The sequence below is a fragment of the Columba livia genome, chromosome 2 (genome assembly GCF_036013475.1).
Source record: "Columba livia isolate bColLiv1 breed racing homer chromosome 2, bColLiv1.pat.W.v2, whole genome shotgun sequence".
Lineage (NCBI taxonomy): Eukaryota > Metazoa > Chordata > Aves > Columbiformes > Columbidae > Columba > Columba livia.
Genome location: NC_088603.1, coordinates 31999945 through 32144123, shown reverse-complemented (window position 1 = coordinate 32144123; position 144179 = coordinate 31999945). Strand labels below are relative to the sequence as shown.

Below are 144179 nucleotides of genomic sequence, written 5' to 3'. Positions count from 1 at the left end.
ACTGTGCCATAGCCCTATATAGTCCTAAAGTATTTTTCTATCAGCATCATTTGCTTATTTTAACTCAACTATTCTGCAAGCTCAGAAGTGCTGGAACATACATGAAACCCATCACAGAGGCCTGAATAGGTTATATTACTGCAATCACTTTAAATGCAATCACTTTACAACAGAAAATAAAACTGAAGTCAACACAGTTGGCAATAAATATCTAAATGCTGCTGTAAATATTCACAACTAGAAATGTTCAGATGGAAAACATGCAGAATAACTTTCTTCATTTGCTGTACTAAAACTTTCCCAGGCTCTTTCTGGTCCTACCTACTCAATGAGTGTAATTTATCATATAATACTGAATGGACAAAACCAGTGGAAGGTAAAGCTTCTGACAGGGTGGGTGTGGTTGCTGTCCAATTCCAGCTGGTTTGTCAAGGCACCAGAGCCTAGACCTTCAGCTGGTCCAGATGCTATTGAATGAACTTCTGTAGGAATTAAGAATCAATTCAGAATAAAATTTATGTGTATCTTTATAGTAAATATCTTAATTTATGTAATTAAACCCATTCAAAAGTGACAGTCTGAGCTCTGGTATTGATATTGCAATTTCTGTTTAAAACAATTTTGATGCTAATACTGATGAGAATGACTATACATGCACATCACTAACTTAAGCATGTGCATGTATATGCACAAACACATACACATTCATACTCTAAGTAGATAATCTTCTTGTTCCCTTTAACAGCCTGCTATTTCTTACTTTCACTTGTGGCATCACATCTTAAGTTTAAGGGAAGTCCCAGTTGCTCAAATTAGCGTATGCTATCACTTTATTTTGATTGGTTATCAAAATCCATATATCTATTCACAGTAAGACATACTGCAGTTCATTTTCTAGCTCAGTTTGTCATACAGTGTGTGCTTACAGGGTTGAGTTCTTGTAAACTTTGTTAGTGAAATACAAACCTCCCTCAGCTGTGCTGAGCTTAGTGGTTCTGTTGCTGGCCACTGAACATTCATACTTCTACCTTTATCCTCTCTGTTGTTCTGCAAAGAACCTGGATACCTTTCAAATCTAAATTACATTAGCTGGAAGAAACAGTAAATACTAGTTGTTAAAGCTTCCTGTTTTCACAGTGTTAGGAGGTCTAATAACAGTCTAACCCTTACCACACATTTGTGAATACTGTGAAGTGTTCACCTTTAGCCGTGATCTTAAAACTGTCGTAATTTTAGAGTATGGAAATAAAAGCCAAAAATCAGAAGCAGAACTCTGTTAATGATTCATTGGTGATTCAGAGTGTGTCGTTTATCCTCTATTTGTTACCAAGGGAACTTGACACCCACTTCCTACCACATCATTGCTACAATCAAAACAGTGTCGAGCCACAATATTGCTTTCCTGCTGTTCATGACTGCTAAATGCTAACTTCTTGTAAAAAAAATAGCTGTGTAAAATAGATTTTCTTAATATCATCATTAAGTTGTATGGCTTAGAGCTACCAGTGGCCAGCTAGACATCACACTGGAAAAGAACAATATGATCTGCAGCTTCCAATCTGTCTTCTGCAAAAATTCTTAAACTCGTTCTGCTAAGTGATTTGAACTATAGTACACCCTGAATCTTGAATTGTGTAAAGACGTTGATGGGTTTTTACTGAAATCTTTTCTTGACTTCTGAAACCATTTCAACCAGAAATAAGCAAAAATTGGAGGTACTCGTAAGTGATGTTCTGGTTTGTGAAAAATGTTCTGTGTCTTTTGGTTTTGTATTTTTAATGTGGGTTACCTCCAAAATAGATTCAATAATATTTTTCAACATTTTCAACTAACTTCGAACTTCCCTTACTTTATTCACTGCCAGTAAGACCGGCATTTTTGTCACCAGCTGTGTCTGCTCTAAGGACAGGGAGATGCAGTAGCACCCAATACACTTTAACTGAAATTTTTTAGTCTCAAACAGGTGGTGTCCAAAGAAAACATCTTGCTGAAGATTTTATGGCCTGATATGATAAAGGTATTTCAGACTGACCCTATACTTTCTGAGTTCAATATCAGTTTAGCTGAAATTATTTCAACATTCTTTAGAAAGTCTAACATATATTTCAGGTTGACCTGTGGAATCACTCAGTGATCTCTTTTGCCTTCTTTATACAGGTCTCTTTCTATCACTGCAGAAGAAAAAGAAAGGTTGAAGAAAAGAAGTTTATTAATAAACAATAAAATAAGTTTCTTTTATGTACTGTAGTAACAACTTTATCATAGTTATTGCAAGGTTTCTTGTATGGTGTGCCTATTAGAGATCCTGTTTTCACTTAGGGCTGAGTTTGCAAATTGCTGGATAGATCTGGATTGGGAGCATTTCCTTGTCACACACAGAAAATTGGTCTTGAAATCTATTTTTTGTATCAGCACAGAATGAATTTGAGAAAAGCACGGGATGGGGAGAAAGCTCTACACACCCTACTGGGAAGGACACATATCCCAAACATGGAACTTGGAAAATCTGTACTGAAAATCTATAGTTTTTTTCAATTCAGGGTGATCCAGGACAAAATCTTTGCTTCAAGCCAATCAGAAAAGTAATTTAAATGTGTATCTTCTACCAACAGAGTAAAACCTGCTCTGTGGCATACTTTCCCTAGAAATTCTTCTTCTTCTCAGCCATTTTTAAATTTCTCTTTGCCAAAGCAAAGTGGTTTGGTTTTTACTAAACTGTGTTTTGGCAGAAAGAAGTCTTGGCAAACCTGAATCAGTGTTAAACATGGTGGCTTTGGTCCAGCAAAGCATTTACATTCTTAACTCTAAGCAGAGACTTAGCTCTCATTGTTCCAGCTACTTGAAATTATGTAGGGTGCTCCTTTAACATCAGGGCTGTAATAAGATAGGAACTTAATTGTAATATATTCTGAGGCAAACGCTCTGCTATGGTTCAAAATACCCATGAGTAACATGTTCTAGAAATTCATTAAGGTTACAGTGTTTTGGTTTAATTTGTCAAAAACAATTAGAAAATAGCTGGAATAAGATTTTTTGAACTTTCTGTTTATAGCTTATCTTATTCCTCAAGAATGAAAGATTAAAAGTTTCCTAAGTTAGTATCAAAGCCTAGTACCTCTGGAAAGAATAATTCAGTAGAACAAGAAATATGGAGATGGAGTATAATCCCATTTTATGTATGTTTTTTTTTTTAATACCACATTGTACAATACCTTTTTGCAATATGGAATGTAGATATATCTAAACATACAGGTATTTAGAAAAGGTAATTGCATTTTAATAAACATTTGTAACTGCTAAATATATGAAAATACAAACATGAGGACCCTGTGAAAGCCAGGGATATTTATTTCTGTATTCCCATAACTATGTGAACAGAACTTGCTTTTAATCATATCTATATTTATACATATGTATACACATAAATGACTAGAAAGGGATTTCAACAAATGGTTTAAATGCCTAATTTTTATTCAGTTTTTCATCTGAGAAAATATGAATATCCTCTCTTTTTAGGAATTTAGATACCCTGGAGATAAAGATAATAATAAACAAGAATAATAAATAGTATGATAGGTATATAGATGAGATAATAAGGAAGATTAGATAGATAATAAACAAAAAAATTGTTTTAAGCTTAGCATTTGTTGTTAGACTCTCTGCAGTGCGAGAAAGAGTTTCAAGAAGATCAGGTTATATTCTTCAGAGCCACAATACAGTCTCTTTCTGGGGCCAGAAAATACTTTTTTACTGGCTTTTTCACTTCAATGCATAGTTGGCTAGGTAAGGGCCAATGACTGAAGCTGGAGTCCTCTTCCAAGATGCTGATGCAGAACATCAGCCCCCAAAAAACTCATCTTTCCATAGTCTACTGCACACACCGGTATATCCCCTTAACTTGTCAGGAAAATGAGGCAAAGAGAGGTTATTTGCCCAGCCTCAGAGTAGATTAAAATAACCTGTCCAAATAATGGAGAGCCAGTGGCTCTCAGCCAGCTTTTGGCTGCCACATTGAGGGACCTGGGCCCTCTGCTGGGTGGGTGCTGATAACCAGAGGAGACCATGTGGCGCAACAGCAATGGCCTTGTGTGAAAGACCTGGAGGCAAGGCTGGAGCAGAGCCCTGTGTCTTTAGTGACTTGAAGAGAAATGCAGGGAGGAAATATAGACTTCAAAGAAGCATTACATTGCCTAATAAGCAAAAAGAAACCTAATTATAATTGTGAATGTGGCCAGCAGGGTCAGTGGTCCAGCTGGAAGCAAAGCCCTGCTTGCTTCATGTTCAAGTTCCCTTGAAGCTCCCCTGTGTCAAATGTTAAGCATATTTTATACTGTAATGTTTTTTTAACACAATTTTAAGTTTGAACTAGTTGACTTGAAATAAACAATAAAACTTCTATTGACTTCAGTGAGAACAGGACTTGACCGTAATCCAGGGCCTGAGAACATTTCTTATATTAGATAAGGACTCCATTTGATCTCAGGTTACCTGAGATCTCAGTTTTTCTCATTGATTTCTTCTGAATGGATTTTCACCCATGGAAAAAAAAAAAAAAATACTGGGTCCAGTACTTCTGGAGGGATAAACCACACTCTTCTGAGTTGTCTCAATAATATTTTCATGCCCAGAAGGGAGGCTGAATAGCACACCCCAGTTGTGAAACTTTCCTTCTGTTAGCACTTGAAAGAAAGCCTTGTTGGTTTTTCATTTTTGTTTTCTTCCAATTTCCAAGCATCAACTATTGTAAGCTCAACTTAAAAATGCAAAAGAATGTATTTCTTGTAGCATGAGCTGAGGAAAATTTTCTGAGTTAGGAACAATTTATAGATACAACATTAATGATGTGACGTTTGTCTCAATGCTGTGAGCTGCTCATAAGTTTAAAAGATTTTAAGCACATGAATGCTAATAAGGTGCCATCATTATCGTGTAATACCCTCCTCTACACCTAACTTTTTTTGGTGGTCAGGCTGGGTAAAGAATATTAAAATTTTGGAACATATTATTTTATTTTCTGTAGAAATACCTGGTGCCTGCCACCAGATTTAGCAGCCCTTCATCTGACTTTTTTTCTTGAAAGAAGGGGTCTATCCTGGGGCTCTTGGCATCTTCTCAAATCCTCATTGCCAGGAACAGTTATTTGTAAGTTCTACTTATGCAGCCTTTTGAACTCAACTGCCATCTGCACCACCACTGAAAAGAAGAGGGCTGAGGCACTTCTCCATGCCGGCTCAAGTCTTCAGGTGTCTGCTCCGTGAACTAGGTCAGGGATTCTGTCTGCCTGAAAAATGGTCCAGTGAAAGCAAAGGCAAAACAAATCCAGCAACCTACACTGTGGCTGGGTGAAAGTAGCTGCACAGCTGTCATCACATCAGGGATGGTGTTGACTGAAACCTAGGCCAGCCTTGAAACATTCTTAAAATATTCTGGGGTCTAACCTGCCACCCAGCCAGAAAACATCTCTGGCTTCAGCCTTGCACAGAGCACAGCTACAGGGACACAAATGAAATGGATGGCTGTTTGTCTGGACTGCTGGGTGGATAGCCATCTATCTCAGCATGGAAACATGTAATATTCTTGTTGAAGGCATTCATGTTGCTACCTGCTGCAGATCTCCTATTTACAAATATCATAAATGTTTGTTAACTTTGAAATGTTCCAGATGATTTTGAATAACACCCTTCCCCCCCGCCCTGCTCCATTTTTGGCCCAAGAGAAAAACAAAACAACAGCCAGGCATTTTCAAGGTTTCCCAAGCAAAAGTTAAGTTGTATCGTGCATTGTTACGTAATCATGGTTGAAATTAATGTTTTTTTTTCCTTGGGTTACTAAATCCATGCTTTGAACTCCAAGTGTTGGTATGCATTAAAGTCAGAAAAATATCAAGAGTTCAATGCTTGAAGGCATGTCTCCCTTTTTAGGTAGTGTTCAGGTCATGAACTTTGGAAGAAAAAAAATCTCTATTTTTTTAATACTGCTTTGATGACATCTGCAGCTGTCAGGAGATCTACATACAATAGCCTAAAAGGCATTTTGAGATGAGTTAGATTCAATGTTTAATGTGAAAGAAATAGCTTAGTCCATTTTATTAATTCCATTCAACCTTCATACACATTCTATTCTTATGTTAGCAAAAGGACTATAAGCACTATCTCCACCGTCATTTCTGACACAGCATTATAGAACTGTATGGCCAGTTTGGATGAGGCTTTGAGCAACCTGGTCTAGTGGCAGGGACATTAGAACAAGATGATCTTTAAGGTCCCTTCCAACCCAACCCCCAAACAATTCTACAATTCTATGATTCTATAATATTTATGGGTTGCTTTACTCAATGTTAGATTATAGAAAAATGTAAAAAAAAAATAAAAAATCAGTAGCTATAAAACACTTAATGTTTTGATCCAACAATTTTTTTTTCTAGATGTGGTTGAAATCACTGCTTTTACAAAACGTACCACATATTGCATACATAACCATGTATACTTTTTCTGTATTCTACACCTAGTAATTCTAGAAGACAGCTATACATAGCTATTGTTTTGTTTTCAAATAATATTTTCCAAGAAAACTTTTTTTTTAACATATTAGCCTATTTCAAGTAGAAATCTGTTGGGATTTTGCCTATATTTTCTGCCTTTTTAATAATAAAAAAAAAAAGTTATCAGTAAATTTTCAGTTAGCACGAGTGATGGGTACATGTATTTTATACCCTATCTATAAAAGCGGTCCTCTGAGAATGTAAAGATTCTCAGCACTGTAATACTGAGGGAGGGGGTTAGGTCATTCTTGGAGGAAAGTGCTGTTCACAGAGGTTCACTGACGAATATTTTGCAACAATTTATTTTTTCCTGATGTCACCCTTCTTTCCATTAAACTAATAAAATATTTATTTGGTGGTGGTACATGATCTTCAGCATAACATAGCTGGATACCCATCAGCTTCTTTGATTGCTAACAAATTGTCATGTGAACGTGGCTTGGCCACATGCAGTCTCTGATTGAATGGTTGGATAATCTGATCATGTGGCCACTAGGTCTGATCAATTCTTCCTGACTGAAACCTTTAGTTGAAAAAATGAGGCCTTGCCAGTAGTGAGATTTTTCACCAGAAAGATTTTTATATTTCCAGAAATATTTAGATTTTTTATCTCATGTTATTTTTATATGATATTTTAAAGTAAAATATAAACTTTCATTTAGCTTTTACCAATAAGTGAAACTGTGCTTTGAATTGCAATTTACATGTCAATCATCTTTGCAAAACCCAAACATTCTTCTAATAGAAATTAAATTTATAAGTGAAATGTGCAAATAATCTTTATTTCTTAAAAGTCTCAAATAAGTATTTTATTTGGGTTAAGACAACTAGAAGTAGAGCTGTAGTGCACCTTGAGTTGCAATAAAAGACAAACGGGTATTTTATCACCAGCCAACCCCAAAGAGTCACAACACTGTTTTTCTTAAATTGATGGGGCTGTATTGAATCACAAGGCCGGGAGAACAGGGAAGGCTGTTAAGGCCTGATGCTGCTGAAGGGCTGCAAGAAGAGGTACTGTCAAATGGCAGCTTTAGATCACCCCTTGTACAAGAAAACTTAACTAATTAGATATTTCAGCTAACGCTGTAGTCCAAATAGGTTTTCAAAGTAGTTGGTCAGAGCTTTAAAGAAATCTCACAGAAATGATCAGGAATTTCCTTTTGACCCTTGGTGTTGGTTTTGACCATCAGTGTTGGAGTTGGCCTGAACAGCACTTTACTCAAAAAATGACTTTACCCTGCCCATCATGAAGCTGCAGCCACTGAGCAGCTCAGCAGCCCTGGAAATCACAACCCATTGCAGCTTCCTGATACTTCATGTAATGTTTTCAAGAACAAGTTGAAGGCATGGAACTGCAATTGTAGTGCAATCTTTGATGCACAGTTCATTGCCAACTGACAGACCTTTTTCACTGTTGCATCCATATTATGAATATATCCTTTTTTTCATCCTCATAAAACTGGCTTCCTAAAAAGAAGGTGACTGAACAAATTGTGTTGCAACAACTGACCTACATCAGGAAATACAAATAAGATCTTCTAACTTCAAAGACACGAAGTCTTTTAAAATTACTATGCTGAAGAAATTAGATTTATATGTATATCATGTTCCTCAGGCTTCTGATTGAATTAGTCAATGAGAACAATATTCCCATTTCATTCAAGTGAAACTAACTTGGGTAACATTGCCCTAGTGTATAGCTGCATTTAGGTTAGGTAGTGGCTGAATATTTTTTCATGGTAACTAAATCCTTTAGCCAGCAGACATTACTGTGGGATTTAAGGAAGATTAAACTTCTAGGATCCTGCCAAAAGCAATAATTAAAGTAACTAGGATCTGCTTACATAAACAACTGTCATTTTATTTTATCTGGGACTTTTACTGGCCTTTTACTAGTGTCAAATAGAAAAGCTTCCAAGAGACTCAACTTTCCAGAAGTTCCCTTTAGTAACTATCTTTTCTGAAATGTTATTATAGAACAACACATCATTTGCATACTCTGCCCCTGTTAAGACAAAACTATCAACTCCATAGCAATAGTTACTCAATGATAAAACAAGTTTTGAACAGAAAAATCCCAACATTTCCATGGAGTAAAAGATTTTCTATGTAATAAAAAGATCAGAAACACGAGAAGGAAAATGAATAGTTATAATGACAGCTGGGGAAGAGCAAGGAAAAGCAGGAAGCCTGGCCTGTGCCTCAGCTGCCTGGGTTCTGAGTACTCTTGCCCTGTGCATAGTTATAAGTCATCTGGTCACAGTTGTTTGCAAACATCAGTGACCTGTGAGGCAAATGAATTAGTCAATGAATTGTTTCTCCAGGGTGAAGCCCAGGGTACGGGCAGGTTGGGCAGCAGAAGTCTTGGTCCATGCTGGGAGAGGCAAGGTCTATCCATGAGTAGCATAGTGGACTCCTGGGAAGTGCATGCTCCCTGCCCTCTTCTCCTTTTGATCTCCCACCCATGCCACACATGCACAAACACAGCCTGGATCTGACCCAAGCCAGCCCTGAATTCCCTCATCAGGAAAGCATGGTGGGGAGCTGGGGGAACAAATCCCAACGCTCCGTGAGCATACTGGCAGGACAACAAGGCTCCCAAGGCTCCCAAGACTCAGCCAACAGGGACACCTCAACTACTGAACAATGAGGACGGGCATGTCACAAAACTCTTTATTTGGCTTTTGTGGACATTGTAGACATTGATGGTGGGCCCCTCATGCTCATTTTTCCCCAGTCTGGAGTCCCAAATCATGTCTGTGACTTCTTGTACATTGCAGTGAGCTCCTATCCAAGTGCTCCATGACCACAGATCCCAGGTTTATGAAGTTATTGGGTACTAATAGGAATTCTAGGATGTGGCCCATGACCTGTTACTTTTAGCATGTGTTTCATTTATGTCTCTACTTTTCATTGCATTAGTTTGGCAGGAAAAGAAGGAAAAATTTGTGTCAGGCTGCTGAAAAACAATTCTTAGCCACTGGCAAACTCAGGACTTATTTTACATTCTCCTTTAAGTCCTGCTTGGAGGACAACAGTTTTAACTCTATTTTCCTATCCTTAAGTAAATTAAAAACATTGTATTAAAAACAATGCCAGCAATGTTTTCCCTAATAGACAGATAGACACACAGAGTTTATTGGCATAATTAAAGGCAGACTGGTCTTTAAAAGCTAACAATTTCCACAGAGTCTGAGAGTCTGTCATTGAATTAAGAGGAAGCAGTAGATGTATTTAATGATTTCTTTGTTGAGGACCTGCCCTCAAAACTCAATGCCAAGTTCCTAGGTAAGCCTAAAAGAGTCTTAAACCTCCCTCCAACTCTCAGCATGCACATTATCCCAAACCAATTTAAATCTGACTGAGTTAGTGAAAATTCTGGCTGCTGAAAATCACACTCCAAGGAACTAGGAAAGTGTACAGGAAAAACTACAAGCAGGAAGGTGTAAGAAATTTTAAATTAAAGAGACCACCAACTACTTTTACACAGATTATGTTCTGGCTTCTTGCCAGTTAAATTAGCAATATTTTAGATACCCACATAACAAATGCTTTACACTCTCAGAGAGATTTACAAATGCAAAACATGCAGTACAGGGAATTTCAGATACTATTTTCTATATCTTTTTCTAGAGTTAATTACTCTTTCTTTAAAATCAATTATGTATAACATAATTGCTGATTATCGATCCCGAATGCACACAGTGGTTAGGAATATCTTTTCGCCTCCTCTAACCTTCATCAAATCTGACACTAGCACATCTGCTTGTCAGAGACGAAGAGTTGAAGGCTAGTGTCTCAACAGGGAGGGTACGTGAGAATTGGGCTATATTTAAAGTTTTGTTAATTCTGGCATCCAGTGACCATATCTGTCTGTCACCAGTTCTCACAGCTCTACAAGTATACAGAAGTGGGTAGAACAGATAAGTTATTTGAGAAGCACAGGCATTTCTGTGGGCTAGGCCGACAACTGCAGCATTGATGAAGCATGGCATTAATGAGGCTTTCGTCTCCTTCCCTCCTTCTAGTACTTCTCTGTACGTAAAGCTTCTGACTCTGCTTTTCCCTTTCTTACTTGTCTATGCTTCAAAAGCTTTATATCACTAAAATCAATGTTCAATCTTTATTTTATTTTCCACGTGCACTAACCCAGACAGCTTGCACAGTTAACGCCTGCTAGGTCTTGCTCAGATTGATCTTCTAAAAATAAAACAACTAGGGAAAAAGAGTGATCAAAAGCAGGGTGTATTTGGCAGGGTAGGCAATAAATTCTCAGCTGATCAGGTTTTTCTACCATATTTGTTACTGGCATAGGGGAAAGAGGATTATAAACAGGGAAGAATTTGCTGGGTTATAGCCAGAGTTGTTACTGTAACAGAGAATTTGGTTGTTCCCTGGAGCATATTTAATTTCTCTTAGGGACAGTGGACAAACAGTTCATTTCCATAGCTCATTACCCCCATCTTCTTTTGAAAATATTGAAAAAAATTTTTTGAAACATGCAGATACTGCCTGTCCCTTAGGATTGCCTTGGCAGATTTAAAGACAATAGAAAGCCCACAGGCCTTGCAAGCAAAATAAAATTTCAGAAATTATCTTTTGGTAAATGGATTAAACCACACAATAGTGTTCATTTAGCCCTCACTAGATAGCAAAACATGGGTAAAGTATGGGTTACTTCTTCAGTGACCAGGTTTATAGGCTATAGGTGTTAGTAGTAGTCATTAAACACCAATATTGTCCATGTTCAAACTACCTGATGGAGAGCATCTGAGCAAAAGTGAGATGAAGCACTGTTTTACAAAAGTGCCATTAACCTTCTTCAGTACAGGTCTGCATGGTTTCAAGCGTATATTAGTACTGGGGTAGTCAGCCCAGATGACCATGGTTATGCTGCTTCTATCACACAGTTGCACAGTCATACTTCTTCTGTGATCTCATTAAACAGCTTTCTGTAGAGTTGCACTGAAGACAAATCTTCCTTGCCAACAAATAGAAATGACTACCATTCTATTCAAAATCTTACTCAGCAAAACCAAAAACACAGCTTGCCATCACAACATGAAGCACTGGGTAGTGGTGATCATGCCACTATAGAAATGTTAAAGGAACTCGTACAGACCAGCAAAACATCAGGGTATAACAAATACATCTGGGGACAGTAAGAATCATCCAGACAAGGTCCCCTGACCTGGGAATTGTGTTGCCAACGGCTCAGTCGTCTAACCTGTGAAGTTCTACTGTTTCAGTCTCAGCAGGTGAACATTTACTGAAGCTGGAGTAGTCCCCCCTGGACACTTAAAGTCTGATTTGCTGACCCCACTCATTTTCTTATGATCAATTAAAAAAAAAAAAAAAAGAAATTCCGTCAAGAGAAAGTACAGAGAACTTGTCGAGTAACAGACAGCCTTTGTTGGCCACTACAGTTGTCTACATGGTGGCATCATTGGGGAAAATGAAAGCTTTGTGAAGTCAAATTGCGAGTGATTTTGCAACCTGGATCCATTTTGAAGTTGTCTTCGATGGAAGATAATCAGTCTTGAGTGTGTAAATGTACCTCAATTTCTTTTAATGTTAAAATATGATAATATATTTATATGCTTAATGCAAGGAATATATTTTATGATTAGGAACTCTGTTTTTGCAGCAGTTTCAGAGCACCTTTTAATAATTTGGGAGAATATTTTTAATGCTTACTATGTCTGGCACCATGACTCTGCCAGGTCTCATATTTCAAGTATTTCATGGTTGCCAAACACATGTGCAAGCTAAGGACACCAGCAGGGAATTTAAGGTTGACTTGTTCTTTTTCTTTTTTTTTTAAATTCATGTTGTGTTTTGTTTGTTTGTTTGTTTTTCTCTCTACCTAATCCCCAAGGTCCAAACATTATCATATTTAGTTTTTATTTTTATATGTTTACATTGAGTTGGAATAAGTAATATATTCTTTTAACTGCTCGGCCCACTTTCACTGGTGTAATAAGGTCCATTCTTTTTGCAGAGGAATGTACAATTTACACAAGCTACACTAGAAGTTTGCATAAATATAATGGAAATTTATTCTTGGTTTAAAAATATGAAATGTAAACACTGTTTATTTTGTACTTAAGGTACACTGAAAAGTAACCCAGTCATCAGATTTGAATCAATGGGGAGGCAATGGAGTGCTAATAGATAGAGCATTTGCAGGAAGATTTTCATAAGGAGCAATTGGTTTAGCAAAAAGAGTAGTAGCAAAATACTCACAGAGGGCCAAGCCTAGAGTTTCTTTCCTTGTCTTAATTGGTGGGACTAACATAGGGGCTAATGGTGCCTGGAGCTTTATTTAGCCAGGAGCTAAATGGGTGCCAGCTGCCACAAAAATAAGTTTGTTTGAATGAAAACAGAGCACCAAATATTGGCTGCACCAGTTTCAGTGGGAGCTTCACCAAGGTTTTAGACTGTAAGAACACTTTAGTTTTGGCTCTGAAGAAAGAGCTGTAGTGGGAAAAAAATGTAAGGAAAATTAAATAACAGTAAGCTGAGTATCATGGCCTGGAAGTAATATTTAATGAAGAGGTGCAATATGAACATTATGAGGCATAGAAGGGAAAATGATGCCATTTAAATACCAAAACCTCAAGGATATACTAGCTATTAAATGAAGATGAACAGCTCTACATCTGTGCTGGACTTGAAACAAACCAGGGTTTATAGGAATCTGTTTAAAATCTCATGTTTAACTGCTGATCCACAGCTTACTCCACAACACAGATGCCTAATGAGCAGATATCTATGTTGGACAACAATATAACTGAACATATTTAAATCATCTGCTAAGAAAAATAGAATTTTATGAGAAAGGAGAGGTGCAGAGGCAGCTGAAGACCCAAATTCTGTTCTCAGTTACACATACGTAATTCCACTGATTTCAAATTCATGTACTTACATGTAAACTGAGAGCAGATGGGGGAGAAAAACAGATTTGGTCTGAATTTGATCACTCTGCTGCAGCCCAAGAGGAACCTTGGCAGTTGAATTTCTAAAATTTGTTTTGTGTTTCTTTCATTGAGTGAAATCTACCTGCACATTTAAGGTACTGTGAATCAAACAATCACTCATGAATGCTATTAATTAAATTTAGCTGCATTAAATGTTACCTTAAACTCTGAGTAATTCTGGACCAAATGGACAGGCATCCAAGTATCTCTAAAACACAGTGGATCAATTTCTGTTTTAATCTGTGCTAGCAGAAATATAATTATTTCTCCAGATGTGCGCAGCATATAATTGTGTACACTGTTAGAAACTACAAGTCAAGCAAGCAACATGTTGACCCTTTGTTATCAAATTCTGGGTCACAGTTTTAATCTTAAATGATACTACTACAACATTTCAATACCAATTTAGAGAAAAAAAGTGAAAATTTTACCTTGATATATCTTCACAAATTTTGATACTAACTGTTAAGGGCAAGTGGTTTCCATTATCTTTGTTAAAGTTTACATTGAGGTAAACAGTATCTTTGATAGCACTGGGAGCTCAACAGTTCTGTAGGAGCTACATTTCATAGGTTATAGCTTAAAAATAGGATAGATTATACTTTATTTGATAAAGGAAACTTCTGTGGGCGATATAGAGACTTATGTATCTGCATCAGTCCTTAAATGAGAAGCAATCCACTTAGATAACATACTTCATGTATTACAGCAAAAGGGTTGATCACTAGAGTAGCAAGCCTTTGGTGTTTTTATTCCCCTATATGATCCTGTAACTGTAGTGTTTATGAATGCTCACATCAGAATTCCTTTTGCAAGAAATTATTTCCTCCTGTGTAGGCAAAGCTTAGTTTTTCCTTGAAAGAATCAAGTCTTAAGTTGTTTGCTCAACAATACTGACATCTTTTACAACCTGAAATATAATTTCTTAATGTAAACCACATATAAACTTTATGCCTCCAGTTCACATTATGCTTTTTATTCTTAACAACTGGTGAATATCGTCAAAGAGTACAAGGTAGTTGTGGAGGGGAGTGTTCCCTGTTCTTAGTTTTAAATTATTTTGGCATGAGCCAGATGTTTTAAAATATACATATCAAAAATATAAGACACAGAAGGATGTACATTCAATAAATTTACATCAAGCCTGGTTGTTCATTGCCTTATCCTCTCTTAACATAGTAGCCAGACTAATAACCTCTCGGTAAGAAGCAAAATTATCCATTTATTAGAAAAGGAGGCAGGAAATTTAAAGGACCAACATTAGTTTTCTGTCACATTAACATTGCTGTGACAGGTTCAAAAATAATTAAAGAGAAAGGGAAAAACCCTAAATGTGTATCTAACCTTACAACCCAAATCCAAGTTAGACATGCATTTTTGGTATGCAGATCTAGGGTACCATGTTGGGCTTCCTTCCTTTTCAGCTTTTGCTGAAGATACCACATACTCTGACACAATCTGGATTAGAGAGCTTTTTATACAGAATATGTCATTCAGTTTTGCCTGTCACAATACCATGCCAAACAGATCTTCAAATCTGATCCTTTTCCCTTTTGTACACTACTGAGTTATGTCATTTGCTATTGATCACAACAGGAAAGACCATGTTGAGCTGCAGAAGCCGCAGATCTGACCTGCTACAGTTGCTCTCATGTTCTAATGCAACACTCATCAACACTGCCATGAACTATTCTTAAAGGTAGAATAGCAGCGTATAACTGGCATGTATGCGTACTTCAACCTGCAGATATGACTTAATTTATTTCTCAGTTATCCTCAGACACCACAGATCAGTTCTTTAAAGAGAACATTTTCTCACACTCTTTCTTCCATGAGAATGCTTACCACAGAGCACAGGAAATACCTCGGTAACAGAGAATAGACACCCAAAGACATCCTCAGTATTAGTGGGTTGCCAGTAAAAGAGAGAAACAATTATGCAGGGGGTTATGATTCAGAGCCACTGGCTCCATTGTAACAATGTCTCCTTTATCACTTCAACATAGATTAGAATCTCGTGCCAAGAGAAAGTGCCAAAAACAATCAGAAATATATCCAAGCAGTCATTCGAGGCAACAACATTAAAGCATATTCAGAGGGTGTGTAATGCACACTTGCACCCATTTGTTGTGTTGTCTGGGACTCGGCAACCTTTTTAAAGTCATTTCAAGTCTTTCTAACTGGGATGAATCTATTTGCCATGCTTTAGTAACTTGTAGATCTGACCAGCTATATTTGTTTTGGGAAAGAAAAGCATTTGCTCCAATAAATGTCACGTGATATGAGCAGAACTGTTTCTTCCTGTACTTAACACGGTTCTGAGCATAAATTTGAAAATTTTCATCCTTGTAACAAACTCAGAGCAGCGATGGGCTCAGAAGCCACACTCTCTCAACAGTGTGGGACTTTGGGAGTGAAAAGCCACAGACAAAATGCAAGTGCAACCATGTGAAAAATGAAAAGCTCTTTCAGCAGAGTATGTGTGTTCAGAAGAAGAAATTATATATTTCTGCACCCTTTGCATCTCTTGCAGAACTCGTTGTATCCCCACCATTAAGAAGACATGCATACTATCTACCGTAATTAGTCAGTCATGAGGTTTCCTCCTTATCTGCTTTTTTCAATTATTGTAATTAGCCACTAACAATTTCTGAATACTAACTGCTTACTAATATAATAATAAATACCAGGGATGGAATTTTCATAAGAGAGTAAGGAAGTCAACTCCCATTGAGGGTTGTGTTTTTAAAGGAAAGAGTTCACACGCAATTGCTTTTATGGAGTATTACTCATTAATTAGTAGCAAACTGCATAGCAGATTCTGCAATTTATGGAACTGGCTGGTAGCTGAAGCACATTTTTCATTAGACTAACAGATTATTGATTTTAAGGGAGAAAATTACTTCCGTTTTTCTTTTTCATTAACAAAGAGTCAGATGATTGGAGAAAAAAATGGATTTCTAGTTGCAGTTGTAGTTTGTATTCTGCTTTACTGAAAACTTAAGTTGAACAGGAGGACTCTCCCTGGTGTCTTAAATTCCTTCCATAGGGCTTTAAATTGGTGTTTCAAAGTGCTGAACACTGATGCAAAGACTAAGTTCTCATTTTCTACAGACCTGGTAGGATAATGTATCAAAGATGATTCACAACCTCCTGCTACTCCTAGGTCACCAAATACATTGAAAATGTTTAAAGTGATTAAGTATAGGCATGTGGTTTCATTGCAGACATCCCTGAGTGTCTGACACATCAATCCATGGCTTACAATATGACAAAGGACAAGGTGGGAGACTTGCAGCCTTCAGGAAAAGAAGGGATATGCTGAAGTCTAAAATGGCAACAAACACTTGTGATTAAGCCCAGTAACCTCTGAAAATTCTGTCTTCCAAAGAAGTTCAAAATGTGTGTGCAGGTTTCACGGGTCAAATCAAATTATTCAACAACAAATATCACAATTTCTTATTATGTAGTTCTTAGTTTTGATCCAAAATGGCTTGCAAGGGCTCAGTTACCTCCAAGCCAATGGGTTTCTGATTTCAATTAGAGTAAAATCTGTACCACTTCAAATTATATTCTGCTTCTCATAGGCTTCAGATGGCATGTAAGAAGCAGAGAACAGCCATACCTCAGCCATGTCACCTCCTTGTCCCTCAGCTATGCCCTTTCATCTGGTAAGAATATACTCTTCATACTCTTTCAATATTTGACACTTCCGAAGATAATCTTTTCCATGTTTCCATACAGCTACTTATTACACAATTACTTTGTCAGCATGCTATTTCACTTCCATTTTTAACACAAAAATAAAATGTTTTCAATAACTACCCACCTTAATTACTCTGTATAACTGTAGCCTACTGATATAGGACAGTTCATAAAGCAATACTGCCTACAACTGAGGTTAAAGAAGTGCGGATAATATGCCTTACTTCTCACTGCTTCAGAATTCCCTTCAGAACAACCTCAAGTGTTGGAAGCTAAGCCCTAAAACTAAAATCATTTTTAAAAGCACAAGAAGTTATGCAAGTATATTCTTTTGCAAGGAGTCAATAATTAAATCAAGTAATAATTTAATAATATCTCTCTTTCAACTAAAGTATCTGATGTAGGAAAAAAAATCTTTTCTTTTACCCAAGCAGTGAACAACTGCCTTGAAAAGGTGCTAGTGGGTATTTTGTAGAAATATGTATGCAAAAGCCTTATCTCTCTCCAAAGAGCCAAGCTTTCGCAAGGAACATCTGGTATGAATTTTCTGTGCCTAAATTGTGAACTGCTAACTGAAGCTGTTGATTGTTTTTTCTTCTGCCCACAGCAAACTACTTAGTCCTAGGTAATTACTGTATTGTATAAGCTGCAGTCATGCTTACATACCTGCACACCTTCATATGAGCAATGCTTTTGGGACATGACTTAAAATACATCCATGACAACCGAACTTCTGCCTTTGTTTACTGTCTGGTTGCTCCTTCGCTCATTTGAAGTTTCCCAACAAGCCTAGCCTGAAATTGAGTTTATTCCAGAGGGAAGAGTGGAAAAAAAGTTAAATGATGAATAATTACATTGTTTGGAATGTGACTTCCCAAACTAATAACGTCTTTAGAACAAGACGTAGCAAATATTTCAGTTTTCAGTGTCTTTACAACATCATTGAAATGATACGTAATATCAAAAAATTGCTTTCAGTAAATTGGCAATGGCACCCAGTGAAACTTATATAACTGTCTGGGTTCAGAAGAATACTTGTTTGAATGCCAGTACTTTCCCACATTGTGTCAGACACTCCTTTCATAGCTGTAAAAAAAAAAATACTCAGAGCCTTTCCCATCAAATGAAAATAAGCTGATATTCTTAATCTTTTCATTAATGCTAGATAACAGGGAGCTACAGAGAAGATCAGCTGAACTTCATGTTATCTGTTGAAAGACTCTGCTGTTCCAGAGTTTTAACAAGATCCATAAAGTAGAATTTGAAACAAGGAGGAGCCCAGCATGTCAAGAGTCATCCATCGTACAATTCATTTAATGCAATCCTTTCAACAACTATGCTGCTAAAGGCAGGCCAGCCATGTTGCATTTTAAAAGGGCTATTTTTGTAGAACAATGTTGCCCAAAGCATTTCCTGTTCTTATCGCTCCTACAGCAATATGTCTGGAGCTCATTACCAGTAGCTCCTACTTTCAATAGTCAATGTTTTGCAAAAGATGTTCATTCATGTTTTCTCCCTTTCCCTACCGATTTGCCTTGTGAATTATCTGATGATATATCACTGTTGCACTGATTCACTTAGGAAAACACAGACCTATTCACATCTCAAGACAAATTGTTGGACAAAAAGCAAATTCTTAGACCACCCACTCAATGAAAATCTTCTGTACCTTGCAGCTGAAAGAATTCAAAACCTTGAAGGAATTAATTTGCATTTTATTATTCAATGTTTGTTGAGTAAGTAATTAAGTGGTCATGTTGAGAAATCAGACTGCATGTTTTTTGTTTCTCTTTTATTGAAAAATATACAGTAAGAACATTTGGTAGCAATTTTGTGTGTATTTCTTCTGTGCTGATGGCTCCTACGTGCTGGTTGCTATGAGCACATGGAATTATCTTGCTTAAATATAGTATCAAAAAAATAAAACGATATAAATGTAAAACATTTTGGAAACTTCAAAGATGAAACTAAATTTATGGAAAATGTCTTGGATCTGTGGATGAGGATAAATTAATGAAAAGGGCCCTGTGATGTGGTGGGATAAGGGAGTTTGTGAACCAGTATGTCTCTTTCAGGATCACATTCTCAGAGTATTATGGATGGGACAGGAGTCCTGAAGTGGTTATGGGAAATCTGGAGCAAAACACAGTAGAAAAGAAATGCTTTTACTGAAGCTGCAGTTGAACATGAGTTTCTAGCATGTGCCTATCTTTAAGTACAATGCTAGTCCTACAGAGAGAAATCCTGCCTTCACTGAAGTTATGTTTCAAATTTCTCAGAGATTCCCTGAGGTTCAAATCCCTGCTCTTATCCATTAACTTCAGAAACCCTCACAAGCTGCACCCATATCCAAGCCAGAAGATTTTGCCAGCAAGACTTTTCAAGGACAATTGACACAGAGGAGTCTTGCAAGCTGGTGGGAATTGCATGCCTGCCTCCCTATACTCTTTGAGTTAGGTACAAGGAAGTGGTATTCACAGAATCAAAGTCATAGAATGTTAAGGATTGGAAGGGACCTTGAAAGATTCACCCAGATTCTATGTGGCATATAACTTTGATGCCAAAATCAATGAAGAGGGACGGTTTTCTTAGTTATTTGATGAAGGTTAACATCTGTGGGAGAGTCTACATGTCTCCATTGGCTTTACAGGAATCACAGACTTCTAGTTCATCCAGAGACTTTGATGACTCCACCATGGCATGAGGTGGCCAGCAGGCTGGCCACCACACATGCATCTCCTGGAGGAGTGATCACACCAGACCCTGTGCCACACTATTTCAGAAAGCTAAAACAGGAGCAAAACACCCATTTTTTTTGCAATGGAGATTTTAATGAAATGAACCTAATTGCAGTGCAGAGGCTGATAGGGACAAGCAGAAATGTCCTGATTGAGAATGAGAGTTGAGACGGCACCACAGCAGCCATTGTCATCTTGGTCATGGAATTCAAGCCCTAAGTTTATTACTTAAATGCTAAAAAAATAAGTGCAGCATTGTATTCATGTCTGATATGCAGAAACATGATATCAGCTTTTGTATATAGTACTGGGGAAAAAAAGTGCAAAAAAAAAATGCAATGTAAAAAGTATGACTTGTAGGACCCTAGTGCCAAAAAGGCTTATCCACAGGCTTAGGTGTCTTTTTGTATTCTAAGTGACAGTCCAAGGAGTATATTATCTGGGAAGAGAAATACTGTCATCAAATCCAGAAATACCACAGAAGAACATGCAAGTTACCAGGATATATTCCTCAGTGATGATCAAAGAGTGGGTAAAAATAGCACTTTTTCTAATTTTGAGAATTTAAATTATACAGTGAAGGCCTTTTAAGTGTTGCCAATAATTAAAAACAAAGGAAAAGCTCATAAACAAATGGAAGGCATGTAGGCATGAACTGTATAGTGTTCAGAAGTGACCGGTCTCCTGTGTACCAGTTACTGCAGAGTTAAGAACACAATAACTGCTTCCTAAAATAATTTAACCAAATGCATGTTTTTTTCAGTAATGAACAGGCTGTTACTGGAAGTAAGCATAAATGTACCACTATTTGTATGCATTATAAAATCTGGAGAAGTGCTGTATTCAGGAATTCCCCAACAATGGCTCTGCAATCTGAACCTCTGAGTCAGATTCTGACTTCTTTTGTATAAACCCAGTCAACTTGACTGAAAGATCTGATTTTTACAGGGTGGGATTGCAACAAGGCTTTATTCTCTTTAGGGTGTTTTCAAGGTAATAAAGTTGGTGTACTGTAAACGTGAAGGCTGATATACAGCCCCGTGGCTGCTTCTGACCTCATCCTCACAGTGACAATCTGAAAGCTAAGTGGTCTGCTGTGCCTTCAGTAAGTGTTGGCAGGAGCTTGGAAGAAAAGAAAGGGAAAACAAGAAGCTAAGATGTCCATGTAAATAACCTGTTTTCCCAAGACTCTCTGTTATCAAAGGGCAGGGTCTAAGGGCAGAGCCCTCCCTTTCCCTCCTCATCTGTCACAGCCTAACTCACTGTGCCAGCCAAAAATAAATGAACCTCTCTCCTTCTTGCCAGTTCATTTTCAACTCCAGTCAGTTCCTGGATCTACTTTAGCACATGGCCATACACATGCTGATGTTGGCACAAGGCAGGGAGAGGTGGAGAGGTGCAGGAGGGCAGGATTGCCTTTTCCAGAGGCATTGTATTGTACGTCCTAGTTTTATTCTCATTGATTTTCCTGTGTGAGCAAGTCTTGGCCCTGAATTTCCTCTCCTCCTGGCTATTGTCATTGACCCACCCAGTCACACAAGTGAGAAAAGGATTAAGTGTACGTCATCTGTGTCCACTCAAAGCAGTGGAAAAATCCATAAGTTTTATTATTAGAGAGTTATGAATATTGTATATTGCTGTAGATTAACAGAGTTGGACCTTGATAAAAAGCCCATTATTTTTCATGCAAACATATTAGCTTAGGACACAAGCTTTTTGAAGCACAAAAGTCAGTATATGTCAAGAATTATTTTTTTGTGCTATTCTTACCTCAACCCAGAGGTTGCCAAATATCTTACAGGAAAATTATTTCTTAGCAAAAGGAGTTTGAAAAGTTTTCATGTAAGCACTACATTTCTTCAGAGCTTATTGCAAAATAAATGCCTAACACTGGGACCACTAAAAGATTAAATAAATAAAAGCTAAAAAACTTTCTTAATCTTAGACACTTCAAAGTAATCTGGATTTAAATTGCCATAGCCTGAAACAACTCAATGTGAAAGGAATTATGTCCTGCATATTCAGACATGTTACAGGGCATATACATTATGAGACAGTTTTCAAACCACTGCTTTCTCTTCTTAAGGATGCCTGGTCTGAAATTTATGCTTTAACTTTTGCCCAAGCCACTGCTTTTTCACTTTATTTGTATCCCATACCATTAACAAACTAAAGATGTATGAAAATCTTTCAAATTTTGAACCTCAACAAACTTTGCCATGAATGAGGCAGAAGTTCTGGATTTGTAACAGAAACCCAATTAGGGCAAATTTGGGCCCGCTTTCCACAATTTTTGATGCAGGTTTGGTTGAAAACTTATTTTCAGTCGAACTGCTGTTTCTGCTTGCTCATCACTTTCTCTGGGTTATTAATACATAGTCATGAATTCACATATTTGGCTTATTATATAAGTAATTTTTGTAATGTCAGTTTGTTTCAAAAAAATTGAAACAAAACCATCAAATTTAGGCATGCATTCATCTCTTGCTGCATTGCATCCCTTTATTGTGCTACAATGGGAAAATTACTGAGACAATACTTTACATAGTATACAGAAATTACTTGTTTAATTAGTTCATATTGAGTACATTTTCCTCCCATGAGCCATTTGATTAGCTTATTTAAAACCCAGTCTACAAGACCATGTGAGGTGACTAATACAAAAGGTAAACTTGCCTTTAAGAAAAACAACACACTAGGAATGTAGAGAGGAAAAATTCCCACTGGCAGAGATGTCTTGTATTTGGAAGCTGATTTTTCCCATTTCTGTTTGGGAACAGTGTTGGAACTGAGATTCAAAGTAGCAAGACGAGTACATAATGTTAAAAAGCATTAGTTTATACAGCAATTCTTACTGGGCTTTGCCCTTCAGTTGTGCCTCTGAGAAAACAAATTGAATTTCCTGATTTCAAATGGCAAACTCTGCTATTACATACTTTGTGATTTCAAAGAGCATCTGTCATCACACAAAGACAAATACATTTCTTGGAGAAACATCTGGTGCTTTTTTAAACAAGCCTCAGGCCAGGTCTGCGCAATGAATGAAATATGTACTATAGATAGAGTGTTATTTAGTGTTGCTTTTCATTTAATCAACTGTGTGTGGAATGTTTGTATTGCGTTAACTATCTCTAAAATATTGGCTCTCCTACCACTTTGGGCAATTGTTGCCTTAAAAAAAACCTGAAAATGTGCTTTGAGTATAACAACAAAGAGCAGTAAATCAGCTCTACTTGATTCCCTACTTCCTTGAAGGATATCTGTGAGAAAGGCGGTAGATGTTCACACACTTTTTTTTTTTATTTTTCAGAAGTCAAGTGTTTAGTCTTCCTGCTTTGCAAAAACACCAATAATCTCTGTTCACTTGTCTGTCTGAATTTGAAATAGAGAAATGAACATACATCCAACCCCACCCCTCAACTGAGCTAGTATCAAAAATCTGTACTGTAGATCAGAAAAGAAACAGCAGGCTAATCAGCATAGCGGTACCCCCGAAGCCCCGCTTCTTAGATTTTTATCATTTTCTTGTGCATATGTTGACAGCATTAAAACAGCCAGTAGCAGGGTCCTCACCTTCTGATGAGGTGTCACAAGCTCATTTCTAACATTGCTCTCATGCCGAAATTCAGAGCAGTTGATGGCTGTTGAAGAGCTCGTTGATTGTTCTCTGTGGTTTGTCATGTCTCATGTCTGACCGTGTCTTTCACAGTAAGTTTATAAGTGGAGTGAATAGACAGGGGCAGTGTCATACCCGTGAGTGTGGAAGCTGCTGGGAAACTGATCTATGGCATACTGAAGGTCAATATGAAAGCCAAAAATAGAGAAGAGGAACACAAGGGTGGAAAGGAGGTAAAGTATCTCATCCAGAACATGTGGAATGACCATGATGAGAGGTTCATAACTGGGACAACACTTCCCACTTTACTGGAAATGAAGAGGCTGTGCTCTGGTTTTTACTCACTCTGTTGACCCATGTTTCATGTGTTATTCAATATTGGTCCAAACACTTTCAAACACTAGTTTCTAGATGTGATGCAGGCACATCTCACTGTATGTTTCCTTGGACTTACACTGCCCTGGAATGGCACACATTTAATGCGCAGAATTGTCCAATCTGTTTACCTTGCCCTTCTTTCACTGTGTAGGGAAAAGGACAGCATTTCATCTACATCCTCTGCATTCACATCCTGCTTTTAGGTGAATGGTTCAGCAGCCAAAAATGCAGCTAGTACACTTATGTAAATATACAGCATACATTTGGAGGACAAGGAACGAAAATAGCAAGTACACATAAATAGATAAGTCATAAAGCACTAAAAAAACACTGAATGGCAGAATCAAGCTTAGTGTATGTCTACATTCAAAACAAAACAAAACAAAAAGGACAAACAAGACCTCAGAATGCATAAACAAATAATTGGAACTCAGATACAAAGATCTACAGCTAGGCAATGCAACATCCTTCCCACTGAAGTATCTTTTGCAATACTGTCTGTGAATTAAGTCTTCTTAGCCAACCCTCATTAAGGGTGACTGTCAACTGAAAAGTAATTTTGGAATGAATGAGAACTATCATGCCTAAAGGCATAAAATAATCTCAGGCTAACAGGGGCCAGTAAGAAACTTCATTAACAGGAAATTAGTCCATAATAGCTCCCGCATAGTCTTATCCACATGCTTCTGAAGCAAGTGAAATGTGTTGCTCTTGGGCTGAAAACTAGACATAGAGAATAGTGATCTAATTTGGGCAGTTCAAGAGCTTTCTTATCCTCTACAAACGGGAAAAGAGCTGCAGTAGACATCAAATATTTCTTTTGAGCTAAGTTCTTTGTTTGAATGTAGCATTTTAGGAAGAAAAATATTCCTTTAGGAGGACAATAGCAGCCTGGCTAAGAGTATTGTATAGCACATACATTCAACAGGCAGCTCAAATTACAAAGAGCTTTTCCATTGTCTAAGCACGAAATGTTTGTACAGATGCCAGGTTTTGCACTGACAGATTTGGGTGGGCATTAGTGGCAAAGATCTACAGTGCTTTTTAAAATAAGTATGAGAGCAGATGCTGAAAAGATTTACCATCACTGATACAAGCAACTCCATTTCAAATCTAATGGCCGTTAGTCCAGGAATAAGTGACAATGGCTCTAAAATGGAAAAATTATTCTCTGCTCTCAAAAAACCTGTGAACATTTCAGATCATAGAATTATATAACAACTTAGGTTGGAAAGGACCCTTCAGGTCACTGAGTCCAACTGTTAACCTAACACTGCCAAGTCCACCCCACTAAACCACGTTCCCAAGCCCCACATCTACACATCATTTAAATACCTACAGGGATGGTGACTCAACCACTTCCCTGAGCAGCCTGTTCCAATGCTTCACAATGTGTTGTATGAATAATTTTTTCCTAATATACAATCTAAACATCCCCTGAAGCAACTTGAGGCCATTTCCTCTTGTCCTATCACTTGCTACTTGGGAGAAGAGACCAGCAACCTCCATGCTACAACCTACTTTCAGGTAGTTGCAGACAGCGATAAGGTCTCCCATCAGCCTCCTTTCTCCAGGCTAAACAGCTCCAGTTCCCTCAGCTGCTACTCATCAGACTTGTGCTCCAGACGCTTCACCAACTTCTTGAAGGATGCCCAGCCTTCTTGGACTCCTTTGTCCTTCAGGGCTGTCCCAAATGAACTCTGTCAACCAGGCTCCTAAACAGGCCACAGTCTGCCCTCAAGATGGCAAACAACAGTGGCCACAGCAGACTCCTTGCCCTGAGCACAGAGCTCCAGCTGGTGTAGTCATCCAAGCTAACCTGCCAGCCTCCTCCCTGCCCTGTGCACGCTCCCTGCTCACGTGCCCTGACTCCCGACCCTTTTAGGGCCATCACTAGAAAAGCTGCAGTTCTGCCCTACATTTGCTCATTGGATCCTATGTGAGGCAAACACACAGCTTGCTATGTGAAGGATAATTCACCCTTTCAGAAAGGTCTGTCCTGTTATCCCTCCAAGCAAGAGGTGTCTGGTGCTTCCTCTCAGCACTGACTGGCACCACCACCCTCCTGTGCAACTTCACCCAACATACTCTGAGCAGCAGCAGCCCCTAGTTTCCATGATCCTTTCTTTCATGACATTCACCTTTACTCTGTAGTCTTGGTATAAAATTAAACTATGATCCAAAAATATTCCTTCTCACACTAAATCTGCCAGCATAGATTAGTCCTCTGTACTCAAGTTTGGATTCCGGTTCAGCTATAGTTCAGACAAATTCAATTATACAAATGAAATAACAAAATTACTTAATTTCCTTGATGTTGTCCCCATAATGTAAAGTTATCAAACTGAAACTAAAGGTTAAACAGGTTGAATTATTGGCCAGAATTATGCATGGCTACATCATATGGATTCAAACAAAGGTGATGGGGGGATTTAAAATTCACAGAACTGCAATTATTTTGTTTTGAACTAGTGTAAAGTTAAGAAATATCAGAGATCAAACAAAATAACTTCATCCTGGCTGTAAAGTTAGTGTATGAAATATCCCATAAATGTGTAGCTCTAGGCATGAAAAATGCATGTATACAGTTATGTACATGCCTGTGTTTCTTTGAACATTGAATATTGTCTCGTTTCTCTAGTATTCCCACAGATACCAGGTTACACTGAGGGACAGAACAGATCAAACAACATCCCAAGATAGGCAGGGCAAATAGCTTTAAAGCTCCCCCCCCCCCTTTTTTTTTTCAAACAGTTTCCTCCTGTGGTTTGTTTCCATGTATCATTAGTGAAGTGTAGCTGCTGGGTTCTGATGTCCGTGAGCACCCAAATAGCAGAGACCAGCAGCATCTCTTGGGTGGCTCAGGCTGGGCTGGGGGCACTGAGACAAATGTAAGGGATGAAGCCAGAGGCATCTTTGAAGCAGGGCTCTGAGCAGGCATCATTGCCCCCTCTCGCTGCAGTGCCTGTCTGCCACCATCCTGGGGCAATTTATTAATGCTGACTTAATTTATTTCCTATGGTTTACCCTTGACTGGTTACAGTATTTTGTTTGTTGCAAAAGAAAGATGACATGAAAACATGGGAAAGTAGGTAAACAGGGTAATTAGACCCTTCCCAAAGCCAAACAAGTGGGGAAAGGAGCTTCACGTGGCAAAAGTCAGCAAGTCAATGAGGAGCAAGTCTTTGGAGGAAATCTGATGTACTCCCAGAGCAGCTGCAGAATCAGAAAACTTGCAGTGTGATTTTCATCAAAGAAGGAAGATGTGGGGAGATTACAGGAATCAAACTAAGACATGGATGTTTTCTTATACTAAGTTTTTGGATTTTTTTTCAATCCCTTTAATTTCCTCATTCTTTATTATTGGCAGAGCGTGGGTTTACATAAAGTTTTATACAGTTCAACTACTGATGTGTGGTAGGTACATCAAAAGACATATCTTCTGTCTTTTTAACCAGAAATTGATGCCATGGGAGCATTCCCCATAATGTCTATCAATAAAAATGAGAAGTTATGGACACGTTGCAACAAAACATGATTGTCACTAAAAAAAAAAAAAAAAAAAAGTATTATGGCAAGAAAATGACAAAACACACTGACAGTCATTTTACACACACAGTTATGAATTCACTAACTTAAATTTAAAAAGTATTATCAACCATACTTTCATCCAGGTCCAAGTCTCTATTTTGACAAAACTGATCCACTATTAAAACTGGTCAGGGTACTGCTTTTCCTTGACAAGATTTCCATTAAAACCATTTTATCCTGTAAAACGTATATCCATCAAGTCTTACTTAAAACATTATATTTCTGTCAGAAAGTGATTCTGATTTAAAAAAAAAAAAAAAAAAATCAGTGGCTTTTAACATTAAATAAAAGGAAACATTATTAAAATAATAATAATAATAATAACCTCACTCATTTTTCAACTGGAAAAATAATCGAACAACGAATCAGTCCTCTTCTAAAGTATTGAGATGTTAAGAAGACACTTACATAGAATGACTTCTAAAAGGAAATATAACAACCTAAGGCTAAGCAAGGGTGACAAAATACCAAGACATAGCATATAAAAACGAAATTTACATTAAATTAATCCCACATTTGAAATCTGTTGTTTGGTTGTTAATTTGTTTTAGCTTCATAAGATCAACAGTTTAAAATGGATTAACATAATGGAAAGAGACATATAACATGCAGAGATGATGTTATAAAGTAAGTTAACTCTAAAAAGCAAACTACTTTGTTGCTTCTTTCTTGAACATATAGTTACAGATGGAAAAACAAAAGTTTCATGGAAAATTTAAAAATGTCCTAGAAGGACGAAGGAAATGAAGAAACAAACCTGACACACATTAATAATTGAAGTATAGATGAGTTATAAGTATAAGCTGAAGTTCTGTTATTAGTCAAGAATTATGAAATAGAATGTATATAATAAATTCTTGTAAGTTAAGCCAGAAAACCATATCTGCAATACAAAACCAAATGCAAGCTTGTGGGCATTTTGCTATATGCTTTAACAGCAACACTCAACAAATACCATTTCTGTCCTTTTATTTATGCGGTTATGCAAACATCATTACCCTCATTGTAAACCTGGGGAAGTGGAGCACGGCATGGTGGGGATGGAAAGACTGGTGAGCCAAATTTTCCTTTCTTCAGAAAGCAGCTTGAAAACTTTTTTCTTGCTGAGCTCATCTGTGACTCCCTGTGAGCCCGGAGGCAGCCCCAGTACTGATGGAGGGGCTGCACAGGAATTTAGGAACATAGCATTCCATGCTCCATGCTGTTAGTCAGTCTTGTGGTTAACTGTGCTCCTGAGCATCCACTCTCCTCCTAGGAGCTCCCTTTCAAATCAGAGAGTGCATGGGTTTGTCTGCTTGCATTTTTTTGACTCCATTCCACATCAACTTCCTTTGACCCCAGATGGTCCAGCAGCTAAATATGTCTCTTCTGCTATATGAGCACATCCCTCTGATTCTCCTTTTAGTCCACCACTTTTACTTCTTGCAAAAGACCTAAATTCTTTTTATTCTTTCTGAAAATGTCTCACTTTGTCGGTCGTGACCTTTTGAATTGGTCATAGATTTTCAGCTCTCCTTTTTTTTCTTTTTTTTTCTTTTTTCTTTTCTTTCCTTTTTTTTTTCTTTTTTTTCTCTTTTTTTCTTTTTTTTTCTTTTTTTTTCTTTTTTTTAATATATGTAGTTGGAGGAATAATTTTTCTCAACTTCAGCCAATATTGCTAACCATTCACATTTAAAGTCCCAAGATGCCTGAGACTTTCACTTACTTTAGCAGATATTAATACTTCGTAAAGCCCTGATCAACTCACAGCTGTTTCTCCGCACATTGAAACAGTTCATAATTTTATCATGTCAGCCAGAACTTAACAGCCGGCAGTAGAAATCTTTGACAAAGCAACACCCATGAAATTCCAATGAAGACAGAAATAATTTACAGCACATGCAGTCTTATTTAATATAAGGGACTACTGTTATTAGTTATCATGCAAAATAATTGTTCCTGGCACATAAGCATTATTAACCCATGTATCAGATATCATATTTATAGGTAAATATATCATGGAACAAAAAAAAAAATTTATAACACTTTAGTTTTAGATGATTATTTGGAAATTTGTAAATTCTTCAGAAAAGGATCAAAACCCACCCTGTTTTTGTTCAGTTAGAGCAGGTAGATCTCTTAACACAAACATGTTACAGATATCAAACCATGTAAGAAAACTCAGTTCTTTTTAGTTAAGACAAATTTTAGCACAAAGTTGTGGCTGAGAAACTTCTGGGTTTGTATTATTCAAAACTTAACTATGTACTCCAGTAATGAGCCAAAAAAGTAAATCAAATTTCAGAACACAATCACTTCAGTACTGTAAAATGTACCAGGTACTTTCTGAGCAATAATGTTTATACAGTACTGAGCTGGTTGTAATGTTGAAGTGTACTATGGTTATCTGCTCATCTAGTTCAAGAGTAGCAAAGGAAATACAGGTACTTCATAAAATTGCTTTCTTCTCTTGACCTCCCAAAAATGTTTTCACCAGAACAGAAGGTGCCATCATGATCATCCAGCCTAGCCTCTTCCATGGCCCTGTTGTGGTGATTTAGCTTTGCTGCTTCAAGAAATCCAGAACTGCTGGTCAGGTTAGAACTTCATTTTTTCCAGAAAGATCCAGGTTATAAAGTTAATTCTAAAGATCTATATAAACAAGCTCAAGGAGAAAAAAAGAAAGTAGATATTAGTTTAAAAATGTAAGTAAGAGTTATAACTTCTGCCGTCTTCCTTGGGAAGCTGGACTCTGGAGACACTGTTGACCTGAAGAGGAAGAACAGCAAAGAGCAGACTAGAGTCTGTGACAAAGTGATTATTAGCTGGTGACTGCTGTTCTCTTAATTTACGTTGGGGAAGAATTATTATGAAGCTTCTTGTGACTAAATGAAAAAATAAGTTTCTGTAATAGCAGACACAACTTTGGCAGGATATCAGATAAATAACTCTGTATTAAATCATGTATGTTTAAGGTGTTTCAAGCAGTGGACTTACAGCAAGATGAAGCTCTAAGCCACACCAAGCATGACACAGCAACAGTCTTGACAATGTGAACATGTTAGCACTTTTATCAACTGCTACTGTTATTGCAATGTGTGCTATCCTGCTATCCTATCACACAGGTTCAGGCAAGAGTTTTAGTCTTAGTAACAATAAAGATTGTGTAGTAGTACTCCAGTTTTTATGCAGACAACACCATAGACATAAGGATGGCAAGAGTTTTTTTTTTCTTGCTATCCATTTGTCTATGGTCTTGTCTGCATTAGAGCAGAAGATTGGTACACATTGCAATAACATCTCTGTCAAAGACATTCGCGAGCTAACTTCCCCATATAGAGGTATACATACACATTTCCCCCACGTATACCTTCTTAACTTACACAAAATTCAACCTACGTGATCAAGTATGTTTTTGTTTAAGAAGAAGTAGATCCCTGAATCTCTGTCCTTTGCTGAGGTAATCGTTATTCCAATAAATGAATGACTCAGCTTAGTGAGAAATTGAGGAGCGCATATTCTTCTTCCTTCACTAGGTCCCAACTGCCAGTACATTCTGTTGAAATATGCATTTGTACCTTCAGCCTCATAACTGTTGCCAAAATGATCAGTCATCTTAAAAAGTGTAATTAAACTACACAATATCAGTTACAGAGCTGACTCATGTCAAGTGGCCCAATCCTAAAAGGTTCTAAGAGCTGCAAATAAGTGCTCAAATTTGAGTTAGAAACCAAACCCAAAGTATATCTCCCATCCAATTTCATAATCTTTCATAATTTTGAATATTAGCTTAGCTAAATTTTGGCTAATACAATTCAAAAGAATTAAAGATTTTACATACTAGCATTTAGCAAGATAATTGTATTGCAACTGTGGTTTTCTGTGTAGGAGTGTATGCTGACAAAACAAGGAAGACTGATAATAAATGGGAGAACCAGAATGCTAAAACATAATACATAGCAATTACATCTTTTATCAACACAGTTTAAAACATGGTACCTTGGAAGATGCATGTCTTTCTCTAAATTTAGAAACAATGCCACTATCATCTGAAAGAACAGCATGTTCTATTTTCTTCAGAGAACCCACCTGAGTCTCTAAGTATAATGAATTTATCAGTTTAAAAGGTGCCTTATGTCAAACTGTTGACTCCAGAGTGTTGGAGATCTATTCATCACCAGGTGTGTTGTCCACACTGCAATGATGTCGTATGCAGTTACCGATTCTTTCCAAGTCCGTCTACTCTTTGTCATAAGATGTGGCAGTCACTTAAGGGATTTTGCACAGTAACCCAGTGTCCAAAGGGCTTGAAAATACAAAGGAAAAGAAAGGACAGAATAATTTCAGGAAAAGTTTACATTCCTTGTTACAGTTAGCATTGAATATCAAAGATAATGTCAATGTGCAGGATGTAAAAAAAAACAATCCAGGATATGCCTCGTGTCCTGTAGCATATGCTAGACTAATGCCACAGGACAAAACTGATAAGGTCTTACAAAATGTCACTTCACGCTGAATTTTGTTTACTGTTGTTAGCAATTATGCATGTAAAAATAGGCTATTTAGACAATAACGATTTCTAAAGATGTGTCATATGTTCATGGTTAAATATGCTAAATGTCACATTAAAGCTGACATGGCTATAACTCAAGGCAAAAACACTGTCAAGCTGCCCATGACCCAGATGTGGTATATGTCATCAAGCTGATTCTTTCTGTTTGACTGTAGTTTATAGTGCATAATATTGCATATCAAATGTCCTGCAAAAGTGCTGCTTGCCATGAGAGAATTTTTGCTCCCTTTTTGGTATTCAGTTGTAGTTGTCTTGTTACAGCTGCTGGCAGACATTGAGGATATGTTTCAGTTAGTTCTAGCTTCCCTTTCATTGGGAAATACACATGTATACATATATATATGAGAAAAATAGAAGTAAATAAACTAGAATAAAATGAAATTACTGTGCAGTCATACTCCTTGAGGAATTCAATAGCACTACACAGTGTAACCTGACTATAGTAGGCAGATTTTCTGGAGAAGTCGTGAATGTGTGGGAAAGCTAAAATTTTTCCACTAAAGTCTTGTTAGACTGCCTACGGATCAGCTGAAAGTACTCCTTTGATGACATTTTTCACCCCCAGGCATTGGCTTTGTCTTTTTACTGGTGGAGTGAATCAGTGCTTTTAAGAAATAAGTTTAAAGAAGCTTCAGTAGCAGTTGACTCAAGAAGACTACCTCTGGAGCAAACCACTTCGAGTGGTGATTTATAATATTTTAATTATCCTTAATATATGGCTTTTTAACACAGCTGGACCCGTATTTCAATTGCACTGGGAATCTGTACTTGCTGGCAGATAGCGTATTGTTTTTTGCCAGACAGATTTCTATCACCACTTGTAACATTTTTTTCCATTAAGTGGGATATTTATAAACACTGTTTCAAGCATGCATTAGCAGCATAAGTTATCACCAATTAAATCCTCTAGGACCCATTCCAGTTCATCCTAGAAAATAAGCATTTTTCATGTTTATATTGTAACTCTAGAAATTAATTGCAAAATAGTAAAAAGGCTTGATTTGGACTGGATAGAGCCTTTGAGTAATGGTTGGTGTTACTCCCAGAGAAGACCCAAGAAAGATTTCTAGTATTATGTCACAAAATACCTTTCTGGTTTCCACAGAAAGAAGCTAATGTGATTTTTTAACTAGATTCAGAACACTTATCTTCTCGTAGCAGATCAGGTCTAATTACAGTACTTCAAAGAAAGCAGAACAAAACCAGGTCTCTATCTCTTCTCATAACAGGGAGGCTCCTTCTCTCATTTGCATGAAGAGTAGAGGGTATGATCTTTTTTTCTGTTACTGTTGTAATGTCTCTGAAGGAGCTTTATGGGGTTTTTGCACGCTTTCTTTGTTGTGTCAGGCTGAGCCACAGTCTATTCCCTCCTGTCAAGGGCTAAAACAAGACTAGCAAGTGATATAACCAGCGCTCATTGGGAAAGCTTTGATGGAGCCACTTGACATCAGAAGACAACATCCCACCATTAACATCCACCAAACATATACAGAGGCTGACAAAAAAGGCACACCCCCACACGTATTTAGCACATTACCAAGTTTTACAATACTGAACATGCAAGTCCAAACTAGCAAAACACATGTTTTATAATTGCCTGGGAATAAGTGTCTTATTCTGTCTTCATGCACTTCTTACATTTTTGGAGACAGTGGAAGATACAGCATCATTCTTACATTACTCTTGTTTGAAGTGCAATGTGATCCCTAGATTTAATGCCTCCATAAGGAAGGCATTGAAATAAGAAAATGATGTAAATTGTAAATCTGGAAACTGCTTTCTGACAAAATGAGCAGGGCTCTAAAGTTATTCCTATTCCTAATGGCTTCATGTGAATTATATGGTTATAGCTGAGGTTAGGATTTGGCACTCATGAGGCTGAAATTCATGAATAAAACTAACATTATTATTTCTGGATAGTTAAAAAGAGACCAGCTGATTTTACTCCTACGTAGCTTCCCCAACTCTGCAAAAATAGTTCAGCTGACATAATTGTATTATTTTTTGTATCATGTAAAAAACAAAGAAGAAGTTAGCTGGTTTTGATAAAATAGCATCTGCCTCCTAGAGGGAAATTAAATTATAGTTGACAGCTGAGAAGTATCCACATGACAAAAAAAACAAGAATCAAAGCAAGTTACAGGATTCCAGATCTTTTCCAAAAGCATTTTTGTCTGAGTCATATCAAGCAGAGGCTGAAATCTTAGCTTTTTTCTGAACACCTATGATAACCTGTCTCCACATAGACTGCTGCAATCCACAGCTGCCCCTTGTCCCTTGAGCCAGGCATCTCTGCCTATGCTTTAGCCAACAGGCTGCTTCTTCATCTCTTCGATTTCTGAGCATGACTGAGCTCAGACAAGCTGTGTGGGTTCAGTCCTTGGGTCCTCATTTCTCACTGTGACTTGGTGCTCCCTATCACTTTCCCTGATGCAAGTAAAGTCAACATGTCTTTGCAGGTATCTGTCAGATTTTAATCACAGTCAGTAGTATTTACTGTGATGATAAGAAAGAAGACTTGGAAGATGGAGAAGGAAATTACGGTGTAGCATTGGCAGAGAATAGAACTAATGGCCAACTACTAGTTAAGGCCAAGAAGTAGCACATACACATTCAAGTCCCATCCTTACAGTGTCTGCCCAGACAGAGCACTGACAAGATATACATATATAAATATATTATTTGTTGCTAGTGATGAAATCTGTCTTACTGAATTAAGCATTGCATAAAAGAAAAAAGTTCTCATAAAAAAGAAGATTATTCTGTAGACAGAAATTATAGACAAAAAGTGTTGAGGAAAACAAGAAACAAAGAAAACAAGGGACAACGTAGAAGTGATGTGATCAAAGGAAAACACCAATGTAAGATCTGTGGGATTCCACAGGTTTTCCTTCTGTCTATTTTTCACAGTGTGCAACTGTTCAGTTCTGTAGATTTCATCTGAGATTTACTGCTATCAGTGGAATTAGACACACTGAAGTTGGCCTTGGAAAGAGACATTTTGATTTTGGTTCTGTTGAGATCACTTCTTGTTTCATTTTCACCTATTGTGTTGTGTATAAAACAAAGCTCGCTGAGAGGTATTCTATAGTGTGTTATTGCTGGAAAATGCCATTTCTTCTAAATCAGCTCTTTTTATGAGAATGAACAAGCTTCAACTTGACACTAGGCTCTTGGCTGTACTATTCTTGAAGGCATTTCATGTTTTATTAATAGTAATTCATACAGACTGTGGAGAGAACGCTGATTGGAGCAATTGCCTCATGTTCACCTCCCTGATCGGCTGCTGTCAGCGCTGAGGTGAATGATCTGACTAGCCAGCAATACTGGGAAGGGCTCTTTCCATCCCTGTTCCAGAATAAACATCCTCCCACTATTTTTTTCAAAATCCTTGAAAAGTCTTAATGTTATCCCAAAGTTTGTATGCCTCCTTCTATTGTAGTTACACTCTCCCTCAGATGAAAAGAAAACAAAATTGGAAAGGTGCTTTCCATGCTACCTATGCTCTCCCTTGCTGACAGACTGCTGCCTACAATATGCAAGATTTGTTTCTATCCCTCCAAGTTCCCATTGCTTCCAATGGATAGTTGTGTGACTCAGGTTACATTTTTAGGCTTTTGAAAATCTCTGAGTGACATTTCACCTCCAAGTCCTGCTCCTTACATACATTTTGAGATTAATAATTTTACCTACAAAGCTGTGGAAGTACATAAAACATCCCTAACGATGTGAATCAGTGACTAAATGTGTATTTTCTGCCTTTTAGTCACCACCACATTAGTGTAATATTCTGGTATGGGGCTGACCAAACAATTTGAATTTGCAGTCACACTCAGCACAGCTTAAGCATAAATAGGGAGATGTCTATGGGATAGAAATTCCAAAGGTTTCTCCTCAAACCTTATCATAAATAAACAAATAAATACATAACGAGAAATAAAAACAGAACACCACCACATTAAGATTACAAAAGTTAACACATTTGAACTGAAATTCCAAGTGCACTTCCTTATTGGCTGTTTTCTTAAAATTGCCCAAGATTCTGCACTTGTCGAAAGACTTCCAGTATGACTTATAAACTAGGAAAAATAATCACAGGTTTTAACATGAACTGTTGGACAGCCCTCTGCACTCTGTTCCTCTTGCTGCAGAACAAGGTTCTCAGCTTCCTCCGAATGCAGCTTACACATATTATGAAAAATCTAGCTCATGCCAATTTAATGTCTATTTGGTTTTTAGCCTGTCCTTTATTTCCATCAAAAGATACATATAGGGTATTTGAGGAGAACTAGCCTCTTCTGATAGCTCCAGGTCACCTGTTTGGTGACTCTCTTTTAAGAGATTTTACACAGAAGTTTTAATACATTGATTCTCTCTTTAATACCTAAAATATTAGATGGTGTTTTTAGGTTTGCAACCTAAACCAGAACAACCCATTTGTTTAACTGTATGGGCAGACTTTTTTCATGCTTTTTGACTAGATATAAGAGTAAAAAACAATTAAGAGTTCAGGAATTATGGCTTAAAACACTTTGCCATGAAACAGCTCTTGTTTTACTCTGGTATTTCTTTTCTGTCCATGCTTTTATGTCCTCTTAATCTTATAAATGGTTTGTGGGAAAAAATTTTCTTAGCAGTGGTGAAAGGCTACATAATAGAAGGCTTTTTTGAACTGCCCTAGCAGGTGGGGGGAAGTAAGAGAAGCACATGCAGTTTTGCATAACCTTAAAAAAAATGTAATTTGAAGTAGGCCGATGTGGGTTTTGACTCTTTGATTCTGTTATATATATATAAAAAAGGTCTTTATGTTGTGTGTCACTAAATATAATCTAAATGCACAGGTGTTTTTCTTTTCATCTTTTTATTAAGTTTTTCCACTCTTAAATAAATGATGTGGTACAGACCAGACAAACTGTACAAAACCTGAGGAGGAAGGCCAGTTCTTTAGAAATGCCAGTAACTGCAGACCAGATACTATAACATGCAAATGATTCTGTGAATTTCAGCCACTTGCTAACCCTTGAGGCCTTTCAAAGAGAACTTACAGCCCTTCAAACTGTAAACAAGGCTTTGTTGCTCAGATGGTAACTGAGGTTCTTCCAATCAATCTTGTCCAGATCTTGGTGGATAACCTCGCCATCACCTGTTTCCTTCAACAGGATTTCTTCCTTTTCTCAAAACACATAATAGCTGTTAGGTTGTACATCATAACAACTTCAAACAAGCACTGCTTGTAAATCAGAAATCTTAGCTTGTAGCAAATACAAGTCAAAAGAAGTATTGGTTTTGCAGTCAGTTTTTGGTAAGCAATTCAGAAGTCTGCTGCACAAAAGAAAACCATTATTTCCTTCTCTTCTTCTCCCCAAGATTTGTTCTAGCCATAGAAGATTTTCAGAGCTACAGCAGTTAGCTTTCAGAGCAGAGGATGTCCTCAATGTTTTTATAACGACCTCTGGGGAGACCAGTCAGGCAGGGATTGGAGGTTGTAAAGCTACCACGAAACTTGGGTGGTGTAGAGAGCTTCCAGGAAATTTTTGAATTAGATGTTCAGAGTGTAATTTCGCTTATCAGTTCTGGAAGAAGAAATAAAACTGAAATTGAAAACCACAGGAATGGGAGGCATCAACCCAATGGAGTGTGATATCAACATCTCCAACACAGAAGACGAGCCAGCAAAGTGGAGGCAGGCTGACCTGCAAAAGTTATCATGTCCTCTGTTAGTGGTAGAGCTTCCCTTGGGACTTTTAGGAATTGCCAGGCTTTTGAGCACAGCAGTCTGTATGTCATTTGCTGATAAACGGAAAGGCAAGCTCTCTGTGGAACTGAGTGTCCTTGTGTGACTTCAAGATCAGCTCTGCTAACATCTTATCACTTTGGTGGCTACTGTGAAGAACCAGAGGCACAAACGGTGACTGTGTGAAACATCAGCCTTTGGGAAACCTTGCCATTGCTTCTTTGTGTGCAGAACTGAGGAGATTTCAACTCATGGCTTCAGCTCATTGTTGTCTGATAAAAGGCATGAGCAACTGCCACCAGTTTCAGTAGCACTTATATGAGTTTAACTGCCTGTCCCCTTCTCACTGCGCTACAGCCCTGGGCTCTGCAGTAGACAGAGTCATAAGGAAAGGCTGTCTGAATTCTGCAGCCTAACTTGAGGACTGGTATCAAAACTAATATCCATCTTTGTTACAAAATAGCTATCCATCCATTTCCATTGAGAAATCACCTTGTAAAGCTTTCCATCACATCCTGAAAGACGTCTACCGATCCCACCTTCTTCCTTCCATCCGTTCTTTATGCTACTGATAGCCACTGTCATGTTATATTTTCCAGGTACCAGTCCCAGGTCACAAGGACTGGCAGTACTGAGTATAACCAGGTCCCCCAAGCAACAAACCAGCTATCTGCAGCCAAGCAGCTCCTCTGATCATCAGCCAATGGCCTCACAACATTTGGCCATACAGCCAAGCTAAGCCAGAAGCATATTCCATATTACTACCTGCCGAAAACTTAAAGCTTGGCTGCAGGCATCTACACTTGCAGGAAGATTTCTTCTGCCATAATATTTTGACATCAGTAAAAACAAAATAGGGAGCCATCAGACACCAGGCACAGTGTGCCCGTTCTGACACATGCAGGTCAAGATCAGTGCTAAGTGAAGCATGGTTGATGCTTCGAACGCAGTGCAGAGCTGGCCAAGGAGGCAGAAAAGCCATGAGGAGAAAATAAAACCTTGTTGAACATGCTCAAATCAAAATGGAAAGCCAGACTGTGAGGTCTGCATCTTCCTCATAACTCCATAACATACGACATCAAAATGGATAGAAAAGAAATACCAGCTTGAATATATTAAGAGAAGTAGCTTAAACTGTAAAATCGTCACTGTGCAGCTTATTCAAAGCAAGGAGGCCATGTTTTTTACCTCCTTGAAAGTATACATGGCTCCAGGCAGGTAAATTGAGCTACCCTGACTTAGAGCAGAGTAGAGAATAAGAGAATTAGGTTTAAGTCTTGGCTTAAGTCTCTCATTCTCTGAATCTATGCACTAATTTTCTGTCTCCTTTTTTTTTTTTTTCCCCTCCTTTTTCATGTTTTTTGGTTGGAAAGGGGAAATCTACAGATAAGGATGCTGTGGAGTGTTTTTCTTTTAACTTTACAAAGTTTCCAATACAAACAAACCCCCATTTACTACAGAAATGTTATTTCAAGAAAGACATTTGCTGTTAATTTCCATAACTTAATTTCATACATTTGCATACTTTTCTGTCTCTGACTTATCTTTAGAAACAAAAACAAAACAAACCAAAACAACAACAACAACAACAACAAAATATTTTGGGACCCTGAGTGAATTCCAAAAGAAAGGGTTTCATTTTTCTGCCACATATAATGCTGATCTTAGAAGCCACCAAAACAGCTGCTCAACAGAGCTGGTACTTTTTCCTCTCTTTTTTCTATACATACCATGTTGCCAAACATTACAATGTTAATGACCTCATTTTCCCAATGCTCTATAGGAGTATATCTTTAAAATGCACAATAAGAAACTGTATTTTAAGTATGTGACTTGAATTTTGTAGCCAAATTGACAGACAACCTGATTTTCAAAGTTACTGACAAAGGGAGTTTGGGTTACTGAGCACCACTGCTACTCTAATGCATGTTTTTTTCAAGGGAGTACTCAAAATTGAGATACATTTTTAAAAGTCAAGACCATTTGAGCTACAATCTGTAAGTATTTTGTCCTAGCTGTCAGACTTGTGGTATAGCTGTAGTACCTTCACTGGGGTTTTTTACCTGCACTTTTCTAATAGACAGTTTCCAGACACCTCACTCCAAAACACTGTAGCAAATATTGACCTAATTTTACTTCAAAATGTAATCGTGTGTGACGGATGCAGAGAAAAAAAGACAGTTCTGAAGAAGCTACAGTTCCTTAACTATGGCTGCTTCAGCTTTTCTTCCTCTAATTAACACTTCCCTTTTTAAGGTAGGAAACAAGGTCGCATGAACACTGTAGAAGTACCTGTAAAAGTGCTCTCAGACAGTGAAGAAGAGTGTCTATAGTGCTAATAGAAAGATATTTTTAGAGTTTTCAAGGTTTGATTTTTTTTAATTTTTAGATTTTTATCCAAAGCCTACTGTGTTCAGTGTAGCCCAAACTGGCATTTTATCCTGAAGAGTTACAGGGAATTTTTAGATGCCTGTATAGGATCAGCACGGTGGTACCCTTTGAAGACTCTCTAATGCAGTGTATCATTCCCCATATTGCCACCTCCATATGACGGTGGATTGAAACAGTGGTAGGTAAATACCAAAGGCAAAATTCACAAGCAGTAGCAGCTTGAGCAGTCCTTAACCTCGTCAGGCTGCTCCTGCATCACCTTCCCTGCCAGGGGAGTATAATGTATGCATAGGTGTTCAGCCATTGAACTGATCTAGGGTAAAAAAGCCAAACCAAACCAAACAAACAAAAATCCTCTACAAAAGGAGTGTTTGCTCTGAGCATGGTTCTGTGTCCAGGTTCAGTACAAGGTGGGAGCCTACACTGGGAGCTGCACACACCTGGGGGCTTGCACTAGAAGAAAGGAGTGTGAAATGAGACTCTCAGATGGATAAATACCAACGAGCTGCTTGCTCACATCCAGTCGGGATCACCCCAGACCTCTCACACTGCCAATGCAGGCTGCACAGCTCACAGTGCCCTCGCAAGGTGTCTCGTTAAGCGCTTTGCACTGTGCTCATCACATTATCACCGTGCTCAGAGCTGACAGCACCTCCAGCATTGCAGACTGCCTTCGCTGCAGGAGCTGCCGGAATAAAGGTGAAGAGATAATGTGAGGACCACAGCCAGACGCCTGGAGTGTGAGAGGGGAAAATAGTTCAGGTTGGTACCAAGGGGCAATTGCATCTGTGAAATTCTAGGTGAGTTGAGAGACTGTAGATACACAGGTCAAATAAAATGACTGTGCTTTAGCATTTTTTGGTTGACCTCTTACACTGGTGATAATTATAATAAAAATTCATTATAATTACTAGAGTTTTGTTATTTTTTTCATTTTGTTAATGGCTCAAAAACACTTGAATTCATTAAATTACTTGGAGGGGAAAATAGTATGCTAAAATTATATTTTAGCAACCTTCTTCCCTAACTAAGTATTGAAAAAAATACTGATAAGGGTTTTTTTATCTGCAGTGCAGCATAAATAGACAGATAAAAACAAATTCAACACAATGCAAGCAAAAGTAGCCCAATTGAACTCTTCCAAAACAAGAAACTACACCTGCTAATCTAAATATCTCTTCCTGCTCCCACTCTATTTTGGCTTGCTGGTCTCTGCAGCCTTGTGAGACACTCATGTAATGAAGACAGATGCCTCAGTGCTCCCAGAGGTGCTTCAGAATCTCCCGGTGTTTCCCTGTCCTGTAAGCTCTGTGAATTTATTTTCGTATTTGGATGAGATGTAAACACTTCAAACACACTCCAGTTGAGCTGAAAACTAAGCAGAGAGTGGGCTGTCCTCTTCTGCCTAATGAAATCCTTGAAATGAGGTGTTGAGTTATACTTTGCAGTTAAGTATATCTCGGGACCTACCATGACTGGCTTCTCAAAGTGAAAGTTTCGTTAGCCACAAAGACCTGGATTGCCAAACAGCCCAGCACAGGCACTTGTTGTGTTTGCTGCACTGTTCAAAGAAGTAAAATGTTCAAATATATTCATTCTGCTAAGCATCATTATTTATGACCTCCTCGCAATGACAAAAGAGAAGGAATGTGATTTGTCCCAAAGTTTACTGACAAATATGAGAGGAAATATTTTTTAAACTAGTGACAGATATGAAAGGACAGCATATTCCAGGTGAACGAGGAGTAGGCAAAATGTCTCCTCCTTTCAGATATGTTTCTACAAGTTCTTTTTCTTTTTTTAATTCATGCTGACAAGCATACACCGAACCTAGCAGATAAATATTTTACTCAGATTTTATGCTGTCACTGACATGTTTGCACAGCAAGAATCAAGTCTGCTCCTCATTTTCAGGGGCATGCCAAAGCAAGTGCCAGCCCACACAGCTCTGCTCTTCAGAGGGCAAACTTCCCTCTGATGGCTACCCCTGGCAGGTAGAGCAGGGCAGGGCTGCAGCATGTAGCTAACTCCTTGACAATTCTGGAGTCTAACAAGTCAAATGCAACCAACGCAAAGGGGCAGCTGCTATATGGTAGCTGTATTTTGGTATTCAACAGCCTGCCAGTGGGAAAACGGCTTTGGCTGCGGGAACTGGGGAAGGAGGTTCCTCCTGCCCAGAGCCTTTACTGCTTTAGTAAGGCTGGGTATAGTCAGCACTGGCTCTGGGCTCACAGGATTTTTACCAATCACTTTATTGACCATAGCTGCATTTTACCAAACCAAAAATAGGATTTGCATGAATGATTACTCAATGCTGAAAAATTTTCTGAATCAATCACAAGTTTCAGGGCTTGATTTAGCAGTTGCTAGTTACTGGGTACCATTTCAAAATGTGCTAGGCTGTGGCTCAGATGAGATTTTACAGCAATTTGATCTGGAAATGTGATACCCTGAGTTTGATAATAAATGCTCAGATATATTAGGGGACAGGCACCAGTCAGTTATGTGAAGTTACTCTTTACCATTTCACTACAGTAAGACAGGAACGGGTAACCTACAGTGACTTTTGTTCAGACAAGCAGCTGATTCAACAGCAGTAGGAAAAGTCATTTCATAAGCACCACTGGGTATTGCTGCCAGCAGAACTTTTGTGCTTTTATGTTTAGAATAGCAGCACCTTCAGCTATTGGTGCCAGGTACTTTTTATCCTTTTATTAGCTGTTCACCCTTCCCCTTGGCTTCTTTCACACACCCTGAGTAACTGAGCACAAGAAGCCCAGTTCCCAAGAGACCAATGGCGTGATAATAATCACCTCTATTAAGAAAAGACAAACATAGAAGTCAGTTACTGGCACTGAGCTGCTCATACAAGGCACTGCTAAACCACAAATTCTTAATCCAGGGAGCTTCCAGTCAAAAAAAAAAGCAGGTTCATGTGCTGCTGATGCAGAGAAAGATGAGTTACAAACTTTGCCAGCAAGCTTTCCTTTACCTTGGCACAACCCAAGGTATGTCCAAATTCTGAAATAATTGGAAGCTAATTTTCTTTGAAGGAAGGAAAACCTTCAGAGAGGCTGTTGCATTAGAGAATGGAAATAACATGGTGTTTTGCTTCAGGTGGTGTGTGCCCAGTCAGTGCTGTGCCTTCCTTGGAGTGCTGGAGAATGACAAGCTCACCAGGTAGCAACCCAGGGTGGTAATATCTGGTGTGTTGAGTGGATGGGATCAAGGGAAATGCTGGTTACTCCACTGGTGGGCAGAGGGGAACACTCTAATAACAATAATAGGCTACCGTCTTGTCTGTTGATAGTCCGGACACTGGGAAATCAAGCCCTAAGCAGGATTAGCATAAACAGGATAAACTCTGGCATTGTAAATGCATGGATAAATGTGACTAGAGCTAAACTGCCTTGCAATAGTAATGTGCTGTGGTGGTGTTTGGTTTTTTTTTTCCTGCTCTCACTGATTTGTTTTGGTTCTAGCTTGACACCAAGATCTTTCAAACCATTCTTTTAGGCACTTGGTATGGGAAGCTTTTTCAAAGGATTTTTGCATTTAAAGCTTGAAATCAATGGAAAACAAATACTTGTGATGCCACCCAGACTCAGATTCAAATATTTTAATATAGTGCTACAAATTTCAAACAAGGGCTGCACTTTCACGGAGTATTTTGTGGGTTTTTTAAAGCTGATTTTGAAGAGTAAAAAACTTCCACCCTCTATTTTAAGTGTCACTTTCAACATCTGTACATTTATTGATATTTTCCATGAAGAAAAGGGGTTTTTTACATTTTCTTGAGTGACACAAGCTGCCAGCTAGACATCATACTGTTCATGTATTTCTAACACTGCATCTAAAACTCTTTATATGCATTTATGTGTAAATTTATACACATATGAGCAAAGAGCTACATTAAAATGGCAGTCGCAAGCAGAATGACACTTTGGCAATGCTTGTGAACCATTCCAGGATATTAAGGAAATTGTTCAAAAAAGTGGAAATAGCCTAATAAGTCAAAAGACACTCTCTCAAACAATAGGTATACTTATCTATTTCACATGGGATTTTTTCTGGTTTGTGTTATCATAACACATATTCCTCCTCCTCTTTGGAATTGCCTTTTTTTTTTCTACTTTGGGATCCCAAGCAGCTATCCCTGAGCAATTAAGAGCTCTTCTGAAACATCAGGTCTTGCATCTGTTTACTTGCTTTATTTACTCCCTTCATATAATACCTCTGTGAAATTCCAAGGAACTTATTCACCTGTGAGTTGCTCATTAAACTGTGTCCACACACAAAAATCTTTCCTTTGGGTCCTTATCTTTATCTAGCTGTATCAAACATGATGACGGGAAATCTAGAGAATACAGTGAACCAATGTTTCAGGAAATTCAGGAAGATGTATTGGTAATAGGTGAATAAATAAATTAAAAAGCAGCCCCCAGTGAAATTTCCACCTGCATTCATTCTGGTTGCTGCCAGCACAGCAGGAGTTGTGCTTCTGCTGAAGAATTTTCTCTTCATTTGTTTGGCCAGCAAGAGATAGTTCACAGCTCATATCAAAGGGCCCTAAAGTTCCCTCCTCATCTCAGTATGCCTGGGAAGCTGTCTTGATACAGCTCCAGTAAACTTGGCTCTAGCAGGGAGTCATGTAACGACATGATGCTTTATGAGTCAATTTTCAGTTAAAGTGTTTAACAAAGACAACACTTCTCCAAATTTTGTTTTTAATTCTGCAAAAGAATGTGGGCTAAACAAATCTTTAAATAGATGTTCTTTCCTTCTGGAGCTGCCATGACAATGCATTATCAGTATTCTTGCATTCTCTTTATGCTAGCTGTTGATTTGAAGGCATGAAGGGAAACACGCTATGCAGGGAAGTGGCTCAGATTTGGTTTTCCTCCTCCTTTTTTAGACTTTGACAGAACACGCATTTCTTTGTCGTAGGGCTTAATTCCTTCATATAATTCAGAGACTTTCAGGAACTCTTTACCAGATTGGGTTGCTGATAAAAACTTGCCAATACCACAGCCCACAGGGCTCTGTACCAGTGCAGTTTACTCTTTCACTGTCATTTTTGCCTACACCTAACACATGATGGGGAAATACGGAGAAAGTGACTGTGAAGTTCTCAGAGGGACCTAGATTACTGTTGCATCAAAGGCTCAGTAATGCAGGCGGGGGTGGAGCTTATAATAAGCTAATTCAGAAGACTTAGTCTCTGAACATGGCCTCCTGGGACCTCAATGCAGAAAATTTAATTTCATGGTTATATTCCAGCCATTTTGCTTGCTCTTACTTAAGTAATAGATTTATTGGCCATACAGTTATACAGCTATCACTGACCAGCCACAACTCTTTCCATTGACCTTGGAAGAAAATCTTGAAGGTTCAACCTCTCTGCCCTCAAACTTAATTCTCACCAATGCTTTGTTGTTCGGTGATGAGGACTCCATAATATAATCTCCAGCCAGCCTCTAAAGACCAGCATCATCACAGCAATTCACTAGATCACACAGTACAGAAGAAACAGTGGAGTTAGTCCTGATTTAGTGGTTCCACTCACGGCACATACCAAGAGAATTAAAAAACATATATACTGCCATGCAGTCCTGTCAGGTAACAGTAGGAGACTAAAAGCTAATCTTTCGTCTCCCGCTAAAGACAAAAAGCTTAGAAATCTGACCAAAACCCCACCAAACAGGCAAAAGGTCAAATGCATTAAGCAGAATTCCGGATTCTAACCTGCTCTCCTGTGCGATAAACCTCAAGACACTGTTCCTACATGTGTCAGACATTGCTGAGGTTCTGGAGAGGTGACCATCATGATACAGTATGGTATGGTACCATTCTGTACCCTCCCATCACATCCCATCACATCCCATCCCATTCCATCCCTTAGCTATCTCTGCCTTAACCATGGCTGCAAGAAAAGTCCACTTAAAATTTATGAAGTTGTTTATGTCAGACACCTGTGCCAACTGGAGTCTTCCCAGGGCAATTAAGATTTCTCTATTATGACACCTGCAACCAGTAGTGGATACATGTGTAATTCAGTAGAGGACTCTCAGACAATCCTCCTCCAAGCCCAGATCCAGCCAGGTACTTGGTGCTGAAGTGAACTTTTGACTTGGATCAAGAAAGATAAGCAAGTACTGGCTTCCAATGAGTAAAAACCTTCGCCAGTAGTTTGTGTTGACACACACTAGCCCCAGCACATCAAAATTTGAAATATTTCTGTAATATCATTTGTGCCAAAGTGTTTCAAAGCAGCCTTGCAGAAAACTACCACAACAACAGGAAATGAGAGCCTGCTGTTTACCCTTTCCCAGATTTTTAAGACTTTTATATATCTAGGATGAAGCAAATTGGTCATTCAGTTCCCTTTGCCAGATGTGCCAAACACAAAGCATTTCCAAATACACAGTTTAGTTTATAAACAGAAGAACTGTAAGGAACTTCAAACTGCCGGCGAGAAACAATTGGTAAGAAAGAGTGATTCAAGATACCATGAATCTGGCCCAGATCACAGCTGAAACAGGGGCTTTGGCAGTTTTCAGTAAAGCTACACAGACTGCATATTCCTCTTTTTCTTTGCCTGTAACACCAGTGGCCACTTCTGCTTTTCCTTCTTCTGTCATTAGAAGTGCTCTGCAAGAAAGACAACCAGGGTGTGATCCATCAGCCTTGCAGATGAGCAGAAAATCCACTGCATCAAACACTGAATCAGATCTTTAATGAACAAACCCTGCAGAGAAATGGCTTAGAAATGGGATACAACTGTATAAAAGATACCATAGTAGCATTTTTTTCTTTCTTTTTCCTTGCTTGGGCAAAAGCTGATCTATGTGCCAAAGGCTCCTTTCTGTGCAGAAGCTCCCAAGATGATCTGGCTGTAATCTAACAAGCTGATTGGAAATGAAAGTCTTAGATTTTCCCTGTTGACTGAACTGAAAGACTGCACACATTTTCCACCATGGCTTGTTTATGATGTAAATGATAGCTTAAACATTGTTCTTCACTGAAAATAGTCCAGCTGCCCACAATCTGGCATTGATTTTCAGTGAATATTTTGCAGCTTTTAAATACATTCTTGGCAAGAAAGTTAAAAATTTTAGGCCATGATATTAAAATCTGCAACTGGACTTGAATGTGGAAACATTTTTCCAGGTCTTCAATTTGCTCCTTTTTAGGAAGTTCCCTTTTGGTCCTGGATGCATTAAAACATTGCATTTGAACCATCAGCAGGTGTCAAGTGCACCACAGCTCCAGCAGCATTGTTTTTCTGAAATGATTTCTGAACAACAGGAGAGCCTGTGGCTTGCTGTGGCAGTATGCATCTTTGCATTTGCTCTCCCAGTTTATGAACAAATTATCATATCATGTAGTTTGGAATTCTGGATGATTGCTTGTTAAGACACTGTAAAATATTTGTAACTCTGAAAATAGTTAGTCCTCAATATTATCACAGTGCAATCTCTTCATATTTATGCCTATTCAATAAAATTAAAACACAAAACCAAAAGAAAAGCACTTATCTGCTGCTAATGATGACTAAAGTTTCCAATACTCTGAATACAAGTGTACATTTTAGATTCCCCTGAATTACAGCCATTAAGGTTTTAAATGTCAAGCTTATCTTTTCACTGATGTTGAAGTTAGCACGGGTTAGACATTCAATGTAAATTATGGCTTATTTAAACAGTATCCTTCATTTATAGCCATAAATAATAAAGATCCAGAACACATCCACCACTACAACAAATTACACTGCTGTGAGAAAATAAAACTAAAAAAAAATCTGAAAATCATTGTGCTATAACACTATCCCATTTCCCTCCTTCAAAACACTTAAAATGTCAGGCTGAATTCTAATAGAATGAAATTGTTTACACAGGGACTGAACATAAGAAGATTCAAAGATCCAAGAAGAGAGTCCTGAACAGTCTTCGAGAAGGTGTTGTATTTCTGGTTCGAACAAAATGCTGGTATGATCTGTCAATCTTTTCATAATAAAAAAACTCTGTGTATATCTTATTGAAAAGCCACTACACTGTAATACCAAAAAGAGAATAGCAATTAAAACTGGAGTCTTTGCAAGTGTTGTATGGTAGTTTTGATGGAAATAACCATTACATTCCATCCCAATAGGTGCAATATTATTACTCTTTTGAAGCAGCAAATAAAGTAGCTACTAAAGGCAGCCTGCTCTGACAGCAGTGGAAGGGGAAGAGGTGAAGTTTACCCATTAGCACATCATTAATTTGGATTTTTCTTTAGTCTGTAAATAAACATTCGGGTGCTTTTCTGATCCAGAGGTGATTGTTATTAACTGAAAGATTTCTGCTGACTTCATTAAGCTTTAAATTTAGTCCTTAAGAAAGAGTGAGTTTTGCCAGAAATTGAGAAACTTGGGTTTTTTTTGTCTCTGTTGCTCTCTCTCCAAGGTTCAGCTCTGCAGCAGCTGACTGAAGAGACTGAAAGCCTGAGTTTAATTTCTAGTTGATGCAGTTTTTGGTTCGAGTGGATTTCCACCAGCAGATAACTTTGTCCACCATCCCTTAGTACAAAAGCTTTGACTCAGTATTGCCTCATTTGACCCCACAGTCAAAGTGCATATGGCTTCATTCAGTAAATGGTCGGAGTTGGAAGACACCTTTGGATGCCTCTTGGTGTTGAAACAGAACATGGCTCAACTCAGGCTTTCGGGTCATAAGCGCTACCTGCATGTTGACTCACACTCTGTCATGGACCTGAAGTGGGGCAGCTGGCTCATGAGGCAAAGAGCTCAGACACAGGAATATCTGGGAGCCCTTACTCCACTCCTGGTCCCACAGACACTAAAAAGGGGCCTGTGCAGCCTGGCCCAGGGGGCTTGGACCCACTCTTGGGCACTCTTGCCAAAAGCAGTGTCTCAGCACGCAAAGGACTGAAATTTGTGTTGGGTGGGTGATACCAAAAATGCAGGCTTCTCTCCACCACAGACTGATGTCAAGAAATACCTCACCCTTAATCAGAGATGACCTCAAAAGATTGTAACTTAATTTTACTTCCATCATGAGATGGAGTGCAAATTTAGGTTATGAGACATTCAAGATGTTAGATGAGGTTTCAGTTTGGGTTAGCTGCATAATGGGAAAACAGGGATAATTTAGCATTTACAAAAGAGCTTGTCAAGTTTTGTTTCCTTCTACCAACATTAGCCAGGGAGGTTTGGATCTTGCTTGCATGCAGAGTCTGGGGAGAAAGCAGGATGGAAAAGTTCCATGTTTGGCTGCTCTTTCTCACCATGCTGAAAATCAGTGATGAATCACTCAGGCAATTTCCTTCTCTTTGAAACTATTGTGCTCTGCTGGGCAGATGTACAATACTACTGCAAGCACCAAGAATACGATAATAAGCCTATGGAATTCTACATATGCCGTGAGCTTTATAGATGCTTTCCCACAAATACCAGATACACAGTTGAATTCTAAGCTGATTGTGCGAATTGGTTTTAATTTACTCCCTCCTACTTCACTCCATTCATCTACTGCTCCTGTTGCTCTCTAAAGTCTGCTTGACAACTTCTGTTCTATCTCTGTATTTCTCCTCTACACTTTCTGTGCAATAATTGGATTATTGTTTTCTTCAAACATTTGAGTATTTTTCCTGTTCTCTTTTCTCATCCTGTTCTAATCCCCTAGACTTGGTTTCATTCTCATATTTCATGCAGCGTTTGATTTGCTAGTTGGTAGTTTTCTTTGCATGTCTCTGTTTCTTCTCTTCCCCCTGCTCATTCAACACTGCACATTCTTCCAAAGGCTGATTCCTCACTCTGAGTTTTATTCCAATATCTTTTGCCCTTTATCACTTCCCTATCACAGTGTATGCAATAGTTTCCAAGTGACTAGCAGAAGCTGTAATGAGGTGTCTTTCCTTCAAAATTACATCACATCTGTACTTGAACTTCCACAGAGTGCCACCTCTTCTAATAACAGGGGTAAAGAAAAGGATAAAGGTTTATTTTGAGTAGAAACTAGACTTTTTTAACAGCACCAGATTTCTTGGAAAGTATAACTGGCTAATATCTGTGAAATGCCTCCAGCATTAAGAGAGCATGCCAAAATTGAAAAGCGCGAGTTGAACATGAACAGATTTGGAGCTGCCCTGTAATAATTATGAATGTTGAATGTTGACCTGCTTATTGGAATAGTTTCTGTGCAGATACATTGGCTTCGTTGACTAGCGGGAAAAAACAGCCAGGACAGAAAAAGTAGGGACAGGTAAGTCACTTTTCTCTGGACAGGGAAAGGTTGTTCAGAGGCAATAATAGGACAAGAAAAAGCCTGGGTAATGAGAGAGTAGCGGTTTTAAAAGCAGCATGTTCTTAAGTGAGACAGGCTGAGACAAAGGCACCCTTTGATTGTCTGAAGAAGTGAAACCTGGACTGCCAGCCTGGATCTGGTCAGAACTTTACTGTGATTACAGAGAGCAAAGTCTTTAATCAAGCAAGTAGCCAATGGAATTAAAGTTAAGCACACGTGTCTCTGCAGGTTTGGGGGGTTATTTTGCAGTGATTTTTGTGATTTTTGTCTGAGCCGATTCCAGAGCAAAATCTCATAGCTTCAGTTGACTCATTCCTCTGAATATTTCAAATATTCCAAAGTTCCCTAAAGTAGTGTTAACATTCCTTTTAAGCTTTCTTATTAGTGCAGAGTGGTCAGCACCTTTCCCACATGAAATTTCCCTTAAAGACTCAAACTCAAGCAAAGAATCTCTGTGTTCATGCCAATAGTCACTCTCCATGGACAGAGAGAGAAGAGAAGAACAAAAAATAAATTAGCCCTTGGAAAAAAATACAAACAAACAAAAACAACAACAACAAACATATACACACACAAAAAAACAACAACCTCTTGCGAAATTACTGTTAAAGAATAGTTAACGGAGCACAGAAAAGCCATGTGAGCATACTCCAGCCAGAGAGTTATGCATATTTTTCAGATTTTTAATGCTTTTTCTGATGAACCTTAAAAATCTCAGTTCTCCATTAACATCCAGCCTTTGAGTCAGCAATCAAGAAGGAATAATTCAGAACTGACATCACAGGCAACTTCACAGTTTAATGTCAGCAGATGACAGAGGAAGGAGAGACTTGCATCAGGTTTTCATCAAACTCTGTTTAGAACTTATCATGGGTTTCTAAACATAGGTCTGACCAGCCCCACATTTGGCACCAAGTGCAGCCTTTCACAGCCTGCCCTGGAAGGGATTTTTGAGATTTGATTTCTTCTTTGTCAGATGCTGTAAGTGTTTTAGGTGACTAATGAATATTTTAATCTGACCTTCTAATCTCCACATGTGTAACATGCCAACGAATAATAAGATAGGGGAGAGCATGTTACAAAACAGATGATTTCATTGCAAATCAGAATCTCTTGCCAAATTTTGTTGTAGTTCATGTTCTGCAATACGCCAAAAACATCAGACAAGCAGGCGTCAGTATGATTAATTTCACCATTATTTCCTTTTCTCCCTCAAATTGACCACTGAGGCTGCTAAACTTGCATGCTTAAACATACACTTTGCACGTGTTAATTGAAATGTTTGTCAACAAATTACGTTCTTTTCCCCATTAGCTGGTCTTTGGTCAGCCAACTTGAGCTATTATATAGGGAGCAGAATCACAAGTGGTTTTCTTTTGCATCTCGATCCATGTCAAATCAAAATGGGTAAAGAAGATCCAGAATTGAAAGGGGTTTTTTTTTGTCTTCAAGGTCTAGTGTACAGATTTTAGTTCACTGGATCAAAACTTCCTTGAGCATATCTTGGATCCAGAACCATTTTTGAATGCTTCTAGTTTGTGGATCTTTTCATCTAGGATCTTACTTGCAGATTATGACTAATAATTCATACAATAGGAGTTTTTCATATCTAGTTTCTGCCCACTGGTATACAGTTGTGAGTGTCACTGATGCCAGCTGAAGTTTCATCTGCATTCCGAAGAATGAAGTGTGAGCTCTGTCCATTGACGTCTCATGAGAAGTATCAACATTAAACTCAGAGAGAGCTCAAGTCCAGGATAAAGGTTTGAAGCATGGAACTGCTTTTTCTTCCACCATACAAAGAACATTTTTTTTTTTTTCTCAGAGTACTAAGTATAATCCTATCTTCTATTTAAAGCATGCAGTTTATTATCACACTTTTTCACTTACATTTCTCTATGAGGTCTCTTAATCCATTTCAATGAAAAGAGGATTTAGCAAGTGTAGCACATATCAGATTTCCTGATAGACAGACAGATTTCTTGGTTTTTTTTTCTTTTATTACTGAATGGAAAGCTATTTCTTTTTTAAACTGTTCATAAGTGGGAGCTGAAAGAAAAGGAGATTTCAGTTTTTTCCACCTACTGTGCAGAACCACATGTCTACAAGGGTATTGGAGAAAGATCAGAAGTATATTCATGTAGTGTCATGCATATGTACAAAATTTCTAATTGTTTAGTCATACATTATGCAAATCTGTCAAAAATCATGTTATAATGTATACCAGAGTTTCAAAAATGATGAATTATTATTAATCCTTCTGAGATTCCCAAAGCAAGTAAAAGATGAATTAATTAATCATCAAGACTATGTAAGACAGGCAGTATCTCACTTTGAAAGACAAGAATCATTATTTTCAACAAGGACTTTCTCAGCTTGAACATTAAGTAATAAACTTCCTGATATGGATTCCTAAGAGATACCCGGACTCTAGAAACTTTAGCACGTCAGTTAGAGCTGTATATGTCTTTGAGCAACCTGGCCTAGTGGAAAGTGTCCTTGCCCACGGCAGGAGTGTAGGAATTAGATGATCTTTAAGGTCCCTTACAACCCAAACCATTCTGTGATTCTATATAATTCTATGTTGTTCCCTTCCAAAGAAGCAAGGAAAGAAACAACCTTTGTGACTACAGGAACAGACACACAAAAAACTGATGAAATTAGAATTCTGAAGGAAAATATTGCCCTAAGTGGGTTTTCCAACATGAGGGAAGGACTGTGACACAGCTGCGCTGAGAAGTCAGACCCCCCCCAAGTTAACTGTGAAAACATCATTTAGACTAGCCTATACCATCTTCTAGGGCTTGGAAACTTCTGTATTGATCGCAGCTACTTTGCAATAGTCCCTCCAAATATTACCTGGTGTTTTGTTGCAGTATATTGTTGTTTCTCATGTACCTGCATTTTTTCCCCTTTTTTATACAAGGTCTTCTTTATTCTTAGAACAGCTGTACTGTAACTTCATTGCCTGGTGGCTCACTGAAAACTTTTCAGGCCCACACTCCAAGAAACACATAAATTAAACCCCCTTATTTTTGGCTTCAAGGTGCTGCCTCTGCAGGTGTGGAAGTAGGAAATGAAAACAGCAGTCTATAGAGAAGTCTTGCCAGTCTGACTCTGCCTCCTGTGAAGGACAGAATTCTAACAATGTGGAATTTTCAGCCATAGGGTTACTGAAGCAGAGGGAGGATGATGGAAGAATTTATTTGTTCTCTCTTTGAAAATTTCCTGTGCCTCGGAGAAACCATCCAAGCTACAAAACTAAAGTTCATAAATTCTCAGCCACACTTGCTAGTGACTACGGTAATTCTGAACACTTCAGAAACATCGCCAAACAGCAGCACACCTGACAGCTTTGGTGGGAGAAACCAATCTTACAGTCCTACCACAAAGTAATTTCAGAGGCAGTGAGACTAGAACTAAATACTGTACAACACCACAGCAAATCTTCTTCCATTTAACCACAGTTGGGAAGTATCTGCATTCACAGCTGTCTAACACCAGGATGGTAAGCTGTCCCAGGGCTGCAACTCATACCAAAAATATTCACAAGGCTGAAAGGCTGAAAGCCCCTGGACAGATACTACATAGCTTAAAAAGCTCAAAATGGGAGAACTCTGGGGGAAATTAATTGGCAAGAAGTGAAAGTGGTTCTCCAGGTGTCCTCCTCAGCTCACTGAGCAAGAATCTATGTCCCAGCGCAGTTTGGGGACCACATTTCAGATGCATTATAATCTTGCTTCCTCCCCCGGCCCTGCTTCCAGGAACACAAGGCACTCCCCATTCAGAAATAGCTCACGTGCAAAGCAAGTTTCAAAAGCTATGATTTAGCTACATCTGCTCTTCTAGGCAGTGCACAGAGAGGGATTTCTGATTATACAAATGGAGGGGCTGAATGCAAATGATGAAGGCTGCTGTTTTCTTTATCACAAGGTCTCACATCCAGTTCCCCAAACAACCTAAACAAGGGATTCTCCCCACAACAGCTCGACTTTTGCAGAATATTCCAAAAGAAGGGCTGCTGCACTGCAGGGTTTGGGCAGTTCTTCTGTGTGGTGGTCCACAGAGAAAATATCTCCACCTTTAGCTCTCACCAGAGCAGCAGCTGAGCTGGAAGAGAGCCAGGTTCCTGCAGATGGGCAGGAAAAAAAAACAAAAATCAAAAGAAAAGCCAAAACCAACCTTTTGTTGTTTGGTTGGTTGGTTTTGGTTTGGTTTGTTTTTTTTTTTTAATAATATTGTGCTTGTGGAGTATCTGATTAATGACCTTAAACTTCTCAGAACAGAAAGAGTTCAGGACAATCTTAATTTAAATATAGCTCACAGTTCAACATAATTAGTAGTAAATAATGAAGAGACTCCTGGTCTGAAATTCAGGGACTTGAACTCTTTCTGCATCACATCACTGGATCACCTGTTTATAATTTGAAGTATAACAACCTGATGACATTTTGATATCTCTGTAGTTATTTGGGGACTTTTTATAGCTCAGGGGAATTCTGCCTAACCTTTTCCCCTACCATACAGAAAAATACTCTGCTACAACACATTCTTGAGCCTTTGCTTCAGCAAAGGCTTCAACACTATAATTGAAATGAGCCAATACTCAAAGGCTTTACCTTATAACTTGCACATTAGCTCATACTTGAAATCAAAGCTAGTTTTCAGATGACTTTTCAGATTACTTCAGAAGACACACACTGCCCAGTGTTGGTTTACACTAAAAATCTCTGAGCATTTTTATCTGGGAGGGATTTTCTGCTTGAGAAGGAGAGTTTAGGGTTGTTGAGCCTATTCTTTCTTTGTTTTTATTTTTCAGTTTTTACTCTTCAATGTCTTGGAAAACTGATACCTGGAAATTTTTCCATAGTTTTTTAGGAAGGAAATAGCAAGAAGCAACCCACACTGGGTTTGAGCCTATATGACCCAGTTTTAAGTTTTAGCGTGCAGCATATACATTATCAAATTACAACTCCTATAAAGCATAGTTTGTGGCAGACTAGCATTTAACAGGATGGAGACAACATGTACAGCTCTAACAACCCACTAAGCTTAATCTGTATGACAAACAGAGCTGCACAAAGACTTTCAGTGTTTACACAGTTTTTTTGTTTTAACTCTAAGGTTACTAACTTTGCTTTGGCTTCAAAATAATTAAAACCTATTGTAATTATCGTTGTTAACCATACTTTCTGATGTATAAAATGCCTGGCTTCAAAAGACAGTGATATAAAGAGAGCAGAGTATGATGGACATATATTACTTTGCTTCCAGGTACCTTGGAAGAACTAATATGTATTTATACTCATTTTTACCTTGTTAGGGTCTTATTCCACTTCCTCTGTGGTTGCCTTGCACTGGGCCTGTGACGACAATCAACGATAAAGACAGACTACGTAAAATTCAGCTGCAGATGTACAGTGTAAAAAATAGACAGCAGAAACACACACCACATACAAAGTTTCTGGGGAGGGTGTTCATGTAACTCCATCCCTGTCTTTTTCTCCTCATTTCCACAAGGAACAATTAAATTTAAGAATAATCCCCTGTCATAGTGTATTTGAACAAGGAAAATTAAATTAACTGCTTCCTTGGCTACAGTTGCTAACATTATTGGGAAATGCTTAATGAAAGGCTCCTCAGAACCTCATCACACATCTTGGTAACTGAAAGCCCATGGTTTACAGCTCCTAGCCACAACAACTGGGAAACAACATTTAGGAAAAATGCCTTGTTCAGAGAATGTACACAACTGAAATATTTAACACAGACAATTATTATAGTGGCTCATATTAGGATGGAGGCTTCACATATTACAGATGTACAAACTGGGCAATACTTATTGCTCCTCGTGGCTTTTTCTTCTAACGCAACTCTGGGTTATGAGGAGATGGAATGGGTGGACAGAGGCTCATGAAAATCCTTAGCAATTGAGTCAATGGCCTGGACAAAAAACTGAATTGTTGTGAAATAGCCTTTCGTGAGTTCTGATCCCCAGTATGCAAAAAGGGACTTCAGGCAAGAATTTTTTTCCCTTAAGATTAAATTAGAAAATAAATAAATAAATAAATAAATTAGGAGAGCTTTAAACACCAGAAAGGCTAGAACATTGAACAAATATAGAAATACTGGATGCTGGGAAAAAAAGTTGCGAAGTCCTTGAGAGTGCTAGGCCGCATGCCAGAATTAAAGCAGCCCATGCCATAACTAGAAGTACGGACAGACTCAAAGCCCACTGAAGTCACAGACAAATGTTCTGCTGATTTCAAGGTAACAGAGCTAATTTAAAAGTGCCCTCCTTAGCCAAAATTCAATTTTGTTAGCACACCAGCCTTTTACCACCCGTTTATTCACCCACATTTATTTTAAATAAAATATAAACATGTTGTCCAATATTATCTGTTAATATATAATAATGAGAAATCAAATCAATAGTTATCCTTTATCTTACTCTGACCTTATAATGCAAATAACTGAGAATCTTTTTGCATATGTGTATGTAGGACAATCGTTGTCATATGATTTCACTCATAGACTAAGAAACAGAATCTAGCAGTCATTAAAACTCACAACAGCTAATACTCTTAACAGCATTGCATAAATTAGTCTGAGATGCTGCTAAGGATTCGTAACTGTTTAATCTGTTTGATCTAGAAGTATCTTAGGATTTCTAAGAAGCATGGTGTGGTTTTGGTTTTGTTGTATTTTATGTTCGGTTGTTTGTTTGGGTTTTTTTTCCCCCAAGATAGAGGAAACGTGCTGCAGATACAATTTTGGTGTCTGTGCAGTGTTAAAAACCAGCAGGACCTATAATCTAATATTATCCACTGGAAAGTGAAGCAAAGTAACCTGGCTTCTAGGTCTGACTGACTTAAAGTAGTCCCTGTAATATGGTGTTGGAGTAATTTAGAAGGGCTCAGTATGCCATATGGCTCTGTATGCCATAGATTTGGGCTGGTGTTCAAGGTGTTTAAACATTGTCTTCAGGTGCTTAAGCATTCAAAGCAAACAGAAAAAAAAAAAAAAATCTCAGACAAGGTTTTAACTTTTATTCTTGTTTTTCATGTGTTCTTTAGTCTGATCTCGTTTGATTCACCAGTAATTAGATATGAGAAATGTCAAGATAAACTAAACAAAAGTAAAATGCTATCCGTACCATTCTTCTTGCACTTGCAATCTATATTCACAGACAAAGTTGAAAATCACTTAAATAAACATATCTGTTAAGCTAACATTTTCCAGTGATAGCAGTTTTAATGTTGTGAAATGTGTTTGATGTGTTCATGTTACAAAGACCAGTTTCCAAAATGTTACTTTCTAACTTTTTTTCTTTAACTGTAAACTGACCGTTTTCCTCTTGGCTCTCCTCTGGCCAAGATATATTTCATTTAATACTGGCTAAAGCTAGAAGTAAAATGTTGAAATACTCTACAGATTTTATATGTATGTTGGAAAGAAAATATTGTGAGGGTTGTATTGAGAGTAGGACCAAAAATTTCAGCTCTGTTAAATGTCTTCTCTAGCAGTCACACATTGCAATAGATCTGTTTAGCGAATAAGTAGGTAGGAAAGACCATACTTCTTAAGGCAACTACAGTTGGCTTGTTTGAGCTCTAAGAGAAGGTTATCAATTAAATGAGGTGACAATACAAGCTCAGGGGCAGAGTCAGCACTGGCACATACCTGTAAGCACATCTGCAAGCATTTGTGCCTGCGTCTATGTAGAGCAATCAAAATGTCCACACATATTCCCTTTGAAATTGATTCAAGAAAGTAATTTTTGCCTTCAGGGTGCAATATCAGGTTCCTCATGATCATAACAGAAGCACGACTGGCAGGGTGATTGATGTTTAGCTGGACAAGGAGTGACTAGAGAAGGGAGATGATACGTGAACTTAAAAAGCCCATCTTGCAGTGGTTTTTCCTGTTGTTTTTCTGGGTTTTCATATCGGTAGCCACCCAGCCATGAAGAGCCCATCATCTGCACCATTTTAGTCTTCACTCCTAGATTTGGTCCCCAGTTGCTGGGAAGAGATCAGAACTGAAACCTCAGAAAACTAGCCGAGAGGGAAGATACTGGTTTTTTACTTCTGCCAGACACAGAGAGGCTGGCCTGGCAAAGGTCCAACACCCCTTTGCAGGTGAACAGGTGAAGAAATAGTCTTCCATTTCTATATTTCTTGAGAATACATCAACTTCGCTACTTTTGTGATCCAAGACACTTGATTTATTAGAAATCCTATGCCCAAACATCTTCCAGTAATTTCCTTTTAATCAGAAATCAAATCTAATGCACAATTGTCTTCTTTGCTAAAGAATCAGCAATTGCTTTAAATGCGCTTTATTTACAGTCATGACAGCTTATTTTCCCCCTTAGTTTCTCAAAACTTGACAAGGTTGAAAAGCTTCTACTTGTCAGGCTGTCATCAGACATTGATATCTATAAAGTAAAAAAAAGGGCACATGATTAGTGACATGCTGTCATTAAATACCTAGAATGATCTCATAAACTCACCAGTCCAGACATATTAAGATCTATAATAAAATACACTCATTAGAGCACGGGAATAGACAATAGCCTGACATTAAAGTGTTTTGATTGTCTTGCAGTACAGCAACTGCAGCACTTAGGTTTAAGGTCGTCTGTTCTTATGAGGCTTGATATAATTTGTATATAAGTAAATAAACCAGACAATGCTGTTAATACTGATTATACAGAGCATTCAATGGGATTTTCCGTGGCAAATGCTGAAATGAAGATACATTCATGTATTCATGGAACACATGGGAAGTATGGACTTGTCTAAAATTCAGCAGAATTCAGCAAGGAAATCACAGTCAGAAATGACTCTGCAGTAATGTCAGACAACAATGCTGAGTTTTTGGGGGTTAAGCTCTTGAAAGACGAATCAGGATGTCAGATCTGTACAAATTTTAAATCTATGGCTGCCCTTCATCTTTCCACCACACCTCCCTCAAATAATGCCTTAATAAATATTGGAGACACGTCTCTGTTATGACACTGGCATCACTAAGAGTGATGTGCAAATTCTCTTAACCAAGCCCAAAAGCCAGGAAGCAGCACAGACCCCAGGGGTCGAGTGTCACCTTGCTTCAACTGTCTTTCAGGTCTCCCAGCTGAAATGTTGAGGACTGGAGCAACAGTGATGCTGGAAAGAAAGGCAACATGAAATGCAGCAAAATTAAGAGCTGCAAGACTTAACCAGAGAGCAAGTGAGAATGATGATTGTAGGTCAAGGATGGCTGAGATGACAAATGTGCAAGGACTGAGACCAAAACAAGAACACAGGAAATAGTAAAGGCAGCAAATATATCAGATGAAGCAAAAGCTGGCCACAGAAAAGGGAACAGGGTGTGAGTCACAAACTGGTTCTCTGACACCAAAAAGCAGATATGAGGAAAGAGATAGACACCCAAAGTGTGAGACAACAATTCCAAAAACAATGAAGGAAGAAATAAAAAGAGATACATTTTAGATCAGCAATTTGAAGGGCATTCAATTTCTTAAGAAAACAGTTAACAGACAGTTACAAGTCAAACTCTTTCTTTGCAAACATCAGATCTGGATATGCTAGGCAGCTTTGTGATTATGCCAGTTTGACAAATTGGGTGACTTGCACATGGTGGAGGTGGGGGAAATAGGCAAGATAAATTTCCCCAAAAGTCAAAATATTCCATTTCAACACTTTTATAAGATAAATACTTCTTTAAAATTCAAAATATCTTTTTTAAATGTCCCTCAGTTTTGCTTACTTGACCAGGAACTATTTTTAACCTTAAGCTCCCTTAAGAAAATTGAGGACTTCTATTTTGGATAACCCTTGACATGATGGATTTTACCAGCTGTAAAAATAGTTCATAATTTCTTCTGCCCATGCAGCCAGACAGTAGAAGAAACCTGCATGAAACTATTTTTCTTTCTTAATGGCCAGTGAACCAAAAAGGGGGAAAAATGAATCATTCATTCTGTTCTAATTCAGAAAATTTGAGACTGATGCTTTCTTGCCAACCCTTTTGAGCTCCTGGTGATGTTCTGATTGCGTTTGCTCAGCTCTGGAGAAGGACCACAGATTACAAACTCTTTCTGACAAGGGCTCTCATTTATTTACTGCTGCCCAGAGTTGCCTGAGGGCTGTATCACATGGTATGGGAGGCCTGAAAGATTGCTGAAGCTCCCTTTCCCAGCATTGTCCATGTTTTGTTACATAATTTAACATAAACACAGATTCCATAACTTCTGAATGTTCTGGAGAGTATTTCACTTTGTTCAGTGTACTAAAAAGCCCTCTTTAATTGAGTTCTTCTTGAAAACATTTCAGCAACATAAATCGAGTTATTGTGAACGTCCCGCATCAAAATTCATCTTTATGATGCTTTTTACAGCTGACTAAAGTAAATAGCAACAACTTAATACCACTGCTGGATGCTTCCAGCCTTGTGCTGCAGGAAAATATCCATGTTCTACTGAACTGGGAATCTCAGGTTCAAAGCCAGTGAGAACTGCTTTAAGAGCTCGTCTCACGATACTTTAGAGTAGGAGTTTTATCAAGACTGGATTTACAGATTTTTCTTGAATAACTTGACAGACTGCAGTCTTGAAGTATGTTAAGAGAAAAACAATAACTCACTAAAAAGAGAATGAAACGTTTCCCCATTTATTGGAACATATCCTAGTTAGATTGGGCTGTTTTTCTTAGGGACCTTTTTGCTCTTCTCTAAAGCCTAGTGTTGATAAAATGTCCAGGACTGTGGTTAGTGGCAAGTAGCAGTCACCTCTGGGAGAAGAAAAACATAAACCAGAGACTACTGCCTCATATTTTTATAAATTAAAAATTCTCTGTAACTTTTATAAAATGAGCTGATTCCATTACAGTTAATACAGCTGTACAGCCCAGAGAATTGGGGTTTTTTTACAAGAGAAAGGGCTTAAATTTTTTGTGACCATCTATCTTCTCTGTGGACAATTTCTCTTCCAAAAATGCTGCAGTTGCAAATGACCATACTGGGAACCATATGTTGAAAATAGGTGCTTTGTTTTACAGGAAAAATGGGAGTGTTCATGCAGATACAATAAGCTATTATTTAGTGTTCATAAATTAGTGAATACATTTCTTATAAAGCTGTAGTTGCCAAAAGGCACGATAGCAATGTAGGTGGTCTTCTAACTTTATTAGTTGTTATCAACTAATTGTAGTAAAGAAAGTACTGTGAAGCAAAAGATGCTGGAAATTAGACAGAACTGGTAACTAAAATGATGTTTTATGGGTAATAGCTTGCAGAAAGTGTAATTCATACTGCATTAAAAAGTGCTGTGTCGCAAGAAAACTCCAGAAGAAAACAGATACTCAGATAGTGACATATTTTTTCAGGCTAGTCAGACTTCCAAATATGCACATATGCATATAAATATATCATTCACAAGAAGGAAATGCTACAACATAGTCTATTGAATAGTTATTTGTCATATTTAACAATGTGTCTGTGATTATACACAGTAATTCTGACCCAGATCTTGGAGCAACAGAGATTTATTCGCACTGATGACAAACCTGTCTGTTTGGTTTTCTATTCCCTATTCTGAAGAATGAAATTGTATCAATGGCTCATATTTTTACATTTTCCTAATTTCTTTACCTGGGCTCCTTAAGTGTACTGCTTTCAGTAGCTTTCCAAAACTTCCTTTCACATACGTCTCTAAGCTTCTCTCATATCTTGTTTCTTTTAGGTATTCTGTTGGTCCTTTTCTCCGAAAGACCAGCAGCCTTCAATCAGTTCCTTCTTAACACACATATTTCCTAGGAATGTCAATACTAATCTGTTGGAGACAGAGATAATGTAATGAAATAAAGCTGCACAACCTGAGAGATTAGACCCCCATCTGATCATTCCCCACAGTTTATTTATGTGTCTGAGTAGTACTGTTTATCTCACTGAATACGTGTAATCTAATGGGATGGCCCTTAAGGTTCAAAAAGCACCACAGTCAGTATAAATGCTCCATAAAATACAGTTATGGTCTACATTAAAAAAAAAGTCATTTTGTGTGTCCAAGTGGATGCCCAGTTTTCAGAACAGGTGGCCCAGCCAACTCCATAACAACATGGAAATGATGTCTGTGCTGTGACTTTTAAACTAAGAGGTCCACTGTTAAACTTTTGTGCCTCATCCTGATAGCAGAGAAAGATATGTCCAAATCTGTGTTTTAGTACAGTCATTAACTTAATCTGTCATTGTACCATTGACATATGCATCATTGTACCATTGATATTAATTTTCTTCCCATCTTGCTTAATATTTAAATATTGAAGTTTAAATTCAGTTTAAATACTGACATTTCTTAGCACGGTTAGCAGCCCCTATCTGACTACTATAAAATTATTTGAAATTTGGGAGAATACTCCTTGTTGATACCTATCAAATGAAAGGTCAGAAATCATTTTACTCTAGACAAATACACTCAGGAAAAACGTGCTTTCAGGAAAAAAAAAAAAAAAAAAAAAAAGAAGAAAAAGAAGTTTTGTTTATAACTGTTATAACAGCGGGATAACAGGGTTTATTTGCTTAAAATGAGGAAATAAAAAGTTGCTAGACATCATCACTTAGGTCAGTATAATCACAAGAACTGTCTTTCAGCACATTAGAAAATAAACAAAAATATCTCTCTTGACAGGTAAGAAAAAATTCTCTGCCAGGTATTGGAAAACACATTATAACTGTAATGGCTGAAAAGGAAAACCATCGAATAAGAAGAAAAAGGGAAAAAAATATAATCTCCTGGCATAGATAATTACCAAATTTTATTCTATCTCATACTTGGATTTAAAGACAAAATGAAAACTTTTTTGGGGGTTTGTTTTGGTTTGGTTTTTTTTTTTGGCTAACATTTTAAGTCCTAGATTCAACCCTGTATTTTATAACGGGGATCATTCACCTTCATTTAATGGAAGAGGTAAATGAAAAAGCTCACAGGTTTATATGGCTGCATGTTAGGGATATGCACACAGGAATCTTTTTGTTGTTGTTGCCACAGGCTTATTAGAAACTAGCTATTTTGCCTCATTATTTTCTAAACAAGTTATCTTTATTTTGTGGATGACTAAACCTGACCTGCCACTCTAAGAGGTTTCATTAGATATTCTAAAGCATCCAGTTCCTTCAAATAATTATTTTTCAGTCATCATAGCACTATTCCTGTTAAAATCATAGTTCAAGCATGAGAAGACATTGGGAAGTACTATTAAGTGCAGCTCCTTCTGTAAAAGTAAAGACCAGTACCCTGTGAGCTAAGGCTAATAAAAATCAAACCTAGGGACTTTTTCCTGCAGCCATCGGATCTCACCAAAGCTGGAAAGTTGGTGAAAATATTGCTATTCACCTCGACAAATGCAGGCCAGTCCCATGCCCAAGGGCTTTGCAACTCGCTCCCTGGTGCTGCTGATACTGATGTGTCCCACACACCTTTACTGAGCGGGGAGAAAGCTCGTCCAGCAGATTTGGATGATTTACATTCTCAGACATGGCACTGCAAAATAATAGGCTATAAAAGTAATTCATTTAGCAACGTGACAGTGCTGGCCCTGAAATTTAAAAAAAAAAAAAAAAAAAAAAAAAAAAAGATGGTTATTTATACATCACCTCTAACCCACAATAAATCAAGGCGCTCACCATATTTTGCAAATTGATTTATGAACTGTATATCAGAGGGATCATATGACTTAGAAATGAAACCTCTGGAACAGAGTTTCGTAGAAGAGCAGTGCAGAAAACAGTATGGACAAGAAATAATGTGCGTGTTTAACAGTACAGTGTTGGTACGTGCTGTGCCATCTGGAATTTGCCCAGGACTCCAAAGCTGACTCCGCTAACCTTGTGAAACTACTACAGCATCATAAAAAATCATCCAAGACTTGAGAAAAAGTCTAAAAGTGCAAAATATTGATCACCACTGTAGATGACATTCTAAACCTCTTTTTCTTTCTTATCCAGCCAAGTGTCTGTTAAAAGTTTTTGCAAGAGTTGCTTGCAACAACTGCTTTCAGCTGCTACAAAGTACGTTGCAGTGACCTAGACAAAGACATGACACTTCAGAACATTTTCTTTCTCTGTTTACACACACACCCCACACACTCTTTCTCCAAATGAAAGCAGATTTGTTTACTAAACTGGGATGGGAACAAGAAAGTGTCCTGTAAACTTTTTTGGATAATTCAGAAACTACTAATAGACCTTGTGCAAGCATTTTGTTATCAGTGAAATGAACATCACCCATCTCTTGACTGCTGCAAAACAAAGTATATAAATAAAAATATTTTGCGTCTGAGACCTGCATAAAAGCTATATGACATCTTCACTTGAAAATATGAGGAATAGCTATTAGTTTAATTCATGAAACAAAAGAACCAAGAAATTGATGTATTTCTTATTTATAAAAATACTTTCTTATATCCTATTTTTTTTACAATATAGACTACAAAATGCCTTGTATTTAATGGACAATGACTACACAGCTAGATTCTAGATCTACATATTACATTTTTTATATAAGAAATTCGTCACCTGAAGAAAACTGTAAGGTGCTCAAACCTGAGAACAAATGCTTTCCAACAGTCAAAGGTTTTATTTCTCCATTAACATTAGGGGAAGTATGGTGACTAAGCTGAAAACATCTGCTTTGCTCCTTGTGTATGGAGACTATAATGGTCTATGTATGGTGCCAATATCAATATACTGCTTCTTATTTGCCGAGCAGTGCTGGCTATCATCAAAAGCACACCTTTAATGGAGTAGCTGAAAGCTAAGGAGGCAATTGTTTCTAAATCTGTTCCTCATCATTTTACATCCCAGATGAGGTGAAAAACAGAAACACAGTACCTCGCTCCCCGCCCTCTCTAACTAGTGACACGTACCGGTTTAGCTCTCTCTCCAACTCAGAATCTGCCAAAACCAGTGCTAGTGAAATGTGATCTCTCTCCTTTTTCTTGCCTACAGAGCTGTTTAGTTAGAAGACTTAGTGAGGAAATAGAAACAAATCACAAATACCGAGTGCGCTCATCTCTATATGGGTGCCATTAACAATATCCTTCAAGCCAGGCTCCAGGGGTTTCTTGTTGGTGGCAAAGGAGCCTAAATAAAGTAGATAAGCCAAACACCCATTGTTTAGTACCAGCAACATAAAGAAGATTTTGGCAAATCAAGTTCTCCACTGGTCCAGCTCTTCTCACAGTGACCACTGAAGGTGTTCACTGACCCAGCATCCAGGTGCTGCACACAGACAACCTTGCCTTTAAATTCTCTCCAGAAGAAACAAAATACTAGTTAATTCCACGAGCTTCAGAGCTCATCCTTCATTTAACACCAGGAAGGATGTAACTCCACAGAGCTGCGATCAGCTTGACTTTCCTCAAAGCCAGATCCCTGGTAGCCCCCACACCGAAGGCATGCAGCTGTGTGTGGTTTCTCCACCCCACCAGAACACAAATGGCTGGCTAACACTGTCCTGCTGGGGTCTGTATCTACAATACCCACAGCAACTCATTAAAAAATGGCATGATATGCGTAGGAAGAAATTAAATTCTCTGGTAAGGATTAAGGCCAGCAAGCAACCTTTTCTGTGCCTAGACTGTAAACAGCACTGACTACACACGGGTGTCATTTAGCGCTCACTGCTCATAGCAGCCAACCCCGCACACATGCGTGAAAAAGTAACATCTTTCTTCTTTCCAGACTAGATTTTCCCAGGCAAAAAGTAATCAAGATACACTGTGATGCCTTCCTGTCTTTTATCTTCTCCTTAATTATCCTTCCTTTTCCTGTTGTAGCTAAGTCAAGATTTCCTTTCCGTCCACTTTTCCTCCCATCTTGCCTTAGGAATGACTTCTCACTGCACTCTCTCCTTTTCGGAGGATTCTTTGGTTTGTTCTCTATTTTGTCTCATACACTGGGACTTCTTCACATGCCTCTGTGTTTTTTCTCATGTCAGTGAAGCATTTGTCACACTGTTGCTATGACCAGTGGCTAATAATATACAGTAGCTGTGGACTGAAAGAATATGGGAGGACAACAACATTTTTGACATACAAAGGCAGAATCTGTCAGGAAACACTCATTATATGAAGCTGTAGGTTGTGTCATTTTTCCCTACTTCATTAGATAACTGGGTCTTTGCCATGAAAGACATAATTCAATAATCATTTACACTAGCATATATGAAAACCAATCTCTCTACAGCTGTTGATGCCTAAGAGGACATTACTGTCCATCACAGCCCAACCTCCAGCACTGAAATCACGACGGTGTGCCACGGTGTGTTCAGGCTATAGCTTAGGGCCCTGGAAGGTCTGATGCAGGATTAGCCACTGGTGCTCTAGAGACAGACTATAAGTTACTCAGCACTTGCATTTCATAGCTGTTTGAAATTATTCAAAATAACAAAAAAAAAGTGTGCATTTTGGAATAAAAAAATAAGACAATATTACTTACTTGAATTAAGAAACAACAAAGATGCCACGGTAAGCACTGCAATGATTAGTTACAACATCTTCACAATGTTGAGTATCACATTTTACTTTATCTTACATATATTTCTTACAGAATGAAGGCAATGATGTCTGCCATGTGGGCAGGAATAATTTTTTGCCAGTTTCCCTACACAGTATGTTAGGGACTTGATATTTTACTCCTGTTAGGATTAAAGTAATTTGTGTTGGCAGCTTTTTTGCAGAGATCCACAGAGTGTGTGCATCTGTTGCTCATTAGCAATTGAGTATAAATATTTTTTAACGGTTAATAAATTGTAGCAACAATATGTTAAAATCGTTTAAAATTGCAAACTTGTTTACTATCTTTTCTTTCATAGGTATCAGTATAGTGATGGGGAGCGCAACATCAAATTCACAGTTTGGATCAGTTTTCACAGTTATCTCACTAGCATGACTAGCAATTACTCCAAATATTCATATATTATCAAGATGATAGCCATTCAAAGCTATTTGTGAGAGAGATACCCTCTGCCAGAAGTAAAGCAACTATTTGAATTCACAGTTGGAGAACCTTGGGGATATTAAGATGAACTTCTAAAACCTTAAACCTTAAAATACACTGTCTAGGGTTGGATATTTTCACAAGTTCTGTGCTGGAATAAGCACCCAAACAACAGCTCTTCATCTGTAACTTCTGTATTTTGATCTCCTTGGTCTGCAAAATTGTGTTAGAAATTTTGCAACAGTTGTCTTTCAAATGAAATTTCTGGCACTTCCTTATTTGTATTAAGATGAGGAAAAAAGTTTCAGAGTAACATTTATTTCAGCACATCAGTATTTTACTTCTGCTTCTGATCAACACCAGAAAATGTAAGAGCAGACAAAGATAACTAGCGAGTGACAAGGAGAGGTAGGGAAGAGTTCAATCAAATTTTCTTGAGCCTCAAAGCAGATCTAGTTCACATTTTAAGCAGAAGTCTTAAAACCATTGTTAAAATTGATTTTATTTTTCCCAAATCTTCATGCTATATTTGTTTACAATGTCATTTTCGGACATTTTTGACATAGCTTATGCCCCTTTGGGCAGCATCCAATTGAGCCACTGTATAAACAGAGAAACACCTGAATACATGCACCCCATTATTTTTTCCTCCATGAATTGTGGGAGATCTTTTTCCTGCTCTCTCCCAAGAGAACAAAGGCAAGTGTTTATCAGCTGTATCTTTGCCCTGCAGTGTAACACGGGCTCCAACCTACGTGGTCTGAAATGAACTGGTGTGCCTGGATGCTGGAAGCATCACCTAACAAAATATTGATGGGAAGAATGTAGGGGAAACTTGGGCAGATCCTCAGAGAGTGCCAGCTATTTAGCCCACTCCTAGTAAATGTTGTTTCCATTACTTTCAGGTCTTCTCTGTAGATCTTAGCTCCTCAGTTAGAGATTACACTGGAAAACCACAAGCAAACCCAAACCTAAATGACATGCAATAAAGGACCTTCTGCCTTGCTGTTTCAGTAAATATTTTACATCAGTAAAGCCAGTTAGACCAAACTTTCTGCCACAAATTTGGGAAAAAATCCTTCTTGGAAATGTGGTAATCCCTGTGATAAAACAGATGTATGTTTGGAAAAGGTGTCCCAAGCATTTCTATTGATGTGTAGTTGGGGCATTTGTGTCTCAACAAGAAGAGCAGACATCACAAAACGGCTGCTTGGTCTATTTGGAGTGGAGTGGAAAGAACACATTAGAAAGAAGGTGAACAGCATCCAGTGGTGACAGAACCAATTTACCCAGTGTGATAAATACACCAATGTTACTAGGCATAATGGCAGCATTCTGCAGAGACTGATGACAAACAGCTTCTTCTTCAGTGCTGGTGCAGCATTCAACGTGCCCAGACTGACAGGAAAAAGGGAGGAAAGGAAATGAAAGGAACTTTCACATTGAGTTTCAGTTAATTAAAAGCAGAAATTTGGGAGAAGTCTTACCTTTTGAAATCTCACTTGTCCCTCTTTAGATTATATAATGCCCAAAGGCTGAATAGATATTCTTTTGGTCTTTGGAGCCAAATTATGACTCTGCTCCACAAACATTCCCAGTGCTGTTGTATGTGCCATAGAAGAAGCTGAATGTATGTGTTTTATTTTTTTTTCTCCACCATCAGCAATGAAAGTCATACAAGAATGTTAAGTATTTGTGGTCAATTTGTTCTCAAAATTAAGAAAAAAAAAATAGATAACAGGAAATCACACTTCTGTTCTGCATTTGTAAGATTGCTAGAAGGAGCTGATTGTAAAAAGGAAGCTAAAAATCTGACGATTTACAAGAAGTGACCACTTCCCCTTTAGGGGCTGTCATCGTATTCTGATTTACCGACGGTACATTTTCCTGAATCTTATACCAGAAATAAGACGGTAGTTCCTCTATTTGTTAAAATCACCAATAACAAATAGTGATTTGCAGTATCCATTCTAGTAGTTATTCATACCTCAATATATGAAAATACTTCATAAATCAGAAATTCCAGGAATTGTCTCAGAATCTATTTGCATTTCCTTTTGTACCATACACCATCATTTCCCCATTTCAGTCTCTTAAAAATAACACTGTGCACAGTCCAACACTTCATTTCTTTCACATTATTTTAATGCAAATAAAGACTTTATTAGAATAATAGATTGTGTATAGTGATTGGTCATTAGTGAATTTTAAGGGATAGTTTACCTGAAGTATTGGGATATTTCCTGTAAAATCTTGGAGGCCCTAATCCAGGAAAACATTCCAGTGTTGAAACAATACCCATCAAGTTGATGTATTTTAGTTAAGTGTTTGCAGGTTTGTTGTTTCATTTTGTTTTGGTTTGGTTTTAATTTTATTTTAAAGTTTCCCACCTGCCTAAAAGATTTGCAGTTGGTCATGCTCCGAAGTACCTCAGTTTTGAGAAAACCAGTCACTTGATGCAGCTCTTGCACCCAGACCCAGGATCACCCAAGCAGACAAAGAGCTGTGGGATGGGATCACCCTTGGTTTGGCACATTCACTGCCCACGCAGCTGGTGAAGATCCTCACAGAATGTCACAAGAGTCACCAGTTTCTGATAAACACCTCCAGCAATAGAAAGACTGCTGTGATTGCCTCTTTTTAGCATAAAGCCCAGTTTCAGCAGTAGGAACAGAGAGGAGTCCGGACAGAGAGCATCCTTCACCTGGGTTTTAGTCCACTTTCTGGGGTGTATAGGATGTGTAGGTTATACCTCCTCAATTAAAAAAATTACTGAACTCCAGAATTTCCCCATTGCATTGGGTACTCCAGCCATTACTGTACTGCATAGTCATATCACCTACACTCAGCCCACCTTCTCAACCATGCTGAAAGAAAAAAAGCAAGACCCGCTCATTTCCTCAAAAGCAACAACGTAAGGCCCTTACATTTGAGAGAGAATCTCAGGCTATAGATCACAACTAGAAAAGTTCTTCTCCCTCCAGCCAGAAGTGAGGGAGAGGCAGGAAAGAAGAAAGGGTTCGTAACTCGTTCTTGTCCTCGTGGATTCTCGTTGGCCCCTGAGTGACACCCTCGTGGACTCTCTTTGGCACAGTGCTAGCTGTGCAGGCCTTGTTAAATACTGTGCTAAAGAGGGGACATCGCTGCTTTTTGTTTAGGGAGCACAGGTACCCACTGCTTCTCAGCATCACATGGAAACGAGGACTGCTCTTGATGCTATTCTTAGGTAACTTTCTTCAGCCTAGAAATTCTCTCTTGGTACGGTGACTATCACAGCCTGGCCCTGCTCCTGGTTGTCCTCTATCAATTACTTAATAAGCATGAATAGCTTTTTAAAAAATAGTATGAGAAGAACGGTAAACTCATTAAAAAGCATAGCTTCCTGGCACAAATATAATTATCAATTCCATCATCTGAGACTGCAGCTCCTGTGACTCCAGTGACACGACAAAAATGCTTCTGCACTAACATCTGAGGTCACGCAGTATTTGAAAGGCCTTATCTCACTCCATACTTGTTCTAGTTTCTTAAAATTCAGACCATCCAATTACTGCCTCAGCCAGTTTGTTCTCATATAACCATTTTCTCTTATAACCTCTCAACTGTGCTGTCCAGCCTGTTCTTATAGCATGCATCTTCTCTGACTCTTTTTTAATTATACTTTCTGAACTGGTTCTATACATAGTTACTTGATTTTGAAATTAGAGTTGAACTGCGAGCCCCAAAACTGAATTTTAAATTGAATATAAAATGTGTGTCTTTAGTTACTGTGATTATCTATGTAAAAGGTTTTATATTAATGTTTTAAAAAAACTTGAAAACAAAAGTATGTTCTTGTTCGACTTGTGCAAGCTCAGCATTTTCAGATTTTGTCCTTCCATTATTTTAGTGAAGGAACAGATATTAATTCCCAGTCCAGTGCTATGCCATCTCTGAAGGCCAGCAGAAACAGGAGTGACATTTTAGTGCTGTTGGATAGATGTGACTCTCTTGACTTATTACTTGAACAGAAATGTTTATCATATGCTTTATGTTTCTCTGGGAAACTACTTCAATATTTGGGTCTGATGCAGCTCTCATCAGCAATGTCTTTATTAGTAAATAAAAAATGTCCTGAGCAGAAAGTCAAGGTTTATAGATGCCCAATCTCTGGAAACATTCAAGGTCAGGTTGGACAGGGCTCTGGGCAGCTTGATCTCGGTGAAGATGTCCCTGCTTATTGCTGGGGGATTGGAGTAGATGACCTTTAAAGGTCCCTCCCAACCCAAACTGTTCTACAACTCTATGAGTCTAATGTCTAATCAAGAATCACCCAAACCATACATTTCTTTCAGGTGCTTTGGATGTGGTTGCCCTGCCTGGTGCATGGGGAAGGCTCTAGATATGGGCACAAGCTGTGCCATGTTACTCACTTTTAGAGCCAGAAAACAGTCTCAGGTCTCTTTGATGACACCGACACAGCTGCTGGTGTTCTCATCATCAAGTCCAGTGAAGCTGGGAGAGCACCTTTGTCTCCAGGCCTAGTGGGTGGTATTGGTCATTGTCCTGCAGTGAGCTACAGATTAATTAGAGCTCTGTAACTTATTGCACTCTATGATTTCATCTTAGAAGTGCTAACAAAGCCTATCAGCTGAAAATGTCATTTGCAATGAAGTAGCATCACAAATTGGACAAACAGAAGAGAACACCTTGAACAGTGAAGGACAAATTTATACCTCAACTTCTCTACCGATCTGATGATGAGAACCCAGCTAACAGTGTGTAGTACCTAATTGTGGGCCTCAATATTCTGTGAATAACAATAGAGCCAAATGCCTACTCCCAATGTTGGATTTTAAATTTTTTTGTCAATAGTGCCAAAAATTATGGCTGAATCAAGTCAGATTGCTGAATCTATTAGCTCTGGTGAGTTGGAAGTAGGCTGTTAGATCTTCTTCCAAATTATGTGTTATACTAATAGATAATGTACTGTGTTGTTACAAAGCTAATTCTGTTTAACTTAGATAACAGGACTAGGGACTGGGAAAAACACTGCTTCAGGGATAGCAAATGATCTTCTATCTGTAAAAGCACCCTTATAAACACAAAGACATGCATACATGTATTTCATATCCTCATTCCACAACATTTGCATATTTTACGACAGCAAACAAGTGACAGCAACACCGTTATCACACTATTTAACGAGTAAAACCTGGACACAAGCAACATAGTTATCTGCCTTAGAATGCAGACAGGGAAGAAGAGTAAAAATTATTATTGGTAGATGGTTTATTGCAGTGAATTCCAGTTTTACAGGATTCAAATCTGCTAGCCATACTTATCCTGAATAATACCTGTAAGGCCAGAACTGCTCATAGAGAAGCAGAAAGACCCAAGTAATTTCCTTCCTCATGCTGGACTTACATTTATTAAGCTCAGGTGTTCTTCCCACAGAGATGCATGTAAAGTCACTGACGTAAGCACAGCTGGTGACACAAATGACCCTAAGAAGGGTCTGCTCCCCTGCTGGGATGTTCAGTGTGAGCCACAACAACGGAATGGGGTCTCAGTAACATTTAGAGTTGGTATCCATCCACACGATGGAGGATGGAGAAAGTGGACCTTGCTCATGTCCTTGGAAGTCAGAGTGAGTTGTGTATGCAGACACAACACCTGTGATAGCAGCAAATTAGAGCGGGGGTGGGGGACGGGAAAGATTGAGAAAAAGATTGAGTGTTGTGCATGTAAGCTGCATGGATCAATAATTGGAAATAACCAGCCTGACTGTGGGGTCAGAGCTCACTTGGTAAGTGGGGACTCATACGTCAGGCACACCTCAGCAGTCCCTGCTCAGCTTCCTACCAAGGACAATGACAACTGCTCATTTGTCATTAAAGTGGTCTCATGACACATATGCAGCCTTTTTCATCTCTTCCTGTTCTCATACTCAGGAAGAGCAGTTTGATGTCTGGCACAACCAGGGGAGAGCTGATCTTTTGTCACCCATGTTTGAAATAAGCATGTGTTATATTGGCAGTATTTCTTCTTTGTCTAGACATAAATCTAACCTTGGAAAAGGCTGAACAGCCTCAAAAATATCTAAGATCTCTGTGGCAACAAAACAAAACAAAACAAAAAAAAAAGGTGATTTAGATCCAGTTAATTTGTAGAGTACCTTTCACATTTGGCTTGAATTTTCTCTACATATGCTTGCCTGAGGAGTGTGGTGTGCTGCTTGTTTCTTCTGCTAACACAAACCAATAGTGAAGATACAAGAGATTACAGGGCAGGCTTCACACTTTTACAGTTTTCAACGATTCTTTCCTGATCTCTGCATACTGAAAGGGCCTCACTTAGAGGTGCTGCAGGCAGTAAACATGGCCAGAAGGGATGGGTTTCACCTTAACTCAACTTGCCTGGCTGAAAGACAAGCCAGTGTTCCTCTAGAGTCACAGGAGGAAACAAGGCACCTCGCACCTATCCAATCCTTAGCATAGGCTGCACTAATTTCCTCTCCCTCTTTCCTGCTCTTTCCAGCTGCAACAGAGCCCTTCTCTTGCTCATTTTTTATTCGCTCACTTCCCTGTACTCCTCAGTTCCACGTGCAACTGAAAGAGGAAGTGCGGAAACAACCTCGAGATCTTTTCTCACAATATTTCTGGATGAAACGGAAGCACTGAGCACTGGAAACCTTCTGTCTAGTTTTGCACACTCTTGAGGACAAGTAAACAGCTTCTTTAACAGTATAGCTGTGACTAGACAAGTTACAAACATGAGTGCAAACTTGCAGACATCAAGGACTCCATGATTTATAATCACTATTACATTTTAGCTCTACCTCATGGTTATATAAATGATGTTTGCCTTCTGAATGAAAAATACTAAAAGGGAGTAAATCAAAATACACTTTTCTTTGTTTGTTTGTAAAGGAGAAAGAAAAGCTATCAGTGTTTCCCTCCCAAAACTTACTTGGATATCTCTGAACTCAGACCTAAAGACTTTTCAGGTATTTTAAACTTACTGGTCCAAATAAGCATAGACCCTGACTGCTTAAATTTGGTGGCTGAAAATTTCAGCACCACAGTTGCACCAGAAGTACATTGAAAAATGAAATTTTTTGAACTAGTTGAGGACCTAAACAGTTTACAGAGTAAAGCCATCATATGAGACTGCATGGTAAATAATAACCAAATAGAGTTGGGAAAAATGGGAAAGAAAAAAAAGTAGGGGAAGGATAGAGAGTATTATTTGATATTTATGACTGTAGTTTCTGTATGACCTGTATGGACAGCCCTATGCAAAAGGCATTGCAATAATTGAACTAGCAACTGAAGAATGAATAATTGTCCTGACATTTTCATGTGTTATAAATTTCTATCCAGGTGCTGATGGAAAAAAAAATTCACTTGTGGTTTTCCATGCCACCTGAGACACTGAGTTCCTAAAATTAGATCTTGACATACAGCTGAATTTGTTCCTAAATGGTTTCAAAGGTTTCTCTGGTTTGTTTATGTTCTTTATGAGCATTTATCTTGGAGAAAAAATTGCTTGTTGCAAAGACAGTAACTACAAGGGATTACTTTAATAAACAAATGACAGTTCAGCCTAAGATTTTTTTTGTAGCAATCAGAGAGTAAAAAAAAAAAAAAAATTTAAAAGAAATTTGCCCAAGCCACCTGCAAACAGACCAAGAATATCCTTCAAGAAACTGTATCACTTCTTTCTGGACATAGACAAGCAAGAAATACCAAGGTCATCCTTACAAATGTATCTCCAACCAATTTATAAAAACATGAAAGAGGTTTCCCAGTATTCTTCAGTTACCTGTTTTATCCTTCAGTACTTTTATAACAAGGAATTAAAAAAAAAACAAAACATCACAAATATCTTTATAGCTAAAAATGTGATTGTTTTTTCCTTGTTCTACCATAACGGAAAAGAATAACCGGCCTTCCTCACAGCACCTTTTGTGTATCAAACGCTATGTTCTATGCTATCCATCACTACATCTTAGTCTTCTCTTTTCTAGTTTACTCCTCAAACCTAATGTTTTCTAAACTTATTTGAAATTTAGTTTAAACTTATTTGAAACTCATTCTAAACTTCTCTGTGTTACATCCAAAATGTCTACCAAGATGTCATGAAGTCTGAGACCCAGTAATGAATAACGTGTTCTTGCCAAGGCACAAATGGTACAATGTAAAGAGTGAAAAGTACCGATCTTTTATATATGGTGCTCTTATATCTGAATGTCTTCTGCTTTTTTCTAAGTGCCATAATGCTAATGCCTTTTTTCATTTGGTGTCTTAGATCTTCAGTATTTCTTGCCTGACCCTCATTTTTATGAAAAAAATACTCAAATCAGGCCTCAGATTTTTTGGCCCTGTGTTACATTTACCTTGGATAAAACATGTTTTGGGGACTGATGTTAATATCCATATGTTTTTTATTCTGTCATGAAGATAGCTTCCAGCCTTAGCAGTCCTATAGAGTCCTGCCACACTTTCTTTACAAGCCAAGGCAGCTTTAGTCCTGCAGTCCAGTATTTACAATACAAACCTAATTGTCTTTATTAGCCATTATATTTTTCTTAACAAATTAACATTTGAAAGGCTTGGTAATTCTATTTAGAAGGTCTGTTGTGGGAAAAACAACCTCCAACAAATGATTGAATTCCTCAGGCTCAATGCAATCATATTATAATTGCTTGATACAAGGTACAGATTGCCTTTGTGTTTTCATAAATGGTATTAATGCTTGGAGGATTCAGTAACTCCTCATTAACAGGCAAAATGATTGAGTGCAACTGACTTCCAAATAATGGCTTTGGTCAGATTATGAGTGTGCCAGAGAAACATATACCCTAAATGTCTGAAATAGTATTTTCAGCTTTCCCTTCTGTGCAGACCATGTATTTGAAGGGATAATAGACTCTCAGCTAGCATAATTGCAAAGTATTTTCTTATTATCTCTGGCTAAATATCTACGTGGGCTAAGCAGAAAGGCAAAATTTGAATACCATTTCCTGCTGCTGCAGAATTAAACTGTAATATCATGGCAGCTATCACAAAGGATTGACCCTAGATGCAGAAGTACTTTTGTGGACTGACCATACTTGTTCACCATAAAATAGCAACAGCCTGTAGTGTAGTTCAGAATCTCTGTGGAAAGGGAAAAAAAATGAAGCATCATTTGGCACATAAGAGTATTCATGCTGTTATTTTTTTTCTTAGTGCTTGAAGCATTGTATGTCTATATATTGAAGAAAAGGCAAGTTCTGTGCTTTGATAAGGCATTGTGCACACCCATTATATAAATATCTAATCGAGCCAAACAAGGGTTTGGCACTGTGTCCCTGGTCTCTGCTTTTTTTTGCAATAGTGATTAATGATGTTACTAGGCGTATGATGCCAGGAATTTTCTTCAGTTTCAAACATCTGGCAAACTCTTAGCCTCAACAGTTTGAAACCTTCCAGAGAGGTAAATGAAGAGCTCTTAAGTGAGCCTCTCAGGACAAACGACCATGACATTGGGAGTATCATCCCACTGAAAGAAAGCAATGAAAATTCTTGCACATAAAACAAAGGGAGCCAGATCGGGCTACTGTCACATGGTTACTTCCAGATAACTTCTTCTTAAGTCATAACAACCATGAAGGCACCTCTACAAAGATTGTCTTACAGCAGTATTAATGCAAGGAAAATTCACCTATTACAACTTACAACTAGAAAATGCATGTCAAACCTACTTCCAGGATTAATAATATTGCTATTATTGAGCTAAAGACCTTAGAAATGTGCTGCTGAATATTGTTTTCTTTGCTCAGGATGCCATTATTTAAAACAATAAAGAAAGGTGGGAGTGGGAGTGCGGGGGTGGGTGTATTCTCGGGACATAGCACTGTGTATCTAACCAGCACATCACTGCCAGCACTGTGAGAGTACCCCACGACCTCAACTGCACCAAGATCACACAGGGTAACACAGATCTTGCTCACACAAATTTCTATTTTAAGTACTGCTATGCTGTAATTGAAGTGCCTGTTTGTTATACTCTGGTGATTTCCAGCTGTAGAATAGAAATAAGTTAAGCACTTCAAAGAGCTGAAATAATTTACTCAGCATCTTCTAACTTATTATGCATATCAGAAGACAAGATAACTGAGTGATAACATGCAAGGATGTTGCATAAACAGCTTTAAAGCATTTCTTATTAAAGCACTGTGTGGTTGGATTAGATGGTGTATCTACTTGCAGGAGGCAGCACACTCTAAGGAATTTTAATGGATCAAAAATTACAAGGCAGAAGTAGGAAGCTGTAAAATAAAGACTAAGCAGGAACACTTCCCATTTTAATAGCGACTTCAACAGAAATCTAGAAGACAGATCATCATTCAGATCAGCTGGACAAGCAAAAAAGCAGGGTACCATGTCAGGAGAAAGTAGGAACTGTACTACAAAAAATCAGGAAAAAAAAATCCCCTAACATTACCTCTGAAAAAGACTTCAAGTTAAGAATTAGGTTCCTTATGTCTCACAAGACTGAAAAATACTGTCTTGATGTCATCCATAGGCACAAAAGATAACAAAGTATAAACCCATAGCACACAAACAGGTTTGTCTCTTGTAAGAGAGGAGGAGGCTTACAATCAGCAGCCATTGGGTATTAAAGCATTTCTAGTTAAATGTGACTGTCAGTTTTGACCAGGTTCCCACTTTACACTCTATTGCAGAAAAATGAGCAAACTGAGGAAGCAGAGAGCACTATCAAGCAGAGTCACTACTGAGCCGAGGAAACAGAAACTCAGCACATGGAATTTCTCTTTAACTATGGAGCAATGTGCTTAGCCCTAGGCAGTAGGATGTAGGATTTCTGACCACCAGCTCCCCTTTGAAGGGGCTGCTCTCCTCCACTGATTGGGGATACAGGAAAGGTGCGTCTCCCCAGAGGGAGTTTAGACAGTGTCCCCAGCATGTTGATCCCTTGTTTCCAGTGGGAGTTGTTCCTCAGAGAGGTGCAGCACAAACCTCATTGGGGTTTATCAGGTTAGGCGAATGAATTAAATACTTAGCCTCTGTTTCATATGGAGAGATATTTTTGTTTAAATGGGAACTTCATATCTACCAGTTTATTTTCAAATCTGGTTGACATGATTTCTAACACTATTTAGACCTAAGTTGTTGGCTGGTTTGTTTTGGGTTTTTTTAAGAATTTTAGAAGCAGATGGAAATTTTCAAATTAATGGGTTTTTTTGTAGAATTTCTCCTTGTCTGGTTTAATTCCAAATGCCAGTTAAGCAGGATAATAGTCCAAGTGAAAAGAAGAAGGTGTGTGGGGAAGACAAATGAGCAGTTCAATATCACACAACATTTTTCACTTAATTGGCAACTTGTGAGTCTTTTCATCAAAATAATCCCGTCTGGTGTTATACTTTCCTCTGCCTTTCACATGTGCAAAAAAGTCTCTTTCAAGAGCACTTCATATTTTGCAGTTATCTCTTCTATGCTTAATTAGTTTCTGAGAAAAAACAAGAGACTGCAATTAAAGAAAAACCATTTTGTTTTGTTCAGTGTCTCATTCATATTTAACAGTGATAACATAGATTATTAAATCATGACTAGCAGCATAATACATAATACTTTTGTACATACATTGTTCTTTATTTATGCTCAAAAGCTAAGGAATTTATATCTTAACCACATACAGTGTTATCTAACACAGAGTTTTCTGGAATATTTTTAATGATGTGGGTGGTAAAGATGATTAATGTAAAAGACGCAAACAGCCTTCTCCAAGTTTTTTCTCTCACAGAGTTAATACTTCCATGTCCAAACTTGTCCATTGATGGGAAAAGATAAATTTATGCTAGGCTATACCAGAACACAGCTACACAAATTCTGCCAACTTAGGCTTGCTCCTCTGAGCCAGCAGTCATTGGTGGAGTCACTGGAGATCCCATATGTGACGACTGGATACAATTTCCAATGTCTGTTGCAGAAAGCTTCATTAAAGGAGGTTCAACAGTGAACTTATATCTAGCATCAAGACTCTGGAACAGTGTGTTGGCCACAGGTAGGACAAAGGCAGGTCTGGAAAGTACAGTGAATGTGCCCACTAGTAGTACTCTGCCAAAATGCTCCCCAGGACTATAGGCCAGGCATGCAAAGTCATGTCCTTTTCAATCCCGATCCCTGTTGCCTCAGGTGTGACACCTGAGTATGGGCACTGTATCTGGGTTCCCTCTTCAAGGCAACCAAGATGCAGAGCAGGAAGGCTGGTGCACTCCCCCCACCTGCAAGCTGTGGAGCATACTCAGGTCCCAAACCTTAGACACAGCATAAGAAACCACTGTACTTCTGCAAACCAGAGAAAATTTATTCCCTGTTGTCCTGAGCCTGGGGAAGGGAAAAGTACACTAAAGGTTTACCCATACCTATGCAAAGCATGAGTTTAATGGGAGCTGAAAGCTTTCAACATCTTCCCAGAGGCAAGTTAAAATGCTGGTTTAGAATGCTTGGCAGAATTTGGCTAAATGTAAATAAATGTGACAGTGGAGGTAACTCTGTTTGCCAGTTAAGTCAGGCTTGTGCCTAGGCTAGTAAGGCTGAGTCCTGACCTATGGACCACTCAGACCATTCATCTCCTGACGCACAGTCTGATTGCTCCTGCTCCCACCTATGTGTCTGCAAACTCCTGTGCAATGGAGAAGCTGAGCTTCGTCCTAAGTGCAGACCCAGCATGTTCACCTGTTGCAGTCTGAAAAGAACCATGATGGTGAACACCTCTTGCCAAGGGCTGACGTATACGAGCACCCTAGGTCTCTTCCCACAGTGCAGCATGAGCCACCACTTGGCCCTGTAATGCAACAGAGGAAGTGTACTCATACAGTCAGGTCCAGCTGTAGCAGAATCCAGCAATGACTAGTACTGGTTCCAGCTAAGCCCACCAGCTCAGACATCTGCCAAGCTACAGCCAAGTGTGTAAACACTAGCAATGAGCCCAGAGACTCGCCAAGACTAGTGTCTGGTTTCCGGGTGGCTATATATGTAGGTATGTATGTATATGCAACACGACATGGAACTAGAATTCTTCAAGGATAAATGTCAGGTCTGTGCAGTGTGTATGTAAGAGATTTACATCCTCTGTTGGCTGTGACTGGTAATGTGCACTGAATATTATTCTTTATTATTAAAACAGTTCACAGAATTGTAAGGATAATAGAACTACTCATCTAATCTGATATGTTGCATAAAAATTAATCAAATTTTACATAGTAATTAACCTAATATCACCATCTCAGTTTGAGCGAGACAGTCCTGATTTTGTTCGGAAATATCTTCAGGGCAGAGACTGAAAGATATTTAAACTCTGTAAACATGTAAAACACACGACAGTGGGTACCACATGTGTCCTGGTTGGCTACTCTGTGAGATGCTATTTCAGAGACAATAGACTGAACTTCATTCAGGAGCTGTCTGTTTAAGAACAAGTAAAATCAGACCCTAAATCATAAATTTTGAACATAACCCAGGAAGAAAGATGCTCAAGATCTCTTGACAAATATCTGGAGACACCTGTCTCAACACTAACTACAGAAAAATTTTAGGAAGACACAAATAGCTTCAGTGTGAGACCTTCTGCAAGAGCCAGTGGCTCTGTCCACGTGTTTGAAATCTTCCACCAGGAAGCCACTGTGCATAGTACACTCAAGCCACAATCCTAAATCCCTACCTTGTCTTCAATGGCATTAGTGATATTTTTTTTTTTTCCAAAAGAGAGAATTATTTTCATCATGTGATCCAGAGACATTTCTCATGGTACAGACTAGTTTCCATTTCACCCAAAATCTCATCGTCAATACACCTCATCATGCACTGCCCAACTTCAATGGTGAATCTCACAATGAGTGTATTATACCCATTTTCCTCATCCCTCCACAATAACTACTGGCAATGAAATAATGCACACTGTGATCACTGTGAAGAAAGCCGCACTTTCCACTCCTCAGGGTGAGTGAGGAGTAAGGGGAGAGATCTTAGATCTCATCAGAGCAATACAAACCAACACTCGTACACACACCTTCCTTGGGAGGGTGCCTGTTCTTAACACACTTGTCCCTTTGCATATTTTTGGACTGTTTTCCCTCCTTGCTTGCTAGATGGCCATGGAGCTCTTGTAGTAAGGACCAATCTAATAAAGGATTTTTAAGACCACCACAACAAAAATGTATTAAAATATATTTTCTTTCTCTCAAATATTGGTAATGTTATGAAAATACATGTATTCTGAAAATGATTTTGTTACAGAAATACAATGCATATTGTTCAAGGGGTAGTACTGAGCAGACTAATCTGATTATTCCTCCTCTTTCTGAAAACAACTGTCCCTAATGTTTACAGTAATAAGCTGTATGATATAGGAACTTGAAACACCTATATCCCTGAGCTTCAGAAGACTCAGATAATATCTAGCACAACTTCAGATATCAAAAATCTTTTGTAAATACCCAACTCATGTGATAATCAATAGTGTAAGCTAAAAATGTTTTAGTTTAAAACTTTTAGCCTCCAAATCCCCCTGTTTTTTTTAAGGTGAATAAACGTTTAGACCAATCATTTGAAATCTGATTGCTCAGCTATACCCGGGGCAGCAAACCAAATTTGTTTAAGTCTAATTTTATTTCAGGCTTGAGAATTTTGGTCATCAAAGGTTGCTTCAATAATCGTGTTAGCTTTACATTGGAACAGATGCTCCTAATTGTAGGACTAAAGTCCTCAACTAAAGACTTTACTCACATGAAGTCTTTATTCAGACAAAACTCCCATTTATCCCTTTAAACACAAGCCAGCGTACTTTACTGAAGGAGGACTAGAGACCGAACTAACATCATGGACTGGAGTTTTTCCTGCTAGTCTGTGAATGACATCCACTTCCTAAACATAAGATTTGATGGTGTTTTTAAAATATCTGAAAAACTATGACAATTTGCAGGGGTGGGTTTTGTTTGCATTATGAATTCTGAGAGTAACACATTAGCATAGAAAGTCTGAAGAATAATTTGAACTTCTGCTTTGATTGCCACTTTAGTTACATGGCTTACAGTTGCAGAGAAAAAAAAATGATTTGTCTGGGGCCTATCTAACAGCAAACAATAAAAGTGTCATTCTAATAAGACAGGTTCTAATTTGCAGAAGGTCAGAAGGAAATACCATAAACAATGTAATCTTCTCTAGGATCCCACCCTTTGTGAAAAGGAATCAGCAAGTCAGTGCTACGATGTTTTTAACCACTTTCGACCCTTCTTGCTGTGGAAAGGGTTTGTTTCTGTGGCAGATCTAACAAATAATTCACAAAACAGATCACTATCACATTAACCTTGATAATCATTTTCTCTCAACTATAAGAATCAGTTCCTTAGTATTACAGTGGAGTTGGACGCAGTCATATATTGCATACTGAAAGTTAATTTGGGCATAGTTAGAATTGTCTTGGATGCACCCTGAGAAAGGATACCTGCTGGAAGCCAGTGAGGGTGAGGAGCAAGGACAGAAAAGTCCAACACCAAAGGAAACCAGGACTTGATAAGAAGGAACCAGCTGGGCAAAGAGAGTCAGAACAAGGGTCTAGGTGGGAGAGGAGGCAAATGGTGAAAGTTTAGACTGGGACGGAAGAGCTGGGCAGGTTACCTTCAGACATATTGGGTAAGAACAACTGAGACATCAATATGGGCATCTGCTTCTCAGAAGAGGAGTGTGACTGGCTAGCTAAGAAGGGGGAAGGAGAAGGTAGAATGAAGGTGAGAAAAATATGAAGTCAGGGTGTTGGGGGAAAAGTGGGAAAAATTTGTGTTCCCTCAGACAGAGGCCAGGGCTGACACCAGAGCTGTTTCGTGGAAAGGCTTCATGCAATGTGCTGCTCCTCCTCAAGCTTGAGACAACCATCTGCTCCTGCCATCGGTTCCTCTCTTAGAGGTCCCTACACAGATTTAAATGTTACAATCCTATGGAAGACTATGTGGAGTTATTTGCTTGCTTGTTAAATAAAAAAAAAATAATAATAATAATAAAAAAAAAAGTTATCAGGGCCCTGAGTGCTTTACTGGCCCATCTGGCCTCACCTGGACCCTTTACCTATCCCTGTCCGTGGACCGGAAGCCCCTTTCCAGTTCAGCTCAGGGCCTTCTGTCTCTGCCCCAGGAATACTGTAAGATGCTGGTCTCCAGCCCTGTCTCCTGCTCTCCCTGCCCATGCGGGCACTGCTCAGCCAGGGCTGGGCTCACCCTCTGCTCCCTCCTGGGCCAGCACCACTCTCCCTGCTCACTGGAAAATATAGAAATAGAAATATAGAAAGACAACTGAATCTGATTTGGCCCATTCCTATGGAACAACTTTGTGAACAATAATATAAAGAGCCTATGACATAATAAATAACTTGATCTTCTATAAAAAGTTTGGGTAGTGTAAAGTGACACAGGCAGTGTCATGGGTTGAACAGCAAAGGAGAATGTTAACAGTGTTCTTCTTAAATTCTGTGCATGTACCAAGATGAGAAGATACTCTGGTTAGGATGAATTCCTGTATGAATAGCAGCGGTTCAGCTAATAGTAAAAATAAATCAAAATAACTTCCCTCTTTCAGTGCTCCCTTATCACGAGTTGGATAGAATCTGTTCAGTTCAGAAATTATGTCGTCCGAGATTGTTTGCACAACCCATGACTGCCTTGAGATGAGTCAATTCTGTTGAATTAAGGTTATGTTTGGTTTGGGTTTTAACTTAGTAATGCTATAGCTCAGTTTGCAGATTTGGCTGTTTTAACTCCCACATTGCACCTGACTGGTTTTGTGGTATCCACCTACCATGTACCTTCCTTAGATAAAAGATTTCTGCATTTAAGTCTTTTTAGTTTTTCCATTGGTATAGGACACGCCAATATCACATGATATTGCTTAAAAAAAATCACATTAAATGTGAAACAGTATAAGAATAATTTTCTGAGAGATGGGGGGGGGAGAGGGAAGGGAGGGGGTGGGTGGAAAAAAAAACCCACCACACAACAAACATGTAGACCTAAACAAACTCATTCTTCAGACTTAGTTTTTGACTTCCAGTGAAAAAGAGCTAATTTCCTGAAATCTGTGATGTTCTGTTACAGTTCTTATCTCATCACTCTTATTCATTTCCAAGAATAGATATTATACATCATCTGATGTGATAAAATGTTATGTTTGTAAGTCTGATATGAATCATCTTCAAGTAAAGCTGTGGCACCAAATTGACTGCTTTCTGTACAGGCTCTGGTATATAAATTAGCCTGATGCCATAAATTTGAATTATAGCACAGGAAATACCAAACTTACCCACTTAGCCGCTAGTAAAACCAAAATACTTATCTGGATTATTTGCCCTGAAGTGATTGATGCATGACAAGTTTTAATTATGTGTTTTATTCTGGAGCTACTCCACCAAGAAAAGCTAGTAGGAAAAAAAAAAAAAAAAAAGACAAGTTTTTGAGGATCTACACTCTTAAGAATCTTTAGGGTAAGCCAGTTAGAAATGCTTTCTGTCTTATGGAGAAGTTCAACATATGGGTGTGTATGCACCAGGTCTCCCTCTCACTCTTACGGTCTAACTGACAGCTGATTAATGTCTCTTGAGAGGATCAAATGGGCTATGAAAATGCTTAGAAGCCAGTTGAAACACTGAAATGGTGTGGACATGAGAATAACTCTCAAAGAAAGGCTTCGTGTTTTATCTGCTAGTAGCGCATGCCTGCAAAACGGGGAAGAGTCAAAATGACTCAGTAGCTTTTGATTACAGGACTGTCTGCCAAATCAAGCTTTTAACAGATTTTGGTTAACAAGATAAGGTTATTTCTGAAATTATATCACAGCAAGTTGAGTACTGTACTCCGGGTGAGAATGACTTAAAAGTGGGGGAAAAAAAAAAAGGGGAGGAGGCTGTTAGGGAGCTGCTGAATCCAGCAGCCAAAGAAAGGTAAGACTGCCCCTGGCACATCCCTGGGTCCAGCAAGCCCAGTAGGCATGCACACAAAACACCCCATCTACACATATATACACAGCATATTTACATAGCCAGCCATGCAGATCGACACTGACAGGCACACTCAGCATGCACATGAATGTAAACAGCAGCCACATCCTGTTTGTGTCTGTGGCTGACCAGGATGAAGGTCTGTTAATAGGAATATACATATGCATATGAACAAGGTGGTTCCTCCTGCAGACACCAACACACACCTGTCACTCAGCCCCAGACACCATGGTCTCTGCAGGAATTGCCCTGGACCTCCTGGTCCCCATGGTAGCCAGCTCCTCTGGTGGCCTCACACACAGTGACACATATCTTATGGGTCTTTTGAAATGTGGCTCACAGACAGTTGACCCGCTTGCTGGCTAGTCCGGTTTGATATTTGCTAGCTATCGCACACTAACATATGTGCTCTCAGTCTGGCACCACAGTCATGTGGTCCTCTTAACCATGGCCTGACTCTGTTTGCTGGTACGTAGACCTCTGAACACACACACGCGCACACACACACACAGAGGAAAACAGTTAGAAATGGAGTTTAATAAGAAGATAGGACAGACTGTACTGGTTGGGCACAAGGCACAGCCAGATAAATGTGGTGACTAGCAGCCTGTTTACATATGACCAGCCCTGACTGTTTTCCCACATTTCTTCCTCCCTTCTTGCCTTGATCCCTCCATTTCTCTGCCTTTGGTTAGTCCCCTAAACCTCCCATTGTAAACCTTGAGTAATGTCAAAATATTCTTCGTCTGCAGCCCATAATGTGTCACATACCCTCAGGCCATGCCACCCTCAGTCCAAAAGGTGCTCCAGAGAGCAGCTGCTGTTGGTGCTGAGTGTCACCTCCCAGCTGGGGGCTGATGGCATTGCTGGGAGAGACTTAGGAGGGACCGTGTCCCTTTCTCTGACTGGGTTATGGGGTTCTCCCACCTGCCACTGTGCCCTTAAACTCCTTCTTCTTGTCTGTGGAGATGAGATTTTTATCACATAAACTAGAAAAGTTTTCCTTCCAGACTTGGATCCCATTGTGCAGCTCTGGGGCTGAGACAGAAGGGGACCCTGTTAATTACGCCTAGGAACTGAGGACAAGCACTCGCCTAGCTAGACCATAGCGAGCCCCTGAAGTCAGCCTTTACAAAACAACTGGAATATTACAAGCAAAAAAAATCTCCATTTCAGACTGAATCTTAAAAGGGGCTCTGTCACCGTGAGCACAATTAGGAATCAAAAATACCACAAGAGACCTGAGGCAAAAATCTCCAAGGCCATGTTCACAGCACAAGGAGTCCCACAAATTAGAGCAAAAGCAGATAGCTAGATGACATGTGATGTTTGGAAAAAATACGAGAGGCTCAGTGGTTTTTAACTCTTTGCCTGAATTTGTATTACCATTCAAGTGTACAAAACCTGGGTAAATACAAAAGACATCAGAATTGCTAGGTCAGGGCAATTACTCCTGTAATAAAGAGCAACATTGCAGCAGGATATTATCAAACTACTCTTTTGCACTGAAAGCAGAAGGTACTGCATTAATTTAGACAGAGATCTGTAGGTCACTGTAGGAAAGACTGGCAAATCTGGATTAAAACACTGGGCACCACAGAAACATCACTGCTCTAAAATCCAAATATCTCAACCACAATAGTCATTGCAGCTGGTTCCCAGAATATCCCTCTGCTGCTCTAGGCCACTGGGACAGTAATGTCTCTTGGATACTCTGTGCCATGCACCACATGGATCAGATATTACATGCCTTCAGCCTCCCACTCCATCCCCTTAATGTGAAGGCAAAAGTAGCAAAGGTTTTGGTTGCTTTGTCCCAGGCTATTTGCAAATGCAGATAAAGGTACTGACTACTGGCTCCCAACAGCTCTTCCGCATGTCCTTGCAATGGCATCACAGTATCACAGTATGTTTGGGATTGGAAGGGACCTCAAAAGATCATCTAGTCCAATCCCCCTGCCAGAGCAGGAACGCCTAGATGAGGTCGCACAGGAACATGTCCAGGCGGGTTTTGAATGTCTCCAGAGAAGAAGACTCCACAACCTCCCTGGGCAGACTGTTCCAGGGCTCTGTCACCGTCACTGAGAAGAAGCTTTTTCTCAAATTTAAGTGGAACCTCTTGTGTTCCAGCTTGATCCCATTACCCCTTGTCCTATCATTGTTTGCCACCGAGAAGAGCCTGGCTCCATCCTCATGGCACTCACCCTTTATATACTTATAAACATTAAAAAGGTCACCTCTCAATCTCCTCTTCTCCAAACTAAAGAGACCCAGCTCCCTCAGCCTTTCTTCATAAGGGAGATGCTCCACTCCCTTAATCATCTTTGTTGCCCTACGCTGGACCCTCTCCAGCAGTTCCCTGTCCTTCTTTAACTGAGGGGCCCAGAACTGGACACAATATTCCAGATGTGGTCTCACCAGGGCGGAGTAGAGGGGAAGGAGGACCTCTCTCGATCTACTAACCAACCCCCTTCTAACACACCCCAGGATGCCATTGGCCTTCCTGGCCACAAGGGTACAGTTCTGGCTCATGGTCATCCTGTTGTCCACCAGGACCCCCAGGTCCCTTTCCCCTACGCTGCTCTCTAATATGTAATTTCCCAACCTATACTGGAACCTGGGGTTGTTCCTGCCCAGATGCAGGACTCTACACTTTCCCTTGTTAAATTTCATTAAGTTATTCCCCGCCCAACTCTCCAGCCTGTCCAGGTCTCGCTGGATGGCAGCACAGCCTTCTGGCGTGTCAGCCACTCCTCCCAGCTTGGTGTCATCAGCAAACTTGCTGACAGTACACTCTATTCACTCGTCCAAATCATTAATGAATATATTGAATAATATTGGCCCCATCCATAGAGGGGTCTCCCCAGTCAGCTCTGCTGGGCCAAGGTGATCTGGGTAATAGAGATTTTGTCAGTATTTGAAATTCCCTGGCCTGGCAATGTCCACTGTTGGCTGATAATCATTTTATATTTTCTGAGAGAGAGGAAGGTGGAGAAAGGAGTACCTTTCAGAGGCTCTGATACCAGTTACTTGGAGCCACTTGTATGATAGGTCTCAGCCTTTGTTTTACATTAATGCTTAGGCTGTAGACAATGTGAGGCTATATCTTGCCTCTGCTTTCTGCAGTACCTTTCTTATCCCATCCCCACCCTCTGCATAGGTTTCCCAGGTGTCCAGACAGCATGTGACATATCATGGCACCCTCACAGCCTCAGCCCCAACAGTTGCACCCCATGGATAAGCAAGCACAGCTTGCTGGGGCTGGTGCATGCCCAGGTCTTGCTGCAGAGCTGGGAGACAGCCAAGACACATACCTGGGAGGAGCTGAATCACAGAGTAAGAGACTCCTTGGCTCCAAGGTGTTGCTGAACAACACATGACATGTTGTGACCTTAACCACCTTTCAAAATGCTTCCCAGCCCCTTACACTATAAAGGTTCCATGCTGCAGTTGGGTTTGCTGTTCATCCAACTACAAATATGTCCCAGTGAAAGCAATGGAGAAAAGATCTCAGTTACTTTGGACAGTGAGATATATTATAAGGAAAATGAATATGCCTATTTCCTTTATTTATGAATCAACTTTACCATTTGTGCAAAAGCTCTTAAAGACAAAAATAATCTATTCTCCAAATGACAACAGATGAAAAAAAGATAGGGAAAGAATAAAACTACTTTTTTTTTTTCTCATCAAAACATGTATTTTCAATAAAAGTCTGACAGAATGTTTCACTATCACTAGCACTAGGGAAAAAAATCTCATCTGTTTTCACTGTAGCCTCCAGTCCTGTCATTCTGTTTCTTTTCACATAGATTATTGTAAAACACTGCTGCTGTTGTGCATTCACCTTTCCGGCTGCTCTGGGAGACATCACCTTGGGGCCACCAGAGCAGCTCTTCTGCTCTGAGTGCATTATTCTCCAGCTTGCAAAAGGATTTTCCATTATTGTTAAGTACATTTGTGGTATACTTAGAGCATTTCTACCCTGAGGTAGTGTCAGACTGGCATCACACAGAAATGCAGCCATGACACAGCGATGATCTTGTTAAATGCTGAATAAAAGATGTTAATATGCTGGAGTGCTGCCTGGTGAAGGCAAAGAGCTGCACCATTTTGTGCCCACTGTACAATGCACTGTCAGCCAAACCCTCTCCTTGCTGTACTGCCCAGCTCTGCCTTTGGTTGTGTCTTTCTGTGCCCTTTGAATCTTTTAGCCACAAAGTGTAAAAAGTCTGTGCCTATTTAGGCTCAATATGGTCTTTTGTTCAGTGGTCAGATGTTCTAGGAGCATTTTCTCTAGAGCATCTGAAAGTATTTTTATAAAGTGACTCACAGCACATCTTTTTAGTTTCTCTTTGAGTTAGGACCTTAGAAAGTGCATCCCACATTGCATCCTCTCATTAAAACCTGTGGAAAAAATGTAATAATATCCCAAGAAACTACTGCAAGAAACTTTGCAAGCCTCTGCTTTACTTCTCTTTGAGCAGGGAAGGTGAAGTCCTCACCAGGTTTACAGTTTCACAGGTCTCTCAGATACACAAAGAATGTGACAAGAGATCCCCAGGAGGGTTTTCTTTCTCCAGATTGTTGTTTCTTTCTCAAAAATGAATGCTCAGCTTTATTAGTCATCAGAAATCTTCTAAGTCAGCACAGAAAGCTCTTTCTGTCTCACCCATCAACTTCGCTCCTACAGTCCGAGTCCCACAGGCCTGCAGAAAAAAACAGAAACCCCAGACACACGATCTAGAGAGCCATGGATACCATGAAACTCTGACCAGAGGTAAGATCTTCTGGGCACGTGAAGCGGAAGAAACAGCAGTGAATGTGAGTGTGTGAAAGCCCCAGAGAGAACTGGCGCTCTGCTGCGGACACACAGAAAGACACTGCGCCCTTCTCGAGGAGCCTCTGGCCCCAGAGGGAAGTGATGCTAAACTTCAGCTTCCAGAAAGAGAGGAGAAAGTAAATGTAAGTTTGCCTTTTGCAAAGCCATTGATAAAAACTATCTTTCTGCATGAGAGTAAATCACAGACAATTTAAAATTCTTCACTGCAAGAGATACAAGAGGACTTTTCCAGCCTCATTCAGTGACTCTCTTCCCACTCTCCCAGCTGATGGATGGTATTACAGAAAGACACTTTCTGTTTTTACCCTATTTTCTATATTCTTGTTAAGTATTCCCTGCTAGCAACCTTAGCTGGTAAAATACTTAGTTAAACAGATCAGAGGCTTGACTCACTGTGACTGCTCTTCCTTTGCCTTCTCACCCATTTCATATCACTTGCTCGAAAGGGAAGGGTCACCCCTCCTTGGTTCTTGTATTTGACACATTGTTTGCACCTTGGTAAGTGGGTATTAACCTGACCTGTCAGCAGAGCAGAACTTTGCACTCACATTTTCACAGAGCAGGGCATGGAAAAATAGAGAAAAGGCTGTGAAATCAAGCTGACAGTTCTGTAAAATCCCAGACACCTCTCAGAAAGCACAGCAGTATCTCCTGACCCTCAGAACCTCATGACAATGGTAGTAAATTAAAGATTTTAGCATTAATTCTATTTAATTTATTTTTTCACAGTTTTTCTATTATTATACCCATGGACTCCATTTTGTGATTAATTCTCAGCAGAAGTTTAGCATTTGTTTCCTATAGTTTTAAGACTGGTCAGAGACAACAAAACACAAGAGCACCTTTTGGGGAGAGGCTTCCTCACACAAGGCGCTGAAATGCAGATACCTGTTTCTTTGCATTCAGTCATGTAGAATGACATCTCCCTGCAGACCATTGCACTGACTGCAGTCATACTTCGTCTGCACCCTTGGGGAAAACATACAAAAAAACCCCTGCGACATCCAGATGGTGCAGTGAGAGGCTGGAGTGAAGAGAAGCTCCGGAGTTCCCTGCCTGTGCGGAAGCAGCCAGAGCCACTCTCCAACAGCTACACAAAAGAGCCTCTGTCTCTGCTGATGAGAGATCCCTTTGAAGCTTGGGAACCCTGACTGGCAGCATTTCATATCTGGGCATCTTTAGGTTTGGAGCAATGAAGAATGGGAAAAAAGAAAAATATGAGAAAGGAGAGAGGAGGGGAGAAAAAAAAACAAGGTAGGATCAGCTCAGAACAGGTCTGGCTAAGAGCCCGTGACAACAACATACATTTCGTGCTACCCCACCTATGCCATTTTTTGTTTTAAGGTTTCCTCATCAGTATGGAAATTTCCAGTCTATTTTTGACCTTTTGACAAGAGGGTGGGAAATCGCTCTCAGCTGAGAAGGCATATTATAATTTACTGTTAAGAAACACAAAACATCCTCATTGTAAAGGTACATCATAAGACATAACAAGCTAAGCCAAGAGCATGCAGTTTCATTTTAAAGAAAGCACGCATTGCTAGTTTCTCTATCAGATTACAGGGAATTCTTTATACAAACAAATTCCCGCTACCTGCAAATAAACTGATTATGTTTGATTACAAATATTTCCAGGTTTAGAAAACTATAATTCACTTCTTAGTTCCCTATTGTGGTATGGTTACAAAGTATTTTTACCCCTCTATGTCTTGCTTTCTCCACTCACAAACCATAAAACTTCCTTGTTCAAAGCTGAAAAAAATTCGTAGCTGATTCTTGTACAGCAGTAAACATTTGTTCTTTAAAGATGTAAAATATTCTAGAAGTTATGAAGTTAACAAATCTGTTCCCTTAAGATGTTTTTCTTCATCACTGTCCAGTTCCTGTTTCCCTAGTGTAGAAAAGAGAAAAAAATGCATTCACTTTTCTGACCAACCATTCTTTTATCTTTTTTTCATTATTGTACCTTATTCAATTAAATGTCATTTACTGTGGCTGCAGTGGCAGAAAATGTCTTACAAAATCAATTAAGCTTTCTGTCTCAGGTCTTTGACTACAAAAAGAATGAACAACTCATTTCATCTGCAATATTCTCTCTTTTATTTTGTTTCTCTGTTTAAAATGCATAGCTTTGATCTTATGAGCAAAGAATCCTAATATTAGATATTTCAGAGAGAATGCAAGTGGCATGCGTAAGATTTATTTTGATTGGATATAAAAGGATGCTAGAAATTTCTGTCCACATCTGAAAACAGGACAGGCTGTGATTCATCAAGGCCAAAGCAAGAATGGTACAGAAAGAAGTAGATTTCAAGAATTTGTGATTCAAAACTTTAAATCCTGCTTTTTTTAAAGTGTCAAACTTTTACTTTCTTCTAAGTATGCTTCCCAAGCCTTTCAACATTTGCACTTTTATCATAAACTCATAGGACTTCAAAACGTCCTTTGTTACTATAACAGTCTCTCTTATTAATGTTTGGAGCAAGGGGCTGCCCAGTCATGATATCAGATCTGTATGCAGCTCAGAGGTGACGCCATATGACCAGACGCACAGCCCTGCTGAGGTGCTGCCAGGCTTAAATGACCATATGATGAGTCCACGCAGGGCTCAGCTGTCCTCCAGCTCATCCACATCCTGCTGGAGGAGCCCCAGGAGGCCACTGTCACACTCCCCTGGCTCTCTCTGAGCTGCCTGTCCCCTTCATTCCCCAAACAGCTGGTACTGGTCTGTCTGTGGAAGAAGCGGGTGTAAGGGGAGGAACACTAAGGAAGGTTGGCCATTCCTTGATTAGTACTTTCATTTTGCTCTGATGTGTGAATGTCTCAAAAAAAAAAAAAAGGTATTTCAACATTTTCTTCTTCCTCCTACAGTTCAAGATAGGCATGGGAAAGAAAATCCACTGATGATTAATTTAATGAGTGAGGAGATAGGGATTTTTATTTTACACACCTAAGTAGATAACAATGAACGATTACATTTTTCTTTAAGATCTGAAATATGTCCTCAAAGGGGTAGGTGTAGCTGGGTGAAAGTTTGTGTTGTAGAAGAAACATAGGAGACTGAATTACCACTCTGCTTAGCCCCAGAAAAAAATAAAATAAAATAAAATAAAATAAAATAAAATAAAATAAAATAAAATAAAATAAAATAAAATAAAATAAAATATTTAAAGCCTATGAATATAATTTATTTGTGACTTGCCTACAACTTTTGTGCTCACTGATTTCACTTAATCGGCACTGGCGGAGTACGTCAGCCTGGCAGAAGCGCTGCTACATTACAGTGCGCTGGCTCCATTAAAACACTGTGCAGCAGCTAAACTGGGGCAGCCCGATGTTTATCGAATCCTCAGCTGGCCCTGGTGACGCAGGAGAAAAGTCAGCCCAGGCAAAGGGAAGCGGAGGCAGGCTGCCCTCCGCTGCACACCTGGAAGCCTGCGTTTGCCAAAAAGAAGCTCCAGAAAGTCCTCCCGTCAGGGGACCCTTGCTCCCTTCCCAGAAACATTGTCCCCCTGTGAACAGCATCTCTTTGCTCTCAAGGGAGCAGTTGCAGAGCCCCAGGCAAAGCCACTGTGTGACTGCACTTCAGATGTACTGATATGAACGCAACCACTTGGCTGCATTGTAATGGTCAGCCCAGTGAAAAGCCAAAAATCATCAGCCATTAAAAGAATGGTCAGAGTTCAAACACACCCACTACCTCTGCCATGATTCACTTGGTGGGGAGCAGAGAGCCATGACTGAAATCTAGCTCATCAGCACCAAGTCAAATATTTGCTGTCTTCTCATGCAGATGCCACTTGATGTCCGAGCTGGCGCCAGCTGGGCTCCTGGTTGTTAGCTGACAAGACATCGTAAAAACTCAGAAGCAACAGTTAGCTCATATACAAACAGACTTACTAACATCTCCTTCTTGGATCTGACACAGCCTAACATGTCCTGTGTTCTTGCTAAAATAAGTACACACAAGCACAAAGAGCTTTAGTTATCATTACCATTACTGCTAATAGCCAGGAATATTAGGGCACTTACCACCAGCTGATTGCTCCCTGCCTGGAAACCTCTGCTGGGAGCACTAGGCAGGTGACTCACTCCCTTCTTCCTCTGGGACTTTGCTCTTCCTTGTCCTGAGTATTTGAAGTCCACACCATCATCACAAGGTTTTGCTTTCTTTTCTTTTCTTTTCTTTTTTTTTTTTTTTTTTTTCCTCTTTAAAAGAAGTGTTTTCATTCTTGCAATGGGTCTTGTAGCATTCGTGCCAGGCTCTGTTACTCTGAATGGTCAGACAGGAATTTCACCAGGACAGTTACAGTTTCCAGCTTTCTGCTGAACTTTTGGGAGGCAAAGATCTATTCATTTCAGACAAATAGCTCAGGACCTTTCCCTTTATGGCTTACCACAGTCATAAAATAGATATTTCTTTCTCTCTCCTATCCCATTTCAAAATACAATCAGCTTTCGTATAGTCAATTGCATGTACAGCTCTGACAGTACTTTAACTAGGAGGAATTAGTAACACTGTTTTGAGACATGATACTCAGTACAGAAAAGCCAAATGACATACCCCAGATCACTGAGCAAGTGTAACACATATAAAAGTGAACCCCAGGTCTACTGCCCATAGGAGCTTCCTGTGCAGTGTAGCAGAGCTGAAACATGGTCCCAGTCCTGAAGGGTTCCTTTAGGATCTTCCACAGAATAAATAAATACAATTTCCCACTAACACACCAGGCATTTCCTGCTATTAAGCTGTTCATTGGTTAACGTAGCAATGTCAAGAGATCGGTTTTAAAATATTTGGCACCTAGAGTGACAATTAGGTTCAAAAAGATGTTGTCCAGATTGTCAGAGGCAAATAACACTTGCAGCTTGCACTCTCTTGGCATCAACTGCTTGCCCAAGTGTCTAGATATAAGTTATGTCCCTAGCAGATGTCACACAAGTTTAAAAGGCTGTTCTTTACTGCAAACTCACATTATTTCCAGTATGCTGGATTAGTATCTGTGATAAAGAGCTTCACATCTGACTGAAAGAAACATCTTTTTTTCTCTGAACTGAGCAACAGCTGACTTCGCTGGCCCTCTCTCTTTTTCATCCAGGCACCTAATTGTCTTGGGGAAAATGGCCCATTTATTAAGTTAAACAAAACAACTGCTCCCCAGAACAGACCAATTAAACAGAATTTATATGAGGACCTATGGGTTTATTGGCAATTGGTTTAAACTGCTTGTCCTACTTTAGGAGAGTATAATTTTCATTAGTTTTTTCCCTCCTGTTCAAAAGACTACCAATTACATTGTCATAAATGAGGAACTACATTGTTTAATATGGCTGTTTAAAAGGATGTTTATAGATTACATGATGACAAGGGTTCACTTAGGTCTCATAGTAATTAATAGAAATGAATGTGTAGCAGGAGAAGACATGCTTTTACTTGACCTTCTTGCCCTACGTTTTGGACCACTTGGAGATTGTTTTATGTAATCTCTCCAAAACCTGACCTTCATTGCCCTCTGCTGGCTACGTCGTTTACTCGTTGCACAACATAACTCCCTGTGCACAAACTGGGACGTCAGCTGGACAAACAATGGGACACCCTAAGACAGCTGCTAGAGGTAGGAGCTGTCTCGGGGACTGCTGGTAGCAAAGCTGTGGTCTAGCTTTGCTGCGTACCACATCCATGGTAATGAGCTTAGTTCCATACAAGTGCCTTACAGCAAGCAAACTGCTGCTTAGGGCAAAGACATCATCTTAGAAAAAGTCAGTTAATATACCAGCAACAAAAAAGTGTTTTTGAAAAACTCACATTAGTTCAAACTTGTACATTAGAGCCTTCTCTGATAATCTTGCAAAAAGGCAGTGATTGGACACCAATATATTTGAAAGCCTGTTGTAATTACTGCATTTAGAACAATTTTATTTCAGGATCAGTGTAAAAATAGTCAGCTTCTGCAATACCATAACCCCAAACTAGTCTACCGGTGTTTCAAAGGAACTGGTTGTGAAACACTGCACAGTGATAGCCACCTCTAGGTTACTGGTACGTAGTCTCACGTCAGCAGCATTTGTTTGTAATGTGATGATTTATGTGAAATGTGGTTACAGGCACAATCCGGCCTCTCACAGATGTGCTTCCATGAATCCAGAGAATTGGATAGTCAGATATTTGGTTGGCAGTGGCTGCTGAGGGGCCAGAGCTGAAGAGAGCACTGAAGCAGAGCTCATCTCGCCTTCTTAGAAGTGAAGAACGTAGACCACATGTTATGTGCACTGGAGGAGCAGGGACGTTTGCAATGTGGTTGCCTTTACTACACCTATTTCTTGAATAAGTACAATGTTGTTGGGCCTCCTTTCATAAGCAGTTAATTCACTAAACACTGAAAAAGCTCTCCCTTCATACATTCCCCATGTGCTTGGCAGGTGCTGATTGCACATGCTGTAGGAAGCTGGCTTTGAAAGAGTGATGAAAATCCCCTTTCTCACAGTGATAATGTAGCTCATGAGACTCTGGCTCTTTTATTTTTTCAGCCATATCCTTTTCCTCAAAAATAGTTCTGAGAATATGTTTTTGCCAAATATAAGATGGCATATTTGGCAAAGCACCACGTAGACATTTTCTCACCAATCAGGAGGATTATATTACAGAAGTTGAACCCTACAGGTAATTTATGCAGGAAAAAGATTCAGAATTAGGAGAACAGAACATTCTGGGCACCTTGAGTTCAACAATTAGATCAAAATAAAATCACAGTGTAGTGGACATAGAAATCTGTGGAGTGGAAATGTCTTTGAGGAAGAAAGAATTGACTTTAAAAAAAAATATTATATAAAGAGGCAACAAAAAAAAAGAAAGTTAAATGAGTCATAGTCTTGGAATGGAGAAGTAGGTATTTCTCTTGTTTTGCCTGAGTTCCCCTTCGAAATCAGCAGTAATAATGCCCCGCGGTTTTCTTTGAAAGGGTTTTAAGACACAGAGGGCTGCATCCATTTTCCCACGGTTCATCAGTGGACTTTATCAATGCTGTCTATAAGTTTCAAGCTAGTTACTGGAAACTCTCAAGTCTCTGCTAGGTCTGCTAGACAAGATTTTCACATGAGATCTCTGAGTTTCTTGTGCACAAGAAGGTAAGGAAAGTCCCCTCTGTGTAGCTGTCATAGGACCGATTAAAGATGAATACACCATTTCCTTTAAAGGAAAGAGAAAGAGGGAGATTACTATTCTATTAAATTCAACAATTCAACTTTCAATAACAAGTTTATACAGCTCCCTAGCTCCTGTCACTTATTCATCAGCATTGAGACTTGGACTATTGTCAATGCATTAGGGATAACAGGCCATAAGAAGAAAGCTGGACTTCATTAGAGCAAAAGATGAGACCTGACTGACAGCCTACAGAGAAAATGTTCAGCCCACAAGGATCTTCCAGGCTTCCCAAAGAGCAACATGCCTCTAGTCAAAGTGCTACACAATCAAGGCCCCAAAGTTTAAACCTTACTTAACCCACCCACTTCCCTCTGGTCTAATTTGGCTGTTAAATCCACACATCTTGAAAGAGAAAACAGCTGCGGTAAGTCCTGTGAGCTGCATGTACGTAGAAATGCGATGCGTTCTTCGCTCTAGCTCAACAGACTCCACATGGTGACTCCTAGATTTGTCTGTCTGGGTGCGGGTGAGTCAGAAGTGAACAGTATAGTGTGGGTAGAGGAAGTCTCCTCAAACAGAGGCAAGGCTGAAAGTGGCTACAGTCAAATTCTTTAGTACCCTGGTGATTTGCCACCTGTGACTCATCTGGCTGTCTTACCATAACCGAGTATCTGCTCTACACAGCCGCAGAAGGGAACGCTTCCCATCACACACCTCCTGGCCTTGAAAACAAACATACAGTGTGACCTAATGCTTCACACCCAGTACAAATTAACCTTAAGAAATTATATCATTAAAATGATGTCTGCCTGGTGGTTATGAAAGGCATACGTTAGACAGCTAAGCAGACCCAGCCAGCATGGGTTTAGGAGGGGCAGGTCCTGTCTGACCAACCTGATCTCCTTCTATGATCAGGTGACTCACCTGGTGGATGAGGGGAAAGCTGTGGATGTGGTCTATCTGGACTTCAGCAAGGCCTTTGACACTGTCTCCCATAATATACTCTTGCAAAAGCTGGTAGCCCATGGCTTGGACAAGTGTACTCTACGCTGGGTTAAGAACTGGCTGGAGGGCCGGGCCCAGAGAGTGCTGGTGAATGGGGCTGCATCCAGCTGGCGGCCAGTCACTAGTGGTGTTCCCCAGGGGTCAGTGTTGGGTCCAGTCCTGTTTAACATCTTTATTGATGATTTAGACGAGGGGATTGAGACCATCATCAGCAAATTTGCTGATGACACCAAGTTGGGAGGGAGTGTCGACCTGCTGGAAGGCAGGAGGGCTCTGCAGAGGGATCTGGATAGACTGGAAAAATGGGCTGATTCCAATGGGATGAAGTTCAATAAGGCCAAATGCCGGGTGCTGCACTTTGGTCACAACAACCCCCTGCAGCGCTACAGGCTGGGCGCAGAGTGGCTGGAGAGCAGTCAGACAGAAAGGGACCTGGGGGTACTAATTGACAGGAAGCTCAACATGAGCCAACAGTGTGCCCAGGTGGCCAAGAAGGCCAACGGTATCCTGTCCTGTATCAAAAACAGCGTGGTCAGCAGGACAAGGGAAGTGATCCTTCCCCTGTACTCTGCATTGGTGAGGCCACACCTGGAGTATTGTGTTCAGTTCTGGGCCCCTCAGTTCAGGAAAGACATTGAAGTGCTGGAGCGGGTCCAGAGAAGAGCAACACGACTGGTGAAGGGACTTGAACATAAGACCTATGAGGAGAGGCTGAGGGAGCTGGGGTTGTTTAGTCTAGAGAAGAGGAGGCTTAGAGGTGACCTCATCACTCTCTATAACTACCTGAAGGGAAGTTATAGCCAGGTGGGGATTGGCCTCTTCTCCCAGGCAGTTAGCAATAGGACAAGGGGGCATGGGCTTAAACTCTACCAGGGGAAATTTAGGCTGGATATTAGGAAGAAATTCTTTACAGAGAGAGTGATCAGGCATTGGAATGGCCTGCCCAGGGAGGTAGTGGACTCGCCGTCCCTGGAGGTTTTTAAACTGAGATTGGACATGGCACTTAGTGCCATGATCTAGTAAACGGACTAGAGTTGGACCAAGGGTTGGACTCGATGATCTCTGAGGTCTCTTCCAACCCAGTCGATTCTGTGATTCTGTGATTCTGTGATTATCTGACATTTTGCCTTTACATAGTTGGGATTCTCGATACTGACTGGAGTTGAATGCCAAAATGAAGTAAGATGCATTGGAGATTAAAAAATAAAATTAAAAAAAAATATAAAAAAATAATATTGAAGAGTTGAAAGTATTTACACTCCCAGGATCACAGGAGATAAGAGAGAGAGAGATCATAAATCCTTCCCTGTCATTAGAACAGATACTAGAGTATCTGTCCTGTTCAGGAAAACCCACAGAAATGGGAAATGTCATTTATGAATAATTATCCCTTTTTCTGGGCCCTTCTCACTTTACCAAGCCATCTGTAAAAACGACCCCACCTCCATCAGAGCAAAGGCAAAGAACATTTATTTTTGACAAGATGACAAAATGTCAGAAGGGGTCCTCAGCAGGATCCTAGGAAATGGATTAAAAAGAAGACAGCCTTCTTTTTAAAATGTCATGAAATCAGATTTTCTAATGGTATCCCATGGCTTTTTCCTATTCTCCATTAGTCTGGAATTGAATATGTTCAAAGGATCTTGCCGTGAAAACTTTTCCTATAGAATAATGAAAATCTCTGCTTCCATCTTGAAAGCAGCATGAGCCTGCTATACATTAAAAGAACAGACAACAAATGAAGTTACCATGCAAGTTCTGGGAAAGAGAAACGTAAACTCATAATCGTCCCTCCCTTGCCGCTTTTGATGTCATACATACATTCATGAAAGAAATGCAGAAACAAATTGAGTGGAGGATAACGAGTCTGAGGAAAAGTTTCAGAAAGTTCTGGCTTCTCTTTTAACAAACACCAAATCAACAACACATCGTTAGCTCATAAGAGACCCCATCCAGAATCAGTGAAATCAGTGGGAAAGCTCCCAGTTGGCTTCAGTAGGTTCTGAATCAACAAAAGCACAATTACAACGCTTAAAAATTTCTTCAGTGAAATTACTTGTTTTAAATGAAAAATAGTGAAATTCTCTTGGGGTCATTTGTTTTCATTTGTGTACTTATCTGTCTTTGGTGGAGCAGGCTGGAAATAAGTAAATAAAGTGGTTTTCATGTCACCCATCCACTAAACCTTTAAATTTCATTTATTTTTTACTGGAAAGCAAAAATGAAAAACAGCACAAAACAGGGAAGAGTTCAAGAAGGCAACAGAGCAGTCAGATCAGAGAGATGGCTGACCTGGAAGGCTGAATGCCTGCTGGAAGTAGGGGACAAATGATCCCAGAGGTGGGCAGCTAGAACAGTCCTCTTACTTTCTTGATTGTCATAGAAATAAAGTCATGGATAGAGTCCAGCAGAGGGCTACAAAGGTGATGGGGTAACTGGAGCATCTTGTGAGGAAAGGCTGAGAGAGCTGGGTCCATTTATCCTGGAGAAGATTGAAAGGGGATCTTATAAATGCTTATAAATATCTTAAGGGTGGGTGTCAAGAGGATGGGGCCAGACTCTTCTCAGTGGTTCCCAACAACAGGATAAGCAGAAATGGGCACAAGCTGAAACAGACAAAGTTCCGCCTGAATATGAAGAGAAACTTCTTTAGTTTGAGGGTAGCAGAGCACTGGAACAGGCTGCCCACAGAAGTTGTGGAGTCTCCTTCTCTGGAGATATTCAAAACCCACCCAAGCATGATCCTGTGCAATTTGTTCTAGGTGAACCTGCTTTAGTAGAGGGGTTCAACTAGATTATCTCCAGAGGTCCTTTCCAATCCCAACCATTCTGTGATTCTATGTGATTCTGTGATTTATCTAGCTGTTGACCAACACACACAGGTCATTTTCTGCTAAGCAGCTTTCCAGCCACTTCTCCCCAAGCCTGTACAACACTGATCTGCCCTTAACAAGTGAAACACACCTGCAGTAACATTAAACCTCTGGTTTGCTGAGAATGTTCAGACAGGTAGAGTGGCTATAATTATCTGTACACATTCAGACATGCTCTTTTCTTAGGAGACAGTTTCAGTTGGGTTGTTGTATTTGGTGTAGGTATCAAGATGTTGCGGGGGGGGGGAGCCTGCAGGTATGGCCCCTGTGAGAATAGGCCATGGACACAGCTGGCTGTAGCCAGCTCCAGCAGACCCACTGAGCTAAGCCCATCAGCCCGGCTGGTGGCATTTCTGGGAAAACACATATAAGAAAGGGCAAAGACACTAGACAGGTGGAGGAGAAAGCAACAACAACAACAACAACAAACAAACAAACAAACAAACAAACAAAAACAGTGGAGCGAACACCGAGGCCAAAGAAGGATAGGGGGAATGAGGAGGAGGAGCTGCACGTGCTAGAGAAGATATTTCCCTGCAGCCTGTGAGAAAAGCATGCTGTAGCAGATATCCACACTGCAGTCCATGGAGGACCACACTTCAGAGTCGGTAGATATTTCTTGAAGGAACCACAGCCTGTGGAGAGGGGAAAACTGTGAGGAGAAAGGAGCAGTAGAGAGGAACTCTTATGGACTAACCACAACCCCCTATTGTCCATCCTTCCTGAACTTCCTGGAGTGGGGAAGAGGTGTAAGAGTTGGGAATGAAGAAATAAAGTTGAGTCTTGGAAAAAATGGCATAATGGGGGGAAGGTGTTGCTTTCGTTTTTGCTTTTCACTATTCAAATATATTTTAATTGGCAATAAATTAAATTTCCACAAGCCAAGTCTGTTTTACCCATGATGCAAATTGGAAGTGATTTCCATATCTTTATCTTAACCAATGAACCAATGAGCTTTTTCATTCTATTTTTTCCCCTTGTACTGTTGAGGGGGAAAGTGAGTTAGCAGCTTGAGGGGTCTCTAGCTGTGGCCAACCCACCACAGTTGCATACCTTTCTGCTGCTACTAGCTGTCATTTCCATTACATTATTGTTTCAAAGCTCAAGCTCAAACATGAGTTCCTTTGCACAAGATGTTTCAAACATACAAATTTCTTCTCAGTCTCTGCCAACCACCCAAGTTAATAAACATGTAAGCTAAAACAACACTAAGAAGACATCTCAATAAATTAATTAATGACATCAGTTTTCCCTTCTTTCTTTTTGACTCTTATAAAGTGCCGTATGTACTTCATGCTGTCCTGCCATCCTCTCAAGAACAGTCTCCAGCCTTGTGTTTAGCATTACTAAAATCTGGAGTAACAGTCTCTTTTTTTTTCCCTTCTAAATGTGTTTTAATTAGCAAAATCTTTAAGCTTTGAGATTTATTACACATCAGTACATGAATTGATGTTACTTGAGTCCATAACACTTTATCTGTTACTTCATAGCCATAATTTACTGCATTCAGGCATCCTATTTGTTTTGCTGACTACTGATCCATATTGTCCAAACACATTTGCTGAGTTGTCTGCTCAATAACAGAGCTTCCAAACAGAGCTGAGAGTTGGGAAGCTCTGGTAATCTGCAACATCTGAAGACATTGTACCCATGGAAACCAGGACAGGTTCTCTGCTGTCTTATCACACTCAGGACATTACTTTTCTGATTTGCAATGTTTATAAACCCACCTAGCAGAGTAGGTCTCACTGCAAGAACCAAGAGAATGACTTGAATCCTCACACCTTGACCATTGTCAACTACATTAGAAATGACTACCGTCTTATTCAAGTTGGAAGGTTAGAAGTGATTGTACTTCATGACAGCTGCACCATGCCCTTTGAGTTGTGGCCTGCATAAACTAGTGTATTCCAGCTGCACTAGCCCATAGGATTACATAGATACAAAGTGTAGCTCAAATACTGTAAGGGACAAGGCAAAACTTTGATTTGTGTTTTTTCTACCCAGTATTGCTATACAGCATACAAAAATTACATATGTGCTTTTGCCTTTTTAATAACAAATTGTCAGGACTATTACCCAGTTAAGTCCTGTCTGTTGCATCCTTCATAGCTTCCATGTCTCAATCCTTCAGTCTTTCTCCTCTTTTGCATTCCTTCCCTAACAATCCTTTCTTTCATATGGGGTGAAATAATACTCCGTCCAAATTAACATGGACTTACAGGCTGGCACAAGGTGTCTGTCACTACTCAGGGTAAATCTCTCAGCCTAGGAGAGAACTTGAGCCTGAATGCTTCTTACAGGTAACATCTCAGTGGAAATTTGATTTTTCCACAGTTATCAGAACACTGTAGCATTATGTTTCCTGAGTACTGCCATTTGACTTGAAAAAAGATGCAAAATGCTTTATACTTTCTGTGCACACAGAACTATGTGAAAAAAATATGTTTGTTTGTTTTCCATATGGAGGAACTCTATGAACTCTGATTTTCTGTAAATACATTCAGAGGTCCATGACTACGTCTGAAAATGTTTCTTGTCATCTCTTCATGTTTCATATAAAAATCCAGTATGGTACCATAAATGTCAAAAATGAGACCAGATACTTTCAATTACTTGTTTTAAGAAGATGCCTTTTCAGTCACAACCTCTTACTTAAATGGCAGTTGTTTGGGTCACATGACACGTCAAGAGCCAGACTTATGATTATTGAAATTTTCTGTATGTTTAATTCTCAGAAGGCAAGGAAGAACAGACTTCCTACATTTCATAGTTTAGGTATCAAGTGAGGATTATGTCAGACACATAGGCTATCACTGAAAGGATGGAAATCTTGAGAGGAATATGCCTATACTGAATGGTTTAGTTTCATTTGATATGCATCACTGTGGTCAGAGCTGTACAAGATCTACAGTCGTAGCATGCCAATGTTCCCAGCAAAGACATTAATAGATGTGGTTTCATTGTGGCCAAAGGCAGCACCTTCAAAAGTGTGTGGAAAGGCTTTCAAGAACAATGGGGAATTTAGATGAGGTGTTTGTTTTCTATGGTTTAGCCAAGAACTTAAAGAAAATGTAGCAGGAGGCCTTGCAGATGGCCTTGTACAAAATACTAACATTTTTTGTTACTTTACCAGTTTCTTCTCTAGGTTTCAATTTAAAAAAACCCTCATTCTTGGAGTCAGAAGGGTCTGGAAGACATGCATTCCATTACAAACCTGAAACAGCAGTGTTGTAAGGCTGGGAAATCTTGCTATGGTACACCACACAAACCAAATCTGCCAGGCAGGCATGGATTTGTATTACTTTAACTGTGTTAGTTCATCAATTTAAATACGTGCTGCAAACTTAGAAAATTCAGCTCAGCTGCAAGTCTTACTGGTGAGGTGGTTGCAAAAGAAGTAAGACTCCTTTCTCTATCTATAACCTTTAATACAACTGAGGGAGTCCATTAGTAAAGACTCTACTGCTTACTCAAAAGAACAATCTCTATAGCCCCACCATGGTCTTCATATTAGCTGAAGAATCCTGTAAGCAGAACTTCTCATTGTCCATCTCTAAAATTTATTTCCCACCTTGTCTTAATGCAAGGTGTTTCTGTGGAGCTGAAATTTGTCCCACAGGAGCAGGTACGGACCTCCTTATGTAGGTACTTTACACTTGCTCATTCTTGCACACAATGACCTAAACCAACAACAGTACCAGGGATCCCCTCCACCTGTGAAAGGATGTGGGAGAGCTGCCGGGAACTGTTGGCTTTAACAAATCAACTCAAACTTCAAGCTCTTTTATTAAAAATTTAAATGGTCCTTCTGTTTTCTGTAATATGAAATTTTTAAAACTATATCTAAAATGTTACTTTTGTGTCACAATACTGCCAAAGTTCTGAAAAGGAAATCCTGTCTAGACATTTTTAGACATATCTATACTTTATTAATCTCTGAAAAAAGATTTAGGTCTCTGTGGTAAATGTAGTTTATTTGACACAGGTAGTGGTTTGTAAATCTTCTCTTGCACATCCTGTTCTCTGAATCAAAGAAGAATGAAGAAAAGCTAATTATAAAAAGCTTCAAACAAATTAATCTTTTACGGTAGGAAGTTTACATCTAGCTGGGGGAGAGACACAACTGACTGCACATGGAACTTCCAGGTAACACCTTTTTTCAGAGATTTCTTAAAAATACTTCGCTAGCTAACCTCCATCTCATTAATGAAAGAGACTGGATTTCTCTTTGTCTTCTAATACTGTTCTTCACCTGCAATGCCTTCTAGAGGCTCATCTTTTTATACAATTCATATTTAGGGAATTGTTTTTGTCTCAGGTGTTTGCCAAGAAAACACAAACCAACAATTCAGGATGATGTTTTCACATGATAAGGAACAAATTAAAGTAGTTAAACATTTTACATTAAAAACTACAATTACTGTTCATCAGTTTATAATAATAACAGTAAAAAAAGTAATAATGAAAACATTACTGCTGATATTTTTTACTTAACAGTAGTCACCTCTTTGCCCAGCCTGAAACTGGTCTACAATAAAGTGTGCTATAAAAGCTCTCATGGAATTTATATCTCTGTGTCAGAACTGTTGAGAAAAAGCTCTGATAGACATAACACTGTGAGCATGAAATAATTATAATCAGAACTGTGAGAAAGTATTATCATAACATACATAATAGTTATATATACATTATAATGCATTTCCCAAGGGCACAAACATACCAAAAATGCTGTGATTCCATAATACAGAAATGGGGATTTAAAAAATAATTTATGCAAATGATAGCTCAAAAGTGGTGGAAAATGCAGGTCCTGAGGCTCATCACTAGTATGACCAACAAGTATTGCCATAAAGTTCCAGAAAGTGTAGCTCAGGCAAACACAGGAAAAATCATTGAAGTCAATATTGCACAACAAAAAAATATACCAAATGAAATAAATAGGAATGACTATAAAATATTGATTAATTATTAAAATATAAAATGACATAAAATTTGACAGATTTAATTAATATTTTGCAAAGTAAAATATCAAAGTCACAAAGATAGACATTAAGAAGTATTTTCCAGATGTCAGATATCAGAACCATGTGAAGTAAATGGTAAATCTGATAAAACATCACAAAATAAATTATGCAAGTGAATAAAACAAGCAGTTATGAGAAAGCTATGTAACTTTTTTTTTTTTTTAATACAAGTTAGTCGTACGTAACTTACCTTAGATCTTCACTTTTAAGACAGAAAAGATGAAGCATTATCAAGATATTAAGATTATTAAGATGCATTATTAAGATGTTCACAGAGAAGATGCAGGAATAATGTAATTTTGAAAGTTATTTCTCAATTATGACTTTACTGATGTAAATTGTCTTTAAGTAATATTGATAATCAAAGGAGGTAGATTACTTCGGTGGCAAGAACCATGGAAGAAGTCTACATGTCTGTGTTCACAGCTACAAAATATACTTTCTAACTTGTTCATCTCATACAGGTTGTGTAGCAATCCTTTAGGATTGAAAAGGAAAGAAAATACTCTCCCTCCTAGTCCTGCCCAGAGACAAAGGAAATGTGGAGTCTGATCTTCACCTCTTGAGCATTTGACTGCCTTGCCTGGGCTTTCCTCAACCCACCAGCTCATTCTGCAGTGGGTTATACCTACAGTGGTCATGTGGTGTAGAACAGACAGGCAAGTTCTACATGTACTTCATCAATCCCCAGCTTAGGGCATCCTCCACATCACAGTTGACTTCACTGGTGTAGGATGAAACTCACATTGAAAGAAACAGGACATGGCTAGAGACTGAGGAACACTAACTTTAGGCTGTGTTTTGGTCTTGTGGTATTACAGGCACCCATGATTTAGGTGTGTTGCACATAAAATAACGTGACAGCTAGGAAAGCACAAAGAAGGCTTTGAAACTTTTTGCATTACAAACTTCTTTTTTGTGCATTTTGGAGAGACTTAGAGAGCTGGCTTGGATAACCTGAGTCAGGTTGACATAGACAATAATTTTCAGAATTAATTACTGCACTTTGGGAAGAAATAGAACAGTTCTGTTAATTCAATTCTACATTTAGATACTGCGACTCTCTTTTCTGCATTATTTGTGAGTGTCTATGACAATCAGAGCTTACCAGCACAGTACTGGCACTGTGGCAGAGAAGCACCATGCATTCTGAAATTTGGCTGGGGGATTTGACATTTTTGTTCTCCTTCTCTACTTTCAAGACCTCCTCCTATTTCTTCTGCTGTTTTCATCACATAAAATCTTTGTTCAAATGTTCCCCTATTTATTTCTAATTGATATAATTTCTCAGTGGTTTTACAAACTTTCGTTTTTTGCTGCGTATAACAATTAAGAAATCAGAGAACATTATTGTCACTATTGCACTAATGAGTAAAATTCAGACACATCACTCACCAAAGACATTGTGTACAGTATTTTGATAAAAAACAAAAGTAGAACCAAACAATCATGGAACAGATGAAAAGATGCCAAGAAAGATTAATATAGCTGCGTAAACATGGCTACTTAGAATAGTCTGAGATTACTTGTTCTAAATAAAAATATTTTTATATTTTTTTGTCTAATATCTACTTTTATACATTTGCAATAGCATTTATCTCTGTTTTCTAGTTTCAATTATGCCTGCTGGGATGATTTTTTCCAGGTTTGTCTGTTCTTTGGCAGGTTGAAAACACTTTTGAGATTCACCTCTGGGATAAATTCTGATATATACGTGTTTCCAAATCTCATTTTCCAGATGCTGCTATGAATATCAGAGACATATGAGGTAGTTTTAAGAGTCGTTACAGACTGTGCCATAGACAAAACAAAACCAGTTTGGTTCTTCTCATACACAAGAACTTTTCCTTCCTTTAGGGCATGGTTGTGAACACAACGTTTAAGGGTGTAAAGTTGCAGGTTTGAGCTTTAAATCTTTAATTATGAACTGCTAAAATGGAGAGATTGCCTCTAGGTCCCTGCCTGCTTTTAATCACATCATCTTAACCTGTGGTTGCCCAATTCAAACCATGTCTGCTTTTCCATTCTAACCATTTCTGCTGGTTGGTTGAGTGAGGTGAGAATATAGACGTGCTTTGTTCTAAGCCTAAATTAATGAGATTATATTTCTAGAGTGTCATGAAATTCAAAAAGAAAAAATGCAAATTCCTGAACCTGGGATGAGTTGATCCACTGCAGTGATGTAGTCTGGAAACTGACCAGCTGTAATAGCATCTCTACTGAAAAGGACTTGGGTCTTGGTTGACAATATGCAATGTATGAGGCAGCAGTGTGTCCTGGCAGAAAAAAAGGCCAGAAGCATCCTGGCTGAGTTCATAAGAGTTCTGCTAGTGATTAGTCTCATTTATTTGGCACGTATTAGACCGCATATATAAACCTTCATCCACTTTTTTTTTCCCCCGAAATACATGAAAGACAAAGATAGACCTTAGCAATATATTTAGCAAGACACCCTCATGATGATTAGGGGCTGGAGCAACTGTCCTGTAAGGAAAACCTGGAGCATTTGGGCTTCTTCGTCCTGGGAAAGAGAAGTTTTAGGGCAGACCTAATAGAAGTCTGCCAGTGCTTTTTGGGAGGTTAGTAGAAGGAGGCAGGCTTTTCACTGAGAGCATAATGGCTGCAAACTGGAACAGGGAAGGTTCCCACTGTATTCGAGGACAAAAAAAAAAAAAAAATCTCTCAAGATAATTAAGCGTTTAATTAGGTTACCCAGAGAAGCCATGGAATCCTTTTCCTGGCAGGTTTTCAAGACCCAACTGGACAAAGACCTGAACAATGTGGTCTGAATTCAGTGTCAAACCTGCCCTGAGCAAGAGGCTGGACTACAGACCTCCCAGGGTTCTTTCCAGCTTTCTGTATTTAAACACCATCAGTTAGAAAACAGCAAATAGATTTCCCTTAAAATAATTGCAGAAAACACTGATTTCTCCATTTTAAAATGTATCACAGTATCACAGTATGTTTGGGATTGGAAGGGACCTCAAAAGATCATCTAGTCCAATCCCCCTGCCAGAGCAGGAACGCCTAAGTGAGGTCGCACAGGAACATGTCCGGGTGGGTTTTGAATGTCTCCAGAGAAGGAGACAACCGCCTCGGGCAGCCTGTTCCAGCGCTCTGTCACCCTCACTGAGAAGAAGTTTTTTCTCAAATTTAAGTGGAACCTCTTGTGTTCCAGTTTGATCCCATTACCCCTTGTCCTATCATTGTTTGTCACCGAGAAGAGCCTGGCTCCATCCTCATGGCACTCACCCTTTATATATTTATAAACATTAATAAGGTCACCCCTTAGTCTCCTCTTCTCCAAACTAAAGAGACCCAGCTCCCTCAGCCTTTCTTCATAAGGGAGGTGCTCCACTCCCTTAATCATCTTCGTTGCCCTACGCTGGACTCTCTCCAGCAGTTCCCTGTCCTTCTTGAACTGAGGGGCCCAGAACTGGACACAATATTCCAGATGTGGTCTCACCAGGGTGGAGTAGAGGGGAAGGAGGACCTCTCTCGATCTACTAAATAATCTACTTGTAATAAACCCAAGGATGCCATTGGCCTTCCTGGCCACAAGGGCACAGTGCTGGCTCATGGTCATCCTGTTGTCCACCAGGACCCCCAGGTCCCTTTCCCCTACGCTGCTCTCTAATATGTAATTTCCCAACCTATACTGGAACCTGGGGTTGTTCCTGCCCAGATGCAGGACTCTACACTTGCCCTTGTTAAATTTCATTAGGTTATTCCCCACCCATCTCTCCAGCCTGTCCAGGTCCCACTGGATGGCAGCACAGTGGCATGTCAGCTACTCCTCCCAGCTTAGTGTCATCAGCAAACTTGCTGATAGTACACTCTATTCCCTCGTCCAAATCATTAATGAATATATTGAATAATATTGGGCCCAGTACTGACCCCTGAGGCACTTCTCTAGATATTGGCCTCCAACTAGACTCTGCACCATTGACTACCACTCTCTGGCTTCTCTCCTTAAGCCAGTTTGCAATCCACCTCACTACTCTATTGTCTAGACCACACCTCCTCAATTTAGCTGTGAGGATGCTGTGGGAGACTGTGTCAAAGGCTTTACTGAAGTCAAGGTAGACCACATCCACTGCTCTGCCATCATCCATCCACCTTGTTACATTCTCATAAAAGGCTATGAGGTTGGTCAAGCATGACTTACCCTTGGTAAAGCCATGCTGACTGCCCCTAATAACCCTCTTATCCTTGATATGCCTTGAGATGGCACCAAGAATAAGCTGTTCCATTACTTTCCCAGGGACAGAGGTGAGTCTGACCAGTCTATAATTACCCGGGTCCTCCTTCTTGCCCTTTTTGAAGACTGGAATGACATTTGCTTTCCTCCAATCATCGGCACCTCTCCCGTTTCCCAAGACTTGGCAAAGATGTTGGAGAGCGTTCCAGCAATGACTTCAGCCAGCTCCCTCAGCACCCGCAGATGCATCCCATCTGGACCCATGGACTTATGGATGTCCAGACTATTTAATTGCTCCCTAACCCAGTCCTCATCGACTAAAGCAAACTCCTCCATTGACCTGGCTTCATCCGGGGTCTCAGGGGTACAGGGCTCCCCAGGACAGCCTCCGGCAGAGTAGACAGAGACAAAGAAGGCATTCAGTAATTCTGCCTTCTCTGTATCTTCTGCCACCAGGGCACCCACCCTGTTCATCAGTGGGCCTACATTGCCTCTGGTATTAGTTTTATCTGCTATGTATTTGAAAAAGTTCTTTTTGCTGTCCTTGACCCCTCTCGCCAGCTGTAATTCTAAGGAGGCCTTGGCTATCCTAGCTGCCTTCCTACATCCTCTAACAGCAGCCTTATATTCTTCCCAAGTATGTATGCTTTGGAAGAAGTCAAAATAGCATGAGCTGCTGGCCAAAAAGGAGAGTTTTATGAAGGTGAGAGGAAGATAAATAAACAGGCAAGAAACCACTAGGTTTTAGAGCATCATCCAGTTATTCAAATGCCATGTCAGCCCTGCAGCTAATTTGAGCCTCATGATGCCCCTCTGAAGTGTTTCTCTGAAATGTGCTCTGTGTAGTACATGGAATAGCTGATTCTTCCTGTTCCTGTCATGACCCATCATTTGCTTACGCTTGCTTTACAGTTGAGAAGACATTGTCAATGTAAGAAAACTCCCTTCAGTAAGAGCCCAGAGTCAGCTTTCTGCACATGAGGATAGGTTAATTTTGGTTGCTGGTTCCTCCAGAGACACCTCCAGTGTGCCCTCCATGTCGTCCCCACCTGACACATATGGGGTAGATTTCCCTGCACATAGCTTTACTACAGATATCTACAGTACAGGCTTCCGTATCTGAGCTAGTCAATGTGTCTTCCATGGATGTGATTTGTGATCAGTGGAACCACAACATGTAGAGATATCCACCAACCTATTTTAGACTTCTACATTAGAATGAGACTAGTCATAGTGCAGATATCTGCATTTGCCAGAGGGAAAATCCCCACGCATTTGATTATGCTCATATTAGAACTGGGTCTCTCATCTCAGCTAGAATATAAAAGCATAGTAAACTGTGCTATGGCATCCATATAGCACCCATATGCAATTTATGCCTACTGGAAAGCTATGCTAGAATTAAATCAATGTGCAAGAGAAGGGGAAAGTATTTGTAAGCCACTAGCATTCTCCCAAGTAGTCCAATTCCCACCGAAAAGATGCCGTACCAGTTACCTCTGCAGTAACGCTCCACCATGGACCTAGTTCAGCATACTATCTAGTTCATGCTCTTATGACAAACAGCAGACATTCTTTCCAGCAAGTTTCCACTGATCTTTGCTATGTAATTTGTGTTAGGTTTTCCTGCCATAATTAAATATCATAATTAAATATTTTATGTTTTTACTATTATTAATCTATTTGCATTTGTCTTTCCTGCAATATGGGCAAATTGACTCAGCCATTGGCAGACTTTCTTTTTCATTCCAGTTTCACCACTGAAATCATACAAATACTGATGAAAACTATGTAATTTTCCTTTTGTCTTCATTTCTCAAGGAATGTCATGGAACACTGTGTAGTTTGTATGCACTTCTTAGACGACAGACTATGAACAATTTTTTTCAGTTTATAAGTAAAAATGTCCCCTCACATTCCTCCAGTGGTCTGCCTTGAAAACTCAACCTTTTCTGAAAATTATTCTCTCCTTTCCCTCACCTATATTCTTCCCATAAATAGGTAGATAGACAGACAGATAGATAGATAGATGACAGACAGACAGACGGATAGACAGATAATCAGTTATACTGTTCTACAGAGTGGCAATAATGCTTTTTGGCCAGCATTAGAATTGCTCTAATGTATCATCCTGAATAACTATGGTTAAAATGAAGGGGGTTTTATCCCCTTGGAAAACCATGACAGAAAATAAATTCTTAAAATTTTTCGTATCAAAACTATTACGAAGTTTTCTGGATAAAATTATATGCTGTAAAAAGATGGGTTTATGTTTCAGAAAACATACCATCTCATTTTCAAACGAAAAATACTGCTGAACATGACAGCACAGGATCATTAACACAAATGAGAAAGTTGCCTTTTGTTGCAGTGGGATCCAGATTTCGCTCTATTTTCTTGAAAGAAAAGTATGGAAAGTAGTCCTAAAATTTTGGCTAAAGTCAATATCTAAGATAAATACAAGACCTACATGCTTTTCAGTTATCTATGTTTCCCCATATATCTGAGGATCATTTGTTTTTTCCAAACGTATTTATTTCTGTTTAGGCAATAGTTCTTGCAGAATATGGAGGAATCTACAGTTAGACAGTACAAGGCACCTCAGTTTGCAGACGAGGACAATCTCCTCAGTATTTGCCATCAGTCAACTGAGAAATGGGGTATCTCCCAAAAGGGTAACAGAGAACAGGAGTCTAATTTAATTTATAGCTTAGCCTAGACAAAGTATCTTCCTCACTAGCCACATAAAGCAAAGAAATGTGAATACCACTTCACAAACTTTAATCTGAACACATTGTGGGCTGCCTCAAATTTGCAGTGGTGCAAACTGAGAGAGAAATTTCATTAATTTGCTTTTCATCATAGAAATGCAATGTGGCAGAACCTGAGCAGAACCCCCAGGGTAGCTGCAACCTGCACCTCACCCTGAACCACGCTTCCTGAAACACTGCACCAAAATCTTTCAGCCAAAGATCAGTTGCAACACTTTACATGTGTATGCAACAAGAACGTGTTTCTTATTCAAGAAAGGAGAAAAGACAAAGTCCCTGGAACCTCTTACAACATCTTTTGTGCAATATCACCATCACTGATAACAAAGAACTGCCAGGTTATACCTGTCTACTGAAACACCTCATTAATTCAAACAAAAGATCATCCTTTATTCTCAAAAAACACATTTACAGGACTGTGCCACAGCTGGAAGCTATTATGCAGGCCTTGGAAATGATTGTCAGCAGAATATCAGTTGAACAGTTGTATGGTGATGGCTAGGGCACATAACAGACTCATTAACTTCAGTATCAGTATCACAGGGTTTAGTGTTTTGGATATCTAGACATTTGGGCCTGAAATCTGTTAAGATTTTTTTTTTTTTGAGATCTAACATCATCTATTTCAATGTACATGCTAAGAAAGAATGTAGATATAATGAGATCTTCCAAGTATGTTACTGGAAAGATATCTAAAGGGACTAACATCAGCTAGTGGGAACAAATCTCCTAAGGTCTCTTTATCTGTTGCCTCCCATCTGGATCCTCTCTGGCTTCTCTAAATGGTGATTTAGAGTAGGCTTAACCTATATGTTTGCTGTTTATCTCCATTGCCTAAAGTAGCGGCTTTAGGGAGACAACTGCTTTAGGCTATGTAGGAAACATGCAAATTGTTCCAGTTTTCCTCACTGTAGAGGCTGGCTCATCCACATCTTACAAAGATTGTTAAAGATGGAAGAGGCATTCCTATACAAAATTATTTTCACAGAGACTACTGGCAGACTTCTCTGCTCAAAGCTGGAGGCCTGTCAGTTGGAAAAGATCCTGGAAGATAAAGGTGTGGGTGTAATCATGGTCAGCCGTAGGATGGATCATACTATGATTGAGCATTTGTAACTAATATTGCAGAAAAAAAAAAAAAAAAAAAAACACAAAAAACAAGTGAGGGAATTGTGACACTAGGAAGTATCATATAACACATTTCCAGAGAGACAGAGTGGTTGTACAGGCCCTCATGGGGCCATATCAGTAATATAATGGTACATTTCTGTTTAGGAATGCTGAACTCCTGCTAGAATAGATGCACAAAAGAACAACTAGATGTAGTGAATAAATAAGTTTTCTTGCAATGAAAAACTCAAAATCCCTTCTTTGTTCAGTCCAGAAGAAAGAAGACCAAGCTGAGATATTATTTCCCTGCAGAAATACTTATGAGATAATCCTCCAGGGCAATGCTGGCAAAAGAACACTTGATCAGAAGTTGCCAAGTGTACATTTAGGCTGGTTAAATCAGAGTTTCTCTCAAAGGAGTGATTTTCAAAGGTAGGCTTGAGACAGAAAAATAAGCAAAATTCCTAAGTAACTTCAATGCATATATAACCAGAATATTATGGTGTGGCTGCCTCCAGGAGTGCAGGGCTTGATGATTCAGTCCTACATTTCTGTCTGTCTCCTATTAATCCTTGGCTTTGAAAAAGCAACAAGAAGAAAATACTGTAGCTAGAAGCTAATCTGGAGCTAAAGATGTTTCTACATTGCGATGGCCAAAGCTGAAACCTTTCTGTTGGTAAAGCAGCGTGGTCTGTCAGTCGGTGAGGAATGATCAGCTGGAGTCCCTTTCTAGCAACTGGCTGTTGGGCATAAACACAGCTGCAGCAGGACAGGTCTGCATCAGAAGAGAAGCTTGTCTGGCTTCTTTAGGAGAAGCCTTCTTGGAGACTTGCCAGAGACCTCAATCCCATATTCTCTGATCCAGTATAGACACTCAAGAACATGCTTAACTTTAAGCATATGAGTGGTCCTATGGACATCAATGGGGTTGCTAATGTGCCTAAAGTTAAATACATATCAAGTGCTGTGCTGGAATTGGGCCAACGACTCAAAAACTCACAGGATCAAGGTTTGGCTGAAGAACAGAGAGTGCAAAGGGAGACAAAAGCTGAGAGATACTGAGTTGTTCTCATGCCCTCTTGTGTCAGTTCTTCATGGAAGCAAGTCCTGGGATAAACCCCTTATAACAGTAAAAGTGAAAGGAATACCTGTGCAGAAATCCTAAACACTAAAAGATGCTGTAAACGCTCTCATTTTACAGCACATGATGTCTTTTGATTTTTAGACGGTATTACATTTTAAAGCAGACACAGTGATGTCACTGCAGGAAAACATCACAAAAACATCACAGCAACAGGCATCTCTTTCAACAGATGCCTGGTTGACTCACTCTCACAGCTGCAGGAAAATAGTCCAATGTGTTTCTGGAGAGCATTCTTGCTTGTGAAGTCTTTATTGGGACACTCTGACAGTAGGGGAATGCAGCCGCTTTTCATTTCTTGTGGCAGTCAGAAGGTTACATTGAATATTTCTGAGCTCTCAATCTCTTCCAAAACACATGCTGAATTTCCTGGCTCTCTTTCTTAAAATCTGGTCTGTATTTCTACCCCTGTCACCTCTCATGTGCATGTGAATCTAAAAAAAAAAAAAAAAGGCATTCTGATTTTTCAAAATTTATATTTAACTGCTTTTCCAAGCTTTGTGGATTTTTATATGCAATGACTACTTTTATTTTTAAATTATTTCTATTCTGTACTTATCACCGGAATTCTGCAAAGTTAAAATAATTATATTTGTCCTTTTGCTATTAGTAATGCAACACTGCCAACTAGAGGCATTGCAAACTATCAAGTTACAGTCTTATGGACCACATCAATAAACTTAAAGGGTTGTATAACTATAAATACTGAAAGATTGTATTTGTACTACAGAAATCCCACCCAAAGCCTCCAACAACAGTAGTTTTTCCATTTGATTTTCTTTAGATTTTGATGCTTCAGTAAGTCATTTATTGAATCCAAACACCAAAAGCGTTGTTACTCTATTAAAAATCACGTCATCTAGAAATATAATTAAGTCAAATCTCAAACTACTTCAGGTTCCTCAAAGACTTATTGAGCTATTCTAACAACTTTTATAAATATACCTCCACAAGACATTGCAAGTATTAACAAAATTTAAAATGTTAACTTCAATGGCAAAATGGCAATCCTAGATATCATTTTCTCAACCCATACTTTAAATAAGACTTCATAATCTATTGAAATGAAGAAATCATGCTCGCTATTCAGCTGGGCTAAAAACCTATTTCTGTAAGTTTTCAGCTCTGTGAGACAGCGTGCACTTTGAGGAGGCAGGTATTTGTTCTCAGTTGAAGCAGGAAGATTGAAAATAGAGAAAACATGCACTTGACTGGGAAGGCTTAACTGCTGCCTGCCTCATGGACATGCTTGCTAGATCACTGTGTGAGAAGAGACTCAACATGAAGCTGTCAATAATGATACACCATGTGCAGACCAGATCTTCCCAGGCCCCACTTGCAGCCCCAGCCCTCTTCCCTGCCATGCCCATGGTGGTGTGGCACATCAATGTGCAGCTGCCCAGGATCTGGCAAGAGTGAGCTAGAGCAGAGAAGGACAAGGACCTTCAGCAGGTCCTCATGCCAACCAAGGTCTAACGAAGCCCTGGGGAAAAGCTCATTCCAACCGCGCCCCATCCCTCTTCTGTCATATTACCAAATCAAAAGTAACCCTGCGCGTAGCAGAGTCTGGTGGCAGGGAGAAAACCAAGAAGCCTGAGGCTGCACCATACTCCCAGGCATCTCCGCCATGCTCCACACTTGAAGGGTGCAGGACATACAACTCTCACTACTTCTAGTTAAATACTGCAAACAGAAAACAGCTTGGGAAGCAGTACCTGTACCAGGTCTCTTTGGAAACCTGTTTCCAAGGAACTCTTCTGAGATGGTGAACTAAAAACAGGCAGCGGACAACCCTTTCTGCTCTTTTGCAGCAGTCAGGAGTGCACTGTACATCTCCTCCTGGCTGGCAGTATGTTCCCTGGGGTGCACCAGGAGCTTGGGAGGCCAGAATGGCTTCCAGGGATTACCTTTGCACCTTATTGTTCTGCACCAATATTCAGAGGGAGAGATGCCTGGATCTAAATAACATGGTTTTTCTTTAGCAGTAACCTAGAGGATTGTTTGAGAATTGCATGGCTAGAACCACAATGTCACAGGATGATCTGCTGGTAGAAGGGCAAGCCCTGCCTGTCAGAGCTCACGTGGCATTAAACAAATGTACTGTCCAGAACAGTTTGTACTTTTGTACTGAAGGGAGGAGCCAACAACATCTAGCGTTGGTTTCCTTTTATTTACCAAAACACATTTATTCTGTAAATCTCAGCAAAATTCATGACAAATAATAAACCACATTTTTTTCCCTGACAGTCTTCAAAGCTTTATATCTATAAAAGTGACTGGAAAATTTGAGAAGCCTGGAGGGCAGGAAAATAATCTCATTAGGAAGTGGAAGCCAATGGATAGTAGTGACTCACAGAGGCACAGAGATGCAGAGCAGCTTACAGCGAGGCGCCAATTAAGCCTGGAACCAAGTTTTCTAGAGACTGGACCACAGGGCAGTTTAAGGCTGGAGGAGCCAGAGTGTCCCAAAAATGCAGAGAAAACACTGGCGTGGTTTAGAGGTGACAGTACTGGAATAAGATGAAGGCCTAGAAGTGAAAGTATAGACATTGTCTTGGGAAGCAGACAATATGGTTTGCAGCCACTATAAACCCCTGTAAAAACTAAATCAGCAAATGTGTTTCCAGTTATATCATCATGCTTTAGTTCCATAACAATGTAGTTACAGGAACACAAAGCTAAAGAAGCACAGTGGTCCAATGGAAGCAAACCACTAGGGTTCAGGCAATACTGGATTAGTTTGTCACTCAAGCATTACCCAGAACTCTGTTTTTAGGAAGGAAAAAAAAAAAAGGGTGCATCTGTTGTGAATGAGCATTTAATACCAGTAGCAACATTTCCACAATGGTGATAATTTTGAAAGACACACACACGTCATACCTAGATTTCTGTAAACAGCTTTATTGAAATGAACCAGAAATTTTCTAGTAATGATTTTTGGCTGTCAGTCAAAACCTAAACTCAACAAACACTTGCAGGGTTTTTCCATTTATTGATTTTTCTGTTTGGCAGTAAAAGCCAGTGCTCAGCACTCTAAGCCCGAAGCATAGTTCTCAGCTCTGGTACTATGTACTTGATTGTGCCCTGAAGTCCAGACCCACTGCACATCAATGAGCTGTGTTAGGAGCCAGAGGCACCTCTCATCCATGAAAATACATGCTTTGTGTAGCTTTCTCATATTGTTTAGTGTAAAATTTGTTTGGATATCATGTTTGCGTAATCTCCTAATTAATTTTGTATTGATTTGCAAAGGCACTTTGTGCATGCATGAAAGTCTTTTGCAGAGTTATCAACGGATGTTGCAGGAATGATACCGAATTACAGCTGTCACAGCAGTTGTGATCTCAACCCTTGCTCACAAATGAGCTAAGGCAGAGTTGGACAGAGTTAAGAACTTCATCAGCAACCTCCCTTTCTGGAGTAGGAGATCAACAACAAGTGTTTAATTCTCCAAATCAGCCCACGACGATCAGTCTTGTTCCTATTGAGCACTAGCTGGAGGTACCATCTTTAGCTAAGACAGAACCAAGGACTCCCCAGCTTCTTGCCATCAACATATTTTAATCCTAATGACCAGTTTCAAGTACAAGAGGGCCAATCGTGCCCTGAGGTGCATCCAGCACAGCATTGCCAGCCAGGCAAAGGAGGTGATTGTCCCACTGGAACAGGCTCCCCAGGGAGGTGTCACAGCCCCAAGCCTGACAGTGTTCAAGAAGAGACTGGACAATGCCCTCAGACACATGGTGTGAATGGTGGGGTTGTCCCGTGCAGGGACAGGAGCTGGACTTGATGATCCTCGGGGGTCCCTTCCAACTTGGGACATTCTATGACTATTATGAGCTGCCTATTTATGTTCTCCTGAATGGACTTTTCATTTGAGAACCATATTTACATTCACAAACACACTGTTCCAACTTGTGGAGTTACAAGACAGCTTTCTCTTCAGGATTTAGTCCTCTGTCCTGCAGATACACGTGGATTTCACTGACAAGTCTTGTACATCATTTGATAGACTGTGGCCAGTATAAATTGAAATGGTCAAGCAGGTTGAAAGTAAATATGTGGACACAAAATATTATAATATCAAATCCTAGAAAGGCACTATAATCATTAAGCAAGTGCACCAGGATTCATGCAGCCACATATGTCACTCTGGGAACTGCCACCTTTTATTTTTCCATTGTGAACCAAAAAAAATCTGTATAATTGAGAATTAATTTACTATCATATTGGTTCAAAAAGCTTCCTAAAGATAGTATCAGTAACATAGGATTAAATGCAGAGAAGGATTTAGTATTTAAAAGTTGCTTGCTCAAGGAAACCCACACATGCAGGCAGAAAGCATATCCTCCACTGTCATCCTGGCACTTACATATCTGGGGACCAGACCTGGGGGACACAACCATTATGAGAGCCAGTCTGCTTGATACAGCCCTTTCACAGACCTTGGCGCAAGCTGAGCTCACCCAGAGACCCACACAAAGCTGCTCAGCCCTGCCAGGGCTGCTGCAGGGGACAAAGCCTTGGGTGCCTCAGGAGCTTCACTGCCAAAGCAACAGCAATTAGCTACGATGCCTACAGCCTCTGGTGAAGCTGGGTTTCCCTTGTCCTCAGGCCTGCTGCTCTGTGGATTGAGATCCATGACCAACTTCTTTCTTTCTTCCCTTTCTCTTCCTACTTTATTTTATTTTATCTTATTTTAATTTAATTCCAACAGTTAAAATGCATGGCAGCCCTCCTGCTGAGTGAGTGGGAACAGCAGCCCAGCCCTCACTAGCAGACACCTCTGGCACAGCCCCATAGCCCCTTCACTGCCTCCCCCAGAGCTCTTTGGAGGCCACAGCCGTATTCTCGCTGCCACCAAGGGCTGCTGATGCATCTGTACTGAAGCAGCCTAGTGACGTAAAGCCTTTAAAACTCACTGTGATCACTAGTTTTTAATCTGAATGAACACAGCTCACCTCCATGTTATGATGTAATGAGTCAGAAGTAAATCAGAGTTTTAACAGGAGAATTATAACAGGGCAAGAAAAGCTTTCAGGATGCCAGGGTGAAATAAAATTACTTATATTTACATCCACATTGTGCCAGAGAAAATTAACCATTCTGAGCATCAAGGGACTTTTCCTACAAACAAAAGACTTTCTGGCATTTTCAAGATTTTCTTTTTATAAGGCTGACAATCTCTGCTTAGTCCAACATGCACTTGAGTTACACTTGTTCTTAGGACACCTTTAGCAGGTTCAAAAAGAAAGAAATATCTGCTTACCGTTGGGGCCTGATTAATATCCTCATTAATGTATCATGGCAGTTTTTAAATGCAGAACTAGGAACTCTCTGTGATGTCAACTTTCTGAAGTAAAAAAAATAAAAATCAAACATTCACAGTGTTGTCCATCATCACTTAACTCATTATAAGTCTTTCCACACATATGCCTGTTCAATTAAAATTGTAAGGATAAAAGTAGGTGTATATTACAAATTAATTTTCATGCCGTCTTAGTTACTGATGTAGTGAAATAAGCAATGGTATTTACCCTCTGCGAGTCTTTTCCCTGGTGTTTTTTGGTTTGTTTTTTTGTGAAGGTAGTTTAGCTTGATAATTCATCTTATAACCCAGATATCTTGCTTGATCTTCACTGGTATCTTGCCTCTCCAAGGCAGTGGGTGTGTTCCCTACAGGATGGTTCACCGAGTAGGGTGTAGAACAAGGACAGCTTTAGTCATTGCTACTTTCCCAAGGTGGATATGCTCCACCATGGAGGACCACAGCTGAGCCACATGAGCAAGTGAGCTTCTGCTGTGGGAAGTTCAGCCAATCAACCTCCGTTCCCGCCTGCACAAAGGTGGGTGTGAGTGAGGTGGTCAGGCTTTCAGGAGCTTCATGACTTGCACAGGGTGTACTATTTCAGGAGGGTGTCAGGTACACCAATGGCCTACCATACCACTCCAGGGTACCAATGAACCAAACAGTGACTGGACATATACTATACTCTGAGTAGAGACTTCCATAATGATTAACTACACCAAGGTTAGAGTTGAGTGTCTTGGTTACTAGCAAGTTTGCAGGTTGCTCAGACACCTCCTGAAAGACAATGCCTAGAACAAGTCATCTTTGAAAATCCAGGGGAAAATTCTGGCACCATGCCAACAAAAAAAAACAAAGGACTTCCATGGGGTAGACATTTCACTCTCCGCTTTCAGAACAGTGTGGTCCAAGCAAAAACAAGCAACAGCCCTATCAAAAATTCACACCCATCCTGATGCAAGGACCTTTGTGGAACAACTCGCTAGAAAAAGAAGGAAACCTTTTATATAGGAGTAACTCATCACTGAAATCTGAATACTTTCTCGCCTTTCATTTCCTCCATCACTGACACTGGTGTATTTTTGCTTCTCTTTTTAAACCCAGAGCCTTTTGTCTTACTCTCATAAAGGAAGGAGCTGACAAGGAGCTCCTAAGCCTGAAGGAGCAGGCTTACAAAACAAAAAGTCAAGCCATTTGTTTTCGTCTGCTGAAGAAACATGTTCAGTTTAATGTGACTGAGCTGGAAACCTTCCCTGGCTTCCTGCAGCAAGACCAGCTCACCTGCAGCAGCAGACAGCATGGTCAGCAAGGCTTCTTCTAGATCAACTTCTGAGGCTACAATGCTTACAAAACTAGGATAGTTTTTCTAATAGACCAAACAAAGTGTCTAAATGCTAAAACAGAAACCAGCTTTTTAAAGGGTCTTAATATTCTTTTTTATTACTGTAGTAGAGACGTGCTTCATATCATCATCCTGTTCATACCTTCCCCTGAGCACAGGAAGAGGTCAGTTCCTGTGGAATCCAAAGAGACAGGAGGAGCAGAGAGGAGGCGTCAGACAGGAGTTTCAGTTCTGCAATACTGAAGGAGGGGATCTCTAACAGTTGAAAGCAAAAAAAGTCATTTTCATTGGAATTGAATATACTTCATTTTATATGTAATAGGGGTTTCTTCTAATGAGCCTGCTGCAATTCAGGGGATTTCACACTTAACCTCATGAGGAGCAGCCATAGCCCGTGAGAAACCACACAGAGTAAATATGTGTCACCGCAGGACTTTTTTCCCTAGAAATTCTCTCAGATGCTGACTTTTCTCTTTTATTCTCATATTGTGCACTCAGCAAATTCAGGTTTGTAGTCAGCTTAAGGTTCCAAATAAACAAGTTCCCATGGGTTAACAAATCTGATATGGTTATCATGTTAACTGAGCCCAGCGTTGCCTGCACTCATGCTCTTGGCCTGCAAGGAGATGGTTATTACAGCTCAGCAGATGTAGAATAGCTCATGACACCATTGTAACTGGATCATGCAAAAGCCATACCTGAGCAAAAACTACTGGGAAAAGACATGGTAAATTTCACTACTCAGACCTAGGGATCTCTGCAGGTTGGGGATAGGAAAGGCTGTTTAGACCAGCAGCGATGCTCACCCTCAGTCACTGACTCATGCTACAGACTGCGGCAAGATACTTCAGTTTGAAGACTGACTTTTCTGTCTGTAGAGATATCACCATGGTATTACTTTTGGCACTGAAGATTTTGTGCACCTTACCCAGGTAAGTGTTTTGTGTAGGCTTTGACTCAGTAAGATTTTATACGAATAAATTGTATTTCTCTTATGCAGTTGGTCCATGTTCACTTTAATTTAAACTTATGCATAAGTGAGAGTAAATGTCATATGGGGTTGTCCTGTTACACGCTGATCAGCTTGTTGTTCTTTACATCAGGGTATCCCTTGCCTTGTGCCAGAACAAACACAATGCCTTGGAAAAGGCGAGATTGGGGAACTGATCAATACAGTGAGGAAGGGGTTTTTTTCAATTAGCATTTGTGGAGCACTAGGTAACGCAAAATTTAAATGTCAGTTTCACATCTCACATATGGGCTCATACGTACTTAAATCTGCTGCTCTATGACTCACACAAAAGCAGGGGCATGAGATTCCAAGTGTCAGTTATTCTCCAATGTTTTTCAAATACCACAGACATTTTTTTTCCAGTATTAAACCTTGACAAGGTCTATTTGACCAGAACTGCCAACCTCTCCATGGCAAGACTGACAAAGGCTGAAATTCTAATCTTCAAGAGAAGATTAGAGCACAGAAGATTCTAGAGCACAGAAAATAAATTGCTGAACATTGTCCTGTCAAATAAGGCCATTCACAGGTAGCTCAGCACTAATTTTAATCTATTTCATTTTATGTCTTCCCTTTTACTCCTTATGATAAAGAACCTGTACAGTAAAGAACATAGTATCTCAGGGTTGAAGAACACAACATCTTAGGGTTCACCAGAAATACACTTCAATACACTTGGAAAATTTCTATATTTCTAATTACTTAATGATCTGTAATTAGTTGAAGAGTAAAAAGAACTGAAGCTTCAGTGCCTGAAATATTTACATGAAAACCCAAAGTTTGGATGGAGGGAAGTTCTCTAAATCATCCCTGGTTTTACTTCAGATAGTCTTTTTAATTTACTTAAAATTTAAATGAAGAAATGTAATATAGCACTTTGATTTAAATATTTGTCTGCATTTATTTTGTAACTAAACTACATTCCTTGCTTTTTCAGCCATTTCAAGAGCTAAGTGTATCATGGATTTAAGTATAGTCACTGTACTATTTTAACTGGAAGTTAAATTTTGTTTGAATTATTAATTAAATTAAGTTAAATTATAAATTAAATTAAATTAAGTTATAAATTAAGTTTGAAATCTCCCTTACAAATGTTAAAGACAACTCAGCACCAAAAACACACTTTTCACTTTTTGATACGAAAAACATTTGATAAAACATAATGCAAGAATCGTACATTATTAATCATTTACATGTCAGTGGCAACAAACATCAGTAGATCGCAGCATCAAAGACAAATAAGAATTCAGACTTTACATGAAAAGGAAGAGGAAAAAGTGTAACCATACAGTCCATATAACCAAATACATGGGAGACAAAGAACCAAAAGAGGATTGCTGCTGATTCCCTTGCAAAAGCTATGCAAGGAGGAGGGAAGATGCGAACCAGCTAATTCCTTATTTGTGCAAAGATGATGAATAAAGGACTTTTCCTGTATTAGTCAAGTTAGGTCAAAATTATATCAAGCATCACGTCCAAAGAATCAGATCATTTTTAAACTACAACTCAGAAAAGCAATAATCAGATACTTTAAACCATATTCTTTAAACAAGGATTTTTATTTCCCCATAAAAAAAAAAAAGTTCCTTTTATTTGTTAATTACATTCCTTCACACAAAGTAAACCTTGTGTTTTCCTATTAGGTTCATACCTGTCTTCAAGCACCAGTGAACCTAGTCATTCACTGGGAACAAAAGCACCTACAGTTCCAGCTTTCATTGGTGGTTTCTTTTTTCACTGGACATAAGCCAGATTCAAGCTGTTTGAGGGGGAAGTAGCAGACACACATAAGCCACTATTTATTTCCAGTCCTCACACAAGACACCTGATACAAGCCAAGATGAAGAGAAGTTCAAGGATTCAGTGTATAAGCATGGGAACTCACAAAAGCAAATGTTGGAAGGACAGCAGAAAAGGAAGGGGGAGGGTGGAAACCCGTGAATTTCGTTTTCAGCTAAAAGGTTCGTCTCAGTTTTTCCCAGGTGAAAGTGCTGTTGTTGCTACACAGAGACCTGGGCAGCCCAGGTGTTCTATGCTTAAACCACACTGATGTTTAAGTGACCAGTTTATGAAAAAGAAGCTTCCATCAGGAGAATCGGCTGCTGCTGGTAAGCAAATATTTCTCATTCTTAACTTTCCTTTAATATAGCAATAAGGTTCAGTTGACAAATGCATTACAAACCTAGTTAGATGAAAAAGACAAATGATAGATGCCTAGAGATAAGCTAGCAAAACATTTGTTCTGACAGAGAGATGAAGGTAATTTATATGGTGTTGGCTGTCATTTTTCCTCTTAATCAATTAACTAACACTGGATCATGTAACATAAAAAATTCAGAATATTTAAGCTGCCTCCAGCTACAGCTCCATAAATTATCCTACTGAAACCCTATTGGTTTTCAATAGGATGATGATCAATTATTTAATCTTCAGATAATTAATCCTGTGACTTGAAGAGATTTACACTTTGATTTTTTTCATTAATACATCATGAAAGAAAGACCCTATTCATGCATTCCATACCAGGCATTCCATTCCATACTTTATAGAGACATTATCTGGTGTGATTTCAAAGCCATAAATAGCATTCTAACTCGTTAATATAAATGCTAAATTTTATTGTTAACATCTAATAGGTAAACTTATACTAAATAGAGTTATTAACTTTCACATATAGTTGCTACAAACACTCATTTGTTAGGAATGTAGTAGTAGGGCGTAAGAATCTGCTTTTGCTGACTGAATTTAGTGGTCTGTACAGAAATAGGGAAAATTTGAATGGAATTTTTGTCACCAAAGAATCCTCATCCCTCAGAATTAACTAGAAGTTAAAAACACTGGAAAACTTCACATTTTCTTATTAAATATCCACAATCTCCAACCATCAAATTAATGTGCATAATTAATAATCTCCAAAGGAGACTCCCTTATAAAATGCAATCAACAGTAGTTAACATGAACAAGCCTAAAGAGGAAAGTACGTGAAACAAAGAACAACTCTAGAATTGTGATGCCATGTTGGGGGAAAGGGAACCATTGTGCACAAGACTGAGGAGAAAAATATTATAATGGATATATTAATTATTTTAGCAACTTTCGGAAATGCAGAAATCTTACTATAATACTTTGGGGTTTTTTCTAAAATTTTGTGCATTTTAATGTGCAAATTTTTCTCAAGTCATGTGAAAAGAGTGGTTTTGTTGGATTGAGATTGCCAGCTACTGGAAGTGGTACTGAATTTGTTCACCAGAAATTGAACTGTTTAACAGGAATGTTAGTAATGTTGAGGAACTTACTGAAGTAAGAAGAAAAGCTGCACTTTTGATGCCTCTCTGTCCTAAGAATAGCGAAGCATCTTCTTTTGCCAGTGTTCAGGGCTGTAATACCATATTGGATATCACTTTAAAATTCAAAGTTGAAATTTTCTTTGCCAATATAGGCACAAGTGGTTCAGGGGATTTATTTTATTTTTTTTTAAGTCAAAGCATTTTCTCAACAGGTCATCCTGGTAATGCTTAAAGTTCAGCCTTTGAAAAGTGGAATCTCCAGAGAGAACAGACTAGGTTGGTATCCTAGGCTACATGTATTATATTTTTTCACTTACTTCAAATCATCAGGTATCCACCTGAATATCTGAGCTTTCATGCCTGCAGATGATTGTACTGGGCAGAAAGAAGACTTAGCAGTTAAAAACTTTGGCTTTGTAATGCCTTTCCTCAGCCATCACTTTTTTCTCCAACTTCTATCAAGATGAGAAGTTATTGAATTTCTTATAATAATCATTGTCAGGAAGCGAAGCAAACATCTTCAGTATACTGGAAGTAACCAGAAGCACAGATGGATTGTCTTATTAAGCAGGACTTGAGCTGAAAATCAGTTTTAAGATGCCATGGATAATGGGGAAAGTTTTTGAGTTTTCATTGTGAGAAGCAGCTGGAAATTTCTTGGACATTTATCTCAGTCTTTAGCATCCAGGCTCACAGAGTGCAGGCTAAAAAAATGATGGCAATTTCAACATTCAGGAGGGATTTGCTCATTTAACATGTATTATATCTGGAGGCAAATACTTGTCAATTTTCCTGTTTTATTGAGGAGGATATCATGAGACATCATTTGACCAAAAAAAACCTACTATCCTTGAAAAAGAACCCATGCTGCTGCATTTCACTGAAATTAAAAAAACAACAGAATGAACTAATAATAGCACTGTCTTGAAATTTTCATGGTCCAGTATTACAATGTTGTACTAGCTCATAAGAAAAAAGTCGTGGGTGACCAGAAATGAACTGAAATTAACTTTGTTGCCCTGATCACACTGTTGTGACGACTGTCCCCTGCAGCCCAATTTTGGCAGCTGAAAGCAGTACTGCATGATAAAAATAAGCACTTCCATTTTGCACTTTTCTCCAAAGGCATTTATAGAAATAACCAAAACTACTTCTGTAGTATAGATTGCTAGGATACTACTAACACAGTGATTGACACTGCACCAGGTGATGAATCCATGTGACTAAAGCTGTTGCTTTGTTTTCCAGTTTTCTTGCTGAGCTGAAAGGGATCTTCTCAAAGAAACAATGCTCCATTCAACATTGGCCTTGTCCCTCCTGCTAATTGCAGTCTCTTCCAACCTTGCAATGGCAATCAAAAAGGAAAAAAGAATACCTCAAACACTGTCAAGAGGTACTGTGTATTTACTTTATGTTATCTCTTAATCTTCCCATACAGGTCAGCAAAGGTTTTAATTTAGGAACTTCCTGAAATCATATATATATATATATATATATACACACACACATATATATATATATATATATACTTACTGGGGTGTGTTTCTCTATCCTTAAGTGACACTCTAAGTAGTGAATCTTCTTATTTCATGTTGTTTCACTCCATCAGTTTGTTCTTAAGGATATGGCTGGGCATCCCATATAACCTACATAATTTACACAACCCACAGAGACCTAGCAGAAGCCAACAAACTAAACTGAGTCTCTCAAATCAGGGTCAGACCATGACTGAAACAATACTGTTTCATGTATCAGTTAAAAGATAATTTGTTATGGTAACTTGTTAATTACTGAAACACAGATTGCTAACTTCAGTTGCTATGGAAATTTTTTTCTACAGACCCATTTTTATACACACACAAAAAAAAAAAAACAGTTTGAGCTACTGGTGGGTTTTTCAGCGTTACTTTTTGGGTTTGTTTTTTTTGCTTTTCATCAGATAGTCAGAGTCATGCTTTGCAGTGCATAATTCCTTTCCCTGTGGTGCATAATTTTGCACCTGGATGCCAACTAAAGAATCTATTTTAAGTTATCTATGCCTGATCAACCCTTAGACATACAAACTGAGACTTAAGTTACCGAGGTCTTTTCCTTTTCTCCATCTTCCCTCTCCTTTCGTGCCTATTCATCCCCAAAAATGTCGAACTCCCTCCCTGGCCTCTTCTGCAAGCTGTGCCAAGCCTGCAGACCCCACAGCTCACCCCTGAGACCTTCCCATACAAACCACTGGCAAAGGCCCACCTGTCACAGAGGTCCCATCTGAACCTCATTGCTCAGGGAGCACTGGACAAAATCACGCAACATCTGAACTAACCAAAGAAAAATTGCAAATCACTTCTTATAAGTGGTATCCCTGGAGAAGGGTTATAACACATCTGGTATCTATTGCCTCTCTTGCCTACATCAGGTTTTATTTTTCCCACTAAGTTTAAATGCAAAAGAATATAACAAAATCCCTTCAATTCTGCCAATTTTTGGGGAGGAAAAAAAGCTCACAGAAGGTATCAGTTTTCTAATTCTGATTTCAGGCCTTTTGGGATGCCTTGAGTGCTTTACCTGTAATTTTCACAGATTAAAGGTGAACACTTAAACCTACTGCTTAATGACCATAGGTGACTCCTCTGCGGAGCTACCTACATCAGCAGCTAACTTCTGCCAGGGCTAGAAACACACTGGTCTACACGCCAGAACCCACCATCATCAGACAGATCTGTAATCAAAGGCACTCTCCTGAAAGAAGATATGACCTGGTAGTGTCACAAGTGATTGTCCCGTGAGGAAGCTAACAGCAAATCTCTGCGTAACCAGGGCTGGTCCAAGCGCTGTCCAGTTGGCACAGAAGAAAACGAGCCTTAACCTGGTCCAGATTCAGAAGCTGTTCTACAATTCCCATGGGGGCCGTCATGAATGGAGTAACACTGACTGGGAGGCAGGGATCTACCACACAGGGGCTGGCATCTTTGGGATCCGAAAGCATTAAACCAACTGGACAATTTCCTTTTTGAGATCAGTGTGTCACCAGCTACGGATGAGCTACGAAGCTGATGATTCCTTAGAAGTTTCTTAGGTGGAGATTTTTGTTTAACAGGCATTGTTTTGTTAAATTATAAGTACTTGCAACACCAGGGTTTGAAATTAAAGAGTTAAGCTTAAAACTCAGGAATATTCTAACAATGTTCATATTAAAGTTGATCTTATTTGAACTGTCATGTTTTATTTTTTTACCTTTATAAGCTTTCTCTTTAAGCCCCAGAGTTTACATTAAATATGGAGCAGAAAATATAAAGATACAAATTATTTGGGTGCTGATTCAGTGGCCTCTGAGAAAGAGAAAGAGAACTAACAGGTTTGCTAGAGGACTTGAACTGGATATTCAACCAGCTGAGGCTTTTGGGGGGTTGGTTTGGGTGGGTTTTTTTAATCTTTCAGAGCACCTTTTGGGAGATACAGAATTAGTATATTCACAATGTTTGGGAAACATTGCCTGACAAAGAAAAACAAATCCTATTTGTGTACAACTGTTGATAAATATAAAAAAAGTAATTTGTTATGAATTACTTACCTGGCCACCAGTTAATCCTTTTGTTATATTTCTAGGATGGGGAGATGAAATTACCTGGGTACAAACTTACGAAGAAGGGCTTTATCAAGCAAAAAAAAGGTAAGAGATTAAAAGGCAAAGTTGTTAATCAGACAGTCATGTCTGAATATGCTATAATGAAATAAAACAGAGAAACACAGTGGCAGCTAGTCATCTGCAGACCACCCAGTTAAATAAAACAGATATAGTGTCTATAAATAACAGTTGTTGCAAGGGTCTTATGATTCTTAAGCAACGTTATGGGCTGATAGAGAACTCTGCGTTTAACACTCTTATTTCTTTGTCACAACAGCAGTGTTGTCATTTGAATAAGCAATGATAAATAGATATGATGATTTTTTAAATACTATTTTTTTAATAGATATATATGCCATTCTTCCTCTGATTACTTCCTTAATCAACAGCTGGAAATCAGCTACATTTGCTCTTGCATGGTGATCTGCTGCCTCTGATGTTTTCCCAACACTTTATCAGTTGGCATATGAACACGATGTACTCACAGTTTCTCACTGTCCTGGTAGAAATTAAAGTTCTAATTTGAATCTTCTCTGGGATCCAGCTGAAATTACATTTGAGAATTCAAAACAGTATTAATTTAAATCTCTGTTACAGTTCATTTTTGATCATAATAATGTGGCGTAAGCTATTGTTAAATTGAAGGCAAATTATTTTTAAAATAAAAGGCAACTAATTTCATGTGCCCTATGTATAAATGCCTAGGAACTGAACAACTCTTGACAGTGATAGCAGATCAATCATTAATAACTGATTTACTGAACAGTAAGAGTAGTTTAAAAAAACACAAGAACAAATAAACAGAATTGTTTTATGTTTTGACATCCAAAACCAGAAAATTTTTATACTTTTACCAAAATATTTACAGAAAAAGAAAATACTGTATATCTGTTCAAAAAAAGCTTAAAAAAACGTGAAACTTTTCACGGAAAGTATTTGATGATAAACCAAATTTTTAAAAAAATATGTTATTCCAGTTCATACAGGTTATTTTTATTTTCTTACTCATGGAGAACTTCACACTTAGGCAATACTAAAAATCTCTTCAGTTTCATTATATGCTAACCAGGAATGAGATTATGATGGTTCCTTTTTTTCTTTCTTATGGAATTTCTTACTTTAAAAAACCCATTTAGATAGAGAAACTCTATTTCACTATTTCTTTCTTTTATGAAGTATTTATGTTCTTTTCCCTTGCTTGAAAATATAATTCTTTACAGAATGCCTGTATGGTTTTACTGTAGGTAAATACTTGTAGATAAATACTTGTCAAATGATCTAACTACATGCTTTATTATTATTAATAAAGTAACAAGCCACTGATGGTAATTCATCACTTGGAAGACTGTCAATACTGCCAAGGTAATTCTGATATTTTTGAGCGTTAACATTTTGTGAATATTTTTATAAGAATCTGCACTTGGCTATGTATTTACCTTGCACTTACTTAAAATTATTTAAAGAAATAAGCAAATGAAAACATACTTGAAAAGCTAAGAATTTATTACTGTTACTTATAAAAACTCCACTATGAAACTACCCAGAAAAGAACATGAAAAATACTGAGTTTTGCTCTCCTGCTATCCCTAATGTGGCACTCGTCAGTTTAAATTAAGAGACCCAGATTTGCTACTGACTCATTGAACAGATTTAATATTGTTTGGCTCTCCTGAACTGGTAACTAGAGAAGGAGATGAGGACAGGGCTGCTGAAATCAATCTATTAAGAATTTTCTGAGAATAATGCGCTTTTGTCAAGCTGAGACATGGTATCCATTGAGACAAGCTTCATAAATAACAGAAGAGAGCTTCCATTTTCATAGCCGGGAGGTTGTATTGACATGGGTCAAAAAAACAAAAAGCAGTGATAGAGCCCTTAAGTGTCTCCTCAGGAATGTGAATCAGCAGAGACAGGAACAATGTGGCCAGTCTCCAGCCAACGTGGTTCCTAAATGCAGAAGGAAAAGCAGTATTTGAGATGGACTTGAAAATGACCGTGTCTTTTCTAGCACTGAAGAAAGCTTTTGCAGAAAATGAAGAGATACAGGAAATGGCCCAAAATAACTTCGTTATGTTGAACCTCATGGTATGAAGGGTTTGGGGAGATTTGACTTGTATCTTTTTTTGGCTTGTGTTTTCTCTTTCTTTGTCTTGCTTTTTCATGTCATTTTAGTTAAATGTCTCTGGCATTTCAGTACCATGTAAGTACAGGAATCTGTGCATGTGTATACACACACACAAGTAGTACCTTTTTGGTTTTGTCCTCTGGTACAAGACTATTCACAGGTGGTACTACTTCAACAAAATTTACACAAATATTTTAATAATTAGCTTTAATTTCTCTGCCAGCATGAAACCACAGATAAAAACCTGTCACCTGATGGACAATATGTGCCTCGAATCATGTTTGTAGGTATGTAAAATATTTATGTATCTTCAAAGATGTGGTATCTGAATCTATGCCAGTGTCCTCCTTTGGAAACATCAAAATAATTCATTTTTCAAAAAACCAAAAAAGCTCAAAATTTATCATTACCATGGCATTAGCCTAAATCTTGGCAGATCTAGGTTCAGTTCTCCCTCTGTTGCAGGCTTTGACCCTCAGGTTACAGATATGTTCTGAACAGTTCCTAATTAACGCTTGGGAGCAAGATACTTAAGTGTCCATTAGTGTCTGGGCTTTTGTTCTCCATGCGTTTTACTAGAGCTGTTATAAGGCAAAAGTTCACTGAAAACAGTCAAATATTTGACTGAATGTAGGTGTTTACAGTGTGGACATGACCACAGAGCAAGTCAATAGTCAGTGCCATTTTAGCAATTGTTTACTCTATCATGAAGCTGACTTCTGGAATACATTGGATGAATCATGTCCTAGAGTGCCTGTTCCTTTTCATTGACTGTACAGGGAGTCTAGAGTGACTAGCTCTGTGGTGGCATCCATAGTTAGGTGAGATGAAGCCCACACTCTGAGAAGCAATGTAGTGACAGGAGTCAGTTAACAAAAAGCTTGGAAAGGGAACTGCGAGAATACATGTCCACAACAACTTGCTCCTATTATGGAAATATTAAGAATCACAAGATTTTCATTCTGAAGACTCTAGGTAGGTCACACCAGTATTTCATTATGTATTCATGACCCTCGCTGTGTGTGCATCCAGTCAAAATGCCCTTCTCTGATGTAACCCCAGAACCTGTAAAACAGGATATGTATGTGTAATCTATCACTTTAAAATAGCTGTATTACATGAAAAAGAAAATTAGCTTTTGTTCAGGATTTCTCCAGAGCTGTTAGTTGGAACATAGCGTAACAGCCTCGTAATTACCTCATTGATGAAATCAGAACAGTTCAGAAAGAGGGCTGTCAAAGTATCAACTCTCACATCACCATCGGCTGTTGTGGGAATGGAAAGTAGTGCTTAATACAATTATTTTTTCAGACCCATCTCTCACAGTAAGAGCTGATATCACAGGAAGATACTCCAACCGGCTTTACACTTACGAACCACAAGACATACCGTTCTGTAAGTGCCCTCTTCATTGTGTTACTTTGCTTTTCACATTGTAAGCAGCCAGATACACCCCATCCCAATCATTTGTGTGTGTGAACCCATTAAGATCTCAAAGTAATGAATAAGGACTGTGTATGAGCATTTGCAAAAAATTATAATGGTCTAACCTGTTCTAGCAAAACACTTAAGCACACCTATTGTCCCATTGAATTTGTTAGGACTACTCAGGTAAGACAAGTTGAAAGATCACAGGTGATAACTTTCAGGATCAAGATCTGAGCAGTTTGTTGGAGAATGGTGAAAGTCAAATGTACCAAACTTCACAATGTAAACAGCCAGTGGTGGGAGAGAATCAGAAAAGAAATGCTGATGGTTACCTGGGTACCACCTAGCACCCATATTTCAGAAAGGAATGTGATTTTACAGGTTGAGCTAGTCCTTTCTCTATGCAATCTATCTGACACCAGTGCGGTATCTCACCACAAATATGCACTTCACATCTGATTATCAGGCTTGCTGTTGAGAAGTGAGCAAGTTGAAAGGGGCCTTGTCAAACCCCTTTAAGTTAAACATGTTGATTCAAGGAACTTTTTACTTCCTGCTTTGGTATGAATGCCAGAATCTTCACAATAAAAAGCCCTAAAATATAACTTGTGACCATAAATTAATTTCAGTGTGAACAATTTACAAATCAAATTAGGTGGGTTTTTTAATTGTACAAATGTACTTTTTACAGTTCTTACTTATTTTTCTTTCAGTAATAGAGAACATGAAGAAAGCACTACGCCTCATTCAGACGGAGCTGTAACCAGTAACAGTGAAATGACCATAGCCTCTACGAGGTGAAGCTGCACTAGGAAACCTAACATTTTAAAACATTTTAGTTAACCTCTCTGTCTCTACTAGCATTTTGAACTCTTACCATGCAACTCTGATATATCAGATTTCATAAGAAATTTATATGTACCATTTGAAAAATAAACACAGAAAGACTATCATGTCCATTTGAAAAACAAGAGGATAAATCTATTAAACACTTTGAAATTAGTTATTCTAATAACTGAAAGCGATGGTTTAAGGTGCAGCAACTTTGAGTTGTGTTTTATCAGTCCAACTATGATGTTGACAAGTCAGCTATGACTTATGACCAAGAGTTATAACCAATCTTTTTTATGCCTATTTGCAATTTGTTATATAAGTTACCAGCTGTACCTCAGCTCCTCATGTTTATTTTTTATTGCAAGAAGCTTGCAAGTCACTAATGTAACTCTGATTTATGCACTGATTTCTCAATAAAGGAAAAGAAACTTTGCTAGCAAATCAGACAGGAAGGCCCTTTCTATAGATTTTGGAATAGCTTATATAGAAAAAAAAAAAAAACAACAGTGATCTGGGCTTAGCTTTCTTCTGTATAATTCTTCAACTATCATTCTGATAGCTGAAACAGAACAGACATTTCACACTGAGCATGTGGTCTCAGGTGATAACCATCAAATAGCAGCTACAGGTTTTGCTGTTATAAAGATACAGTGAAGCAAGAGAGATGGAAGGAGATAGTTCCAGAACTCCACTCCTGAGGCTTAGTGATGCTTGTAAAGCCTGGTATGAGAAAAATGAGCAGGTCTGTCCTAGGTCTTTTCATTGAATTGGCACTGAAGTCATGTGAAGCTCATCCTAGGTCGTTCCTTCTTTTTCATGACAGTGGCAGCTTAGTGAGTAGATTTGTACATCCTATGATGTTGTCTAAATACAGATATAAAAGATGAAGGAACAATCTTTGCAGGACAGCTTTGCTAATTACAATACCTAGTATTAATTTGTCATGAACAAGTTATATTGTGCTTATCTATATCTTCATAACTATGTAAAATTTGGATATAAGAGTATATTCCAACAGAGTGGTGATAAATGACCTGTACACTAGGAAAAAAAAATCTTGTATTAGTCATTAGCAGTCTATTATTTTCATAGTCAGTTAAATGTTTTTTTAACCTACAGGAAAATGCTAGAAACATTAAACCGGTTACCACATTCCTTTGAGTTGTGTTTAGCTCTATTCATTTATGTCCGTTTTTATTCCAGATTTGGCAACATCTCCCAGCCTGTGGGCATACCCTGTTTTGAGCATGTCAGGAATGTTCTGGAGAAGGGATGTGAGCAGCTGCCAGAGATGACAGAGGGTGGCCATGACAGCACTTTCAAAGTAGAGTCAAGAGACAATTTACTTTGGGGAGAAGCACAGCACAAAACAGGAAGTGCTTGAATATGGTAGATTTAAAATATCAGCAAAAGATTAGGTGGAAAATGGAGGGTCTTTGCTGTCATATTGCAGGGATGTATTTTACCTCCTCACATTCACTTTCAACATCAGCTAGGATCACGCAAGACATTGGCTTGAAACAACCTCTGCTCTAACTCAGGCAGGAAATCAAATGTGGGATAGTTACACTATTAGTCAAAGCCTGTTTCACCTACTACAGATTAAGAAGACAAAAGTTTCAGGCTCTGCCTGGGTATTTGAGGGAAGGTTATGCTTGTGGAAGTGTTTGCATGGCTATGCTTTCATTACAGTGTGAAACAAAATCTTTCCATTTCAGATCTGGAAAGCAGCTTCGAAACAAATCTGCTGTCTTCTCTTTAACTCCAGGAATTACATCTTTGTCCATGGTATTCTTGTTTCCTTGCCAACTACTACTTCTGTTACATTAATTGCAAAGATGACAGTGTCTGCTGTGTAATACTACATTCACGGATTAGCCTAGTCAGTTCAGATATTCCATCAGGCTTTCAGGAGGAGATGGGCATCCTCACACATGCAAATGCTGAAGAGCATAAATATCCTGAAGGATCATCTGGGATAATACACTGGATGAGCACTTTAATTCTTCTTTCCTGTTAAGTAGATACATGCACATATATACAACCCAAACCCAGGGATGATGTCCTTTGTGTGCTGATGACTGTCACTCTTGACACTGAAATGTTAATAAATTTATATACTAAAGAGAGGGAAGCCACAAACACAGTCTCATGTCACATCAGTATAATTCCATCAGAGAAGGCTCAGAGGGGATCTTATTAATGTATATAAATACCTGAAGAGAGAGTGAAAAGAGGACAAAGCCAGGCTCTTTTCAGTGGTACCCAGTGACTGGACCAGAGACAATGGGAACAAATTGAAACACAGGAAGTTCCCTCTCAACATAAGGAAACACTGTTTTACTGTGAGGGTGATTGGGCATTTGCACAAGTTGTCCAACGAGGTGATGAAGTCTCCATTCTTGGAGATATTAAAAAGCTGTTGGGACACAGTCTTGGGGAACAGGCCTTAGGTGGCCCTGCTTGAGCAAGAGGTTGGACCAGGTGACCTCCTGAGCTCTCTTCCATCCTCAACCATCCTGTGAAGTCAGCAGTCTCAAGTCAGGGGAATTGCTTAGCTGGATTTATATCTTAACTGCTTTTAGACAATTGTCAGCTAAAAATATAAGTCACTACTTTCCGTTAATAGAAAACAAGACCTACTTATTTAACTGGCTGGAGCAGAATTGCAAAAGCAACATAATTCACAGCAACAGGGTCTTACATCACTTTTACAGTTTAAACTGTCAGGGTTGTAGAGACGAAGGGTGGCCCTCACAGCAAACGAATAGCTAATGTGCAAGAGTTATTCCTAGATACAAGGACACATTGTAGTTGCTCTGAGATACGATTACCAAACTCAACCCACATCTTATGCCTGTGGTTGCTCCCAGTGAATTTACTGTCTCAAGAAATCCTGATGCATAGCGTTTGCTCTGGTTTATCTGAAGATGGCGCATATTGGCTACTCCCACTCAGTCAAAATCAAGTTTATTAGTTCTTCGCTGCTGATAACAACTGCTAATAAGATACATACTTGTATATATGCACTTTGGCTGCTGCAGGTTTATATTAAAATGGGTAGTATTGTCATGCTTCCCTCTTAGCATCTAGGATGCAGCAGATAGGGTACCGAGTTAAAAGACTAGATAGTCAAATCCAATACATCTTAGTCATTATAAAAACACTGAATTTCTGTATATGTCCTACATTCTACTCAACTATGAGGAGATGAATTTAACTTCCTTGATCTGAAGGTTTTATGTTAACCATTATTTTACACAAACATTTGCATATTTAGGGATTATATTTGTGTCACTTCTTTTAGTGGATCCATTCACAAGTAAAGAGATGGCTGTCAAGAATCTACAAAGCTGAAATCCCAAAAGATTTGTGATTCAGGATCACAAGATCACAGTCCAGAATTTACCTGGGCTCAGGAATGCTAAACTCCATAGTCTGACTGACCTCAGAGCTGTAGCGGAAAATAAATTGTAGAATTATCACCTTTTGGGATTGTGGAAGAAACAAGTAATGCAAGCCCTGGGCCTAGAAGTCTACTGTTTTCTCCTTATTTCGTGCATTTGATATCGAGCCAGCAGACAGGAAATAAACTGTGTGAATTAAATAAACTACTGTACTATAAATGACAAAATTTTCTGAATAAAATGACCACTGACTTTCATTTTTGAACAACAGTTAGCCTTGATATCTATATTGCAATGCACATTATTTTAACATTTGAAGAAAATCTGGATTAATTTTCAAGGGTATTATTTATACTGGTTGCATTTGTAATATAGAACAGTATTTTCCATTGTAGTTTTTGACAGTTTTGACAAACTACTCATCCAAGCAGACAGCATGCATTTTGCAGAAATGTCACAGGCTCATGCATTAATCTGTGTCTGATGAGATCGACTTTGCAAAGTGACTGAAGGGGATTTCACCACCTTCTTTCCCTTCTCAAAACCCCATAGGTATCATGCTGAAATCTGTTCTCAGGCATAGCTTTGAGTAATGGGACTATATCTTTGTGATTCTTAAAGAATCATATCCGGTCCTTTTGGTGGAGCTAGATATTCAGGTAAAAACCATGCTGTATGTTGCACACATATTTTCCATTCACAGCTTAGTTCCACGTTCATCCTTAATTTTACAGCTGCTACTATCTCTCTGCCTTCTCCTCTTTGAATGGTATTTTGCCAGGTAATATCTCTCCTGATGGAACAGAAACTCAGCTTACAGATTAAAGTCTCATTCCTCAGGATAAGATGACATGTCTATAGCCTGTGCATTGGCAGATAAAATATGATTCTTTCCTTTTTTCCCCTGAAATTAATGGCATGAGACACTACTCCCTCTTTTCTTCCCTTCTTGCCTGTTTCTGTGCCACACAGCTTCATTCTTCATATTAGTGGGCAGGTTTTTATTCACACTCTTTACTTCTCTCTCTTAAGGCAGACTGGGAAACTGTTCCTTTCGTTCCTTGGTTCATTTGAACTAAACCAGCCAGGTTTATTTGACATCCACTGTTTGGGTTAGAGCTGAAGGAAGAGAATAAAACGCTGAAAATGAGAATGCAAGAGCAGCAGTTGTTTTACACAGAATAAATTCAAACACAATATGAGAGCAAGTAGCTGAGAAAGCTTACCTGTGTAGACTGTGTGTTTTTATAGAACTCATAATCTGTCTACTATATGTATGGATGCTTATACTAAGATGAACACAATATAGTATCACCTGTAGTGCCCATGTTTTCTATAAAAAATTTCTCAGAATTCTGCCTTTGCTACAAACATGACGTATTCCAGGAAGCAAATTTTATTACCACTTGTTCACATATCCATACCTGCTTTACTGTCTGGACTTATCTGTTGTAATCAGACCAAGGGCAGTCAAACAAACGTGGACTTAACGTCAGTGAGGTGAGGCACAGGAACCTGAGAACTGACAGAACAGGATCCTCCCCTATGTATCCGTCTCAGCGCAGAAAGGCGTTGGCTTTTCTAGGCAGATGGCTGATGTATTGGTCTGCAGATCGAAAGCTTTTTCCCGTGTGCAAATATTTGCGCTTGACCAAAACAAAAGAAAGCCACCATACCTTTGTGTACCATGGAGGTGAGAGCCTGTGGGACACCTCAGCACTTAAAATGCAAAAGTAACTTGAACTTGCAGAATAAGGCTGATAGACTTTGGATTGTTTCATGTGCTACATGTGTTCTTGCCAAAGGCTGACACGGAGAAATTTCCAAATGCTGAGGTGTCCTCCACAGGATTGGCCAGGTCACTCATCTGATTCTTCTTGGTTCCTCTTTTGTTCAAATGGACTCACAGATCCACGGGATGAGTCAGGTGGAAACAAGAAGTCTCCATGGCAATTAGAAAGTTCAAAGAATCCATCAGAAGGGGAGGAATATTTATTCTTCCACCAGAAAATCGACAGCATTTGCAGTCTACATATTCACACTTTTTCCTTGCTGTTTGAGGTGCTCATGCTCATGCTATCACTTACCATCTTGAGTGGCTACTGTGTATTGTAAAGTGACTTATCCACTAGTCACTAAAAGTGAATCTATTTCAGCAGACCATTTTTAAGAGGTATCAGATATTTGCTGATCTCTTCAGAATAAGAGAAGGCACACGAAAACAACAGGTCTCCCTATCTTTGCATATTAAGAACCCAAATACAGCAGTCATCCTTTAGTTCACACTGCTATATCAGGAACTGCATTTTGAAATTTCTCTGTAATTCCAACTCCAACTGTTCTTGAACAGATGTTCATCTAGTCACTCTTTGTACACGTCTACGTGTGACGTGAGAAAAAGAAAAGTAAACATGCAATAATTTTTCAAGGTTATAACACTCATGAGACAACACTCCCTAGGGGTCTCTTTTTTTGGTGCTTAGACTTGGATATTGTTTCAGGAAAGAGCCTACAAGTACTTAAAAAATATCAACTCTGCCTTCTGCTACCTTTCTGTGCACACTGACGATCACGCATTACTGCTTTGCACACCCTGACTGCACGTTCCCAAGGAATTGTTTGTAAAAGGTTGGCACACACGAACCCACCCTGCTATTTAGCGCTCAGCCAGCTGAGGAGACCCGAGTTCACTGATATATATACAAAGCACCAGCTTCATTACTTACGTTCACATATAGGGAAGAGGACAGTGACTGCCTGGAGAAGAAGCTACACTCTAAGGAGAGGTGTATTGTACAGAATCAGGAGAAAAAGAGCCACAAACTGCTAAGGTATCTTTTTCTTCAAGTCTACAAGCGGGGGGGTTGTGATTTTACACAGCTCTGGAGCAATTGTATCAGATCATTGTAAGCGCAGAACAATAGCCCACGTCTCCCAGACCTGCAGTGCCTTGCTTTGAGGAAAACTCCACATTCAATATATGTTACTGTTAGCAAATATTTTCACATATATATATTCCTGCTAAGGAGCACTCTCATCCTAACTGAAAGAAATATTCCCTCATTGCTTCAGTGGCTTTAGTTCTCACTAATTTGTATACTCTCAACCTTGACAAAAAAGACAAAAATTCCTAAATCCCATAATGAGCTCCCAAAAGGGAATTCAGAGGTTCACAGCGGCAGTTACCCAGAGCCTGGAAACTCAATCTTTCCTTCCTTGGAAAAACACCCTTTCTTATTTGCTAACCAAACACATTAATAGAGAGGGAGCCACACTCCAGTGAAAACATTATGGGTTGTTCTGCATTCTTGGACTAAAGATATGAGATGTAGAACAACTACTTTAAAGAAAAACAAAACTTTGGGATTTGCTTGTTTGTTTTTTATAAAAGCCAAGAAACAACTTTATTGATGTCTCACTGAGATTTACTAAATGAAAAAGTACTTTTTAATATGATATTTCTAGGAGGTAACAGTGCAAATGTGAACCTATCTGAAGTGTGTATATGGTACTCAGTATATGAACACCATTGAGTATGACTACTGGCGATACCTCAAGGCTGCCTTTCCTGACCAAACACGTTGACTGCACAGATGATGAGCTGAACTTGCACAGCTCCAGGTATAGCTTTAGGGCATCTCTGGAGCACAAAGGACCAGACAGCTTAAGCATTAAGCAACAGGCAGGTATGCTGCCCGAAGGTTGCCCGTGATATGGGAGTAGCATTAAAGAGACAGACAGATCCTTTAGTTATTTTTGCTGAAGAGAGTCACAGGAGCTAAGGATGTTTAGCTTTCCATATTTTTAGAGAGAAGGAACTAAAACATAGGCAGGTTAAGATCACACAAAAAGCATGTAGCAGGGCAAGGAACTGAAAGGGCATTTATTAAGCTAATGTGAGTGAAAATAAGCATGAACTAACTAATGCCGCCACTCTCTGATGGCAAAATGTGTTCTTTTGGTTGTGTTACTTCTTGAAATTAAGGGCAAAAACGTATGCACTAAGATAGATGAAAGAGAGCATCTGTAATTTTATAACCAATGCATAAGCCTTAAAACATAAAGCCTTTCCTTCTTGCACTGAAACAAATTAAGGGATACGTGTCCTTCTGTTAGAGAAAGAATGACTCACCAAGAAAGCTAACGACAATTCTTCCTGTGCTATATAGTTTCATAACATGCTCTACTGAGCCATAAACAAACCCAGAAATAACAATGTCTTTGAGAAAGAGTAAATTGCAGAAATATTTGTGGTAAACAGATAATTCCACAGTGCTGAGGTCTTATGGTAGCTACCATGTCTACAGGTAAAGTTCAAATTAATTTAAAAAAGAAACTGTGGTTCTAATGCTGAAAATAGCCAAATATTGCCAGTGCCAGTAAATACTTTGGCATTACTTGATGTGTATATTTCAGTCGTGTAGACTCAATACGTTTGTACTGGAATGCTGATAAATCACGAAATGTTCAAACTATATAGTAACTATAGGGGCAAGTTGCCAAAAAGATGTCAGGCTGATAACCATATTTTGAAACAGCAAAGTTGAAAAACAAGTAAAATCTTCCATAAAAATAATCACAATAATTTAAGACAGTACAGGGAAAAATAAATAATTTCTGTGTTTGTATGCATAGCTTCTGAATATATTGGCAAAACTCAGAGATGAAACCTAGAATAAAAAATATACTTTTAAGAGTATCTTATTTATAGAAGTATAGATTGCTTTGCGTGCTGATAGGGGGGAGGAGAGGGGAAAGTAAAGTTTATTGCTCTTTAGGATTGTTGTTAACTCTTCTCTTCTCTGGCCTTCATGGGAGGAGGACTTGAACCACCCTGATCTTTACTGAAGGGACAACACAGCAGAGCACAAGCAATGCAGGATGTTTCTGGAGGGCATGGAGGATAGCTTCCTGACACAGGGGATCAATGAGCTGATGAGAGGAGACACTCTGCTGGACATCATTCTTACAAATAAGGAGGAACCAGTCAAGGATGTGAAGGTCGGAGACAGTCTTGGCTACAGTGACCATGGCATTGTGGAGCTCGGGATCTTGTGAGGAATAAACAAGGCAAATAGCAGATCACAGCCCTGCACTTCAGAAGAGACTTTGGCGTGTCCAGAATTGTAATGGAGGACAGAATTTGGCCACAACAATAGCATTTAGGCTGATGGAACACATTTCCCCTTTCTGGCTATTACAACCCCCACGTGATTCTGTCTGTGAATGATTACCTTACTATGCAAGTAAAATGCACTTTTCCTAGTAGACAATACTGACTCTGCTTAGATGGAGGGAAACTATGGTAGCTACTGTACTATTATTGTACTTCTTGGGTCATTTTGACACATGATTAAACAATAATCATAATCCCTTGGTTGTTATGATCTTATCAGAAGTTTATCAAGTAGCTAAACACTGGTTGGCCTTATCCAAATTATGGGGAAAGGCTTATGTTTAGAGGTCAGGTATCCACTACAGCTTGAGGAAGGCTATAGGAAAAGCCAAGGGATGTCACTGCATCTACCACATATGGAGCTAACTTCTGTTTAGAGAACTGTGATCACCTCAGAGTAAAGTCTTGGCCTTCAGTGTGTAGCCAGTTACCAATCAAATCTTGAAGTTTTCTTACAAGCTTTTTCCTCTTATGTTAGCAGTATTGTTCTAAAATCGGAATAACTGCTAGAATAAAGTGCCTGAATCAGAACAGATGCACTGAATTGTCTGTGTTTACCTGAAGGTGAATGTATACAAGCACATGTGGACCTATCACTCTATGTGACTTACCTACATATCTCGCGGTATAATACAATTTAAGCACATACTTGTAACACACTGTCTCTCCTGTAATAGGTGGTTGTATTTTTAATTATTAGTTTTATTGCCTGTAGGAAGGATATAAACTTCCTGTGCATGAAACATCAAACACATTCTAAGTGTGTTTCTGCAGTTCAGTTGTAGGGGTGGTTATACTTGTGTCTTATAAAAAGCTTGATACAGATAGGATGCATCCTCCCGTTAGCTGTAATCACTATTTTATGCACCTCTTAGGGATACAAAATATATCTCAAATATCCATGCAGTTACTAAAGTGATCAGTGTGCAATGATTACAGAAAATTTTCAAACTCATTTCCTA

At 39.0% G+C, this 144179-nt stretch overlaps 1 protein-coding gene and 1 long non-coding RNA gene across 4 annotated transcripts; one reads left to right on the top strand and one right to left on the bottom strand.

Annotated features, from left to right (window-relative positions):
* Positions 1–50393: 50393 nt before the first annotated feature.
* Positions 50394–100549, bottom strand: LOC110365086 (uncharacterized). 2 transcript variants are annotated; one of them, XR_010470060.1, is made up of 3 exons: positions 94443–100549; positions 62189–62369; positions 50394–58973 (listed from the first exon to the last, which is right to left on the bottom strand). It is a non-coding gene; the product is annotated as an uncharacterized LOC110365086 (long non-coding RNA). The 2 variants fall into 2 exon arrangements; XR_002424296.2 differs by lacking the exon at positions 94443–100549 and adding an exon at positions 63930–77271.
* A 24584-nt stretch (positions 100550–125133) lies between these two features.
* On the top strand, positions 125134–135789 carry AGR3 (anterior gradient 3, protein disulphide isomerase family member). Of its 2 annotated transcripts, XM_021299058.2 has the most exons (9): positions 125210–125452; positions 126844–126907; positions 127880–128024; positions 130229–130292; positions 131557–131609; positions 132256–132332; positions 132596–132659; positions 133684–133767; positions 134514–135789. In XM_021299058.2, the coding sequence occupies exons 3-9, from the start codon at positions 127919–127921 to the stop codon at positions 134561–134563; spliced, it is 498 nt and encodes a 165-aa protein (XP_021154733.1). In that variant the 5' UTR covers positions 125210–125452; positions 126844–126907; positions 127880–127918; the 3' UTR covers positions 134564–135789. The 2 variants fall into 2 exon arrangements, with proteins under 2 accessions (XP_005510999.1, XP_021154733.1); XM_005510942.3 differs by lacking the exon at positions 126844–126907 and having other exon boundaries at positions 125134–125452.
* Positions 135790–144179: the final 8390 nt, after the last annotated feature.

Excerpts from the sequence above, each read along its gene's own strand:
- AGR3 (XM_005510942.3), top strand. The coding sequence starts at position 127,919 with ATGCTCCATTCAACATTGGCCTTGTCCCTCCTGCTAATTGCAGTCTCT. Across the intron at positions 128,025-130,228 it reads ACCTCAAACACTGTCAAGAG|GATGGGGAGATGAAATTACC; the intron begins GTACTGTGTATT and ends TTATATTTCTAG. Across the intron at positions 131,610-132,255 it reads AGACTGTCAATACTGCCAAG|CACTGAAGAAAGCTTTTGCA; the intron begins GTAATTCTGATA and ends TGTCTTTTCTAG.